Genomic DNA, 144179 nt, shown 5'->3' on the forward strand with positions numbered 1-144179 from the left:
TTTCTTCCACTTTTCTTTGAAACAGTGAGGAAGGGTTAGAAAAGTCAACTTGACCTTTCTGAAACTCACCTTCTCTTAACCAGAAAATAATGGGTTCTGGCATCACACGTTTTACCTGAATATTTCTTGGCTCAACAGAAAAACACACACTTATTTTTTGAACATGACCTGGAAAAACATTTCTCAGCAACAAATGCCATTAGCTGGACCTTCATACACAACCATCCCCAGAAATGTTTGTTTAAACATGCTGCTCATTTCTAAAGCTTCAATCTGAGGTGAAGAGTGTTTTCCCTGCCCCACACCACTTACCTAGAACTGGAAAAAAAACAAAGATTGTTCTGTTAGCAAGATTTGCATCCACACGGTGTCAGATTATCATTGGCAAATCAAAAAGATTAAAAAGTAATAAAAAGTTTGTGTAGTGTATACAAATTTAAGAGGCCACAAGAGTGTAACGCATGTTTAAATACTATGCTTAAACCCCTTTATAAAAGGGTTCATTCTCCCCTTCTCCCTTAAGTCCTGTCTACAGAAATTCAACTGACAGCAAGTCCGGTATTAAAAATCTCCATGATGCATGTTAGTGAATCCCAACTGTGTGCATTATTTTTTTTGGAAACAAATGAAATCAAGAGGAAATCAATGTGCAAACAATGTAAGAGCAGACTGCCATAATGGCCCAGCTTGTCCAGCTTCTCTTTCTGTGCCAAAAAGGGCTAAAATTCACTTTGGCAAACTTTGTTTATACTGAAACCTTCATCAGAACAAGATTAAAATTTGTACCAAAACTGCTAGTTAGAGTGGGTATGCTTTCACTATTTCAACACTGGTAGAATTTTTGCTGCTTCAAACAAATTTCTTACTAATTTGACTTGCTGTTATACTCAGATAAAAACCGAAGTTCTAGAGTACCAGTTATCAGTAGTTCCTCATTTCTTACTTCCTAAAAAAAGATCCAGAGGCAGAACTAAATGTACAGTCCTGATCTCTGGCATATGTACCCTTTAGCTTTCACTGCAGTTGTTGTTTCTTTCTGAATATTAAGAGGAGTTTTAAACACCACAGAGCCTTGCACTGAGATTTTAGTTTCCTCAAAGAGGAACCACGGTAACTTTTTTTTTGTGAAAGGTAACAACTTGACTCTTAAAGTCAAGAAACGCACGAAAACACCTACAGACTAAATTCAAGTGACAATGAATTTCAAGGACAAAGCTACCTTGAGAAAAAGTCTGCTGCCCTACCCATTATAAGCAGCAAGTTAAGTCTTCTAATCCATCATCTTACTCTCCAGCTTTTCCCTCCTAAAATGACTGCTTTCACTTTTAATGACGCATCTGCTGTAGGACCAAACAACGTCAGACTGAAGTGCCAAACGCACAAGTTACAAAAACTTCTAAAGAAAAGCTTTGTGAATAAGGTGAGTCACAGTACTGAAAGGTCAGATCCCGTATTACAGTTAACTGTTTAGGAGGTACAGAGGGAGATGCAGATAAATGTAGTTTCTCAAAGGAAAGCTCTTCTGCAATCCTAATTACTTAATAGGACCTACCTCATCTACAGTTGCAAAGATGCTTCCACTTCTATCTCATGCACTCATCTGGACTATACACACAGTCATTTGTGCTTTTTCTTGAACCAACAGACCTATACAGCATCCTATTAACCAGCTATTTACCTCTTTTCTCTCTTTCCAAATCAGAGACTCAAAGTTCCCCGGAGAAGAAAACCCACTCAAACAGAACAGGACACAAACATCAAATAAACTTACAGGAAATTTATTCCAACTTCGTAATGTTTGCTACTGTGTGTACTATTCAGGAATTTATAGACCATATAAATTATTTTGCTACTACTTTCAGAAATGTTTTAGTAGTACTACAGAAGTTAATAATACACCAATAAACATTGTCACCGCAAAAGATTTGTACAAAAAAAAAGAAAAGCCTTTGTAGAAAGGATAGTGGTTTTTATTGTAGTCTTAGAAAATATTGAATTATGAAAGATACAAAATCAACTGTTGTAATTATCTGTTTATTTTACAATCTGTATGCCACCATACTCTTATGGCTTTTAGATATTCTGTCCAAAGTATTTTAAAACATGCTTTAACAAAGTATTGTACAATTTCAAAATTGACTATTTCTTTACTGGAAAAACTCCAAAACATTTACCTGAGAATTCGGTATCATAAAATTGTCATTCATTCTTAACTTTTGCAAGTTGATGATATAGCCTATAGAAGTCAACATGCAACTTGTATGTCTACTGTATTAAATAAATATTTTAAAAATTATTTAGATGCAGCTGGTTAGGCAAAAACCTACCCTCAAACTTCAACAAGTTCATAATAGATTTAAATACATGACACAAATTTTATGCGAACCCAACGTGAAACGACAGCCGTAACTTCTGCACTGGAAGCCCTGCGACATTTGCTAGATGGAATTCAGACATGGCTGATCAGACCATGGCAGTGGAGCACAACTCTTCTTGGTGGATATTCCAGCCTCTGGACCTGGTTGTCACAGACTTTGTTTCATTCACAGCCAGGTGAGTCGGGGTATGGGCCACTGGATATATTTTAAGTTCCCAGCCAGCCACTCTCTATATACGTGCTCCATCAGTTTATAACAAAACATATTTAACCCAAGAAATTCTATTTTAGAGTACATGTATTATAGGACAATGCTTTAATGTCATTATCCATGTCGTTTCAAATATCAACAGCTTTAAAGAGTGATAGACAGTAGAAGGTTTGGGACTTTAATTTTTACTCTTCTGTTGGCTTGCTTACTAATTAAAATGGACACTTAAAATAATATACTGCCCATGATGGCAGTACACAAGGGAGGCAGGATTAAATTAATCAGGAATATACAGATGCTGGAGAACAGACACAGAGAGCTTCATGAGTAATACATATACAGGATCAACATATATAAATCCTAGTAATTTAAAAGAATTTCAATTTGATTATCTGAAAATATTTCCGAAGCAGTAGAACTCTCATGATGTCTGCAATATAGTATTTATTTCTGAACTTCAGTTACTGCAAGCACGGATTTATACAAGCTATATTCCATTAACATAATTTTTCCCCTTAAAATATGATATATGATGAAAATCCAAGGATATCACTAGAGATTTGAATTAACTCTCAATCACATAAGTGAGGTAGTGTAGTCACTTGTATTAGGTGCTGGTTACAAGAAGTATTGTTGAAATCTGTCAATTTTGTTTTAAATAAGTGGCCTAATAGTCTTTATTTATTAATGCTATGTTACCTGCTAAGAGGAAGAGAATTAAAAAAAGATCCTTGCCAAACAGTTTCTTTAGCAAGTTTTGTCTCACTGCAAGAAAAAAAAACACAAAGTAGTATTTACAATAGTCCTTTGCTCTAGTCGCTGCCTACTGTACATGCACACGAAGACACAAATAGCTAATATACACTCTGAGGTAGGAAATGAAGAATTCCACTGGCTTGTACAAGATTCTTCATGTTTTGTAAACCAGCAAAACCAAAGTTTTCTGTGGTGAGGTTCAATACTTAGTTCTGGTGTGAGAATAACATCTAAATAACAAAGCAATCATCAGTATACAATATGCATCTACTTCCAAGTAAAAGTCTATTTTAAAAAGGGGGGGGATTACTTGCCATTTCTCTTATTTTAGTGGCTGAATTTCTCCTTCATAAAGTAAATAAAATAAATCTCTCCAGCTCTTCTCCTTATTATACTTTTTATACATCTATGCTTATAACACAAGCCATTGAAAATGCACTACAGGTTTAGCCATAAAGTTATCCTGAAGATTAAAATTCTGAAATAGATCTTTACTGGTCCCAGTGATCAGAGGGTAATTAGACTTAAGAGATTATAGACTTAGAGATTACTTAAAATGCAATTAGGCACTGAAGTTCTGAAGAATTTGGTGCCTCAATACCATAATTAAAAAGAAAACAAAGCCACTTGTCCTTAAACTTCCACAATACTTCAATTCCATCTCATCACAAACAGCAGCAAGCTCAAAAGGTGCTAGGATAGTAAGTTACTGTACATCAATGAATTTTAACAAGCACCAGGAATTCAGATGCCAGAGGATCCAATGCACACTGTATAAGCAAGGAACTCTACCAGTTTCAAGCTTCTGCCTTTCCAATACGTTATTTCTCTCACAAAAAATAAACAGAGGAAGAGCAGTATGCTGCAGCACCTCTGCTGTTCCCATCTTAACTACACATGGGAAAGCTAAGACAAAGGCAAATATTCAATAAAAGGTGGCTCTGGTACAGGGATGTGAACAGCAGGAAGCAGTTAGCTGTTCCAGAGAGTATTTGGCAGAATCTCCTCATAATGTCATGTTATCCTAACCCATCTACAAAATAAACATTTATAAAGCTATACACACTTCTTAAAGTTTGTCTGCCAGAAGAAAAAAAGACATCTTAAACAGGTAAGTACTCCATGTACAGAAGTCACTGTGCATAAACATATGTTAGGAATCTTGAGATGTAGAGTGGCATTAGGTACTGTGGCATAAACCAGAGTGAAGGCTACTTGATACCTGAATGAAAGCTTCCTCACAAACGAACATCTGTGCACAAAGTTTATACTTTCAAACAACTTACTGGAACATTCCTTGCCATCACCACGCAGAAAAAGCTCCAAGGCTGACACATACAAATTACACTCTAGAACTACACAGAGCAAACCCAAAGCTTGCCAAGTAATATAATGACCATGTATATAATTGCCAATGTAGTTTTAAAAGAAAGCTTCCTCTTTACTTTCACTTTGTAAATTACTTTAGGATAATGCTCAATCTTGCTTTAAATCACAACGTTGAGAGGCTGGCAATAGGAAGAGAATAGATTTACTCATCTGTAGTGCATTTGTCAGTCATTTGCTGACAGAAGTCTGTGATAGCACCACTCTGTCCACTCTGTTCCACGAGTGAAGTTTTCTCCAGTGTTCTTACAGAAGCTGGATGCAGTTCTTGTACTTGATCATATGGTGCATCACACACACCTTTCACACACTGATAACAGGAACTCTGCTCATTTGTAGACGTAACACCTGAAAGGCCATCTGCTAGTTCTAGACCCGTTGGTATTGCGAGCTCGCTATCAGATGGCGCTGTTCGTTCTCTCTCCGGGAATAAAAATGAAAGCGGACAATCTGAGGAAGAATATTTCGCAAGTATTTGTATTTGCTCATGACTCAAGGCTGCTTCCTTACACACCTGCTGGCAAAGTCCAGTCAAATTCTGCTTTGTCTCACCCAGAGTTGACAGAATGTGATTTCTCTCCTTCAGCAAGTTTTCTTTCTCATTTTGCTGCAAAGAAGAAATAGCTTTTTAGCATACATTTTAACACAAAAAAAATAAAACAAATCTGTAAAAAACATTGCCAAATTCCTGCTGTTTCAGCAGACTGTAAGATCAACAATGACACAACCAAATGCCTACTAAAAGAACAATCCTACCCATCTTGAAGCGTTAACTCAGCTATTTGAAGTGTCTTTTCCAAACAAAGTTCTTCAAAACTAATGCTGACAGCTAAAAGAATAACGCTTACTAATTAAATGAAACCTAGTTCCACTTACTGTAAATATTCCCAAAACATTAATTCTACAGGATAACACATCTACACTGTTACCAGCCCTGTTAGGTCAACCAAACATTAAGCAGAACAGTTTCCATGGATATTTTACATTGAAAATTTAAGCGTAAAAAACCAGACATCACATTTTCAGTATTGATACTACTCTGTTAGATGAAAATAAATTCAATACTCAGGAAGTACTAAAGCCCACCACAGAACAAACAATGGACTTCAGAATTGTTTCTGAAGTAGAATAGGAAGATTTTACTTCAACACCATAATCTTTCCTGAGACTTCTGGTACAACTGGTTGAAGATGCATGGACATGGAAAACTATGGGGCTAGCCTAATGGTGTAAACAAGCAATGTCTGGAGGAAAAGAAAATGAGGAAACAAAGGACAGGAAATAAGACCCAAATGAAGTAGCTGAAAGAAGAAACATTTTTAGTTCTATAGTTAAAGAGGCAGAGTTTTGAAGACACGCATTTCAGTTTCTGCACGAAGTCTTAAATAGCTTTTGAGAAATAAATCACTATGGGTTACATCAATTCATTCTTAGAAATATTACTTTTCTTTCTTCTCACATTCCTTCTTGCAGGAGAAACTCATACTGCAACCTCTACAATTTTTTTTTTTTGAAAGAATTCACTAGTGTTAAGCAGCACTTTGCAAGGGAAGCAGTTTTTGCCAGCCTCTTTTGCTGAAAGTGATTAGAAAGAGTGCAGCTTTGCCAGATCTCCGTATCTGAAATGTACATTTTGGGTATGCAGAGTCACTCGGCTGTGCAGCATGGACTGATGAAATAATCTGAACTATTGCTTAACACAAACTTCAACACTCAGAAATATTTTTTCCCAGTGTAAGATGTGGGTGGAGAACTTAAGTTGTTAAGAAGTTAATGCATTTCAATTTTAGCTGCATTATATTAATACTGCAAAGTAATGTTAACTAGGAAGTCAGAATAATCAAATTAAGAACTCTCACTGCTGGTGAAGAGCCTATTTAGGTCATGCATTTCTCCTTGCTATAGTATATATAACAAGATCTCAGTTGCATTTCAGATCACAGCTATGGCCTGTCACACAGTGACACATCCTCCTCCTGAGCCATGGGATCTCCAAGGAAGTAGTGTTTCTTGAGGCCAGCTGTCCTTTACTCTGCCCCCCCCCTCAAAAGTACCCACAGTCTAAAACTGGTGTCAGAAAGTACAAGGTAGGTGGATATGCATACAGGTGTTCTGAAAGAGCTGTTTCTATGAAGCCAATCTTTCCCTGAGAGGCCCACATGTATTCGCACATACAGAACAGGAGTGAACAACAGGAACACAAAGGCTCACCCCAAAGGTCAATCAGCAAAGATTACATGGACTATACGAGGAGGGTCTGTCGTGGTTTCACACCAATGGCCAACTGACGTCGTCAAAGGAAGAGGTATGGGGAGGAGAAAATATGACCGCAAACAAACGCTTGCAGGTTGAGATAAGCATCGTTTAAAGGAAAAAAGAAAAAAAAGGGAGGAGAGTTTTGATACTGCGCCAAGCCTGCTCAGCAATAGACAAAACACTGCTGCGATATCAGGGCTGTTCTAGCTGCAGTTGCTGGACACAACACTCCATGGGCTGCTGTGGGGAATTTAACTCCACCCCTCCCAGACCAAGGGTCAAAGATGGTCTTCTGTACAGAGCTGGTCAAGAGAAATGACTAAATCCAATTCTCTCAGAGAGCAGTTCGATTCAACACAGTAGTACTTTTGTTTGCATGTAAGTGGAGCTTAACATAAGACTTTCAGATTCACAGAATCACTTGGATGGGAAGGTACCTCAGGAGGTCAGTAGTCCAGCCTCCCACTGAGCACAAAGTCACCTCTGAGTAAGATCAGTCTGCTCAGGGGTTTGTCCAGTGGTGTCATGAAAACCTCCTATGACAGAGCCCACACAACCTCTATGGGTAACCTCCTCCATTGCCTGCCCATCCCCAATGGTAAATGGGTTTCCATATATCCAGTTGAAACCTCCTATTTCTCTTTATGACAGCGTCTCCAGCTCCTGTGCTGTGAATAACACTACCTGCTAGGAGGCAGGAGTACTCCCATTCTCAACAGCTACATCATCTTGATGACTTTCCCCCAGATGTGGGCAGGTGGCTACTAGCTCTCCCCACAACCATCTCTCCCCAAGCAGAAGCAGCCCCATTTCATCTGCCTCTCCTCACACAAGTACTTCAGCCTTGACAGTCCTGGGGACCCCACTCCTAATTTTATTCATTTGTCAAGGTCCTTCTAGCACAGGGAGGGCGGTGGCAAAACTGGGCACTGTATTCTGGATTCAGTCTTATGAGTGCTAAGTATAGGAGCGCAATCACTGCCCTCAAACCACTGGCTGCACTCCTGTTAATACAACCCAGGATGCTGACAGCCTTTTTTCAGCCTGGACAAGCTGTTGACTCATGCTCAGCTGTTGACTCATGCTCATGCTCAGAACACTCCCCCAGGGCCCTTTCAGCAGAGCTACTTCCCAGCCAGTCTCCAGCCTCTACTAATGCAAGGGGTTAATGTCTGCCCCAGATAAAGGGGTTTCTCAAGAATGCACCACAAATATTATGTTTTTCTCAGATTAAAACAAAAACCCGATAAGCAACAACTCAGATATCCATACAAGACAACATGCTGCATATACTGGAAACCAGTATGGGTAGTTTTGCCAAATAATATTTCCTAACAGCACACAGTATTATCTACCTGTCCAAAGTTTTCCAACTATAGCTATACCTCATTATCCTCTCTCAGAGCCACATCACAGAGAATACTGTGGGAAGAGCAACCAGCTTCTGAGACCCAAGACTAGCCCAGAAAAGCAGAAGGGAGGCAGGAGTCGCCATGCACAAAGCAAGCTGGGTGTGTACCACACAACACTCTTTAGATGTCTCTTCTTCCAGCCACCCAAAACTTATGCCTAGACAAGTCTCTAAGTTTCTGTATTTGTGCACAACTTCCACAAGTTTGACAGAGCACCACATCAGCTGCCCAAAGACACTCTCAACAGCTCCAAAACATCATCTTCTCAAGAAGTTCTGAAGAAACTTACCCACTCGGGGAAAAAAAAAAGTGACAGGAAACATTTGTGCCTAGAGCACAATTCAGAACTCAGGCTTCACCTCACAATTCTCAATGCTCATTGTCTAGCGCTCTCACAGCAATCTCTGTCAAACAGCAGACGTTCATTCTGTTCTAATGTAGGTCCACAGAAAAAAAGGATATTACACTGTAATTATCGTTTAGTCAACTACAGGTCTAATCTTGCAGATGAATCATGTCTTTAAATTTTTCTCCCCAAACTGTTGCACAATGTTGACAAAGTTACAAAACAAACAGAAATCGCATAAGACGACAGAAACAAAGTTCTGAAATGTCAGAAACAGCTCCTTGCTTAGCCTGAGTAATATAATTTGTTTTTATTAGCACAACCACCTGATTTCCCTCCCTGCTTGAATATCTTCATTCAGCACACTAAATGGACTTGCTCTGTCAACTCATCAGGGTTGTATGGCACTCTCAGCCTTCCCTCAAAGTCTCGCATTTGCTGCAGAAAAAAAAATGTGAAAGACAAAGCATTTCTAGAAAATAAGTTTCTAGCCTGTGGTCCTTTGCTCTAGTTTTATTTTCTTTTTCACTTCAAGGTCAGAAGGAAAAAAACATGCTTACGTGACTACATATGCTCCTGATGCAGATACTACATTCACCTACATGGAGCACAAAATCTTAATCACCAGACACAAATTAAAAGTACAGTGAACCTAACTTTTTAGTTCATCTGGTGTAATCAACAACAAGACCGAGATGAGAGGGTCAGAAACAAACACTAGAGAAAAGCCATTCGCAACAACTTTCCTGCCAGAAGAACTTCAGATCACACACAACTGTCTGAAGCTACACATTTATCACTTTAAAGGAGTAGCAAATATGTAAACAGATGCCTGTAGAGAAATTTGGATGCATTAATTCCTCAGCTACAATCTTGATAAAACTGATAAAACTGCAAGCAGCTTCCTGCATTCTGCTCTGTCTTCTGCCTTTCTGCACGTGTCTCACTTTCAAGATTCAAGACTCAAGAAATGGTTTCCCAGCCTGTGCTGGTATGTTACAAGGACAATTACTAACAATAGTGTAACAGTAAACTTGACCATGAGCCATATAACGAGTTGAAGAAAAAAAAGCACAAAGCAAGAAAGTACAGAGAGGTAGAAAACTGAGCAGGATGAGATGACAGTGTGGGAATCATTCTGTGTAATTAAGCTCAATACTGATGGCAGTTCTGAAACAGCCTTCACAAAGGATTATGCTGTGATAAAATTTTACCACAGAAAAACAGACGAAAAGCATACATTTTAGAGTAGGCAAAAGAAAAATCTAACACTTATCAAGAAGTCATCTGTTTTAAGACTGAAAGTTCTCTGAGCTTTATTTTATCTTAAGTGGATAAAATAATAAGCCACCTCAAGCTACTGGCACATATCCAAAGATGACATTTAAAGAAAGACTCAGATCAATATTAGTAATGAATATTTATACATACCAGTTTTTCGATTTCAGATTCAAGATTCTGTATGCAGTCAAGTTTCCTCTTACGACATCGCTGTGCTGCGATTCTATTTTTACTTCGCCTTCGGATATCATGAATACAGTCCAACTGTTCAGGAGTTAATTTATGCATTTTCAGAAATGACTGGAAGTCATTTCTGGAAAGTGAGATAATCCTTTGTGCATTAAATGGCAGTTTTACCTAGAATGTAAGATACAGTTGTAAGTCAAAGGTGAAACTGGTTTCCACATACTCCAACAGGTCAATTCAAGTCTTATAATTATAAGCATTATCACAACACTTATCTTCCCTCCTTAATCTCAGAAGCAAGAACAAAGTAATATAGCCATCAGATGAGGTGGATAAAATCCAGGGGTTTCAAAGGGATGAGCTCAAGAATGGGAGAAATAACTGAGCACATTTACACTAGATCTTCAAAAGAATGTTGAGAGTAAAACCAAAAATTGATCCCTGTGTACAGCAAATCACTTAGGTGATACATTGTAAAACTAAGTTATGGTTAGGTGGTGCATAAATATAAAAGACTGCATAAATCATTATGCAGTCTGAAGTTTCTTCTAACCTGCTACTAAGAGTGTATTCTGTATCTATTTTTATACTTTACTGTAGGCAAAGTTAGTATGAAACAGGCAGTTAAAGTAGAGAAGTTACTGGCAGTTAGTATTTGTTTTATAATTCTTAATGCTGGAGAAGAATCAGGCTGTTGCTACTAAGTCAGCCTATGTAGGTAGTATGTACACCTGAGCTATGGAAGCAGGTATCAGAAACATGCAGATCATACAGCCCTGATAAATACCAAGAGCCATCTTTACAAAAGAAGTGTCAGGTTTTATTAAGCACCCAACTATTTTAACCCCTCTATTTGAGTACATTAAAGTGTTACCTTGCAGTGGTTAAAAATCTGGAATTTGTTTAAAAAGCAAATAAACTACCACCCTTCTTGTGTTTGGCTATCACTGATTTATAAACAGACAAACGGGCAAAGTATTACCTTAAGCTATGATGCCATTTTCTTCTTTGTAATATAAAGATGAGGAATGTTTTTAAGCCAAATCTGGCCCTTTATGGCCTGTCAACCTTCTACAGAAATGGCAGCTTTCACTTATTTTAAGTCTCAGTAAGGCCCTACCATACACAGAGTTGCATTGCAATTCTACAATTCTAGGAACTGTGACAGAAGTCATTCTATTTACACAGTAAATCTTTTTGAGATTTGACTACTTACAGCATCTGTCTACAATGCTACCAAAGCAGTGACATGTAGGAAAGCAGCATCATATAGTTTCTGCATTTCAAGGGAACAAGTATAGCCAAAGTTCTGGAGAAGGTGATGCTATTAAAAGTAGTCTTAAATACACAGCTACTGTAGGCAGCTTGGAAATTCAATTTTCGTTTTGCCTTCTCACCTCAAAACAAAAACAGGAGTGTTTTAAGCTTCTAGAAAACAGACCATGAAATTTAGTTATGTTTAAATGAAGTAGGAAAAAAACAGAATCCATATGCTGTGGTTTAAAATACTCCTAACACCTTTTGATCAAGTTGTTCCACAGAAATATCTGAAGAGATCGAATACCTAAGCATCTGGCACTTCAGTACCCAACAAAACTCTTTAAGTCTCCCTGAATCAACAGTGATTTCCCACATAGATCTTCAAATGGTAATTTTAAGTTTAATTTCCCAAGTTTTTAGAACAAGCAACCACAACAAAATAACAGGACTTGGGTTTCTGAGTAGGGACTTAAAAGACTTGGAAGCAAAGAATACAGAAGGATGTTCTTACCTCACATTCTTGTTCTCTTGCTGAACAGGATTCACTGTCTCCCTCGGTGTCAGTTTCCGAATCCTCTCCTAAACTTATCACATAATTATAGGGACACTGTTCTTGCTGTTGTCCCTGAACATAGTCTCCACTGCTTATTTCAGAGCTGTTGGAGCATCCTTCGGTACTAAGGTTACTTATGAAGGGGCAGTTGACAGAATTCAATGTTGTAAAAGTTCGTTGAGAGCAAGGTTCAGGGCTTTCACTGATCCTGATACCCAGCCATGGACACTCTGATTTCTTCCCCGAATATACAGGCTCTGAGCATTCTTTCAGAACTGCAGACTGTAAATGGATTTGGCAGGGCTCTGTACTGTAAATATCACTCCAGAAACCTTTTGCTAGATGTTCTGCTATCTCTCTCTCCACACTGCTTCGATCACCAGCTGACGTAATGTTAATGGCTTCTCTAGTGCACAAATCAACCTTCAAAGGTGCATCATCTTGACCTTCAGTTTTGTCATTTCCAACTCCAGTACTTGTTACAGTTTTTTCAGCTAAGACCGTGTTGTTTTGTACACCACTGAAATTCAAGTTACCATATTGCTCACATGTATGCAAAAAAGACACAGAATTAAGTCCATGAGGTGCAGCAGTGTTTTGAGGGAAAGCAGCAACATCAATTTTCTCCACAGGACATGACACACTCTGAGTCACAGAATCCCTCTTCAACTCTTCCTTTTCCTCAGCATCTTCCTCCCCTTCTTCCATTTTTACCTGAGTCTCTTCACATTTTGAGACCAGCTGCATAGGTACACACTCCTGAGCTTTTCGTGTGCCATCATTATCAGATATTTCCTTCTCAAGAAAAGTTGCAATCGATGGCACCTGAGTGTCTTTAATACTGGAATTGGACTCTGTAGTATGAACCTTGTCGTTTCCAAAAGCTTTCTGGAATTTCCTATACTTTGGACATTGGGAAGATGAGCTGGAGATGTTACCCTTTTCTAAATGTGAAGGATCACACATTTGATTGGTGTTATCTTGGAGAGCAGGTGATGTTTTAGGATTTTCTTCATCTTTACAGAGCTTTGTGTGAGATGTTTGAATATATTCTTTTTCTATAAGTTCTTCTGCTTCATCATCTATTTCTAGGTCTCCATCATCCACATTGCCAATTTTAGGGTTTGCTTTCTTACAATGTTGTGTACAACATTTCTTCCTAGGACATTCCTGCTGATCCGATTTACAGTCCAAAAACTTGAATTTGAGAAACTGGAAGCAGGACTCTTCAATGTTGTGTACGCCCAAGAATTCAGCACACTTGCAAACTTCAGACACATTGTCTTTATTTAAAATAAGTTTAGCTGTGTATGCAAACTGAAGCAAGGGACTAAATCCTTTAAGTGTTACCTATTTAAAAAAAAAAAAAAAAAGAATATTTAGTAAGGCCAACTTCCTTCGGGATGAAACCACGACCAACTCTCACTCGCTTCCTCTCGACCAGGACATATAGTATGAAAGAGAACAAGGCTCTGTATTTCCAATTCCAGTACACTGGGAAGTTCAGTTGCCAAGTTTCCAGTTGTAGCACCAGTGTTGTAAATGGGTTTAAACACGCAGAACTCACATTTACCAGTGAGTAAACTATGTCATCAGGATAGAGAACAAGAGAAAAGCAACAGTTGTTCCACAGAGGAAATCTGGCCACACTCATTGTAAAACAAACCTTCTGATACAATTTTATCCTGTATATTTTATGGCAATTTTCTTCTCCGCTGTGATAAATCTTTTAAATAGCGAAAAATATTGCTGTACGCTGAAAACCAGTAACTGAACTCCAATTTTACAAAAATATCTTTCAAACTGAAGTTATGCATGAATTACCCTACAATAAGATCAAGATGCTGCTGGCATTAATCATTTATTTGAAGACCAATTACTGCTATTGGCTCAGTTTAATGCATCACTGATATCAAAGTTTTTGAAATAATGGAATTTGACCACATATTTGTTACTGTATCCACTCTACTCATTTCTTCTTCCCGTGGATGTAAAGAATGGTACCTAAAACCCTACACCAAAAGCAGTTATTCTCAGTTTAAAGCCTCTTTGGAGTACATAGGTTTACTGGAACAGTTCCATCATTATCACCTCAGTTTCTACTGCAGAACAGGTACCTAAAAGAGAACTCAAAGATGAGCAAAACTGTATCATCACAAGTTCTACACAAGAACAATTTACTAAGGAATCATGAAGCAAAGTGTAAACAGACCATCATATTACAAGTTACATGATACCTCAACTAGTTTCTCTGCAAAGGGAAGATGAAGCAATATGTTCATTATTACTACTCAAACTCAAGCCCACGCTCTGGTACCCTTCTTAATTTTAAAAGAACAGGGCTTTATGCTGAATAAAGTGCCATATTAATGCATGAACTATACTGAATTCTTCTGCCAGCAAGATAGTTTACTGTACAATACAATTTGATTTAGGAATCAGTTGAGTTCCTTTTTAAAAAAAAACAAATACCACATGAAAGGCAGCTGAAGGGATCTGCACAGAGACAGTTCAGCAAAAGAACATTCTGAAATAAAATCTTGTGACCTTGTTGTAAAGAATTCTTAAAATAGTATTTCAAGTATTCTCTGGAGACAAGAATACTGATTACACCATCACATTAATTCATCCCTAACAGTATGGGCAGGGAAAAAACAGTTCATCTATATGTTTTCAAGAATTATTCAAACCTAGTACAGCCAACAAATCATTGTAGTAGGTTTACAAACAAACTGCACTTATGCACATAACCAAACAAAACAAGTACAATATTTCAGAACTGTTTTTCCTACGTAAGGCAGATATTTCATTTTTTAGCAATAAATATAAGAGAAAAAACACTATACCCCTTATACTTTCTCTTAGACATATCTAGATGTCTATCCTTGAACAAAATAGACTAGAATGACTCTTGGACTGACTGATCCTAAAAAGCAGGTCTTGCAGAAGCCATTAAACTTCATTTGCATTTTTGGCTCAAATTCGAATTCTTAGTAAAAACATTGGTAGGAAAACAACAGCAGAAAGAACAGATAGCAACACGTCAGTAGTTTGTTTTGACAATATAATGTATACGAACATATCTAAAGCCAAAAAATATTTTGGCATTTCAGATTGTGGACTAGTGTCTTTCATTTTAAATTTCAAATACCTTGGATGATTAAAAAGGTTAAGAATTTTTTAACCAAACCACGTGATTAGTACTTGTCTCTCTCATATATGCAGCTTCATAAACTGACTCATTTCAAAGTATTCAGCAGTTCCCAGAAGACAAGCTCAAAAACATTTTCAGATTCAGCAACTTATCAAGTAGATGATGAGATCTAAGTGAATCTTATCTCTTAATCACTGGTATTTTTGCTTCTTACATCAGTAATGCTAAACGATGCTCTTAAACTGTAGACTTAAGAGGACTCATCTCACTCATGGTATCAGGATTATTAAATTCTTTCATTTTGTTTACAAACTCTGGTTCCCTTTTAACTCAAGTTGAGTTCACAGGTCCATGGGAACACCAGCGCTTTACAACAGACTGTTCCCCCTCTCCAACTTTGATGTACATTTCTTATTCTTCTAATATCCTATTTTTCATCATTTCAAAAGTTTGTCATGTCACTAGTTCTCCTCTTTTACTCCAAATGATGACTGTGTCCCCATCACCCTAACTCCCTTATCAGCTCTTTTCATTACTTTCTTTTAACAGGGAAGATATTCAGGCTACCAACATAGTAAGCTATCAAGAATAAAAAGGGGGAAAAAGAACACACAGACATAGTAAAGAAGTTGAGTAAAAGTAATGTAGTGATATTATGATATGGTATAGGTTTGTAACAAAGTCATTGATCAGAGAATAGCAAAGATCGTGGAAACTCTTTAAAGAGACCATCTGACCCCTTTTGGTTTTCCTTTTTGTTATCAAATCAGGAAGATTCTGGATACAGAATCTTATAGTGAAAGGATTATTTTAATGAGATACAGGCTTACTGTGCATATATTGATGCATTACGTTTAGCACTTAATTCACTTTTACGTGAAGAGGTCACTAGTGTTGCGTCACGACAAATATTCATTGGCATGCACCTTGCTCCTGCTTTAATGATTTCAGTTAACTTGTCGACAACTGGCATGTTATTTCTATCCCCCTCACCAGGCTGATTATCAAAAGCCACCTCCCAGAAAACCATTGATCATGCACCAACTCTTAAGCTTACTGCTGCTTCTTGGCACAGAGCACTTGGAGGCTCTTGACTTTTCATTTACAAGCACAGTGGTTAATATAAAATCCAATCATTTGTTTGCCTCATGCCTCTTAAATAAATACCATCTGAAATCTTTAAGTGCCTTGAATGCTATTAAGTAAATGGCATCTGAAATCTTTAAGTGTCTTGAATGCTTTTAACTAAATACCAACTGAAAACTTTAAATGTCTTGAATGCTTCAGGTATCTAATAATCAATTTTCTTGCCTATGGATGACAGGTTCTGGCTCATTTCCACTGCATGCCTTTGAATTCAATCTGATTTAAGAGTGTGGATTTCAACTGGAAAGAGAAAGCAAGTAGTTGCAATACATTTTCTCAGTCTTAAAAGTATAAAAATACAGTAGAAAAAAAGATTGAGCTGCTAATTATGCATGCAAAAAAAAAAGATGGGGAATTGAACAGAAGGAAAACAACAATGGCAAGCTGCAAGCAAGGCATATAAGCATGGTTGTATTATTCAAACCTTCTTAAACAAAACCTCGATGATGCTAGTGTAAAGCTTGAAATAGTAATACCATTCATTTGTTGTTTACTACTCCAGAAGTATTCCCTTTTTGTATAGGATGACTACTTCTGCAGTGCCTCTTCAACAACTGAGGTCTATGTTAAACAGCTGTTTTTGACAAGCTCATATGCTTTGAATCTGGTGCACAATTTTAGAAGTAATATACACTTAATTGAACAGCTCTACTCTACATGTTCCCCAGCACAGTACTTACTTATTGTCAGACTGTGATATACCCTCTGTCTAGCCTTTACCTCAAATCAATGGCAGATTTATAACTCCAAAATTCCTTCCCCTTCAGCTCTCTTCCCTTAATTTCTAATCTCAGTTTAGCACCAGCCTACTGTAAAACAGATTTGAACAAAATGGATCAGAAGAACAGACAGGTAAAATACAGAAGCAAGTGACACTCACCTCCTCTGGTAAAGTGATGATAAGATCAGCATCCAACTGGCCCACAATTCTTGAAAGGAAGTAACTACTGCAAGCTGCTAGCACAGCTTTGTGAGCCCGAAAACGTTGGTCTTCCACTAAAATAGTAACATCACAAAGAATATCTTGCTTTCTCTGATCATCAAGACTGAGAAGTACATTGGTACTATGTACTGAGGACTCATATGCAAAAACCACACTATTCTTCTCACTTAGAGACATTCTGTATCACAAGTGTTGGTGTAAGTCTCAGTGGAAAGCATGCTTCTATTCTTCCAATCTGGAGAAAGAAAAAGAAGTAGTGTACATAAAAATCATATCCAGCAGTAACATACTGATGATACTAGAACATAAAAAGGACACTGTTAAACATGCATCACCTGTTCTAATTCTAAGACTAAGCTTAACACCTAATATTTCATTCATGATATCACAAATACATGATTATGAGCATTTAACATATCCAAACCTTGGTATGTACATCTTCAGTATTGGTTTAATAGTTGAACAGACCAAAAAACACATTCTCCCTTGACTTCAGTGATATAGACCGTTTTTTCCTCAGCAAGTCATTAATAATTACTTTACTGTAATGCCTAGAAATTATTTAAGCATTAATTTTTAGTTATGGAGCTAGTAACTCCAACACTACGGAAATGTAAAGAGAAATATAACCCAAATCTGTTAATCCAAAATCCACCAAGATGCTACTAAACTATTTGTTTATTGATTCATCCAGTACAGAGTAAACTACTTTTTAAAGAAGATAAAACAAATCTTCTAACAATTCTTCCTGTTTTTGCAGTAAAAAAAAAAAATGCTTTTACCTTCTCTCTAGCAAATACTTCACTTTTTAAGCACATTAGTTCTCTTATTTTTCACTTTCATTAATTCTCCAATGCAGCCTTCCTCCTGCCCTTCTGCTCATTGCTATTTGGATCATGCTTGTCAAGAGTTTTCTTTGACACTGATTCAGATCACCTGGCAATGGTGTGATGGAACAAAGTTCTGAAATAACAGTATTCATTGGATTATAACACTACATGACATAACATCGAGGTCTCAGAAATAAACTCTTAAGTGTCCTGAAGCTATTCCTGAACTCCTGGTGTTTGAGAAATAAAGAGCTAGGAAAAGTCAGCCCTCCTACAGAGTGCAAAGTTTAACACCGTTTCCAAGGCCAATCTTTACACTGCATTTCTAACTTCCTACTTTCTTTGGATTGAGCCTTCTTTCAAGAAGAGAAAAAAAGGCATAATAGAAAGCATCTTCACACCTAAAGCTTGATCGAGAAGCCAGGAAGTTGGATTTAGAACTAGCTAGTGATCTACAAGGAAAGTGTGTCAATAAGAATAGCAATACATTAACAAACTAAGCACTTCCATTACTCTGGACTGCTCTACACAAGGGTTACTGTAACTGCAGACAGCAACTGACACAAAACTACCCAACTATTGTATTGCTCAACCGAGTTTGTTATGTTATGCCAGCTCCCAACAACAATAAAATTGTAGCCAATATGAGTCCTCAGTTTTCAGATATGGGAAGCTTTCACAAGTCAGGGAGAGAAGAGGGCAAAAAAAAATGGCTACCCTGCTAAGCTATACTTCTAGTTACTCATAACTCCTGCTATTTTCACAGGATACAAGCATTTTTAGTGATCTTTTAAAACATCCAGACTCCAGTAAAGCAGAGTGTCAACATGATTCACACCTTCCACTCCCTAATGGAATACTGCACACTCAGCTTCACTAACAAAACTATGGGTCATGACTTGACCAAGAAAGTAAGCCCATTGTGGGGTGTTTGCTTAAAAATACAAAATTTTGTTTTGTGAAAATCTGAAGTTCATTGCACTTTCATAGCATGGAAGGTTAAGAGGAACAGTAGCATATATATGCGTGGAAGACAGCTGAACCCGTTCCACTTCATCTCTACAAGGCATACAATGTGCTTTCAAAACCCCGTGCAGCCTACTTGAAGCACTGATAATGAATTTCCAATGTTGTTGCTGACATAAAAAAAAAAAGTTTCTTCATGGGAACACCACCTTCTGTTTCTTCAAGGGTGAAAGCATTTTATTTGAGTATAACCTGATTTAATATTTTTCAGGTAATAGAATATTTTACTTTCTAATGTGAGGATTCCAAGAAGAATTAAGCCTCAAGCCCCCACTTTTTTTTTTAAACAGGAGACAAGTTTGAAATATCCCAAACACAAGATGTGGCATTTCATTAAGCATTTCAAAATTTAAGAGAACCTTTAAAAAGCAAAAAACAAATCCCAAAGCACTAAATGTCTTCTTTGTAAAAATCTAATAACCTTCATATATTGCAAAGAGAAATCAAAAGGAAAACAACCAGAAGACTGACAATGCTCATGAAAACAAAGTATCAAACAGGAAAGGAAAAATGTAAGCACTGTATGAAATCTGTCATACTTAAGAGAAGTACTAACAAAGGTCAAATCTGTGTCTTAATTCTGTTTTCCAGTTGTGTAATAAAGGCAAGGCCACACATCCATTATAGCACGTCATGACAGCCAACTAGATTTTCCACTCTATGTTCAGAATACTGTTGGCCATAAAAGTGTCATTATATACACATCCACAAACACAATGCTAGCAGAAACTCGGTATTCTTGTCTCCAATTGGAAAAAAAAATACTTTCTAAATTGTTTTGGGTTCTTCCTACTTTAACTATTCTTCTGGAGTACCCACAAATTACTTCCATTAATACTACTTACGGATGGCCAAAGGGGGTAAGTAAGAGGTTTGAAGCAGAAAAGGCAATTAGATGGCACTTTAAGGAGGTGTGTAATTTGCAAGCTCAAGCTGCAACTGCTCCCCTGGCACAGACCTTCACAGCCCTTCCCTGCCCCAGTACAGGCGTGGAGCTTGCATCTCTTCAACAAACACCTGTTGGATTCCCCTCTTCCCCCCCCCCCCCGAACCCAACAATTCAGATGCAAATAATTAAAAAAAAAAAGGAAACAGGACACTCAAAACAGTGATAAACTACTTCCTTGAAAGTTACCGGTCTCCTATTTTACCATGCTATCTTTATTTTCAAGTGAACACTTAAGGAAAGAAAACTAGAGGCAGGCACAGATAGCTTGTAGAAATACTGCAAGTCAGCCTATGGCTGTGTCCACAACCCCTGTTCACTTGGTCAGTATAACCTAACAAACATTTTGCTGTATGCAAAAGAAGCTAAGAAACAGAAACAGGTAAGAACACTGCTTAAGGTATTTGATAGAGCAGTCACCATCAAAAATAAGGGGAATCCAAAGAGATCTTAAAAAAAAATAAAGTACTCCTTATACTACAGGTTGAAAGGATTAAAGAAGAAACAATATGTCACTAAGTACGAATCCTCTGTCAGTGGAAGAAAAATTAGTACTGTCAGTACAAAGGCATTCCTTCAATTCCTCTCGTGAAATTCTGGGCACCTAGAAGCCTCAGAGGCTTGAGGGGAGAGGAAAGAAACTAGCACGAGTGCTAGTATAAGAGCTACCTGGAGAAACACTTGCAGCTGAATGAATCGAGCTCTACTTTGAAAACACAGTGAAGCATGTGACTGTAAAGCTGCCATTCTTTATCAGGCAGCCACTGTGATCAAGAACATTCTGCTTACGGGCAAAATTATTCTCTTAAATACTAGCTATAAAACCCTATTCTGCTTCATAGCGAAGTGATACTGATTTCTTTCATCCCTTCCACGATAGGGCTCAACAGAAAAATCATGAATAATAGGTACCTGTAAAATTACTGTCTTCAGGAGATTTAGACATCTCTGCTTTAATTGACTTAATATATATGCATTTATTTTCAAAGAACATACCAAATACAAACGGACATACAAAATACTTGTTATCTTAATGGGAATTAGCACTGTCAACAATGTTAAGTAAAGAAAGAAATTTCTTTGAATACAGTCTAGAGATTAGAGCAAGATGCCTGTTCAGATTTATCCGGAACAAGAGATCTCACCGGGACCCATTTTCCTCATGATTGAAGTTATTCATTAATTTATATTACTAACATGGAGGTAATTGCATAGTATAGAAAGTGTAAGGTACTTTAAGTAAAATTAAACCAGACTTCAGGTATGCTCATCTGATAGATTACAGTTGGTAAAAGTTACTTCTTAACTTCTTGTTGATGGCAGAATAAACCAGGTTAAGTAATCCTCTAGAGCAGGTACTGGTATGGAGGGAAGTGAAGAGTCACTTTAGAGTTGGATCTTCAGGAAAACCTTAAGTTGTCCCCATTTGACTCGAGTTGCATATGTTCCAAAGATGATCACCCTGGCCAAGTCAATGTCGAGCTATAAGGAACTGCAGTTACTAAGTTACAGAAGGAACATAATAGATAATATTATCTTGGAATAGATAGTGTAAGAGTGGAAACATACTACCCGGATAAAACCTTGTAACAGCGCACATGATACAATTCTCCTCCACATGTAGGAATCTGGCCCAAGGTAAATTACCTGTAATTTTCACGCTCAGCAGCACCACTACAAAAGGTAGAAGCCCACATGCAAATGAACATCCTGTGGTTGGCAGAAGAGCCTTATGCCAGAGGTGAAAGAAGCTCTGAAGCATCGAGTTGTCAATGAAGCTGAAGTATTTAATGCTAAGGGGTAACTTTCCCACTACACAAAGGGTAGCAAAACACAGTTTATGTACACTCAAAAGGAGCACCCACTTTTCTCACATAGTTCAACCCAAGCTTCACGATATTCCCCAACAATCAAGCCCTTTACAGCTGCACAAAGATAAACAGAAATCCTATTCTAAAGGGAAAGTGCTATTGCTAACCAAAAGCAACAGCACTAAGATGTGGATGTTAAGAAAGCATATGAAACCTTAAAACAATAAAATGTCACCCATCAGCTCATTGCGAGTTTTAACATCAGCAGCAATTACCTCAAGTCATCGCCTCAATGCTCATCCGGATGCCTGCTGGAAAACTACCAAACAAAAAAAAAAAACAACCATCCTTCCTACTGAGAACTTCTAGAACTTCCATGCTGTCCAAAATATTTTATTTATAACAAATGTCAAACATACAGGATCATAAAAATCAACTGAATTGACAAAATAAATGAAACATACTATTTAAGAACTTCTTTGGACTCTAAAGCTTTAAACAGAATAGCCTGCATTTTGCATCTATGTCAGAAAATCCCCCCAAAGTCATATAGCTTACCACAAAGCTTTTTATTGATTCAAAAACAATCAAATAACACCAGTTCTGTATGCTTATAGTTGTTTACTGTATACTTCCATCATTCTTTCTAACCAGAGAAGACAAAAACAACAGCTGGAAATGTCCCCGCCTGCCCACAACAGCTGCCAAAGAACTTCACTACTAAGTAACTTAAAACAACAGCATGACAGCTCTCACACTGGTGAATAAATTCAGCATCCTTCAGTTTGCTTTCAACCACCACAAACACTAAAAAGAAAAAAGGTGAGAGATTTCAGCATACAAAAGGGAATGCTTTAAAGCTAAAGCAAATGTTTTTGCATGTGAGACCAGCTGAAGCTGGAAAGATCCTCTGGCAGCATTAGAAGAAAACTCACAACCAGAAAAAATGAATGAGTCATAGAAGTCAGCTCCATAGGCTCTCAGACTCCTACAGGGAAAACAGCCAAAAAATACTAAAATGGCACTTAGAACTGAGGTAGATATTTGAGAATGGAAATCAATGCAAATAAAAGCAGAAATGACAGAAGGATACACCTATGATTTGTGTACGTGTTTACTAAAATACTTTTTGGACATTCTGTGTTGAGTATTTCAAGTGTCCTTAAAAATACTAAATCAGAGCATACAAATCCATGGAAACCAATAATGGTCTAACTTTTCCTACCCAGGAGGCTTCCACTTTCAGGACAGAGGTGGCTGATTTGCCAAACTGACAATCTAAACTCTGTGGGGCAAATCTAAAGACCCAGAAAAGAAACTCAAGTATGTAATTCTCAGCAAGATAATGGGAATCCACAGGCACCTGCATTTCAAATCTAGTGAGCATCCTAGCTTAATGATCACCTGTGAAAGGCTGTCAAATAAAACATAGGACCGTACTTTGCTACCATCAACTGTAATACACTCAATAGCAAGAGGGGTAATAAACCAGCTCAAACTGACATGTGGTTTGTAGGTCTTAGGCTCTACAAAGATAGTAACGGTACTAGCAAGAGCCAAGGAAAAAAAAAAAGCCATACAAGTTACAACCTATCAAGTTGATGCTTTCTTCTCAAGAGCAACAGCATCTTATTTTCCATCAGCCAATAACTCCATTTCAGAAATTCCTGAAAGGAGCTGATCTTCTATTCCTAGTCTCAGTTATGTTGCTCTACCAATCTGTCAACAACCACAGGGTTTTGTTTTGTTTTTCCGCCCCCCCCAGACCTTCCGCTACAATAATTTCCTGTAAGTTATCCAACCCAAGAGTTACTCAATTTACTGAAAAAGTAAACAAAAACCTGTTCCTTATTCTTTACTTAGTGAACAGCCATCCTCCTAAGGCTTGCTGCATATCAATCCCCTGTAGTAATCACAGTAATTTCCAGTATTACACAGGTAGAGTTCCTGAAATACAAGGAAGCAGAGTGCAGTTCATCCTCAGCAGCTCCAAAGCTCAGGCAGGTCACCTCTCCTGAATCCACCACCTAACTTGGACATCCAGATGCACTTTCTGTTGTGATCATCAAACCAAACTGGCAAGATTAATTTCTCATGCAGCAGCCAGTAAACATCTGCTCAGCAATGACAATGCTCATAACTTATCTGTACTCTTAGAACCCCTTAAATACCTGAGCAATTGGAAAAAGGTATTATAGACAAGAAAATAACTTGAAAAGCAAAACCCAAGTGCTATTCCTGCCTCCGATGCTGATGTATCAAGTAACTTTAAGCATGTCACTTATCTTCCTCTCAGTTCCCTTGGAGTAGACATTTATTTCATTCTACAAAAATAAAACTCTCATCCACAAATGTAAAGCACAAAGGGACAGCTATTGTTTACTACTGCTAAAACGAGATTGTTTGGGTAAGAGACTGCTTATTTGACATGCATGGCAAATGCTTTTTTCTAAGGCTTTGTAGCTGTCCTTGCCCCCAACTTCCTCGCCTTTTAAGGAAATGAAGTTATGTTACAGATGAGTGCCTACAGCGGTTAATAGCTGCTGATTCACGTTATGCTGACAAGGGATGAACAAGCATTTTAGTGTTCATGTTTACTGCTTCTCCATCATCACTCCGACAATACTTTAAGAAGAACAAAGTGATTAAAAAACCCTTTTGATTACAGCAATTGGCATTGTTCATAAAAACAATGCTTTCTCCTACAAAGAAAGTAGGTCTCCTCTTCAGATGATTAGCACATTCATAATTAAAACTATAAGCTATTCTTTATTAGTCTAAACACCTGGATGGTATTGTTCACAGCTTAATTACAAAATGAGCTTTTAAAAATGATTAGGCTGCATTTCTGCGTGATTCTTACCACAGCATTTGGACTCTTGTCAAGTCACAAGTGAGAATTAAAGACTCATGGAAAGTCAGGCCACTGACAAGTCTCACAGTCACGATTTGTTTTCCAGGTTTTAAGCCTAGAGATTCACTTTTTTAAAAAGCCATCTGTATGAGAATTCAGAGAGGAAAAAAGGAAAGAGAATTGAGAATCCTAGTAGACATTAGACTGCATAGGACTGGATTTTAAAGAAAAAAACAGACTAGGATATTGTATAAACACAGAACTTTCACCAGACTAAAGGTTTGAACACTTTCCCTGAGAAGGTGACATAAAGCAGTCCATATCAAAGCCAGAAAAAGTGTTTTGATTTGCAGTTTAATATTAACTTACACCACTACAATTTTTTTTTTTTTTAATGCCTGATACAAAAGAAAAAGAAAAATCACTTTGTGGGATTTGGTTTGTTCCAGTGCTAGAAACAAACATGACTGCAGGGATTTCAGAAACTCTTTTGCAGCAAAATCCCACCATTTACAACCCGTCTTCTCTGCTGGTATTCAACAGTTACTCTGGGAAGGTGGCTATGCCCGGACTGAAAATATTCATTTAGGATGAAAGGCAAAATGAATAACAAAGCTTGCTCAACAAGTACTTACTGTCAACTCTTGCCTTAAAGGACAAATACTTTTGCGTTTATATCTACATATTCTACTCCTTGCCACAGTTAAACCACATGAATTATGTATAAACAACAGTCAGAATCCATAAGTATGAATGTCAAAATATTTACAACAAATAGTAAATTAACCATCATTAGTTCTAATGTATGAAACAACCCAGAAAGAACTGAGAAGCAAATATATTGGCAATTCAAAGTAACTATTTCTTTTTTGAAAGTGATCTTGAAAGTAACATTGTTCGTGGTGTTAGCTTTTTAGCTCTTCTGATTTGCTTCCACAACCTTTCTTCACAGCACATGAAACAAACAGAGTTTTAATAAGATTTTAGGCATGAATCAGGAAGAATTTTTGACACACTTCTATGGAAACAGAAAAGCATATGGAAGTTTGATCAGAATTCGCAATATTTATATATTTCTGTTTAGAAGACAGAATGTACCAGACTTCAAACGGTAATGGGATAGCAAGTGCTATTTAATTTCTTATGAAAGTATTAGCTAATGGGCCAAGACTGGAATCTGAATGTTATCTTGACAGTTAAAATTAAGTCACTCACAAACACTATCTCAACACGATCCTGAAGACTACTTGGATGTTGTTTAAGATGCAGTCAATCTAAAGGCATTTTAGCAGACCCTATGCTAGGGTCTTCCACTCTTCAGCATACATCTAATGGTTAAACTGAATTTGTGTTTCACTAGTGCTTCTAAAGCCAATTTTCCATAACACACTTCCCTCTTCTTTGTAAAGTTTCAGTAGCTGACAGGTCAGTTGAGCTTTACTCTGACCTGCTACCTCACATTTACACAAAACACTAAAGAACACTGACTTCCCTTCACATTACCAAAGAACAAAACATCTCTCCACCACAAAAAGGTCCTTAACTGAAAAATACAGCATGCTGCTGGAGATGAAGTTACTTTTGCGACACAGCCTATGATTTGCTTCAGCACAGTGAGCACCCCCTCCCAACACCACCCCACTGTTAACTTCTGAAATGAAGACAGGGAAAGCTGCAGGAAGTCCTCACAAATTATCCCCAGTTTGGGCATACTTGGCTGAATTCACACAACTTCATGTTTGTTTCAGCGGTTATTTTTTGCTCACTTAAGGTTTTGTTCCTACCCACATTTGCATTAACCAACATGTTACCACTGTTTAACTATGGGCTGCATACAAACACAACTTATGCTATAAATACCCCCAAGTTTTTTTCGGCCCCTAAAACCTCCCTCTTGAAACTTGCAGTGGCAAAACACAAAGGGGCAATTAAAACACCAGCACTCAGAGACAAGTCCTTCAACTGGCCTACCAATCCCTCCCTTCACACCAGTCTGCCCAGAGCAGGGAGAAAGCTGGGTTGATGGCTGAATGGAAACATGAGAAATTTATCTGAACACCTTTTCTCACCTGATCAGGTGGGGGAAGAGGGGAAGAAATATCAGGGCCAAAACCACTGGGCAGTTATTTGGGACTCAAAATTACCACTCGAGTACAAAAATGTCTCTATTCTACCCCCAATAGTACCTTTTTTCTATGCCCAATGGTAGTGCTACCTGATCAAAATGATCAGGTGAAGAACACGGCTTCTAATACCAGACAATTCTAACATTAACATCAAATTGCTATTGCTTAAACACCCTGAAGGTACCAAGATCCTATTACACTAAGGTCTTGGATGTTTTTGAGTATAAGACAGTAACTCAGCAGATGTAAGTTAAAACATCTGTTTTGGTTACTTCATGTGCCAGTGAAGTAGAATTCCCAAGCATCTCACCTACTGTGCCTCCATTCACCTCACAAAACAGATCCAGCCTACAAAAGTGGATTTGGACAGAATCACATAATTTCTAGGTTGGAAGAGACCTCCAGGATCACCGAGTCCAACCTCTGACCTAACACTAACAAGTCCTCCACTAAACCATATCCCTAGGCTCAACATCTAAATGTCTTGTAGATTCCTTCTGTATTAAGATATAGTCTAGAAGTACACCTAAAGAAGTCCAAAACTAAGGGATTTAGCGGAATCATCTCAGAAGGATCCTTACGAAAGGCATGCAGCATGGATACTCTGCTTTCAGCAACTGTTTCTCTCTGCACATCTGCCACCTTCGGGCCCCACCACCTGGAAACGTGCACACCGCTTACTCACAGGTGTCAGGACACGCAGGAGGAATTATGCCACGCAAGTCACCTTTAAAGGGGAAACTCAACCCACAAAACACGACACCGTAGTTTAACTGCTTTACTCACTCCTGCTCGGTAAGGAGATTCCCCTGTGTTTGTTCCCTCCGTTTATAGGGCTGTAAAGGACCTGTGGAGCTGTGTAACCAACTTACGGCATTTCTTTCCAGGCAGCGAGCAGTCATTGCTCCAGCTAGGCACGTTTCCCCACACACCTTCCCGAAAGCGCCTCAAACCAACGCGTCTGTCAGAAGCCACGGCGCGACGGAGCCGCAGGCAGGGCGCTACCTCCACCACCACAGCACCGCTCCCAATTCCCTTCAATTTCAGCGACAGCGCGGAGGCTCCGGGCGGGCGCTGCGGCTCCTTGTTTACGGCCCGCGGCCGCCCCCCCCCCCCTTTCCCTCCCCTCCCCTCCGTCCCTCCCTCCCCTGCCGGGCACCCAGACCGCGCGGGGCGGGGGGGGGGGGGGGTTCCGAGGGGGGTTGCGGCTGCCCGTGCGCAGCGCGCCTCAGCCTCACCCCCCTCACCCCCCCCGCACTGAAGTGGTGCTGCCCTCGCGCCCCCCCCCCCACCTCCCAGCCCAACGGGCGCCCAACGGCCGCTCCGCGCACCTCACCTCAGCGCCTGCCGCCGCCGCCGCGGCGGGGGCAGCAGCAGCAACAGCAGCGCGGCCACCGCCTGCCTGCCCGCAGCCTTCCCTCCGTTACTCCTCCTGCTACCTCCGCCGCTCCGCCCCGGCTGCTCCTGCCCCGGCGGCCGCGGCCCGACTGCGGCGGCTTGGCGGCGGTCAGGTGACCCCCGGCAGCACGGGCCGCCCCCGCGCGCACACCCCGCCCGCCCATTGGGCGCCGCGCTCCCCGCCGACCGCCCGCGCACGGCGCATGCGCGCGGCCGCCGCCGCCGCCGCTGCCCGTTGCGGGCGCCCCGGGCTCTGAGGGGAGCTTCCCCCCCCCCCCCCCCCGTCAGGCGGCTGTGGCGCGGGTTGAAGCTTCCCTCTGCCAATGAATAGCCAAAGGCTGCTCGTTATCGCCCCAGTTATCAGCCTGAAGGCACTGCTGAGGGGAACCTGGCGGCACACAGAAAGAACTCGCCTCTGTTGTGCGTTAAATTGGGGGGGAAATCCTGTTGGCAGCTTGGGAGGGGGGTGAGCTCCATCTGCTTGGCCGTTCAAGGATGCCACGGAGGGCAGTGTCCTTCCAGAAGCTGCATATCCTGAATAAAAAAACAAAAAACACCAATGATGGCAGCTGTGAAAGCCTCGCCGTCACTAATACCAACTAATAGGAACGTCATTGTTATGAAATTCTAATAAAGTTAACACTTTTCTTTACCAACGAGTTACGGAATTCCATCTATGCTCCATAAAAACTACATTAAAAACAAAAAAATGAAATACTCACCTTGTATTTAAGTGCCCCATAACTTTCCCAAGCTGCTTCTACAGCAGAAGCTCTACACCTCCTTTTGGCCTTCGTGGGAATTTTGGGGGAAGGTGTGAGTGAAAATCCTACTGGTAACGCTCAGTAGTGATAGGTGTGTATGAGCGGGCAGGGAGTTCCCCTCGTGTCTGCGCAGAGCGACTGACCTTGCATAATTCAGAAACAGATGAAACCGTGGGGAAAAACGCTTACTGAAAAGTCTTCAGTGTCAAAAACATACTTTTATATATTACTTCACTCTGACAAGTATTAATACTCTCGTTCTTCAGTTACCATCAGGTCAATAATGAAACCCTTCCTTATTTTCAGTGACAGAGCAGCTAGAAATCACACAGATCAGAGGTCTGAAGGATCTACAGCTGATGCCAGCCCCCACCCAGTGAACTGGGGAGCCCTTCTACACCAAGCAGTTTCACTTCCACTGCAACCTAGAAAGGAATTTTTCAATAGCTTTCTTCAATAGTCATTATACCAAACTAAAACTGATAACAGACAGGAAATCCCTGCTGGTTTATTGACTTTTTGGTTGTTTTTGTTAGCTTTTGAATGGGACTTTTTTCTTTCTCTCAGGCTTTATGTTTCCTTGGACCATTTCTCTAAGTTCCTTCAGTCTCCGTTTTGAAAGGTGTATTTTGTTAGCATTTCTTTGGTCAGACATCTTCAACACCACCCAGAATAAAAATAACAACCTGAAGCACTGTGAAAGCAGATCTGCAACCAGACCCTGAGTAGCAGTTCCAGGTTGTTTATTCAAGGGTTCCCGATTGCCCCAGCCCCTGAGGAACTGACGTACTTACTTTGTAATCTCTGGTGGAAAAGTCTGCCAAATGAAAGCTGTCTTTTCCTCGGTTGACAACATTTCAGATAGGTGTTAACACCTTGTCTAGGTTTCCACCAGGTGAAAGTTGGTTTGGCTTTTTGTTATGCCTGCTGTAGGCACATAAACTTTAAACATCTTCCAGAGCGACACACCTTTCATTCTACTTTTACAAGTTCCTGGATTCTTTAAGAGTCTTTAATGTGGGATGGGTAACAGTTGTCATTTGTAACAGACAATTATGCAGAACAAATAAAAGAACATGAATAAACAGCCTACTATGTTGTCTGTACATGAGATTTAGTCTAGCAAGGCTTTCTCTGAAAGGCCTGGAGCAAACAGCATTATATACGCGTGTGTTAGTCCACGCTAACACCCAAGATGAAAATGCTGTACGTGTGTTACACCAGAGCTAATGAAGCAGAGGGTATCGGGTCAAAAGAGATGGCTGAAGGAGGGTAGAGAACTGCAGCAGTGCAAAGTATGGTACTGGGCCACGAGCGGAAGACATGAAAGTACTTGCTGACTGAAAAGCAAATTGGATATTCAATTGCTAATATAATGTATATATGTACACATACGTAATTACAGCCTTAGTTTGTTTGTTTTACAAATTGACTTTGTGAGCATTCTGTGAAGGAGGAACGATACCTTTTAGCTGAGAAAAATCTTCCTACAGGAGGAAAGATTGCCACTCCACTCACTACTTTTCCCTGGAATTTCTCTTGACAAGTTTGCTCACGTGCATTTCTGCTAAAGGAACAAGTTATATCCAATACTTTGTAAACAGAAATAACTCCTCTAACAGTTCCCTTTGCGTGTAACAGAACTGTTAATCCTGGGCTTATACAGCTCCTGTATTTTGAGTAAGCAAGAATTTGGTGGTGGCCCCAGTTTGCTAAATGCAACTGTATTGTAACATGAAGACAGGCAATGTTTGTGATCTCATGCGGGATTTAGCAAAATCACACAAGGTGAAGGGAGGGTGTGGTTCTCCTTGCCATTCATGTAAAAAGCGTATAGAGCAAAATTCTGAGACTTTCAGTTTTGCTAGAGGCAAATACCAATTTTCCTACTTTGACTGTTTGATAACTGCTTTTCACCTCCTTAAGAGGGCATTCAGTTATTTTTAGTCGTTATTTTAGCTATTAATTAGTTGCCCAATATATTCCACTAACACAACCAGGGTTTCATTACAAAATAGCATAAGCAATTTATTGGCAAATATCTTTAAGAACAACTATTTGGTTATGATATCCAAAAAGTATCTTTATGCTTGAGATTTGGGTAACACTTGTTCTTACATTTTTAATAATAACGTATTCCAAATCTCAGTTTTTATAGATGTTCTGTATGTTTTGTACCACCTCCTGCTTTTACCCATGTTGACAATTCCCAGTGCCCAAGTACTCAGATGTGAAACAAGCAGCTTAAAAAAAATGTTTAAATGGTAAAAGTTGAGTTACAGAAATAGAGAATGAGTTCAGTTTTTAAGCATAAGCAGAAAATTTAAAATACCACTAGGGTGTTTTGTTTGTTTGTTTGTTTGTTTTCTTTTATTTTCTGATCTTACACTTAAGATTTTTGTAGGGGAAGCAAGGGAAAGAAGGGAGAAGAAATAAATCAAAACAAAAAGAACTCTTTGGCTTGAAGATTGGCTACCAAACCTTGGACCGCACCCACCAAGAAGGGATCTTCATCTCTTGTTCTCAGTCCTAGGGATGATGCAATGCTGACTTCCCACACAATAGAGAAAGAAATTATGGTGTAATAGCTTGTTTCTCACTCATAGTCAGACTGAAGAACTGAGTAAGTACTTTCCTCATTGAAATTAGACACAACTGGAGAGGGGAAAAATTAAAAAAATAAAATAAAAAAATGTTAGTCCGTTTTTTTTTCCTAAAAAGGAGAAGTAAAACCAGCAAAAAGGAGATCTGGGAGCTAAGCTGAAAAATAAGGAAGTAGATCTTCCTGCAGATGAATAATGAATGTTTTAAAGATTAAACAGTTTTTAAACTGGAATTATAAATGCTCACAGAATTAATGAGAAGAAATGATAATAAAAGAATGCAATTAGAAGAAAATGAAGAATAATGCCCTTTTTTGCAATAGATTTTTTTTTATGATACATTGAAGACAATGGGATTTTAAGTCCCATTATATCATATGCTTTTATTTCCCTAAGAAGTGTGAATATCGCTTTTTCTGAGTGTCATTTACTGCATCAGACACACTGGGTGCACCAGTCTCAGCTCAGTCTTAGCTCATACTAATTTGTGGCTGGATTTCACTGAGCTCCAGCTAGTCTGCGTGAGGATAATGACCCAGACATATGAATGTGGTGTAGTTTAGAGTTTTTGTGTTAAACAGGAACAGCCTAAGCCAAGGCACATTTGAAACATCTACAATACTGTGTTTGATCTTTTCTGCTCTTGCCCTCAGTTCCTATGCTGAAGCTGGTTTCATACAGCAGAAACTTGGCTAATAAATTCTCCAGAGCTGAATTGCAACATATTCCAATGCTAAAGGTGAGACTCAACCCACCTATCTTTACCCATCTAAATATTAGCTGTCTAGTCTAAGCTACTTATTTAGGCTCCTGTGCAGTCAATGGAACCAGATAGGCATCTCCACAGAGTAATTTTCCCCTTCCTATGGTAGGTGTCTGAGACAGGTGTGATGAAACTCCTTTTGGAGATGCCTGTCTCACTCCTTTGTCTGTGGTGGGAACACAGATAACTGGGTTAGGCTAGGTGGATAACTCTCAGAGGACTCTGGATGAGTTGAATGTGCACCTTCTGCAGGATGCTGGGATCAGAAGATATCAAAAACATCAGCAAAAGTTGTTGAGAAAAGTAAACACCAAGGCCCCATCTCCTTCCTTCTGTGCCCTGCTTTTTCTGGCTGAGCAGGATGCTTTCAGAAGAGGGTTTCTGCCTTTGGCCCCATAGCTACACTGTAGCAGACTGATGAGACATAGGCAATGAATCTGGCACTTCTGGCCACAAGCCAAATGAGCATACAGTAAACCAGGTGTAAGAGACTTGTCCTAGACACACCAGTTTCATACCCATAGATTGAACGCGCTACATCAGGGGCAGGTCCGATGCTTTCCTGGAAGCATTCACCATGCTGTCATAAGCAGTAAAACAAATGGATGCAGGCACAGCAATTCCAGTATCTCCTGCAGGAGGCTGCCACCTGGCCCTCATGGGCCAGAGCCTGGGGACCCTGCTGCGCACACATCCACGTCATCATGCAGCAGACCAGTCCATTGGCACTCTGGTAAATGAAAACCAAACCGCTCCCTCCTGTGAACTTGCAAACGCAAAAGCTGTTTTTTTTATCTACACTTAGATTGTGTTTTCTTACTGCAGATCTAGCTATCAAGTAGCTAAGTAGTATGTAATGTATTTAAGTGACTTAAACCACAGTGCTATGTCAATATGTATAAGCTGAATTTCTGCCTCTTACTTTAAAATTATTTTTAAAGTCTTCAAACAAATTCTTCTAGAAAGCCTTTGAAGACTTTCTACATTTTCTTACAAGTACGTAAGCGAAGGAGCAAAGCAAATTTATTTCCATACTGTCTTTTGCTGTATGTGTGAGGTACTGTTCTCATTCTTAAGAACACACATGCTTATTTTTCATGGTTTTCTTGGTTACAAAAGTCTTTTGTTCATTCTGGGAAAGCATACTATTACTCACAGGAAAATATTTTTAAATTCCCTCTTTATAAAAAAAAAAAAAAAGAGAGAGAGAGAGGAAAATGTTTTTCATCTAGAAGCGAATCCTATTCTATTAGACTGTCCTTTAAAAATGCAGTTATAAAAGTGATTATTTCAAAGTTAATTTAGTCCAGAATCTTGTCAAAGCTTCTTGAAGTGAAAACTAGTCTCTCAGTTTAAACTTCTCTCTCTCTTTCTTTCTTTCTTTCTTTCTTTCTTTCTTTCTTTCTTTCTTTCTTTCTTTCTTTCTTTCTTTCTTTCTTTCTTTCTTTCTTTCTTTCTTTCTTTCTTTCTTTCTTTCTTTTTCTTTCTTTCCTTCTTTCTTTCCTTCTTTCTTTCCTTCTTTCCTTCTTTCCTTCTTTCCTTCTTTCCTTCTTTCTCTTTCAGATATTGTTTTTAAAAACAGCATCATTAAACTAAACAGTAATATTTCCACAGGGAAAAAAATGGAGGGGGGTTGTTTTGTTTTGATTGAAAAGAATGACTTGGGGAGGAGGGAGAGGATTCTGTGAAAGGGGTTATAAACCACATGTAAACAATGGCAAAAAAGATGGGAAACATATTTAAAAGTTTCTACTTGTGGGACACCAGAGGTCTGCTTAGATAGGCTGAAGGAGGTGTATGAAGAGACCAACAAATGAGAAATGCAGCAGGACAACTAAAAAGACCAATCCAGGTACTTTGCTTGAAAGAGGAAAACAATTGATTTATTCATTAAGAAATGGATTTTCTTTCCTGGAAACCGGGAGAACAAAATGGTGAAAGTTGTATTTTTTTATTTTATTTTTTTTTTCTGGCAGAAATGGTTGATCTGAGGGATCTGTGAAAAGACCAGAAACACCTGGGAAGTGAGGTGAGATTGCTGCAGTCAGACTGCCCAGGCCATGCATTATCACACAGTGGCTCTTTTGAAGCATGGGAGGAAACTTCAGTGTTTGTGGGAAAGCCAGTGTATGCTGTCCGGAGCTTGATGAGCATTTTCAGTCTCAAGTAATGCTGTGGGATAGCAGCTGTGTGGATTTTAAATGAATTAGTTCAGTGCAGCAGAAAACCACGAAGCCTGAAAACAGCAAAAGCTGTTTTCAGCCAGATACAGATTTGCTAACAGATTCGTGGAAGTGCTGAGTATTTGGGAAGATGTAGGGAGACCTGGTGAAACAACTCGTGGTGGGGTGCTCCTTCACAAACTAAATGCATAACACACCGCGTCGCTTATGTGTTCCCTTTTATATAAAAAGATTGTGCTGGGAAAGGGAGCCACCACCTTAAAAAATACCCTTAGTGGTACTAGGGAAAGAAGAATCATAGAATCACCGAATCATTAGGGTTGGAAGAGACCTTCAAGATCATCTGGTCCATACATCACCCTACCAACAACGTCACCCACTAAACCATGTCCCTAAGCACCACGTCCAACCTTTCCTCAAACAGCCCATCTGCTTCCTTTAGCACATAGTACAGTCTATCGATAGTCTACCAAATTAGCAACTTTGATGGCCCCTCCACACACTCCTACTTTAGGGGGGGCTAAGAGCTGGTAGATCACTCTCCCCATCTGTATCAAGCTTGGGGTTCTTCTGTTGCTCTCACTCTAAACTGCTCTAACTGAGGAGTCTGCTCATTAGTGCTAGATTATCGGTGATATCTGGAGCGCTGGTTTGCTGCTCCTCTGGAGAAATGCAAACTCTCTCCCCCAGATGAAAACCTGTGAAACATTTGCTGTATCTGTGGAAGGAGGTACCCTGAGTGTTCTTAACAAAAATACTTGTGGGTGAGATCCTTGAAGGTAGGAAAGAAGTGGCTTCTCTCTCACAGCAGATTCAAAAATCGCTGCCATACTCGAAACATTAAAACTTTGGACCGATTCCCTAAAAATTGTAGTCATACCCCTGAGAGGAGAAGGATGTTGAGTCATAGTGAAGAAAGGAAAGAAAAGCTGAATGTTTTTTCTATTACAATCATTACAGAGGTCAGACACAACCAAGACAGACAGATGAACAACAAAAACACTGGTTAAATGATTCAAAAGGCTAGGTTTTCTGGCATCAGACAGAAACATTTCAAGGACTCTGAAAGAAAATATGGAAATGAATTGTCATTCCAGTCTATCTGAACATATTTGCCTTTTGAGTCTAATGCCTAAAGAAGGATTAATTTTAAAATTATTTGATGGAAGACTTCTGAAGGACTTATACTTAGCCTATCTAAAGGCTATCATAAATATATCAGGAGCAGAACAGCAAACAATGAAATTGCATTTGCTTTTGGAGATGTCTAACTGGCAAAAAGACTTGGAAGCATATGATCTTGTGCAGTATGGTATAACATATGCTTTTTAGGTACCTAAGTACAGTTTTGCTTAAATAAGTTCTTCATTATGATCACCCAGCTTGCTTTTGTTACAGAGGATGATTACAAAAGTGAGTGATGCATTTGAAGACTTGGCTAAGACTGGAAAGCATACCAAAATTAGGAAAGAATACCATACATTCAAATACTTGGCTAGGTTTTAATTTCACGACATAAGGTTCTTGTTGTAACCTACGGCTTCTATATTGATCCTAGAATGACTTGCCAGGAAAAAGAGTTTGACTGTTCAGCATATTAACTGTACTGTTACTACAGCTTTCTGAAAAAAAAAAAAAAAAAGAAGAAAAAAAAAAGGATTTATTTTTCTGAGGTTGTGTGCTTTCCCATTTGTCATAACAGAAGAAAAATTGATTCAGAGCCTGCTTCTGTTTAGAACTGCAAATTAAATGCCCCACAACAGAAGCTGTTCAGTTTCTGGTACTGATTACCAAGCTGGAGCCTCAGTCGAGAAGCTGGAGCGATTACAAACATGTATGTCACTGCGGCGATCCAGCAAGAGGAGGCAGCCAGTCTTAGCCCATCTGCCGTGTCTATCCTATCTGGATTTCCTCCTGTTCCCGAGCGATTGGCCAGTCCGTTCATCGTTTGCTTGGGTGTGACGGCAAGCCATGATGAGTCATGGTTCCAGTGAACAACTCATACTGAAAGGAAAAGGAGGCCAATTTTAACTCTGCTTTTAATTTTATGTCTAGCTTAGTTAATTCTGTAAAAGTCACAAAGGGTCCAGAACAGCTACATGCAGCAAAAGGTAACCCAATGCATAAAAGATACAGAAAGAGGCATCACCATCAACATGGGGAGGGAAAAAAAGAAGAAAAAAGAAAAAAAAAATATATAGAGAGAGAGAATTGTACCTGCAAGTCTCTGTGTTGGGTCTGGCTGGGATGGAGTCTCTTCTCCAAAACTAGAATGTCAGATGGTGCACAAAGATTAGATGGTGCACAAAGTAGCGGTCGTCTCCTGTTGGAGGGAGAAGGTTGCTGGAAACAGCAGGTTTAGATTGGAAAGTGTAGTTGCAAACCTGGAACTGGTTATAGAAATGATGGGATTGATTATGTAGTGTCATTTCCTGATAACTCAGCTCTGCGTTAGTCTTTTGTCTTATGAGGTATTGCCTAGGATACAGTAATCTGCTTGATAGTTTCCTGTTGTTTCTGCTTTTCCTCTCCCTTCTTTGGAAAGCTGGTGATCCACAACTTTTTCCAGAAACACTTTGGAGCTGGATTTCTCACACTGAAGAAGTAGGAGCTTCTTGAACGCACTCTCGAAAAGAATTTGTCTTAGGAGCACACTGCTTCTTTTCCCCTTTTCCTTCACAGAATCACAGCATGGCTGAGACTGGAAGGGACCTCTGGAGGTCATCTGGTCTAACCTCTGGTCCCTCCTCAAGCAGGGACACCACAAGCAGGCTGCCCAGGGCAGCTTTTGTGTATCTCCATGGAGAGGAGACTCAACAGCCTCTCTGGGTGACCTGTGCCAGTGCTTGGTTACCCACACAGCACAGAAGTGCTGCCTGAGATTCAGATGGAGCCTCCTGTGCTCCAGTTTGTGCCCACGGCCTCTTGTCCTGGCACTGGGCACCTCAGAAAAGAACCTGGCTCTGTCCTCTCTGCACCCTCTCTTTGGGTATTTGTGCACGTTGAGGAGATTCCCCCCCAGGTCTCCTCTTGTCTGGGATGAAGCATTAAAGTAGGGGCTGAAATATGCCAAGCTGCCTGGTCACTGGCTAAGCTGACATATCTACTCAGCAAAAACCCCTGGTGCTGTTCCTGCTACTTTCTAATGATTACAGCACTTTTTCAGACATGCTTTTTCTCAGCTGAGTGTGTAAATGTTGCACTTCATGACAGTGCAGATCTTGGGTGTCGGGTTGAGTCTGGACACTGTCCCAGCCAGTTTTCCAAACACTCTGCAAAAACACCTGAAAAAGTCAGTGAATTCTTATTTAGACATCCCAGACCACACGGCAGCCTACCATTCCCATATGCCTTGGGCCTTCTTCAAAATCCAAGCCGTACAACTGTATCTGAGGCTTGGGCACGGTTGTGAAAAGCAGCACGTGAGTATGTTGGTGGTGGGTTCTTTTGTACATGTTGTGTCTTTCCTGAAACAAGCCCCCATCTCCTGTCTGAGGAGGGGACCCCCCTCACATAGGGTCTTCAGTCCCCTGAAGAGTCCACAGGCATTTGGAGGGGTAAGGAAGAGGACGGAGGGAAGAAGTTGCCACTCGACCAGATAGGTAGGAGAAAATCAAATTCCTGCAGGTTTTTATTCACATAGACTTACTTCCTAACAAGGAGGATTGTAAACACAACCTTAAATTTCCTTGTAAGGCGTTTTCTGTTTGTCATTTAGCTTAGGAGATTTTCTGATATCGTTTCATACATCACAGTAATTTTTTTTTCTTCTACACAAAATCCTGATCTTTTTCTCTGTCTAGCAAATTCTGGCTATATTATCTGAGAGGCAACGTAGCTGACTGTACTAGGGCTTTCTGCAAGACTCTCGTCTGTGGTACTCCAATGAATGTCATGACTCATACAGACTTTCTAAGGGCTGTGACAGCTTATAGCAACTCCGTAGCAATACCTTCTCTACCTGTTTTTACCAAGCCTGCTGCTACTGCTGAGCTTTCCAGAGGGAGCACCTGGCAAAGCAGCCTCCTGTTGACCGACCTCTCAAGACACCCGGGCTCAGGTTGAGGTCTGTGTGTTGTTCGCAGGAGCCACATTCTCCGGGGTGTGTAGTACCTACTATTCACCTCCCTCTGCTGAGGAGTCACCTGGAAAAAATTGGGATCCTGGGGTTCAGACGAGTTTTGCAAGTCACAGTCAAGCTGCTTGAATCTCCATGTGCAGCCCCGGCAGAGCACAGCAGTGTTTGGCACTGATAAGATAGGAGCCTGTGGCTCCTGGTGCTTGTTTGCAAGCACTCCTGCCACATGAAAGCAAGTTCTCGCCTAAGAAAATGCAAATGCCTTATACTCCATGACAAATATTGCAAATCAGAAATCGTTGTAATTACCTCGCTCTAAGTCCTTCTAAGAAGGAACACAATGCTAAGGTTCCAGGGAAATGCTCCTGAATCACTGCCTTGTAAAAAATGACACCACCTCATGACCACCTCATGACCACCTCAATGACAGCATCTCATCTGAGCTCTCAGAAAATGGGGAGGACATGGTGAATGAGGCACTCAGCAACAGCGTTGTTCAGCGATCACTGTATGACACCGTGGGCTATATCATACTGCACGTTCCTTTCACCCAGAGAAGTGGAGAAGAAGCTGCAGAGCTGAGAAAGTGCTTGGAGGAGAAATCTAAACATAATAGTTTAAGTAACAAAAACAAGCATTTTTTCAGGCAAAGTAGAATACACTCCAGATATTTTTTTCTGTGAACTTAATAAGCACATGCAGAAGTTGCATATAAATGCACGGTAGTTGCTGTTGCTTTAATATTAGACTGTCGGGTGTAGGTAAGAATGAACAGTTCAGGAGTATTTTTTAAAATGCTTCTGGGACAAAGTAATAAAGGAAACAGGAGCATTCAGGATGACAGATGAAGTGCCACTGTTGGTAAGGACATAGGCTTTGGGATTGGAATGTATAGCATGTGTGACTGTTTATGAAAAATTGCTCAAGTTTAGGGTGGTATGTGAAATAATCCCAAGAGAGCAAAACAGAATATAGTGCACATAGAATCCTGCACATCTGATAAGACATTTAACAGAGTGCATGTCATTAGGCAGATGAGTAGACTCTGAATGAGCAAGCCTTTAAAAATCTGTTTGAAACATACACTGCTATGTTACATATCAAGAAATGTAAGAGGTTTTTTGTTGTTGTTGTTGTTGTTTTTCTCCATCATTTTCATTTGTGTTATTTCAGTACTGCCTGGCAATTTCACTGGCAGGACATTGCACTTTAGAAGACTGAAATGATGCAGCAGAATGGGAAGGAAACTTCCAGACACTGACCTAGATGTTTTGAGAAAATGCTCTTGTGCAATAATCAATATTGACCAATTTTACAGTCTTTGAAAGACTGCTTTTTTCCCAGCAGGTCCCTACATAAGGCTTCTAAACCTGCCTGCCAAAGCTACTTCAGATCAGCTAAAATATAAACTGATATATACATAAAATACTGTTTGTGGTTGCAGCAGCTCTGTCTCTAATTGTGCAAATGGAGAGAGGTTGTGTGCCAGCATAATTGTGTTGATTTGGATTAGTGTCTGTCCTTGTACCAACCAGAAGTGTAGAACTGCTTTTGTGCTGTTGGCAGCTGTATTGGTTCGGGCAGAAGGACTAAGCTTCACATTTCTATTAACACAGAGTTGCCTGTCCCTGTTACCCATACTTACTGATTCATAGAGCAAGAAATACTGACAGATAACCACTTCTAAATCGCGAGAAACTTCTCAGCTGCACGCTGCTCTGTAGGTTTTGTTTTAAAAGTTCTCAGTTGTACAGTGCCACAGAGGCCTCGTTTCTGTCCGGACGTGAGCAGCTTGCTTGTTTTTTTCGTTATTTGCCAATTGCAGTGGAAATGATGCAGCACAAAAAACTGCTGACTGAAGAGTCTGTTGTATTTTCTAGGTACTTTCTGGTTTTGAAACAAAACTAGAGTGCTGCAGTTGTTTGAATGCAGCTTCTGCCAAGTTTTTTCACGGCCGATGCTTCTAAGAATAGAGAAAGCTACCTTGGGAGCTACTTTCTAAGTTGTACCTTGGTATTTTCAGTATTAAATTTAGAACAATGCTTAAATTAAATGATTCATCTGATTTGTGATAGCATTCCTTAAATGACATTGTATGTTACACGCTTGCATAAAGTTTCATAGTGAGTACTGCAGAGCAGCCACCCACTGCTGCGGACTGCTGGGATTTACAGGGGCAGGGCAACCCCTAGCAGGACATGTGCGTGTTGATGTGTGCTGGGGCATAACCCTCCCGGGGTTACACATCAGCCTGCCCCGTGCCAGGTGGCCAGACACACACGGTGATAAAGATGATGCATCTCTTCATCAAGAAGGATTGCATCTTCACCATGTGAGGCCTGCAGTGGGGCTCTCTGGCAGGCAAAGCATAATGCTAAAAATGAAAGAACTGTGTTCTGTTTGCAAGCATTGCTCTTTGGTGTTTCTCCTGGAGGGCTCGAAGATGTAAAATATTAACTGGAGAATGAGGGGACAGAGGCAGCTTCGCAAAGCAAATAGCTAACGTGCTTTAAACACACTGCATTTGGTGTAGCAGCTAAAACAGCAATCATGAGCTTGCAATTGCAGATACTGGAGTGTGGGAAGTGTTTGGAAATACAGCTGGGTATATCGAGGTATGTAAATATACCTAGGTATCGAAAACTGAAGTCCACTTGCATCCAAAATATTGAACCAAGCCAAATGCTCCTTGCTTCACCTCCTGAACATGGCTCTGTTTGCTCCTTGCATCCCTGTTTGACCGGGGCATCCTCTCAGCCTCTGGCTGTGCTTTTCAAGCACCTGAGTAAGGTGGTGCCTCGTCCCTGCCTGGACCTCCAGCTCCCACATAGCCAATGGGGATGCTGCCTGGAAGCTGCCAAAGTTTCTCAATTCTTTCTTCTGAGTGCTTTTGGAATGACTTTGGCAGAAATTACTAGAGTCATGGATAACAAAACTGTGCCCTCACCAGTTTTCAGGAAATCCTCTTTTCATTAGTTCTTAAGACATCAGCCTCTTTGTGTTCAAGCAGCTTCTCTCTGAACACATCCCAATAATTCTGTTTTAATCCATGTGCAGTGCTTTAAGCGAGCAGTTGATGGGTTATTAAAATAGGCAGCAGGCCATTAAAAATGTGAAAATTAGCTTGTACTAAACTGAGCTTGTTCAGATGCTGTTGAGGTTTCAAACAGCAATATAAGACATGTTGCCAAATATGCTAACTAACTGCTGGGAGTGAGATGTACTTCATTTATTGGCTAGACAACCACCATAGTTGAGTATTATGAGATACATATATTAAAAACAAAGCTTCATCCATTAGGAAAAAAAAAAAAAATGTTTAGGTAGATAATGCCCTGGGAAACCCTTATAATGAAAGCATAAAATTTAATCATTGATAGAATTAAGTAGAATTAGTTAACCAACAAACCTTCTGGAAAACAAATCAGAAGTGCTGAGAAAACTTGTCTTGCTGCCTGCTGCATTTAAAGACATCTTGCTAATAGAAACTGCTAAAGTATTTTGCATATTAGGACTGTGTTTTTAATGTATTTTCAATATGATTTCAATATGTAAAATACACGTTAGTAACTGCAGCCATGTGTTTGTGTTAGGATTTTACTGGAGCATGGCAAACAACTTCTGTTAAAGCAAGACATTTATGTTTTCAGATAAGAGCAGGAAGCAAACTTCTAGGAAAACGGGTTCCAGGTAGGAAAGGTGCCTTTGACTATCAGTGCCGAAGCAGCCATGCTACCTGACAGGCGATGAGAGAGAAATAAGAACAAACCTGGGATAAAGGTTGTTGCTGTTGTTTCAAAGGAATAAAGAAGTGCAGAAAGGGCTCAAAAGAGCAATGAGGAAAAAGAAATCGACGAGTCATGAAGGGGAGCACGTTAATTTGGAGAGCAGAATTATTCATAAAACAGCTAACGTATGTCATAACACTAGTTGTGCAACTAGCATATATACATATATAAATGCTAGTATATTCATAAAAGAACTAGACTCTTACAATCGGGAAAAGCCACCAACCAAAAAAGTTAATCACCTCTTATTATGTTGCTACAAATAAGTTCCGGTTTTCTAACAGTTTTGGTCTGGACATCAAATTAGTTTTTCTAAAGAGAGGAAGAAAGTCTTGTAAAAAAAGCCATCTGACAGCAGGTTGGAGCATTTCTAACAAAAAATACAGTGAATTGGTTCAGTTCTCAAAAGGAAACAAGGGACAGACTTCTAGCAAAACAAACAGGTGATAGAAGTCACAAGAATGCTTACAAGAATGCTTACAAACACCACTACAGTTTCACATTCATTCATTTAATTCAAACAGATTGCTAATTCATACCACCAATACGTGGAAAAATTGCACACAGACTTTCCAGAAACAGGCAGAAGGAAGGACAAAATTGGAGCTGAATTCACAGAATGCATAGCCCAGCTTTAAAGATAATTCATAATGAGATCTAGGAAGGAATAATCTGGAATAGGAACTGAAAAAAGAGCAATCCAGATCAGCTCATCAGCTGTTGAGAGTGAATGGATAAAGTGGGCTGTAGGAGGGGGCAAGGTAAGGTATGTCCTGGGCTTTTAGGTCCCATAGACCTAGGGTGAGGTGTTAAGACATCGATGTATTCTGTTCTCCCTGTGTCCTCCACACATGAAGGAAGCAGTCCCAGAGGGCTTTCCAAGGCAGCCCTGGAAGACCCACACACACTGCCACAAGGCTTGCAGTGGATATTGGCCTCCTTTCCAGAGCTTTATTACTCTAATAAGACACAATAAAAAGTCTATTTTTAAACTGTCATCAAAACCCTCAGAAGGTCAAAGAGTGCAGATGATAAAGGCCTTAGGTAATATTTCCTGTAGTTCTTATCTCAAATCAGCTAGAAATTTCTGATACCACTTGCCAGCTTTCTGCTTCCAGGATTTCCACTTTTTACAGGCTTCAGACCAGGAGCATTACGGAGGCAACATCTACCCATCTATCTCTTTTTTTTTCTTCTTTTTCTTTCACAGACTACATAAGTACTAATTAATCATGTTAGTTAATATTGTTCCACTTCGAAAACTCTTCAGGATGAACCTTGAAAATGCACAGCTTCTTCTTGAGTATAGTTGTCCATACCAACTCCTGCTCTCAATAGTCCATTTGTCTCTCATACCTTCCTTACAGACCAGAGTGTTATTTTTTAAAACTACTTTTTAACAGTACAGTTTCCTTTGTCTCATCTGCTTTATCTCCTCTCAGAGTGCTCTAGAGCCTCTGCCTATCAGATGCAGGCGCATTTGATCTACAGGTCTGAAGACTTTTTGGCTGCTTCTTTACCACCTGATGGTGCTTCTCTGCCTTTTGCCAGTTACATGAAGAGCAGCAGCTGGAATGAGCCAGGCAAGAAGTAGAGCAGCTCCTTTGGCCCTCCCTTCCCCTGTAAAACTTAGAGGTGGCTCCACAAGGAAGGAGTCACACCAAATGGATGCCATGTACATGGCACACAACAGGGCTTTATGTCAGACCCCCTAAATTCAAGAGATCAATGACTGTAGCTGCAGAGACATACCAGAAGAATTTCAAGCTCCCTTTTGCGTGTGCTCAGTTTGTAGCCATGCCATACCTGCCGCTGTGGGGCTAGCAGAATAGCTTCTTTTGCAAGTGTCTGGTTTCTGAGAGGGGGTTTTCAAGTGAAGACAAAATAATTAGGCACTGAGGCTACTCAGAATCTGAGTTTTAGGTACTTTTTACGTCCACGTAGCATGACTCAGAGTACCAAAAGTCTCATTCTCAACAATATTCCCAGAAGCCTTAAGTGGTGAGAGCCAAGTTTTAAGTGAATGAATGGTTCTTTCATACGGGGTCAAGATGCAATAAGAGCCCCTTGGAGACCCAGCTGGTGGGTGACTGGACTCCGAGGTCCCTATACAGTCAGTGGAAAAGAAAAAGATTGCTACAGGAGGCACTTATGCTCTGGATAAATGCCTACTCCTTGCTATTGACTATATTCCCAGAATAACACCAGCCTTAGATAACACACAATATGAATTGTTCACATCTTTTTTTGAACTGGGGTGCTATCTCTGCTGTCCAAAGCCTTGTCAGATGTTAGCAGAGGTCTTAATACAGCCTTAATTGTCAAAAGTGAAGTCTGGCTTGCTGTGATGTGTCAATTTTGATTTATTTAAATAAATCTGACGTTTGAGAAGTCCTATTGCCCAGTTCCTGATAATGAAGCCCTGAAAGACTGCTGCATGCTGCTTACCTAAACACTAGTTAATTTTGAGAACTTGACTTAAATTGTGTAGTGAGCAATCTGGGCCCACTGTGGACTAGTCCTCCTCTTCTAACCTTGTCCTTCAGTTGGTATTGACTCTTGTAACTAAAATGGTATTTATAAAAGCATGGCTAATTAAATGGGGTTGAAAGTTTTTACTTATTGTTTTTAAATAAAAGTCCTCAATATGCTCCAGTAAGGCTGAGACTAGCTGAAGATGGCGTGTTTCATAAATCCTCTGCTTACTTCAGACAGTGATTAAGTAATTCTTACTCTTGAAATAGGAAAGTGTGTCATCAGACAAAAAGCTCCAAATGCTTAAGATCATGCTGAAATAGTCATTTTGTTTGTTCAGCTGTACATATCACTGTAGGTCTGAGCTCACTGCCTATCTGTCTTATAAAGGCACTCTACTTTAAATTGCTTATCTTTTCTGAGAATATGCTTTAATACTTCTGAATGGGAAGGAAAGGGAAGTGGTCATATACGCCTGTCTGAAGGATGCATTTGCAGGGGAGAGCAATCCATGTGCCAGACAGTCATATATACATCAATGCTCTTGGGTTAAGGAATAAATTCAACTAGGAAATAGTTTAGCTCCAAGTCTCAGCTTACCACGTGCAAACTGAACATTTTCTATGCTTATTACACACCCAGATTTGATCAGGCACTCACGTGGAGGGCAGAGGACACACCTTTACCCAGGCATTCCCCCTCTGCCCAATGCTTGCTCCAAAGCAGAGGGCATGCACAGCTGCTCAGACACATGGGTGCCACAGCCACAACTCTGAGAAACATTTTTCTCTGTCACATCTTTGAAGTAGCTGAGATCTCCTCTTACTAGAAGAACTGGAAGGGGTATGTGAAGGGAGAAGAAAGGAGGAATGGGATGTATCTGACGTAGAAACCCATGGTATTTGCCTCCTAGCCCAGTATTTCTGCTATTTTTTTCCAAAGAAAAGCCAGCAGAGTATTTCTAAAATTGTTTAACAGTATTATGCTGTCAATCTTTTAGTCAAAAGCAGTTTCTAGATGTGTTTCATATTGCTTAGTAAATATTTGACATTTTTTCTATGTTTGCTTGCTTTTCTTTAAAGTCATATAGTTCCATATAATGACTCCACAGAGCCACTCCATAAGCGTTGGCGTGGCTGTAACCATGCGAGTAGGAACAAATATGTTTAACAGGGATGACAAAAGAGAATGTTTTCTTCATTACTTTGACTTACACCCAGGGCTGGCTTCTCAGAAGCTGAAGCTGGGCCTAGTCCCAGCTCCAAGTGCTGGAGCAGGACGCTCAAGTTTTGTACACACCTCCCAGCGTGAAGGCCCTTCCCAGCGTCAGTCTCAGTAACAACCTGTTTAGCTCACTCACAGCTCAGTGGAAAGGTACTGACCAAGCACGGTGTTTAAACTCTCCTAGCACATCATTACATTCAGATGGTCTTTTAGCTGTCAGGTTTCAAGCTGAGGTGCTGGTCTCTTTGGCCTGGATCCAACCAAACACTTCAACATGTGAATAAAACCCTAGCGCTGCCAATGGGTGGGAACTCATTGCTTCAAGTCAGGTACGTGTTTGGGAGATTTGTTTGATATGGCAACAGTGCTCCACACTAAGTGCTGTGTTGAACCAGGGCCTAAATCTATTTTACCACATGGTGTGTTCTTCATGTTGCTGATTAACCTACCCAGCAGCCTCGCTCACTTAGATGTGGACTCCTTCACTTCAGGACTAACGTTCAGCACATTTAAATGCCCCTTTCTCATGATAAAAATCCAGTGATGATTCCCTTTTGGATGTCAGTATGTTGTAGCGTCACGTCAGAACACTCTGATGGTCAAACTTTAAGAGTCTCTTGAATAGAAGCTACAGGATCAGGAGACCCTCACAAACATCTGAAAACCCTGCATGTACAGCCATGCTTAGGAGATACACAGCTATCACAGACTGCTAATAAAAACGTGGCCCACTGCTTTTGGTAAAATCTTGCTTATGTTTTCTTTCATTTTCGTGTTTCACTTTTAAAACCATGTAACTACAGCTTTGTCTCTTGCCACGTTTCAGCCAGGTGAGGAAAGAGACTTCTTTTTATGAACTAAAGGGGAATTCTGAAACAGCTAAAATAGCAAAGAAAACTTATTAGCATGCTTTTTCTGCTCCTTTTCCTTCAAAAATGTAATATGAATCCATTTTTTCAAAAAAAAATACGGTTGTTCAAATAAACTGTGGGCAGTGCAAGAGCCACCAATTTCATGGCTTGCAAAACAAGCATAGTACTCCAGCACAGCCACTTTGGGTCACTGAAACTTGAACTGCGGCTGGAAAATTTCCCATGCGTTAGCGTGTGCTTCCAAAGTCCAGCACTTTGGATAATCAGGTTACTTAACCTGACTGAACACAGAGAGAAAAATAGAAAGACAACATTGCAATTTCATTTTGTTGTTGTTGTTGTATTTCAAAATGTAACTCATGAAAACCATGCTGTAAGAGATTTAAGGCCTCTTAAACTTTACCAATAAATAGAAAAACAATTCTGAGCTGTTCTGTACTCTTATTTAAAATATATTTGATTCTTAGTTGTTTTTTTTTTTGCTATTATATAAATAATTTTAACATAAATAGTCCACAATCAGTTAGTACTAGGTAGAGCTTTGTAAAGTAAAGCTATTTAGGCCAGATTTCCAGGCAGGAATCAACACTGATCAATGTAAATCCAGCTGAAGTCGACAGAATTACTTTGGACACATAAAGCTATTTCGGTATGACGTGGAAGTGTGATGAACTCTTTTAGCTTCTCAAGGGTGCCAGAACTCACTCAGCTCAGGTGTTCATGTTAGCTGTTGTCCAATGCTTTGCTGCAAACTACACCCTTGTGCAAGTATTTCTAGTATGTTAAAAACATTGGATATTGCCCTTTTGGTATTTTCAAACAGATACCATCAGATGGTGAGAAATCGGTAAACTGTCCTATACCAGATGAAGTAAAGAATGAGCAGCCAGAACCACTTAAGCAACAAAAACTCCACTTGGATAAATGTCACTGTATACTGAAAGTATTTACTGAGGCATCTGTATCTGCCTTGCAGTGGTAGTGGTAGATCTCACGTTACCCACCAGAGGGAGCTCACACAGTCAGATGTAAGAGCATCTTCCACGGACTTAAGTTAATGAGAGCTTTTCGAAGGGTCATAAATGGATTTAGGCACATTTTTAGCACATTTGAGTGCATACCTGGATGTAAGTTAGTTTATCTTGGAACTTTTATGTAGATATTTTTTCCTTGAAAGAATCCTTCTTTTCTGAAATTATTTCACAAATTAGTGTTCACATTCTCCTTGAATGCAGGTAAATTCAAAAGGAGGTATTATTTCGTATAGGAGTAGTGGGCTTCTTGTCTGATTAAACACTCCACAAGGGGCTGGGATCCCCAGATATGCCAAACATTTAGAACTGTATTTATGAGTATGTTTGAATGTGCCAGTCTCCCATGAGTATTAATACTTGCTTAGTATTTTCTGTAAGGACATGGATACAGAAGGGTCTGACTGAGAGGTGGTTAAGGTATTTAGCAGGTGGTGTTTTCAAATGATGTCTTTGCTTCTGGCTACTCTTACCAATTCTGAGTGTGGTTGACTTATTTAAGCTGCTCAGGCAGAGCAGGGGAGAGCAACAGACACGAGTCAAAGGAAGAAGCAGGAGGGACTGAAGTAATCACAGGGCTGCGGAGGAAGTCTGTAGGCACAGGGCAGCCTGGGTTGCGCACCGGGATGTGCCATATGCTTGTGGAGCAGTCACAAGACAGAAGTGGGAGGTTTTTCATCACAGAACATCACATCACTGCCCCTTCGTGTGGGTAACTGCGGATCTAGTTAATAAAAGCAACAAACTCAGCTTGTGCAATGAAAGCAGTAAAGGCCGATTAGTGGGGATGCATTTATTTCAGTGCCAAAGTGCTCTAGCTTCAGTGTAGTTTTTACAACACATAGGCTATTTATCAAGGCTATAATTTGAGTATTTTTAATGCAAATACAGCCCTCGGCATGGATTCATCTGTACTAGAAGAACAGAGCCATATAATGGTTATTCCTCTTTCTATATGAGAACCACCTACAGTGCTATAAGCATCCATACCACAGGTAGCTCCACTGGTACTAGGCATATTAGACAAAAGCATAACCCTAAATGAAGTAAATATTCCAGTACAAAATGTTTGTGTAGAAAAGCCTTGGGAAACGTCCAAACAAAAGCTTTTTAATTTTGAGCTAAGGATAACAGTCTGTACATCCCACTGATGCCAGCCATAAAAAGCAAGCAAGAAAGCAGTTAAGGCATACAACTCACTCACCAGTTCCTCTTCTCAGCTGTAACTAGTTCCTTTCTGTCACTTGCAGTTCTCATATCCCTGTACTAATCCTGAGCACCCAAAAGATAGCCTCGCCCCTCGCCACACGTTTGTTACATCAGCACTCACATCCTCATTTCATTTCCCTAATTTCTGTATTAAAGTTTAATATAAAATTCAGAAAAATAATTAAATCCATGGAGCAACTATTCTCATATGTTACTAAGTAGTTCAGAGAAAGAAAACATATCTCACAGCCAGCACCTACAAGCTGGCAAAGGATCTTGCTGTTGTGTACCAGCACCAAGCCACAAAACATTGTATGGTTGTAACTTTTGGAAACTGTATGAAGGATGCAGCAATCATCAGACCACGTCATGAGACCACCAGTCAACCGGATCTGAGCTCCAGACTGATGCTGCTTGCTCAGGAAGGGGTAAAGAGTATGGGGGAATTAAAGGAACTGAGGTTTAGAAGGGGGAACTGGTGATCAACGTGTAGAAATGCTGAGTGACTCATGCTAAATCTTGTGCTTTCTACAGTTTGAACCACTGGACTGTGCAGTCTAGAAAGCCTGGGCTGAGGTATTGTGTGAATGATTGCCATCTTTCATGCATACAGCTATGACTAATGCATAGCACTCTTTGTGAAGAACACTGAAGAACCTGTAGGTGGCTGATACTGGTTCAAGCAAGGTAGATTGTCAAGAAGACAGTCAATAGTTTCATCATGTATTTTCCAAGGATGTTCATCACTGTATTATCTGTGAGTCTCCCACATTACTTTTCCTACATTGTGCCGTGGTAACATAAATTAATTTTCCTTATTTGCCCACCCACCTCCTTCTTTCAGCTGGAACTGAGGCACACACAGATGTGCCTCACATAAAATGTGCATTAATGGGACCTGTTCAGAGATACACAAGGTATCACAGTCTGGAGTATTTAGAGCACCTTAGATGCACTGTGGTGCATCACAGAGCACTTTAAGTGTTGAAAGCATGACTTCTGCATACATCACAGCAGGTATTAATGCTCACTGATTTGGGAAATCAGAGCTTGATTTGGCATCTTCTCCCCTCTTCTCTGTGTATGTATGTGCAAGGATGCTGTAACAGGAGGGAGAAGACCCTCAGGGCTGTGGGTGTGCACATGTAGAAGTATGTGCTTGGGAGAAGAAAGCCCTGCTATAATGGGTTCTGCCAGTTTTCCTGATAATCCTGCTGGCCAGGGACAGTGGTCCTGCTGCTATGTCTCTGCCTGAAGCAAACCTCCTTTCCCCGCAGTCCTATTCTATCAGTGCACAACGTGGTGCTGCCAAAATGACAGCACCGCTGACATCTGTGTGCTGCCATCCTGAGCGCTGAGCAAGCAAAGAATGTTAGGTAGGGAAAAAGGAGCCATGTGTCATGCTCACAAAAGCCTAGGTGGCAATAAAGCCTTTGGGGCAAGAAAGGTGACACATTTCCAAAGATGATTAATTCACAAAAACAGCTGGAGCAGAGATAACTGTGGAAGGGGAAGTGTTAGAAAAAATAAAAAAAAATAAAAAAATCGAGCTGCCAAACTCAAACCTGCAGGTTCTTATCTTCCAGACTTTTCAAATGTACAATTACCCTAGAATTTGGCTGTTTCAAGGCTGCATGAGTCATATCCTTGCTAACTGGAATACTTAAATTAAGCTTGTTCAGCATTTGTTATGATGGAAGGAAGTTACTTAGTAATAATAGGAAATAGATAGCACAGGTCTTGTTTTTTTAAACTCATTTACTTCACTGTTTTCTTAAGTGGTCTGAAGCAAACGCATTTGCCATTGTAGTGGCACGTTTACTTTTGCTAACCTGAATAACAGCAAGAAATGCACTTTCTCTGTGTAACAGACTGCAGCTGTATAGCTTTAGCCATTTAGAAACTCCTGCTGCCATCTGAGCCTTTCACTGGCTTTCCCTGCATTCTGGCCATGGGTGAATCGTGAGCATAAGCTTCAGATGCTCTGCTGGTTTGTTTGACCACGACTGCAGTTGTCCCAGGCTGCAGTCAGATGTTACAAAACTGGAGGTTTCATTGGCAGCTGAACCCAAAAGCTGAAAGTGGCTTCTACAATCCTGGGTGAAACATGACATAAACACATCTCTGAAACAACCGTATATAATGCTTTTTTACAGTGCTATACTTACAAAGGACCTAGTTAACAGAGTAATTTAAGGTCTCTCCTTAAATAACAGAAGGACACAAATCATATTATCTTTTGGAAAATACAGTATAATATGACAACAAAAGTTTTCCTTTAAAAAAAAAACAACGAACTTTTAGCTATTAGGTCAGCAAAGCTACAGAGTTCAAAGTAGTATCTAGAGAAAAATGCATCATGTCAAAATTGGGGATGTATTTAATATGAAAATATGTATCTTTATTATGCTCTCGATAAAAAAAAAAATCAAGATGTGAATGCTAAATAGAGCAGTAACTTCTCAGGAGGCTGTTCTACTCATTATAACACCTAGCAATATTTGAAAGATTTTTTGGGTTATGTTGACTGTTCTGCACTTTAATTTATTTGTCTATGAATATTTTTGGAAAATTCTAGTTTTATACTCTCTTCTCTTTAAATAACATTTTCCCTGCAATTTTAATTTTTCTTTATTATTTTTTTCATAGGATATTTCGATTTTCCATTCTTGGGACTTTTATTTTAGTTTTACCTAAATGTTCTAACTGAAACCACGACAATGTGGTAAAATGTGGTAAGTTTCTCTGGGTCACTACTATCTGGAATATGACCACCCAAGCTGGCATGCAAATATATTGATACAAAACATTTATTTTTTACTTGAGCCATAGCTAAAAGTAGGAGGAAAAATTGATTGCAAATAGCCATCATCCAGTTTAAATACAGATCTTTGAATTAATTTAGTTTGGGATGTTTCAAGAGTTCAATATTTACCCATGTTGGTAACTGGACCATGACACAGATTTGGTGTCTGTGCACCTGTAAAAATGTTTCCTGATGACTTCCTTCTGCTGCCTGATCCATCTGCATACAAAGCCAGTTTGTTAATGAAATAATTGTATGTGCAGTTTTCACTGAATTCCCTGAAATCACTATGCAGACCAGCTGACATTTTCAAAGCTAGATAGAGAAATCTGTGACTAAATCCACAAAATAATTTTGACAATGATTATCCTGTTGTTCAAAACACATAAATCCAGCCAAGAAGACTACACCCCAGTCCCCGCAAGGTATGCTTGCCATCAGTAAGGCTTTTCCAGCATTCCCAGGCTTGACATCCCAAGTGTTTTTATACACTATGGTGTTGTTGTTTTCCCCTCTCTCTAGCTCTCACAAGACAGAGTGCAGACTAGGCCCAAACTAGGGGAACACCGCAGGGAGCGGGCACAGAGGAGCAGAGGCAGCGTTGCGCTCTTTGGTCTCCTCTGCTGCCAGAGTAACTGTGGGAGCAAGTTGTTACCAAAGGAGTTGTTTGGATTAACCTGAAATCCCATTTTTTATAAGGCATTAGTGATAATAACTGAAACTAAAGTTACGGTGGAAATCTTAAGTGTGTAGCTTTACATTACTACGACCTTTTAATACTAACAAGAAATCAAGTTTGTATTGAATTCCAATCACATGAAGATGTATCTGTCAAGCAGAATTAAAAATACAGGGCAGTTTAAGAACATTCAGAACATAAAATGGCTTTTCTATGTATGCTTTTAATGAAAAAAATACTGTATGAATAGAAATGGAAGTATAACAAAGAATTTCAATTGATTTAGGGAAATACGGGGATAAATAGAGCAAGTAAAACAAACATTTTAATTCCAGGTTATTTGTATATCACCAAACTCCTGTCCCTACTTACAGCCACTTATGTTTCAAAATATAACCAGGAAATAAGAACAAAATACCCTCATGGTACTTTTAGTGACATATTCTTAGTTAATGCTATGACGGTAGCAGTCATACACTAATTTTTCATTTCTCTCATGGCAAAAAGCACAATAAAAAGACTCTCAGGCTATTTTATGCCTGAGGAAGGAAAGCCTGATCTCATCTGCTTCCTTTCAATTTCATAACTTGCAAACGATTATTGGCAGTACACTCACTTCATAAATAGTAATTGGGTTACTTCAATTTTAATGTGCAATTTCTCAGATTTTATACAACACTGTAAAGCTGACAAGGGATAATAAAGTATAGTTTTTACCCACAAGGAGATCCATTTTAAGATAACTTCCAAACACTTTAGGCATGAGGAAAATAATTAAAAAAATCTTCACCAAACTAAAATTAACATACATGTATTCCATATATTAACATTGTCCCTGCTGTATGCCTTAGTATGGTCCAAATTCCCAACACAGAGACTATTTATATCATTTTCTAGTGTGTCCATATCTTCTTAAATTGGAAGAAATATGTTTAGAAAAGAAACCTGATCTACCAGAACATATAATGGGGATAGATTAACTTCAATTATGTTACTTGAAATAAAATATCCATTATATAATGGATGAAATATCCATTATATTAAGCTACTGGCTGGCAAGCATTAAATCAAATATAGACTTCTACATACTCTGTATCTGTAGTGAAGTATTATAACATATTAAACAGACCTTTATTTTAAAATCTCCTTCCAGCACAGGGCCAATCCTGTATTAACTGCCTCACATAAGCCAGTTGTGAGTTACGAGGATCCCTGTCTCTTTTGGTACTGTATTCTGAGCTTTTCCAGCTGCTCTACGCACTGCGTCTGGGCCAGCTTCAGCGTTCGGTTCTCCTCCGTCAGCTCCGCGTACTCCTTCGCCAGCTGAGCAGCATCCATGCTTTCTTTTTCCACTTGTTCCAGCCTGGCAATCAGCTCCTTTCTGACAAGAACAAACAAACAAGCAAACCAGCCGCGAAGATTAAAAATGGCAGTGAGCAAACACGTATTGTCATGTGTCAGGTTAAAGCTGGGCTACAGGCTGTTGATACAGTATTACCTGAGCTGTTGTGAAATACAGGTCTAGAAACCTAATCTGTTAGAGCCATCCTTTTTCCTTCAAAGTATGAACCTGCCAAAATCTCACAGGTCTGTTATTCAGTGACCAAACCTGCAAAATGCAGATGGTCTTCAAGTCAGTATCTCTAACTTCAGTCAGAGCTGGCCTTGCAGCTTATTAAAGAAAATCAGCTTCCCTTCGGACCATACACTAGAATTTTGCTTGCAGAAGAAAAATAACTTTTTTTTTTTTTTTTCTCTTAATACTGAATGTATTTCAAAGTGAGCAAGGGTTTTTGTTGTTGTTGTTCAGCTGTTCAGCTTTATGAGTATGTTCTGTGAAGTATGACTGGTTTTGTTTTCTTTTCTACAAAGAAAAAAAATATATATTCTGGTAAATGCTAGGCACGTGAACCCAAATTCTACATATTGTGTCCATAATGTTTTTATTCTCAGCTCTTAGTCCTTCTGCTGCGGTACAGTCATCCAACTGCAAACCTGACCCCTCCTGGTCTTTTTAAGAGCAGACACTTGAGGATTCAAGCTGTTGCTTCTTCCTGGAGCGAGTCCCTCAGTGCCCTGTGTTCCCAGGGCTGGCCAGGAGCCGGAGCCCCCTGTAGGTATCAGCTGAAATTCCCTCAGCAGGAGCTGAGATAAAAGAGGCCTTAAAACAAAACACACTGAATGCATGAGTAACTCATGGGGTATCTAATCGCTCTCCACTTAGTTACCCAGCAGACTAGCCTGGTCTCTGCTTTATTTCCCTTTGAGTCAAATCATTTCTTCACCCCTGCTACAGGAAGCCTCTTCTAAAGGGTTCTTAGCTCGTTTGATCATTCTATCTTGGAGATTAGTTAATCTTTTAACTCTTTGTAGCCCTGTGACTTTACTTCTCAGTCATGTCAAAATAATGCTGGTAGATCATCTGTGGGAAGATGTAATGCCTTCAAAGTGGGTAGCTTGTTCCTGCACTCTTTGCAGGAGCCCCCTGGCAAGCTGGACCAGTGCTTTCATACAGGAAATTCTTACAGAAAAGGAATTCTGTCTCCGCAGGTCAGAGTCTTCCCAAAAGGATAATGTTTCAAATTGAGCACTCGCATTACATGTACCTGTAAAATTACCACTTCCAGCAGCGTAACTTAAAGCACCTGGGTTTTGAAATAAGAGTTCTCCTATCTGGCCTTCTTTAAAGATTAGTCTAATCTTCAGTTTTGAGAGATAGCAAAGTTTACCCATGGCTTAGCTGACTGCAGTCACAGTTACTGCAGTTCAAGGAGTCACAAAAGACCCCTGGCACACTCATTTCTTCCAGCTGTGCTTCTCATATAAAAAAGAAATAGGGAACAGTTAGCAGCCATTACAGCAATTTAAATCATCCGAAAGTTGTAGTATATCGAAGACCTCCTGTAGCTAAATGTCAGTTTTGTTTTATGTCACTGGTGTAATTCACATCAGCTATACTGTAGCAAAGTCTCTTCTGTTTGTTTTCACCAGATATAAAATATATCTGATCAGCTCTGCAAGAAAAAATGTTAAGGGTCTATTTTTCTTCAGCAGAATTCTGTTAACATTTGGCACAATACAGCTTTATTTTATTTTATTTTTTTTAAAGCAGCAAGCCAGATTCATTTCTCTTTGCTTAGACCATGCTAGATCAAAGAGTTTTCATATTGGCCAAGATGAACTAATCATGCTAGAAAATGTGATATTCTAGCTCCTATTAATGTGACTATCAACCACAAAGGACTAATTGCAAGTATGCTTTAGAGAGTAAGAAACATATTTAAGGACAGTGAGATTTTACTAGTCTAACAGCCTCAATCAAGTTCAGCCCTTTGGGCTTCGTCTAGATGGTTTTTGTCTCTTAGGACCAAAAGAGAGCTTCAGCAGTATTTCTTTGCAATTGTTCTACTGGTACAATGTTGGATGGATGGATGGATTAAATGAAACTTTTCCAAACTACAGGCTGTTGACTAAGTCTTCCAAACACATTTATTTGTAATAATTCTTACTTTTCTTACACTTTACAAGGTTCTTAAAGGGAGGTGCAGTGAACACACTAATAAGCAATCAGCGTCTTAAGAGCAGGTAAACCTTTGCCATGAGGAATTTTAGTACTTGTGGGAGAAAGGTACTGTCTACTCTACTTGGACTTGAGCCAGGCAGACAGCGTGCAAACTCAGACAGCTCTAGTAATGAATGTCACTCCTGATTTGATAAGATGAGGCTATGTGCAAGCATGGTTTTCATGTTGCCCTCTAATAAACTTAAAGCAGTGCAGGTGGCTTTTTTTTTTTTTCTTTCTTATTTCTTCCTGGGATTAAGCTTTGCTGTTAAACAAAGCAAACAAGAGCTAAGATCAAAGTATCCTCATTTCTGCAGTCCACTCTCTAGGACCTCCCTCCCAGAATGCAGTTTCCTTGCACTGAGGTAGTAAAATTGCCCTGTTCTGAGTCAGCAGAACCTACTTATTCCCTTCCCATCAGGATCAACACCTGTTTACAGGGTAGGGTGATGTTTCAGGCAAATACTGCCAGCCTGCCACAGAGATCTAAAATTAGAGTACCAGGGAATTGCTAAATGTTATGAATGGTGTGGTTTACGAAGCTCACAAAAGGATGAGGACAGTAACTAACATTTGCTTCTGATCTAATCCAGGATTTGAACTTAGCTCTCAGAGGTTAAAGAACATCATACTAAACTCTTGCACCATCTAGTCTTTGTTATGGATGCCTAATAAATAGATCTAGCATTGTGTAATCTGTGCTTGCTGTTAATGGTTACCCTGTGTTTAAATATTAACAGCATTGATAAGGTATTTTCTAAAACGGTGCTGGGGTACTTGAAGCTGTGAGACAATCTGTAACGTGCACTTTAAGTGTTCTTTTTGGGGGAGGGGTTGGGGTGAGAAGGGAAGACCAGTGTGATTTGCATCAAAAACCAATAAACCACAAGCCAGACCAGACCATGAGAAAAAAAAAAAAAAAAAAACAGCAACAAAAAAATAAATACCAAGAAAAGTGTCAGGTAAGACAAATATACTTAATTCCAGAATTCCAGATTAACTCTATTTGGAGATGAACTGGACTCAAGGCAAACAGCTTCCACAGTGCAAAGAGCTGCCTTTGTCTTCACCTGATTGTGAGCAACATATTCATGATCATGAACCTGTGGTACTACACACTTCTTCCTAGCTGACGTGTCTGTGTTCTGGTGGCCATAAGGTCATTTACTCTTCCTGTATTTGACTTTCATGTCAGGAGGAATCAGGAGATTCCCGTCAGGTAACTGCTGACTGAGGAGACTGCCCTTGTGTGTTCAAAGTCTGTTAACTAATTTCTTAAAATGGAGATAGCCTACTTTAATGTAAATAAAACCATTCCTCAGATGCCAGCACATAAAGGTATGGAAGTATTCATTACTACAGCAGGACATGATGAGATTTCTCTTTGTATTTGAGATGTTATTTCTACTGATTTGGCAAGTTAACAGGTATTTTGGATGTGTTTGAGTTGATGAAAAATCAGGTCTAGAATGGAAAAATTAGTCAGATAAAAGGTTCTCTTTATGTCTTAGACCAATCTTTTTCTGCAGTACCTGCAAGCCTGAAGACTACTTGTCTCAACAGTGTAGGTACTCTCCAGAAAGTGTGCCTGGAGGAACCACTTGGGCTTGAGACCTTAGAAAAACTCCTTGGGTCACGAGAGCATTTTAAAGCATATCCCACAAAATTAAGTGGACATCTCCAGTGCATGTCTACTGCAACACATGTGAAGGAAGGAAAAGCAATCATCTCCATTGCAAAGAAAAAGAGCAATCCTAAACCAGGTGGTGGTCAAGTGATATTTTCTGGAAAGTTATATTAGAATTGTCTGGGGGAGGAAAAAGAGAAAACCAGCCAGAGCTAAGAATATAAGATATAGCTAGCAACCATGGCAACTCTAATATTTAACTACATAATCCAGGGTCATTATCTAGTAATAGCAATATAACAAGTGCTCAAAATAACCAGCCATCCCATCCCTTTCACCCAAACTTAGATACCCAAAAACATCTGTTATGGAAATACATGTGTGTTTCTGGAACATAAATTAAATAACATTCTGTGACCTAAATGTAGTGTGTTCTCGCTCCCACACCCTTTTCTTTCTTTTCGATCATGTCTCCCATTCCAGAGTGATTTTGTCCCTTCTAATACATATTGCTGGCATAAATGGCATAACTGGGAAGAGTTTGAGTGAAGACTGCAACCAGAGCTATGATGATTTATATTAGCAAAAAAAAAATCTACCTGATGTTCTCTTAAATTCCTTCAATTTCTTGCTTCCTTTTATTTGTCTTTTTCCTAACTTTTTTCCCTTCTCATTTGCTTTGCCCCATGAGCCTTTTTGAACATACAACCTCCCCTGCTCTTCTACATTTCCTATTTCCATGTAAAATAGTTATCTTTCCTCCCAGTCAACCTAGTACACTCTCTTGCAAGCTGCATTGCACACAACAGAAAGGGGCAAATAAGCTCTGTTCTTGCTCTGAAGAAAAGCAAGCTCTGTGATTTCACACCACTGATTTTCCATACTCCAGCCATACATAATTCACACACCACAGTGTGAGACAAGAAGAACTAAGAAGAACTGAAAACCTTTGAAAACTTTAAAAAGAGTAAATATTTTTGACTATTTTAAAACAATGTTATTCACCTTTCTAGTTCTTAAATACACATCCTTTAGAAATACACCTGTGTGTATTATTTCATATATACAATGTTAAATTGAACTTTGCAGGATGGAAAAAAAATGTATTTTCTCTTGTTTGTTTTACTAAATATGTGCAATACTTCTATAGATATTTATTTCAGGTTAACTTAAAATAATTTCTTTCTCCTAGCTACCAAATTTTTCTCCATTTTTAGTCAATTTTTAGTCCATTTTCTGCTTTGTTCCTGATAATCATCATCTTCAGTATTCTGTGTACCACTGCCAGGTAGGACTTGACATTGGACTTTCACAGGTGAGTTGACTTATGGTGAAGAAGTTCAAAACACTGGCAGGGCTTGTGTCTTGTTGTCTTCAGTAAAAATGTAAGTCAAAGAACACTGCACAAATTACTTGTTCACATTAAAAAGCATAAAACTCTACTTCTGTCCATTTTATAAAATTAATATTTAAAAGAAATGGACAATAGTAACAGAGAGCAGATGTATTAGACAATTGTGAATCTGCATTTCCGTATAGTTAAATTCAGATGTAGAAGATCAAGACAAAGCTGCAGACAACTCCATATTTTCAGTTGGATTATAACTGCTTTTGAGTCTAAAAGCTGTGCACCACACCAGATTTCTTATAGAAAAGACGAATCATCTTTCTTGAGAGGAATAGTCAATATGTGTGTCACCCCAGATGTCATGATCTACTCTTCACCTCTTTAATTCAGCATATGCTATCCCATAAACTTCCTTTAACTTTCAAACTGTTACTGTTGATAATGTCTCTAGATATAAATAAGTGATCGCTAGACCAAAAACCTCATTTATGTTTTGCTTACTTCTATACCTCCACAGTCGTACCTCCTTTCTACCTAGTTTTATACAAAAATCAAGATTCTGATTTCAACCAAATTTTACAGGCCAAAGAAGTCCCCATTTCTGGAAGGTTTAAAACAAACAAACAAACAATCTCCCCTACCCCTTACTGCTACAGAAAAGACAGAGAACCCAAAGGAGGAAGGCAGTATGATGAGCCCTCCTCCAGAACACTACACAATAGAGAATCTACCTGAAGGGAGGGACTTCATAAATAATTCCCTGGAAAAATAAGCTTCCGTTGGCAGTTTCAGCTTTTTAAACCTCAAAATCAAATAATCACAATGCACCAATCTGTAGGAAATTAAGCATCTTCAGTTCTAGTGCTTGTAGGATCTTGTAGGATTACTTCTTCTGATTAAAGGATTTGGGAGGTCATGAAAGGTGCTGCACTGACACCTTTCATGTCTAAGCACTTCACAGCTACACAGCACATGAACATCTAAGCCACAAATATGTAACCAGGAGGCACGTAACAAAGGACAATAATAGAATTCTATTTGTTGCCTTATTCAGCTGCTGTTGCATTAACATATTTACTGGGGAATGAAATCTTCTGTCCACAAAACAGGTTTAGCAAAGGTAGAAATAGTGGAAACTGCCTCACGTTATTCCACTGTTGACATCCACTGGTGGAATGAAGGAAAATGCCAGCTTGAAGCCCCTTAATTCATCCCGAATGACACTGCTGAGAGGCTGACTTCTGGTCTCGGAGGTTAGGATAGTTTTTGAGTTCAGATAAACAATTTTTTGCATGTGTGTGCTGTTCTGAAGGAGCAAAATATTTCTAATTTGGCTAGTACCACAAATTGTATAGATATATAAAAATGCATTCAAATAGTGTCTGAGTGTCTCTCTTCCATAGATTATTTCTCTTCCATACATAGTTACGAGCTATATTCCTTCTTTCACCATATGCTACACCAATCACAGAAACTTCATGCAGCATTTGGAAGAATGATTGTGTCTTTGTTTTCCCAAGAAGCCTCCGAGATCCACACTGAGGTAATTCTTCTTGAGTAATGCAACACTTCTTGAAGTCACCCTCAATGTGAATATAAAAATAAAAAAGCATTTGCAGGAGAAATTTAGCAGTAACTGTTATTGCTTGGGGTTGGTTGTCTGGTAGAAGCTTTCACTGCTCACCTTCTTTCCTCTCTCAAAATTCCTTTGTTAGGTTTCTTGTGGAAATAATCACAGAAAACACTTTGCCATTAAATAGTCATGTGAAAATGACAGGGATGTGAATATAGATAATACATAAAAATTAAAAATAATAATAATAATAATAATAATAAAATATATATATAAAAGCCTACGTCCAGCTTAGGCACTTTGGATATGAACAACTAAAATGTGAATGTACATGATGATGCATAGAAAAAGTTTACTAATATTGTCAAGTTACCTACACCAAACTGAGGATTCATTAAGCTTTTCAATAAAACATATAAAGTTACACTGAAAAAAAAAAAATCCCTAAAACTCTAAAGGGGACTTGTACCAGATGAACCATACTGTTATGTGATAAAATGTCCTAATACTGTCAGTGAAGGTTTTAAGAGACATCTGTAAAACTGGGGGCCCAGAGCTATGACAGCTCTGTGTCCTTTGAGTTCCCAGTTGATCCTAAGGACCAAGGCCCTAACTGTTGTGCTGTACAGTGACTGCTGGGCAGAGGAATAAGGTCACAAAATATTATCTAAAACCCGCATGCTTAGAACAGGATTTTACAAGGAGAATATACAGCAGTAAATACTTTGCGGAAGTTACTCACTTTCTTTCTTCCAGTAAAGCAATTTCTTTCTTCACCTCATGGTACTCTTCTGCTATTTTGCAGTGCTGTTTGTACACCTGCATAGATTCTGTAGAGTCATGACAAGGAGGCAGAGGCTTTATGAACAGAAGAAGAAAAAAACATAGATATGTATACTGCTTTTGAATTAAATATTCAAAATAAACACTTTTTTTTTTTTTTTTGAAAGATACAATCCTTATTTTCATTCCTGTGAGAGTACTTTGAGAAAGTTTTTGGCCCTAGCTGCAGTGTTGAAAATACTCCTAGTGATGGCCTTTCACAGAAGGAAAAAAAACACTTTTCTGCATAAGAACATGGATAAGCCTTCAAATCTTGTTATGATTTTCAGAACTTTCCTTTACAACTTTGCAAAGTATCACTAAAGATTGTTCAAAGAAAGATTTCTCCCTTACCTCCCCTTTTTTCAGCTATAGAGATATAGGAATGCTAAAGTCGAAGCATTGTTCATACCTGCAAAATACATGAGCATGTTTTCACTGCAGAGACTACAGCACTGAACAGAAGGATAATTTGAGTGTTCTCCAATTCTGCAACTTTATGAGAAAATATATGGAAAGCTATTGACTAAATACTCTCATTCACAGACTCAAGGCTTCCTCCAGCTTATCACTAAAATGGACAGGACCATGAATTGAGACACCAGGTCTGATTATGCTGGACTCCATAGGAGTTTCACTGCTCACTCTGGTGAAGCCAAGATTTCACAGTTTTGTAACCCAGCAATGATTCAGTCTCTAAGTAGTTTGCTCAAGATTGCATCCAGTTTCTCTGCATCACTACTTCATGTAGAAGAAGGGTAGAAATGTTATGAGAGTAATACCAGTTATATTTGCAAAATGTTTTGAATTTCTATGAGAGGTGCATGTGAGATTGAGAGTAGAAGGTAACAGCATTTAAAAAGAAAAAATAAAGAAGAAATACAGATTAAAAAGACACAGTGATGGTAAAAGCCTCCTAACCTGAATACCTACATTATTATACTTTTTTTTTTTTTTTCTTTTTCCCCACTGCACACTGGAGTTAATAAGTATGGCAAATAAAACCACTCTAACCTGGGACTCCTCATATGAATTTCAACTAAAATCTTGAAAATACAGTGTGGTTAAATGTCAATGCTTTTCCTTCCTTAAAAAGTATACAACTTAATTTGGGCCTCATGCTTGACTGTCACATTTTGACCATAACACTTACAGGAAGTGTAGTATTTTTAAGTTATTAGCCATGAATCAATTGACTGTAAATGAACTCCAAATAGCATGCTTCAGCCACCTGTTTGAAGCAAAAGGAAGCACTTAAAATAGTTCCTTTACTGTCCAGTTAAAGAAATACAATTGCTTTTCACAATGTAAGTAGATTTTTATTGCTTTTTTTCCTACTTTGACTCTTATTTTTAGCATAATATTCCTTCGATTGCATTGTTAGAAAAATAAAAGCACAAGTCTTCAGACATTTCCTAATTATGATCTTCTAATCTTTTGTTTTAGCTGCACTGGAAATTTAGATTTTATCAAGCATATTCACAGACAAAGACTAAAAATGTTTGTATCCTAGGGGCAGGGTAAGCAGGCTTCAGATGTACACTAGCGCATAGATGTGACTAATGTATGGACCTCTGCAAGTATTTGTAGATGGTATGCAGTTCCTCATTGAAATTTTAAAACGGATACTCATTTTCCATGTTAAAAATGTAAAAAATGCTGTAGCAGAATTGTTTCATGGCACAGTTCTGAGCTCAGAGAATTTGGGACCCCAGGGAAAGTGCAGTCCATTACTTGATGAATCTGGGCTTTTAATTGCATTTCGATGTGGATGAGCAATAGCACCATTCATATAGTCACCTAAATAATAAGCACAAATTTAACAAGACAGAATACAGAAGTCTCAGTGCTCTAATCCAAGAATGCAAGGGTGAGCCAAAGTAGCATCTCTGGTATCTACCAGAGATCAGCAAACAACAAATGCATCATAATAAAACAATTTTAAACAGTTCCCAGGGGGAAAGTCCCCAAACACTGATATTTCTATAAAAAAACCTTGCTTTTGCTTCCAACTTAGTTTCCGCAAATCTAGCTGGTTGAAACCAGTTTAAAAATTAAGGCAGCATTCAGCTTCTATATTCCAGCTTCCCACTCAAAAGATATATTTAGAGAGCTAAAAATTATCTAGTCATGCTGAGACTTAGTATCTAATTCCCACTTAGAACCAGTTGCTGACTTTCAAACCCCTTCCTACCATTGTTTTCTCTTCAGCGTCATTTTTTCTTATATTGATATGTTATCACTGACATAAATAAACTGACAACAAAATAAACCATCAGTTTATTAGTATTCCGCTTATACTATTATATTTCAATCTTGACGGATGCTATTAAGCACTAAATCAAGAACTTTTTTAATTGTGAAAAGCTACCTATTTAATGCATAAAAGTTAAGCCAGAACATAAAACTTACTGTAAAAATGTACATTTGATTATGTTTTTGTCATCTGGATATTTTGGTTTGCACTTTGTAAAACTGACTTTTCTAAGAACGGTTTTGGAGACAGTGCCAAGAGTTTGTATGAGTAATTTCTGGCCAGTAGTACATGAAACATGGGCTTAGGAGTTCATTATTTAACAAACAGCTCTACTATAATCACAGGAGACATGGGGAGGTCCAACAGTCTAGCCAGCTTTTTGCTCCCCACCAGAAAATGTAAGCCAACTCATAAGCATGTGGAAATTATTTTAGCCATGTCTAAAAGCCCATTTTTTTTTTTGACATAAGCAAGAGTACAGAGAATTAATAATGTGTCTGTTCCCATCAAGAGAAGCATTTTCAGAAGATGGCAGGGCAAACTCCTGAAAAACAAATGCAGAAGGAGGCAAAGCTTACTTGTACTTCAGTAACTCCTAATTAGCAGATATTTACAGTGTTGACACACTGCCACAGAAAACAATAACAGCACAGTAGCAGTTACTGGACTAGCCCATACTCATCTGAACTGGACTGGGAAGAGCCTACAAAATCAGTGAATCCAGCTCCCTGATATCAGGAGCAAATTCTGTAATCCACGGGCTTGTCATGTTCTTAGAAATACTGAAATCCCCTGCCCCAGGTTGAAGACTGGCCCAGAGCCCCACAAAGGATTAGATCATTTATTTATTTATTTATGTCCTTTCCAATTCAGTTTTGTGGGAGTTTACATATTTTTTTTTATCATGCCAGCACTAGCTTTCATTCAAATTTTGGCTGCCTATCTGGGCTGCTTTACCCCTGTGATGTGCTTATAGAGGGCCCTCAAGCAGCCAAGCTACATTCCTCTAATCCCTCCCAAATTAAGCTTCCTTTTCTTATTTTATCCCAGCAGTCTTCCTTTGCTGCCCGTTCCACCTGGCAGGCCTTTTTTTGGACACCTGTGAGAAGCCACATGAACCATTTCAGTCACTACCCTGACAGCAGTCCTCTGGCAACTCGCCTGCGGCAGAGAGGCACTGCAATTCCCAGTAGAAAGCACATCCATGAAGTCTATGTGTTCTTTTTCAGTACGAGTTCACTAGTTTCCATAGGTGACAAATCACAATAGGCCTTAATAAAGTTCAGTTTACAGCATGTATTTTTTTTTCATTCAGAATCCAAAGCCATACTATAATTTCTCCTTTGTACAGCCTGAGCTGGTTACTTCATGAAGTATCTTGTCCATCTGTGATTAATATATATAAAAGCATACCTGCTATATAAGCAAAAAAAGACCCTGCCAAAGAAAGATATATTTAATGGTAGCAGTTGCTACTTTTAATCCTGCTTATTTCAGGCTTCAGTGTCATCCACCCTCATTTTCCTCCACCGGCAAAAAAATGCGCACGCAGCATCTCTGATCCTGTTCACAAGTCTAATATATAAGCCATAGCTTTCAGTGATCCTAGTATCTATCCTGCTATCCCCAGTTTTCAACAAGGTCCTAGTATTTTCCTAGTATTTTGTGAAACAACTCACTGTGACCTTGACAAGCTTTCTACAGACTCCAGCAAGTATACACTAAGAGATCCTGTTATAGGCTATTCTGTTACTTCACGTATGTATGTACATCTGTACAGAACATCTGCACTGTCTAGTTAGATTTTAATTTCAAATCCAGATATGAAAGATGTTGAAAGATGGTATGCAGAGGCAGTTCATGAAGAAAGAGCTTGTTCATGTAGAAAGAGATTTCTGCTTGTTTAGGACAGGTTGAAGGAGCTGTTCTAATTACAGTCTTTGTTGGGGGTCACAAAAAGACAATTTTCATTTTACTGTATTTTTTTTCTTGCTTTACGCACTTGACAAAGTATATTTTGCCATGCCATATGAATATTAGCATTCCACATCCACAGAAATTCACAGCCAACAGTAACTTTTGTGTAGTCAATAGTGTCACCCCAGCGTTGAAAAAACTTTTAAAGAGTTTATTTAATTTATTTTTGTTTGCTTTTACTTTTTGGTTCTAGGCACTTTGAAAAAAAAAAATCCAAACCTGTTTCTGAAAAGTTCAAAGTTTAAAGAAAAAAATGTGCCCTGCATTTTTGCTAGCTGAGCACATGGACTCATCTAGAAGGCAATCTCTAGCCCATGTGTAGAATAGTTGACCACTTTTTGTGGATTTGGTAAACCAAACCCAGCTAAAACATTCTGGAAAAACAGAAACTCCACTGACAATGTTTTCCATGTGGTCCATGCTCATTACATGGCCTGTAAACTCTTCCGTGATGGAAGGAACCACATTATACCAAGCAAAAGTGATAGCTGCACATTGCTGAGAGTTTTGCTCTCCTTGCCTGAGAGATTTTCCATCTTTTTCCCGCCTCAGTATGATGCCTGGCTTTGTCAATATCTGTCTTACATAATCTAAGATCGTAGTTATCACAGCAGCATTACGGGAGACTTAGCAAGTTCATAGGCAGTCAAATCTAATTATAGAGTACCAAGGTACTCTAGGAAGTCTCCTGAAATTTAATACATTTAATACTGACCATACTTTTTAACAACATTGTATATTTTTTAACTTTGTAAAATAATTTTTACGTGTCTACCAACGGTCTTGTCAGTCAGCAGAAGCAATAGTGGCACTGTTCAAGTTGCAGAGTAAATGAGGCTTCTGCTAAATGCCTGTGTCACATAAAAACTGTCCCTTTTGTAATATTTTCATTGTTTCTTTTGTATAGACATTTCCCATTAAAGCATGAAAAACTTCCCTTGACTTAACAAGCTATTATAAACAGTTGGAGTCGCTGCATCAATTTTACAGTCATCCAACTCCATCAATTTCAGGAGATTCATAATATAAAACACAATATAAATGCCTCTCTCAAGCTCATGATTTCATGAAAAGAGGATAAAGAATTACAGAGCACCCTGTGTGCCTGTATGTGACGTGTTCTTCCCTATTCCAAACTCCTAGCTGGGTTAAAGACTTTCTTGGAGAACTGAGCAAATCACAGGAAATGCTGGAGCAGGACGGATGGCATACAGGGATTAGATGGGGGTACTTAACGCAAGGCACCTTCATCTATATTCAGTGACTTAAACAACAAGGTCTTAGATGCTGATGTATGTATCTAAATATAGACAATAACTACTAGCAGAATGCCTGTTAGAGGCCACCACCACTACGCAGCTAATCAAGGAAGCACCTTCCAAGGCCTGGTCCAACTTTGACACTAGGTAAAGGTTAGCTTTTCCCAATGGCAAACTGACAAATGTAGGAGCCTATCCTCGCTTCACTACCACTACATTGCTTGCATAAGCATGGGGGTGAACATGACACTGAAGCCCACATAGGCAAACTGTTGCTCTTCAGTGGAAATATAATAAATTGCAATACTGCAAATAAAAGAAACGAAAATTAAGAACTTATTAATACAAGCTTTGTTTCATTTGAGCATCTCAGCAACCTCTTTTTATTTATTTTATGTATTTTATATATAAGTAATAAAGATTGAAAAGAGACCAGACTTTTTCTGTATGTAGATTGAACTCCTTTGTTTTCATTGTCAGGGCTTTTGTGTCTGGTTGATCATGCCATAAATACATTCAGAAGCATTAGTATCTTATTTAAAGAAACAAACTATAAAGGAAAGGTAGGTGTCTATACAGTACATACACAATACTTTTTTTAAGGCTTAAAAAAAAAAAACAAGAACAAAACTTTCATGTTAGAGAATTTTCTTACAAATTACTCCGTGGAACTTTTTCCTATTAGTGGAAAATGTAACACTCAAAAAGGTAGTTGGACAAGACAACATTTTTGGTCTGAACGTACCTAGGAACACTAGGCAGATCACTGTTATTCTTCAGAAAGCAGCTCTGACTTTCAGCTAGGTTTGTCCTCTAGTAAGAGTGCTTATAGAGCATCAAGTATTTGCAGTTAGCCTCTTAGAAATACTTTTTCTCCAGCCAATCCTACCTCTACCTCTGCAAAGCTGGCACTGGTGCTTGGACAGCAGGCTCTATAACCCTGCCAGGGGGCGGCTGCACTGAACTTTGCCCTGCCATCGGACACCAGTGCCCGGAGAGGAGGTATGGTAGGATTGTGGGAGGAAAACTGGGAACACAAGGTAATTCTGCTCAAACAGCCAAGTTGTTTGCCAGGGCCTAACATAGAAGGACAAGGGCTTGAAGCCCAAAACAGAGGTGCAAATTGCTTGGTACTCAGGCTGTGGTCTGCTGCCTGCATGCATAAAATACTAAGGCACTGATTCTCCAAGTGGCTTAGTGAACGTACGTATCTTTCAAACTGCTTTCAAAATCCAACCTGAAGATCAGCTAACTTAGGCTCTTCTTTTACAGGTTTCAAAATCTTGCTAGTTTTCAAATGTAAAAAGTTAGTTGTTACCTGATTTGGTTTCTTTTAAGTGACTCTTTAGACATCTACCTTGCATTTATAGTTTGTTTCTTTAAATAAAACACTGATGCTTTTGACTGTATTTATGTCATGGTGATGAAAATCTTGTGGCTGGCTGTAGATGTGATGTTTTTATTATGGAAATATCTACCAGCATTCTTACAAATTCAAGTATTTCAGGCTGCTATGCCGCAGTTGATTAAAGGGTTTGCTTACATGACACCTCATGCTGCTTTATACTAGCTAACTCTGGGATACAGAAAAACTTGGATGGAATGACAAGGAGCACCACCATTCAATACTTCTGCAGGTCCTGGTGAAATCCATGTTGTTGTAGCTTGCTTCTGAAATATGGGAGCTACCTGTTTCAAAGCCGGTATGGATACATTAACATAAATTGCAACCACATACCATACATGTACAGGGCTGACACACCCTTACTAATTTGGATTACAGTAATTTAAAATTGTAATTAATAAGAAATTTTAACTAGTTATATTATAACTTTATTAGAGTTACAATTAGTTCAAAGCTTTAAAGCAGTTTAAACACAATATAGTTACATTAAATGTGTATAACTTTAAGCCGTGATCCAGATTGATGAAAGCAAGGAAATTCAAGTATTCCTTGTTACAGCTAAATGCACTGTTACCTCTACACAAGGTGAGAGTCCCATGCTGACTTAACTGTCCCTAGTTGAGCATAAAGATGTCTAAATATAAATATGCACGTAAGCTTGAAAAGCTAAAGGATGAAGCAGCACCACTGACTTTATACTTTCAAGTGCTTGAGTCAGATAATCCACATAAGTTATCCTTTGAACTACCTCAATATCACCAAGAAGTTTTGGAAGGATAATAAGAAGAGCATTACCTGAATCAAAGCCTTTGATTGCTTCTTTGAATTTGTTGTCATCCTGAGATGATAAAAGTAAAGGAAAGTTCTCTTGAAAAAAAAGTAAATGTTAGGTACTTAATAGGCCAAGAGGGTGTACTTTGTGCAGCTGCTCTAGTGCTTACTTAGAAAACTTTTACTGAAGGCCTATTATTTATCCAACAGATTTGAATGCTTCCAGAGGAGCAATTTCAATCTATCACAAAATTACAAGCTTAGAGCACATTATATGTTCCAGAAATGGGTCATAAGTCTTAACAAAAAATCATCACCCGGCCTGTAAAGTACCTACATCTAACACTAGCAATCTTGTTTTTATGCACCAACAGTAATGATAATCGTACTTCGCTCTTTTAGAGCAGTCTTTACTCACTGGTCTCAATGGTCTTTAAAAAGGAAGGTAAAAATTATTAACCTCATTTTACAGATCAACAGAGGGATGAGGCAACTTCTCCCAGATCACACAGTGTGTCACTGACAGAGTTGGTGAAAGATAGCAGGTTACTGATGTTCATTCACTTCAGTGCTTCTGCCACAAAACAATATTGCTTTTCTCAAATGGAATCCTTCTGAGGGAAGAAAACATCAGTCCTATCTGCTGCACTGGAAGCGCAGTGGAATAAACAGGCCAGCATATTGCCCTGCTCTTTTCAGCCCTGATCTTAAGTTGCTATTCATTGCTTTAATCCTTCCTAGCTATGCCTACGGATTCTGCCTCTGTTCTCAGGATTACAGGGACAGCGCAAGAGGAGTCTCTGCCATCCTCCATTCCTTCCTCAGCCATCCTTTTGATGAGAACAGCAGGAGAGAAAGTGAAGCCCATTAAGTCAGCAGCCCTCCAGAGCTGTCTCACTCGCTGATGGGGACAGGAAGGATGACATCATTGGACACCACGGCCGCTAATGCCTTTCTCAGTTTACACTCAGGAAACAACTGCCTTCATATTGAAATATCAGAGGAAGTCTAAATGCTCCTGGGAAACAGATGATCTGAAGTAGCTTACAAAGGCCAACAAACACTCCAGAACCGCCACAGAGGAAAGGGAAATAATCCCTGGATACAGAACTGGCTCTGTGCCTGGACAACCATGGACTTGCCATCAACTTGCCACCGGATCACTCAGCGTATCAGGGCTCTGCTGTGCTACGCTGCCATCACAAGTCAGAGTGGTCACAAAAGGCTTCACCTCCATTCTCCAGTACTGTCTGCAGGCCTCTGCTAGGGCAGCACGCTAGGGTTGCCAGCTGTGCAGCATGAACTAGAGTAATTTTGAGAAGCCAGTCTTGATGACTGGCCTTTGTCACCCGAGATTAGAGATAGGATGGCACTGCGTACCTCTGCATTCTCTTGGGATGCTTCAGAGAGAGCTGATCATACCAACCTTAGCACAGCCTGTAGGCATAAGAGTGTAATACCTGGCTCATTCCTGCTCCCATCAAAACCACAAGAACTCCCTTCACTGCAGATCAGTAGTACGTACTGTGTTTTGCAAAGGAATTGTAAAAAAATAAGAGTAGGTGAGATTATTCAAATAATAATTTTGCTGCAATTGGATTAAAAACATCAAATCACTTTTTCCACAGATCTTAAAGACAATGTTTTCTGCTATAGAAATTTACACAGCCTTATTAAACGTTAATAGGTTAGGGAAGCACCACTGAAAACTTTCATCTTAGTGTAACATCCAAAGCCTTTTAACAAAACAAATCTAGTCAATATGAAGTAGAAATGCAGTCCAAAAAATAAAATAAAATAAAATTACCTGCAGCTGCTGATCTAGTTCTGGAAATGCCAAAGGGAAGGAGTTTTCAGGTGCATCATCATCTAAAAGGTACACATTACATTAAAAGCCAGTATCTACCCAAAAAGGGCATTTCAAATGATCTGTTCAATATAGATCTAAATTGAATATACTCACAATAATACCAGGATTAGGCAAACACTTCCATATAGGTTTATCTTTCTACACTTAAGATATCTTAAGAGACTCATTGTAAATAAAAATGGGTGGGAAATAAAATGTTTAGGTGCTGGGAAAGCAGAAATCGTTTTTATTATTATTATTATTATTATTGCAGTGATTAAGAAACAAAACAAAAACAGTTACAGAAGTTAATACATGTGGTAATTTAATACAAAACAATAAATTCAAGCAATCTTTCTCCCTGAGATATCCATTACAGTGCAAAATAAAGAACCCTCCACAGACAGCATCCTTACTATAAAAGAGCTCATGACTGGAATGAAAGGGAAAGATATCTTACACATCACAGTACAATGACTTACCAGGGATAAAACAACAATAATAGAAATCTTTCCTCCCACTATCCAAAGGCAACCACAAGAACATGCAAACCAGACTGGCAACCCTATAATTGGAAGACCATTACCTACATAGTCATGATTAGCGCAGCGAAGCACCACAAACTTCTCCATGCTACAAGGGAATGCCTTTACTCTAACCTGTAGATAACACTCCTTCTGTACTAGAGTTAGTTCATTCATGACAACAAGCCAAACTGTGTTTTCATTTATTTCTTTATTTTTAGTACAGGCTTTCAGCAAAGGTGGGACAGAGTGTGCCAGTTGCGTCAGTGTTGTGGTGTGGACACCTGCCCACTAGTAGCTGGACTGAGATCAGAAATATGAATCATACTCAGTAGCGTCACAGCTAGCCACTGCAATATTTCTTTCTCAGTGACTTTCACACTATCAGTTTTGCATTGGATTGTGATGACTGTTTATGTATCTTACTACAGGTTATGGGAGGTGAAGAGAAGGTTACTATTAGCTAGCTTACAGAGTTATTTGTAATGTGTCAAAATTAAACAAGGATGGCTCTCACAGGAGAAAATTGCTACCATAGGTCAGATCTAGCAAACTGCTCTATGCTGGCTGACCTGTATGCTACAACAAAACCCAAACAGGATTAAAAGAACCACGTGTCAAAGCAGGATTCTGTACGTTCTTAAAGAGTACAGGCTAGGATTTAAATTATTTGACAAGCATTTGTTATCTCTTTATCCTGCCATATAGCAAAGTAGGTTAGGGCAAACAAGTAAACTAACCCCTTTACCCTATGAAGAACAAACATACTGGCTAACAGTTTGAACTTTGCTTTAACTAGCACAGGCAGAGCTGTACACCACTGGGAAGGGATGCCCAGAGAGGGGAAAAATACTATGATAAAGAAGGCAAAAGTAAAAGTTTTTGAACTTCTGTAGAAAACAGCGAAGGGGTATATTTTTATGGGGTAGGGGTCTTGCACACGAAGTCATACCCCACCACTTAACTTCATTTTGTACACCATGTCCTGTACACGCTTATTCTGGAAAATATTTAAATTGCTTTAATTGTAGAGTTCTATCTCATTGACATGCAAGTGTTTACCTTTAATTTGCAGTTGCTTTCTTGTACAATATTTAAAAATAGACTAATATTCTAAAAGAAGAAGGATGAATCATAGAGCAGGGCTAAAAGGAAGGACATAACAGGACTCAGTCAGACTAGGGGTACAGCTGCTATACAAATATTTGGCTGAATAGCTGTTAAATATTCTGACAGAGATATTGGACCAGAGCAGTGGACAGCAGTTAAGCTACTATTTGTTTTGACAATTCCTGCACTACAGGCATTGGTACAGTAGCATTAAGGAGGGAACTCTGACAAAATTTTAACTTAAGGAAAATTGAAGCAAAAGCAACCCCAGATGCATTTAAAGAAACAACAGCCAATAACCACTTTTTCACTGAATAAGATATTAATAAGAAAAAATAGTTTCAGAATATTAGAAGAAAAATGGATTATCCTCAGAAAGAAAAAAAGAAAAAAAAAGTTGGAATTACTTTTGAAAGGATGGAATACAGAGAAAAATTACTACAGAGGAAATCCTTTCAATAAGCAGATGTTCCCTGCTTATTTTCTGAACTCAAGTGACTGAGTCAATGGTACTAAAAATAGAACATATTGGTATCCTAACCATTATGGCATACCATAGTACATTTTATAATGGGCCTGCCCTAGCATCTATTGAACAGCTGTTAGGGTTTTTTTTAGTTATGCTAGTTTAAGACTTGTTTAAATCATCCTCTCGATGATGTTCAGCACATCAGATAAGCTGGGGTCTTCAGTAGCTTGAAATTTTTCTGAGCTCCTAATTCTCTCAGGATCCTTTGAAATTTTCATCTTAAGTATTCATCCCACAAAGAACTAATGGAAACCTCCACAGCTAACTGCAAGCTTGTTTTTGAGAAAAACAACAAAAAACCTTCCCCAAAGCTTTCAGTGAAATAAATTATTTCTTCAGGATGGTCATTGCACTGTTGTCAAAGTAACAACCACAAAAATAACAACAAAGAGCACTTGGTAAAAATTAAACACATTTAGATTTCGCAGAAGGGAAAAGCAAATGACAGCAATTATTCACCTCCGAAGACTCTTATGAGGATGTTTGCAGAAAATCAAGAGGAAAGAAACTCTTGCACTTTATTGCAAAAGAATCACTAGTGCCCTTAATGTTACACAGGGGATCAGGCTAAATCACATTGGCTTCTAGCCTTAAAAATCTATGACTCTAAAAATCAGAAACAGTGAAAATGTCCCAAGTGTCAAAGAAAATATTCTGAAGATCAAAACACATTCATAACTACCTCCTTATCTCCTAGTCAATTTCGAAATATCTCTTTCTCTTTTCCTCAGTTTATTATTAGCATTTAATGAATGCCTAGTTATAAGGAACCGTTGATATGATCAAGGATACTCCTTCTAATAAAGTCAGTGGCTTTTTTGTGCCACAAAAGCCTGAAAATAATTAGGCTGATTCTTCACCAGACACAAACAGCATCTCGCCCCTGCAGTCATAATTTCACTCCTCCCTTCCTGGTTGCTCATAAAGAAAATGGATTTATAATGAAAGTCGGTTGTTGAGAGTATATCTTGTGAAAAAAAAAAGATCATAGACAGCAATTTGCTGTATCTGAAAATGAGTCAAGATTCTGGTCAAAATAATCCAAGAAAGAATGAAAAATGTGCGTGTTGAAATGAAACACATGAAATGAAAAGTGTGTGAATTTTACAGCCATCCCAGTAAACTCAACAGCACTAACCTGTGATGTGAAGGAGTCAGATGAGACACTTCATCAGTTTAAGTGAAAATACCTGATGCGTGATTTCTAAATGAGTAGCACTTCCTGATTGCCCATGGATCCTGAAACTAATTTTGAAGGTCTATATTTAAAAGTGTACTAAAGGTAAAGACCTGTACTCCAATTACAAAGACGAACTCGCTGCACATACAGTTGACATTTTTTTTAACCAAAGACTCTGTTCACATATATGGAATAGTTTGACTTTCATGTTTGGTTCATCAGGTTCATACATTCTGTGTTTGTTGCCGAAAACCCTCGTTATAACGCAGAGCATGAGAGACAAAATCTCAAGGGAATTTAATTCCTCCTTTTACTTTCCTTTCTCTTGGGCTGAGACAAAGCATCCTTCTGTTTCAAAGCCAGCTCTCTGACCATTGCTGTAAGAAAGCTAACATAACAAAAGAACAAGGTCCCTATGCTGCCCAGCCAACACACCTTCCTGCTGAAATGGCGTGGTGGGCAGAGGTGTGTGGGCATAGCAAGGCTAAGTCACTCAACCTTTGTTGTCCAGCTGAGGTCTTGTCTCTCTGCTGATAGCACCTATTAATACAAATGTGATGATGGACTTATAACGTGTGATACAGAGGTTCACTCAGGCAATCTGATTTAGAAAGCTGAACTATACTGAGATGCACTGTCTTCACAAAAAAAAAAAAAAAAAAAAAAAAAGACATATTACTTATTAGTGATCTCCAGATGCATTCTGTCCCCTGATACATTCTAATATTGTATGTTTAAGAATGCATCACTCTTTCTGGAAATCTTCACGTAATTGTGTCCTGGACTGACAGAGATTCCTATAGCACAGACCTCCATGATGCAAATAAACAATCAAAATCCCTCACACTTTACTGTCTGACTGGCAAAATGTCTGGTACAGTGGAGAGTAACACTCCTGTCTTTCCCTACATGTCTACTCCATTTAGCTGAACTGTGGGCTACAGGCAAGAGTTGATGAATAAATACTTTAAGAACAACATCTGATTTATCTGCAATATAAACTCACAAATTACAGTTTCTCTAGAGTCTTTGCAAAGATAGAAATAGAACATAAAAATTTAAATGTGTTAAAAGCACATTAAGGTTGCTAAATCAAGCACTCAAAATTTAGGAAATGCCAATCACAACTCTGCTTCCTTGAGTAACTGAGTTATGATCCAGTCTTTAATTATACAATCAGATACTATTTTTCTCTTCTACATGCGTGGGCAAGTGTATTCAGATCTCTTCCTCCTAAATTAAAGAATTAAATTGGTAACATAAGTAGGCTGTTATCCTGTAAGTGGATCAGCCCTCGCACAGGAAAGCTGCTCGAACTCTACTGCAAGCACTGCAAGCGACCATGGGACAGCAGCGGAAAGCTGTGTATGGGGGCCCAGCCTTGGCCCTTGGAGGGCAGTGAGGTCCAGAAGCCACAGTGCTGGTTACTGACAGACGAGCGTGGACCGATCGAGTTGATCCTGGAAGGCTGTGTGGCTAAGTGACTGGGACTTGGCACTGCTGCATGAAACTCCCTGGGTTCTATTCACAGCCCTGCCTGAAACGACCTTACGCAACCCCTTGGTTACCTCACTCGTAAAATAGTGGGGAATGGTCACTGCCTGACCCAGGAATAGGCTATGAAGGCTTGCTCAATAATAAGAGTTGTAGACCTCCCCAAAATAGAAGCAGCCCATAACACAGGAGGTAAGAGCAAAACCCTCCTACTCAGTATACCTTCACCTAAGCCTAAAGTGTCCTATGAGGAATGTACAGCCGTTATTCCTTTTTAGGGTATCTCACTTAAGTTCCTGTCTAACTTCCCCAAAATACAACAGTAGGTACTTCCTATCCTAATAAGGTCTGGCACTCAGAATTTATTAAACATGTGGGGCTGCAAAGACATGCACGAGCCATAACCAAAAAGTGAATGCACTGTGATGTTCTCATGTTGTCCTGCTGTAAAAGTATCTTATTTATAACCCAGAAATGCCCCAAAGTCCTCAAACATGGGTCCATTATGCCAGCCTCTGGACAGACAGGCAAAGTGGCAGCATGTTTCCCCTTCAGAAGCTAACAGCATGTCTTTAGATAAGAAGCAGCAAGTGGGGTGAGGTAAGTGAGTGATGATTCTTGTCATTTCCAAAGACCAAGCCACTTATTTGAAGGTTGGGTGCAGATTTAGGAAACTAGCCTTATAATTTCTTGCCATATATTTTAGAAAACTCCATCAGTTTTCAATCAATACTTTGTCAACTGGAAAGCCTCTGTTGCCATTGCAGTGAAAATGAGTATGGAGTAGGGATTTGAAGCTTGCTATTGAAAAACAGCCATGGCAAAACAGTCCTGCATGATCAGCTATATAAAGCAAAAATTCCTTATGGACACTAGGAAAACAAAGGCATAAAGAAAAGTAAAGTCATTTACTATGCTTGCAGAAATACTACATTGTTCTGCTGTCTGTTCGTTTCATTACAAGATGTATGTTTTACCTTTGTTATCAGTGATTTTTCCTGAGGGTGCTACCAGAGGTATAGTAATTTCAAATGAAAGAAGTTACTAACAATTTCAAAACAAGTCATTGATCACCACTTTTACAAGCAGAACTTTTCAGCCAGATTCAAGCTCTTTTTTCTAGAAGAGAAAGTGAAGAGATGTTTACCTATAAAACTTAGATCTATTACATAAAATAAATCCAGTAAAAGTTCCTGTTATAATCATTCTATCTTAATATGTTCAGTAAATTATATTTAAATATATAAATTAAGACATACTGAATTTAATTGGTTTAAATAAATCGATGTTGACAAACTACAATGAACTTTCTATTTGGGAACACTTACTTAAATTTTGGCACACCATATTCACTTTAACATGTATTAGTTTCCAAGTGATATAAGATAGGCTGATGTCTCAGATTCATCAATTTAAAACAGTACCTTAAGTCAAACTGGTGCAATATGGTGTGCAGACACACCCCAGGAAACCTATGTTTGATGCCAGCTTAGTGAACTTGAGTAAAAGAGCCAAAATAGACATCTATATTTACAGGAATAAGAGATACACAATAAAACTGTCATCTTATATAGCACCCCTGCCAGCCACTATTCTTGAGACTTTTAAGGAACTTGTTAGCCTACTTTCACATTAAACACACTGCACAAATCTGGCCGGGATTTCAGTCATCATGTGTTGACTGAAATAATATAATGCAATTAAGTTATTTCTTGTATACTCAGGATAAGCCAGCTCCTCTCTTGTAGGTCAGTTAACACAAAGTAATCTCTTCTCAGGAGTTAAGAGCAGTTTCTCCTTTCACTGCTTCTCACACCCAGCACTTGGTTACAATCCTAGCCAGTGAGATAATCACCACCCAGAAGAAACATTCCATTTCCCCTTTTTATATCTAGTTATGCTGCAAGTTCCTCCGAGTAAGCAGTTGTACAGCCCCCGGAAGGATAATGCAGCATTACTTAGTGAAACCTATCACTGTGCCTTTCAAATGAGATAAAATTCAAGGAAAAGTTTAAGTCATGCAGATTTCCTCACCGCTTAGCCCTGGTGAAGGACTTCTCAGATACACCCTAGCAGTACAAAAGCCTCACCTGATGCTTTACTGTCACACAAAAAGCAAGTAACTCCTGTTTGAATTAAAAGCAAATATGCTTGTCAAGGAGGGAAAAGACTTTTTTTTTTTTTTTTTTAAGATGAGCTGCAAAAAAAAGCATATGTTATATACTTATTTATGCTATCTAGCATAAATAAGTTGATTCAACTATGGTTGAATGAACATAGTTGATTTGAATATCATAGTTGATTTGAATCAACATAGTTGATTCAACTATGGTTTGCTGGAAATCTGCAAACCTGATAAAAGCTTATTTGCTTTGCCTTCTTTGAATATGTTAAATATAATAACATTTATACGTTCAGGCTTACCACTAAAAGCAAGAGTAGAAATCATGTGATGTGGTAAAACAGGATGCCAATTTAGACCTCTTACTACTGCAAGGGAAAATATGGTACTCACTTTACCAGTTTCATTTCAGTTTTATCATTATTCACAGAAATTCTGGAACTATGGAAAAGTTCAACAAAATGTAACAGAAAAAAGATTACCTTTCTGCAACTAAGATTCTTTTTATAAATGTTAAGAGAAGCTGAAATTATTAGCAGGATAGAAAAGTAAAAAATAAAATATGATGCAATGTTAAGGAAGCTAGGCTTCCTGCCTTTCATGTCCTTCTTCTTCCAAGCTATTCACAACCTTGTTATTTCCTACTGCCGTCTCTTGTCACAAACCACTCTACCCTCTTTGATTTTCCCATGGTCTCAGCTTTCCCTGACTTGTTTTCACTGTCTCATATAAACATTCTTCTTCCACAATTCATAAGAGCACTCCCTTTCTTTTACATCTCTCTTCAAGACCTAGCTCTGCCATAATTCCTGTAAGAAATGTACCATGCTATTATATCTTCAGAGGTGAGAATGATTCATTATTACTTTCTATAATAAAAATGTAATTACCAGCTTATTATAGTTTATTTAAAAAGGGCACCGAGACAGCCACATATATTTCTTTATATTCCTTCTCCCAGTCTTTCAGGATCACTCATCTTTATGGCCTCCAAGTTTTGTGCAATAATATACTTAAATGTTTGTTTTTAAATCTCCTTGCATAATAGATTAGATACTATTTCAGGCTTGTAGCTGTTAATTAATATTATGCAATAAGAAGCTATTATTATTATTAGCTATGTATATTCTAAAATATCTTTAAATGAGAAAATGATATCCAAACTAAGACTATTCACACAAAGCTCAGGAAGAGACCTCACACATTATCCTACAGCACATGTCGTCCAATAAAGCAATCATCAGCACTGGGTTTCAGTTATCATTATCAGAGATCCTTATATTTCACACCATCAACACGTCTCAATCCTTACTCCAGGCACTCACCTCTATCAACAGCTCAGCCAATTTTTTAAAAGATGCTTCACAGCTTCCTATCTACTTTATTACACTCTGATTTTTACTGTGTGCCAACAGCTCTCTAGATCTTAATAATATTTAAGGTATAAAGTAATAATATTCATTTATTTTAAAGGCCAAAGGGGCCACGTGCACACAGGGCACATTTGGGGAAATTAATGCTCAGTCAGCAATTGCTGACAGGATAAACATCAGTGAAATTTCTGCTACTTTCTTACGAAGCATGACATGTGGGGCATCCGTTTCCTGAAACCTCTCACCAAGCTGGGCACATGTGGCACTTTCCAACCTTCCTGCTGAAGGGAAAGTCTCTTCCTGTTCTAGCCTCATCCACAGTACAAAATGTCTTTTTTCTTTTTTTTTGTTTCAAAACTCCCCCCAAACCAAGCATACTTTAAATACAAATAATTTTGATAGTTAATGAAAATCTTTAGTATATTCCACAAACCACATAAAAAAAAAGTTAAGATCTAAAATGTCAGTCAAGTCATTTTAGTCTAATGAAATTGTTAGTGGAAACAGAAAAACTGATCAAATGCTCTTACTCAGGAAAAAAATCCACCCATTACACTGGACTTCATTTGGTATTGTAAACATGGGTAAAAACACATAAAACTTAAAAGCAGTTATTTCCTTGTGGTTTGATCTGTAAATTAAACTGTACCTGGGGTTTCATTCAGGCTGAAGGCAATTCGTACTGGCTTATCAGCAGGTACCCTGGCGGTGGTGATCATGTGGGCACTTGAGCCAATGCTTTTACTTGTTTGTTCCAGCTGAAATAATACAAACAATATGTTTATTACAGAGCATGTAACACCATTCAACAAATGAGTTTTACTGCTTTACATGCATTCATAGCTGCCTTTCTCATTCTAGCTAAGCAATGTTTAGAATGAAAGTCAAGGGAGCGCCATTTCACTTTTCCATTTAAAAAGGATTTAAGTGAAATTCAGTGCACAGCCTGCCTTTCTTCTGCTATTTGTAGGTTAGAAAGAACGATGGCAAAGGAAGCGTCCCCTCTCCTCACCTGCTTGCTCCCCGCCATTGCCCCTTCAGCAAGCCTTGACTCGTGGCAATGCTGCCTGGTTCTGAAGGTGAAGAAGGAAGAAGGGGTGGGGAGATGAGAGTAACATGACCCCAAGCCTGCCATGTGATTGGAAACGTGCACACCACTCCACATGGTGTCAACGAGGAGGCACCCATCCTCCTACCTTCCACCCATCCTCCTACCTTCCACCCATGCTCCCCCATCAAAGGGTGCCTGGTAGTTGCACACTCAATGGTCAGAAAGTTAGTGGCTCGCCAAACCTTGGTGGTGATTCCTCAGTGGAACTCTCTGCAGGTGTAGGGGTCTTTCTGCATGGGTTGCCTCCCGGATCCAGACCTTAGTCAGTCCTCGGTATTTCCTCTGAGACCACCAACTCCACAAAGAGGTTTTAAGGAGATGAGACCCTGCCCATTAAGAAAACTGCTCATTCGTTTCAAGCAGGGCACCGAAGAGTTGTTGAGCAACAAAAAATTTTGTTACTACTGATCTGTAATGCTACCATTAAAACATCTCAGACCACTCAGAAGTTGTACACGGAGTTCGTAGTGTTTAACCTTTTGAATGAATAACTTTGTTTGAACTCTATTAAATAGCTGAATGTAAACTTAATCTCCTTGTATACCTAGCACAAAGCTGCTAAAATTCACAGATATTAATTTTCTGATTAGCTCTATGTGGGGAGAACGTGAAGTCAGTGGGACTTCATGCACGCAAAAGATCTGCCCATAAAGAAATTATTTTAGGACTGAAGACTATGCTATACAGAGTGCATTGTACTCATACCAACTATGTGGACAAATACGAGAGTAGCATTTAAATCACCATAAAAACTCCTCGGTCAATTAGAAACCAAATTCTTCAGAAAAATACAAACAAATTACTAAAAGTTGTACCACATATCACCAGATAACATGGCATTTAGCAAGTGAAAACACAAGCCAATTTCCTAAGGCAGTAATTGTGCGTTTTTTCAGTGAAGTAGCGATTGTATTGCAGTGAAATCCCAACAACCCATTCCAATTTACACTTAATTATTTGGCAGTCTCAGAAAGTCAATAGAACAGAACAATATTACAGGATTACAATCTTCCTTGGTGATGCACAAGTGAATCAAATTCTTCCCTGGCATCACTGTCTTGCAATCAGGGTAAGAGTATCCTATTTGTGTTTGGCCCATTAATTTCAGCATTTCTTTTTATTTGCTTTGTCTGCCTTAATATTTAGCTAACAGAGTGACACAGTTACTCTGTAGCATTGCTATCAATCATTCATTCACTCTGATCAAATAAATTATTATTTAAAATTCTTAATCTTGTCTAAAAGCAACAAATATTCTAAAATCATTGCTTTAAATAAATCTGATTTGGAGCTGTGAATTTCTCTTTCTACTGATACATGAAAGATATCAGGAATTATTCGCTATTCTGTATTACTAATCTTCAAGACACACAAAAAAAATTGAACTGAAATCTTTTGGGCATAGACAAATAAAGGTTAAATAACTGCCCCAGTGTATGTTTTTGGTCTCAGGAAAAGATTTCTGGAGTTGACCAAAATATTCTATTTTGAAGTGCACTGCATCAGACTAAATAACTTTTACCTTTTTGGCATTATTGATCTCTTATTTTTCCCCCAGACACTCACTTTATGTGAAACATCTGAGACATCTCACTATTTTAAAAAATCAACAGAACTACTAATCCAAAATTCTTTAATCATATTTCCTTTCTGTATCTCCCAATAAAAGGTAAAGGAAAAAAAAAAAAAAAAAAAAAAAGAGAGAGAGAGATTTTAAGTTGTAAGAATATCCTTGAAACAAGGCTGTTCCCTATTCTGCATCAGTTCTCCTGATACCTGCTATCACAAGTGGTCTTCCACATAACAGTATACTTCACAATTCATATCATAGTCTAAGAAATTAAAGTATTCTGCTAGAGGATTTAAATTTGCCACAGCACATTGGCAGGAATAAACCTGTTGTCCTATCCCAGTCACATATTCTGTGGTCTTCAATATCTTTAAATTACCTCTCTTAACCACCTGCTATGTGAGGGCAAAAATCAATAGCTCTTCAGTAAGTAATGGCGAATTCTATCATAACACAAGAGTGTTTGCATTTTATTCTAATTCACATAATTCACAAAAAAAAAAAAAGGAAAAAAATAAAAAGCAAATAAATCTCATCTTTATCCACAGTCATTACCATGCTATCTGATTTCTTATTGTACATCTGTACCTTCACTCAATTGTGTGCAGAATCCTCAAGCTCTTCATCACAAAAAAAAAAAAAAAGCAATCAGACAGAAAAGAGAGGGGTGGAAGCATTCTGTGTGCAAACAAGGTGATGCAGGAAACACAGCCTGACTGCCCCCCATCCCACCTGCCTCCTCCACACATGATGAACAGGATCTCTGCAGACAGAGATGAGTGTGAGTGGGCAACCTGGAATTTAATGAGATTTAATGAGCAGCCCTCTTGATCGTGGCAATTGCCTATAGCACTGGCTGCTGCTCCTGCTTCATAAAAAGCCTGTAGCAGAACTCAGATAATCTAAGTGTTGTTACAGCTCTATCAATTTAGTTCAGTTTTCACACCTGTTGCCTTACCTCACTTAGTGGAGTGTCTGCACTTGTATAATCCAGGGCCAGCCACTGCCTTGGCTTGTCGTTGCCTTTATGGAGTAAAGCTTCAATAAAAGAAAAGGCTGCACCTGCTGCATAGCAACAAACTGACAAGGTCTGAGAAGCTGAGACAGCTGTCAGGGCAACATGCTGCTACCTGCACTTCCCATAGGCTTTGCCGTCCCAAAAGATCGCCCTTTTCCGCTTTTCTCCACAATTCCGTTTTCCTTCCTCTCCTTTCCAGTGGCGAGGGATTATGATGCTGTCATGCTTCAGGGTGGAAAAAATCCTTCTGTCACAGGCATTATTAAGCAGCAAACTGTGGCGAGCCCAAGATTTTTAATTCATTAGTCCTGGCAAACCTAAAATACAAACAGACTTGCTTCATAGGACAGGAATGTTTTCAGCATGACCCAATCAGTGTCTGTGTCTATTCCAGCAAACTGGCAAAGATAGCATGACTCCAGTCAGCAAAAATGTCTGTGGCTCCAATCAGCTTGGGGTGACATTGCCAACTTGGACCGGCTACAAGCGAACTATCAAATGATAGCAGCAACTATCAGAGCGAGCAGCAAGGGATGGGCTCGGTGTTTTAGGCTCGGTTCATGCTGGCTTTGGTAAAGCAAGGCTCGGCTCATAACAGGCGATAGCGGGGCCGCTTTGGAGAGGCGATGGGCGAATTTCAGAATGCATACGCTGTGAAAGCAGATGTATTTATAGATGAACTGATGAGGATGGTGATAACTGAAGCTGACTAATTCAGAGACTGCACTGAACTCAGAGATTTCCTGACTAACTAGGTTTCCTAGTGTGATTTCTGACAGCATTTCTCAGCCTTGAAACCACAGGCAAGTAATTAATAGAGAAATCTTGAACTACCACAAAAGAGAACTTCTTCAGCTTGAACATTTATTTTCTGTAGCTGTATCCGGCACAAGTCCTGCATATGTGACTTTTTTATTTTGATTGACTGCTATCACAGACATTAAAACAAATGGAGATAAATGGAAAACAGTTACAAAATGATTAGACACAGTATCTTTATATTTACTGTTCTGTGATTGAAAAAGGGGTTCATCTTTTTTTTCTTTTTTTTTTTTTTTAAATATATATAATTCAAAATATGTTTTGGAGATCTATTTTTTTTTTTTTAAATTCCATATGGAAAAGGTTTATCTACCCTAAACCTCCTGTACAGGGACACTGCTAGATTCTTCTGTTGGCTCAGCCAAGATAGAACAAGGTTGCAGGACAGATTGACAAGTAAAGGTTGTCTGAAGTCAAATTTTCATCCTCACCTTCTCACCCTTCCTCACCTTCTGGCCCCAGCCCAGGATTGGTCTAATCAGTGCAAATCTCAGGAACCCAGCAGTTGCCCTTGTGGCCTCAAAAGACCTTTTTCATACTTTGAAATGACTAAACTGCAAAGATATTCTACCCACACCGCCTTTCCGCCAGCAATGACCCGGGAGGGCATCAGACAGCTACACCATTAACTAGGTATCTGGTGAGGCCAGCTTTATAACTGCACTGTGAACTCAGAACAAGTTATAGGCTCTGGCCCAAAAAGTTACTCAAAAGTAGGCATTTTCTCTTCTCTTGATGTGTCCAGGACTAAAGAAAGAAAAAAAAAAAAAAAAAAAAAGAAGAAAAAAAAAAAAAAAAAGAGTGTTCCTCCCTGTATGTCTCCTTTGGAAGGGGAAGGAAAGAGATTTGTCTCCAATCACAGCCACTATTGCTGATAACATTCTACAGCTCAGTACCATCAGCAGTTGATGTTGATCTCTAGCTCTAGGTCCAACTACTGTGAAAGTGTCTGTTTGAAGATACAGAAAATCCTGGCTCCAATGAAGTTAGTAAAAAATATTTTGCTTCTGTTTCCACGTAGCCAGGGTTTCCCTCAAATCATATATCCTCTTCTCCCTTGTGTGGACAGATGGTATTTAGATGGTATGAGAGGCTTCATTACATGCCATGACAGTAAAGCCTAAAAAAAGGCTCTCGATGTAAAACCTTAAGGCGTGCAAAATCTTCAATAGCCATAACAGCAAGGGTCTTGGATAGAAATTATGACTCCTGAATAGTTCAGAAGTGTTTTTTCCAGATGGCTCTGACACTCCACATTTCCAGACTGACAATTCAGTTGTACTCAGTTTAAACAGTGTATGCATTCAGAAATTGAGTTTAAAATCATTTGTATCCATTGTGCATATATTTTTTACTCATCAGTGTTTCTAGTTAAATCTGTATTATTATACACACTTTACCCCCCCCCAAAAAAAAAAAAAAAAAAAGATGGAATCATCTGTGCTTCACTTAATACGTGCACTCCTCTTCTAAGGACGCTGCTGCTTCTGAAGACTATGAACCATGAGCTAAGATACCAAAACTGCACAAACCAAAAAGCCCCTGATTTGCATTTAAATATCAGTTCCATGCTTTACACAATGATTAGCCACCTGTATGGAAGGTAGTGTATTTTAAGACTGAGAACATTATGGCATTCTGTATATAGAACATTAAAATCTGAAACATCGGGATAAATGATTTGACTGTAACCATTTTATCATCTGTTTACTATAGGGGCTATGGTAGTAAAAATAAAAATATGGATTTAAGCAGCACATTTCAAAAAGTTTTCTAAATAACTTTATAGCAATAAACTGGGGAAGAGCTCTGTTTTAAGCAAGGGGGAAATTGAAGTCCAGAGTACTTCACTACTGTGATTTGCTGAAGCTAGTAGTCAAAGACATTGTAAATTTGGGGAAGACATAAATCCCACTTGTTCACTCCATAGGCTAATTATGCATCTAAGAAAATTATTCTCCCATTTATCACAAAACAAAAAATACTTTTTTATAACAGGCTGCTCATACACCTTATAGGTATCCTTGTGAAAATTACAGGATGTTGATAACTCCTTTATTTTTTTATTATTTTTTATTTTTTAGGAGCACAGTCTGCCCCATTTCCTTTCCAGAATACTCTTAGTCACTGAATGTCTGGTACCCAAGCAATTTTTTTTTTTTAATTATCACATTATGAAACTGGTGATAAACTAGAGGAGGATTTCATGTTTTATTCATCAAAAACACCTTGAAAAAGTGTGTGCTAAATTAGGAACACTGAAACTTGTTGATATTCTGTAGCAGAAACATGCAAATTTGTAACAACTTTTAGGGTGAAGTATAAGTTATTCTACAGATGTAAAAAGAGCCAATATCTGCTATCTAATAAAACACCTGTTGCCTTACTTTTTTTAGTTGTGCTACTCCCAATTCATCTCAGTTTCCTAGTATAAGTGGTATTTTAGTAACATATGACTTCATTCATGCTAAAATGGTGTTTCACAGATTGTCAGTCACTATTTAAAAATATACTTTAAATATTCCAACATATGGAAGATGTTCCAAGGAGAAATAAAATAAAAAAAAAAAAAAAAAGCTTTCCCTATAATTGCACATAGAGTGAAATCTCCATTTTAATAATTCCCTTGAGTACTAACAGAATCACATTTTTGACAATTTCTGATTTTGTTGCAGATTATTTTTGCAGAAAAAAAATATGTTAAAACAAACCACTGCAGGAGGCATTTGATCCACTTTACTCACATTGAGGCTGATGAGGGTGAAGCTGCTCCATGCCATAGAAAATTGACTTTAAAGGCATAAACATTGGTGAGCTACATCCTTCAGCTTCACATTACCTGTAGAATCTCCAAAAACACCTAGATTGTAAAGCTCAGAATTTGCCAGATATTAAAATCTAAATGGTATATTCCATTTTTCTGTCATGGTAATTTAAAAAGTGCCTTCACACCAGCCACAAAAATAAGTTATTTGTTGATCCAATCTCATATTGCAGTCAGTCCATAAGGATAAGCATCTCTAGTGTGCATGAAACTGAGTACAGAAAAGTTTTTTTCTTCAGCCCGTTTCATCCTCAGTGAGATCAGAACATCCAATATGATGAATTCAAACTACAATTTTTCCACACAGAAATCTAAAGGCAGAGGTCAATACTTCTCTTATGTCTTTTGGATGATAGAAAGGTATGGATAAAATATACATTACTTGGTTTCATCTCATTCACAACCTTATATCCCAAGTTCTAACGACTGGAGCAGCCAACATATTACTTCATTATTCTTCTTAGATACTGCCTCCAGTCTTCTTGCCTGGGTAATATTTTAACATGGGTAAAATAACATACTTTCCCCCAAGCTCTACAATCATAAATGTCTGAACCCTGTCAGATGAAATTAATTAATTAAAAACAACCTGATGCAGACATTGAACAGTGGCAAAAAATAGCACACAAATGTTATAATTAATGAGAAATAGATGTGCAGTAGCTGAATTCAGTTATATAGGGTCACGCTGATCTAATGAAGGAGATTGTTCCAGAGAAATTAAAAAAATTGACTTAGTTGAGGTGATGTGGAGTTACAGGAGCCGACTCAACACTTTTTCACCTGCTTGATGACCATCTGGAAATAACAGCATCTTGAATTATTTGACAGTCTGACTGGTGAAAAGCTCTGTCTCTTCCACAGCAACCTCTAGAGAAAAACTGTGGAAAGCTAATGCTGATGACAGGAAGAAAACCTAAGCCTTTGAGATAGGATGCTGCTTTGGCATCCTCTAATATGTCTTGGGTGGAAAATAAGATGAAAGCTGAAGTTAGAAATATTATTGGAAAAGTATCACTGTTGTCAGAAATCAACAGGTGCAAACTTATATACTTCACTCACATCAGCACAGAGATGCAAATAACCTTTAGAAATTAAATACAGGAAGAATGGTGGCAGGACATCTCAACAGGGAATGATGGAGGATATAGAAAGACAGGGTGCAATGCACTAGGAGATCACCAGCCAAATGTTCAAAGATATCACTGGCTAGTTCTTGCTAGCTGGAAACACCAGTACTTTCTTGAAAGCACTAAAACCAAAATACATCAATTTTGGTTATTGATTTTGTCACTAAACCACATCCAACTGTCCTAGTACAGAAAGATAATTCTCTCGCAGCCACATACAAATGTAGTCACTCCATTTCAATTGGACTTGCCATGTCCCAAGGGAATGTTTAGTCTACCTTGCATAAGATCTTACTGGAAGGGAATACTGCAAGACATTACAGCCTCACTTGTAGATGATGGCTGAGGTTGTCATACTCTTATGGATATAGGCACAAGAATTTTAAGCCAAACACTTTTTCATCAAACTTTCCTGCTACCAGGAAGAAATCAGCCTCCAGAAGAACCCGTGGCAAAATTCCCACCTGCAAACATGGAGGAGAAATTAAGAAACAATACAAGCTAGAATGTTTATTAGCAAAACTTCTTCATTATGAAGCACTGCTTATAATAGTCTTGAAAGTCCTCACACCTCCTCTAGATATTTATTTTCCCTCTCTCCTCGAAGAGAAAGCATATGGTACTATAACCAGCAAGAGTAGAACAGACAGTTCTGCAGTGGTGTGCATGTATCAGGCCCAGGACTATCAGACAATGACAGGATGCATGTGCATGAATTTATCTTGATCTATAGAATGAGCTACACTAAACAGGATATCATTATTGTTACAAAGTCAAACACTTTCAGGCTTATGAACAGCCTGCCTATTCACATATGGTTCAGAACCCTTGTGTATCTGTGGTATGATCTTTAACAATGGATGCATACTCCACTTCCCCCCAGCAACCCAAATTCAGCCAAAATGCTTTGCTCCAATGAAAGGTATTATATTTTTAAATTGGCACATCAAGAAAAAAAATAATAAAATAAAGTGTTTGCTGTGGCAGATGAATTGCACAAGACACATTCACAGGCCAGCTTGCCCAGGGATGGCTCTTGCCCGGAAAACAAGGCTGTTTGTACTGAGACACTAGCAAGGCAAAGTGGGGCAAGGACAGTAAACCGCTTCTTTATGTTTTTGGGAAAAAGGTACTTGAATGTCATTCTTCCTAAAAGATGACCCTTGTGCCTGAGGTTGACTCTAAGTGAAGGACCAACCACAACCATTTTCTCATTATTAATGCCATACTCTTCCCCTTATCACCAATTTTTTATAATGAACAAGCAGATATTCTTTTGATTTAATATAGAGGATTAAGCCAGTGATATTAATACTTCAGAATATTCCCATATTAAGACACCTACACAATACTAAGTATAAGTATACTGCCAGGAAAACTTGGCACTACCTTATTAACATTAGTCAAGATGACATATTGCTTCTAGAAATGACATAATATTGATATTTCTCACATGAAAGAAATGTGCTGGATCTATCATCAGTTTCTCTTTTCTTTTGCTCTCAAAGATTAACAAAATACCCCAATTACTCATATGACTGTGAGCACTCCACAGGTGAGAATGCCAATGGTGAGAATGCACTTTAATTAAAACGTGTCTACTACAGGATTTTTGACAGATTGGCAGTAATGACCCCCAAACATATTGTTTACCTTTAAATCCCACAATTTCAGACAACAGAGAATAATCACTGATTTGGTAGTTATTCACTTACACCTACCTCTTATTACAAATAGAAGCCGACGTTTACGGAGAGATACCTGCTCTTCAATGCTGCCCCTTAGAGGACACATTCGAGAAATTCATCCACTCCCTGTAAAAGAGACTATGAAGACAAGACAGACAGAACTGTATTGAGACTACGTAATGCTGCATCATTTGAAACCTACTAATTATTAACCTATTAACCACTATGGCATATTAACAAGAAAAAATCCTTAATCACTTTTAGAAATTGCCTTTTCTACAGCTGTGTTTGTCAAAAAACAAGCTTGATTCCCTGTATCACTTTTGTGCAAGTCCTTTAATAGCATCCCAGTTTTAACTTCATGATTTTCTTCATATGGTCATCCACAATAATACAGGAATAAAATGAAATTTCCAAGCTAAACATGTACTGAGTCTTTTTTCTTTTCTTTTCTTTTCTTTTCTTTTCTTTTCTTTTCTTTTCTTTTCTTTTCTTTTCTTTTCTTTTCTTTTCTTTTCTTTTCTTTTCTTTTCTTTTCTTTTCTTTTCTTTTCTTTTCTTTTCTTTTCTTTTCTTTTCTTTCCTTTTCCTTTCCTTTCCTTTCCTTTCCTTTCCTTTCCTTTCCTTTCCTTTCCTTTCCTTTCCTTTCCTTTCCTTTCCTTTCCTTTCCTTTCCTTTCCTTTCCTTTCCTTTCCTTTCCTTTCCTTTCCTTTCCTTTCCTTTCCTTTCCTTTCCTTTCCTTTCCTTTCCTTTCCTTTCCTTTCCTTCCCTTTCCTTCCTTTCCTTCCCTTTCCTTCCCTTTCCTTCCCTTTCCTTCCCTTTCCTTCCCTTTCCTTCCCTTTCCTTCCCTTTCCTTCCCTTTCCTTCCCTTTCCTTCCCTTTCCTTCCCTTTCCTTCCCTTTCCTTCCCTTTCCTTCCCTTTCCTTCCCTCTCCTTCCCTCTCCTTCCCTCTCCTTCCCTCTCCTTCCCTCTCCTTCCCTCTCCTCCCTCTCCTTCCCTCTCCTTCCCTCTCCTTCCCTCTCCTTTCCTTCCCTCTCCTCTCCTTCCCTCTCCTCTCCTTCCCTCTCCTTCCCTCTCCTTCCCTCTCCTTCCCTTCCCTTCCCTTCCCTTCCCTTCCCTTCCCTTCCCTTCCCTTCCCTTCCCTTCCCTTCCCTTCCCTTCCCTTCCCTTCCCTTCCCTTCCCTTCCCTTCCCTTCCCTTCCCTTCCTTCCCTTCCCTTCCCTTCCCTTCCCTTCCCTTCCCTTCCCTTCCCTTCCTTCCCTTCCCTTCCCTTCCCTTCCCTTCCCTTCCCTTTCTCTTTTCACTTTTTTCTTTTTCTTCCTTTTTCTTCCTTTTTCTTCCTTTTTCTTCCTTTTTCTTCCTTTTCCTTTTCCTTTTCCTTTTCCTTTTCCTTTTCCTTTTCCTTTTCCTTTTCCTTTTCCTTTTCCTTTTCCTTTTCCTTTTCCTTTTCCTTTTTTTTTCTTTTCCCTTTTCCTTCTTCTTTTCCTTCTTCTTCTTCTTTTCCTTCTTCTTCTTCTTTTCCTTCTTCTTCTTTTTCTTTTTCTTCTTCTTCTTCTTTTTCTCCCTTCCTTTTATTAAGGTTTGTTGGTGGTACCAACTAATTGTTTTAATACCATGAACTGTGCGCAGGCTGCCACAGCTCCCGCTTGAGCTCTCTAAATCCTGATTCTCTTGTGAAAGTGACAGCAATGCCACTTTAACAGGGAGGCAGAAGGGAATACTTCTAAATTATCTGAAATAGGGGCTCCTGATAAAAATGTTTAAGAATCTCATCTTGCAGAATGCATGATCTCTATCCATGTGTGATGCTTCATCATACCTTGAATACATATAGAAGAACACAGTGAGATCTTAATATCTGGTAGCCATCCATTTCAGATGAAACATTACGAAACCCAAGACCGCAGTCTCATGTATTCTCCAACAGCATCAGAAGAAAAGCTGTAAGGTATGTGGTGTAGCACATTTGAGAGGACAAATTGCTCATTCCAGGTTACAGCTTAGATCATCAATCTGTCTGCCATTTGAGTATTATGCCTTCAAACATAGTGCAAAACTAAAAAATTGCTATTGAAATACATAAAATGAAAATTACTCCTGTTCTATTCTTTTGGCTCCTCCAGTTTTACAGCCATAAATAAAATGACACTGATTTAAAAGCCCACATTTCTTGAAATGTTAAATCTAGTACAAGAGTGTTTTTTAGTAGTACCAGACCATTTCCATTACCACAGCTTAGTGGTTGATGAGATTGCAATTTTAAAACATTACTTTCAAGAGTTACAAAAAATATGGAATATAGACATGACAGAGTGGTTTTGAATTTTAAAAATGCAAAAGAGTAAGAAAAAGAAACTTACTTCATATATTTGTTACCTTAAAACGATATTTATAAGACAAATTATGTCATTATTGCCATAGCAATTACAAAATACTGTTGTTTTTTTTTTTTTTAAATATTATCTACTTTCACTTGCTGAGAAGAATCTTTTTTAACATTCTGAATATCCAATTACTATTTTTTTGCTATTCATCTTTGCATTACCACTTACAGCTCTCACCATAAACTCATTTACTCCTCCTAAAACCAAGAAAGACACCAAAATTTTAAGTAGTAAGCTTCTAAGAGACTGTATGTTGACAAAGGATTCATTCTTTAATAGATTTAAGGGATAAATATTGAAAGTATTTATCCGGAATCTTTAGCACAGGCATCTAGTGATAAGGCACAATAAATTATTGTTATTTGTTTTTACAGTAAAAATGGCATCCTGAAAAACATACACTCTGTGTTTTACTGTTCCTGTTTGGACTGTGATTCCAGTATGTAAAATCAATTATTGGATCTCAAATTCATAACGTTTCATAAGTCTCATCAGAATAACATATTTTCTGCCATAGTTCTTCTGTACATGCCAGTGATTACAGAAACTCAAGACTGAAGAGAAATTGATGGTTAGACTGTATCATAGAGGATTGGAGACATGGAAACATAATGAAGTACCCCATTAAGTGTGAGAGTTCAAACTTCAGGACTCTGAAGGCTTGAAAAGCAGACATCAGACTGTCTGTGAGAGCAAAGGAAGTTATACTTGTGTCTTCAAAAGCATTGTAGATGGCCATACTGCTGAATGAATACTTGAGGCTTTCCATCTTTTCCACAGATTCCTTGCTGAACCCCATTCCACTGTATTTTTCTGAATTCATGCACAAAGCAAGTTTAGTTGTCAAATGTCTTTTTTTATTTACACAGAAAATGAAGCTTAAACGAAGCAAAAAGGTAGGGCCATGGTTTGGAGTCCTGTAGGCACCACCTTCTGTGAAGGTGGTGTCTTCTGGGCCAACCTACCAAAGCCTTTGTAAGTGATCAAACAAGCCAATTGCTTTCTCAGACCTTCTGCAGGTGTTGGGAAAGATGACTTCCTCCTAAAGCATGGCATGCTGATGTTCAAAGTAAGAGAGATAGCGGTGGTATGGCTTGCTGCCATATATTGTCCTACTTCAAGCACTGGTTTAATGTCTTCTGTTGTTTCTTTGCCAGTTGGCTGACAACAAGGACATCTGTTAGTGGATCAAAATAACCAGTGTGAAGCTTTAACATATGTTTTGGACCATTTTTACACAAGAGAATGATTAACAGAGAATCTGTTGTGAATCTCACATGTGGCTTACTGATGCCCAGATTTTAGTCCATATAATTCAGAACCTAGACCATAAAGATTCATAAAAAACATTTAGACATTCATTTCACTGTATTATATTTAAAAATAAATAAATGATAGAAATTAAGAAGCTCAAATGCATCACAGATAAAATCAAGAGTTGGTAGGATATGCAATATCGGGAATGAAAAGAAGTTGTGACAATTATCCTTCAAGAGCAAAAAAAAAAAAAAAAAAAAGGCAGAGATTTCTTTACTGCTTGATAATGGTTTCAAGAACCTTAACCCCAACAGAGGATTCAGAATTAAATCTGGATGATAGCCAACATGGAAAACTACTGACACTGCTGAGTTGGGGATGTGCTTTCGCCACCTTTGCCTTGTGACTTCAATGTCTAGAAACATAATTTTGCTTTCCTAAGCCTAGTTCTCTAGTTCTCATGTCACCCATTCATTGTGTAGTACACAAAGCTTCCAGAGACCAAATGCTTAATAAATACACACAAATCCATACGAAAAAAGTAATGCAGTGTTTTGGTAGCTTTACGTATTGTCACAGCACAGTACAAACATTAGTTACTGCTGATCAGATGTACGGTAGGGAGATTTTCTGGTTAAGTAAACCACCAGAACATTAATTTTGTGAACTATTACTTTTCTTTTAGATAGATTGAAGCACCGGACAATTGGCAACATTATGAAGTTCCAGAAAGGCAAATGCCAGGAGCTGCACCTTGGACAGAGAAGCACGGGCCACAAGCACAGCCTGGGAGAGGAGCGGCTGAGGAGTGGCTCAGCAGAAAGAGACCTGGGGGTGCTGGTCGACAGCTGGCTCAGCGTGAGCCAACAGTGTGCCCTGGCAGCCAGGAGGGCAGACTGCATTTTGGGGTGTGTTACACACAGCACAGCCAGCCGCTCAAAAGGGGCGATTCTCCCGCTATAGTTACTGCTGGTGCAGCCTCACCTTGAATGCTCTGTGCCGTTCTGCTTCCACAATATAAAAAGGATGTTAAGGTCCTTGAAAGTATCCAGAGGAGGGCAACGAAGCTGGCAGAAGGGCTGGCAGGCATGTCCTGTGAGGGACAGGTTCCTTGCAATCAAAGCCATTCTATGATTTCATGGTTTAGAGACAGCTGGGCAAGGAGTCTTCCTGAACCTGAGTTCTGGAGAATTTATGGATTTCTAAATGGGTATATTTGGATGATGTATAGTCAAGAAACCTAAGATTAAGCCCAAATAAGAATGGGGACAACACAAGAAACAAAATTTGCAGTTACTTGGACAAGGTCTTTGTCCAAAATTGTTTGGGCAGAGAAACAAAGTATATAAAAAAAAAAAAAAAAAAGGAAAAACCTTTGTCCCAGTCCTAAGGATCTAGTAATGTTTTAGACCATCCTTAGAAAATTCCAGATTGGTGAAGGCATGACACAATGAAGAAAGATTACAGACCTCAGTGGTCCAAGCACCAGCAAATTTAAGTTCTGGTCTTGATCTCAGAATCTACATTTTTCTACTTAGTGTCTGCAAAGCTGAAAGAAATGCCGATCAGGTGTAATAGTGATTTGTTTCTACAAGCCTACAGACAATTGTGATTTCATTTACTCTAACCAACTTCTTTTGGGTGTTATTTCAGCAGAAGTCTTTAGTTATTAGCTGAAAGTTCATGTGCTGGGGTAAGAATACACAAATGGTAAGAAAATTTTGCTTTCCTGTCTAGCTTGATCCAACAAGTGAGATAAGCCCAGGATACTAGCAGCGCTTAGCCCAGGAGCTTTGCACTAATGGCATAGGAAGTATTCATAGTTTATTAGAGTACTCCTTTTCATTATGTGACAGGTGACACAAGCAAAATCTGGGAAAAGCTGATGTAACTACTGCTGCTGTTACGTACAGTATAACGTTCATCCTGATTCCTCAACCCTATTTGTTTCACACTTCTGTTTGTCAGGTATAATCATGATTCTCTGCAAACTAAGTATGGTCCTCAGGCTTCCCTCAACATGGTACTCACATTTTTTCATTGGCCAAACATCAATGTTGTTTGACAAACACAATCAGATGTTAGTTACACTCACAGTTATACCAAATACTTTTCTATTCCTTATTTTTCCAATTGCTTATGTTCCCACTGCTGAATAAGTAAACAGCAATTAAGCCCTTTAACAGTCTGTCCTTTGTATGAACTTCCCAAGACATTGTTAAATCTTACCATCCCAGAGTTTGACAAACATGTGCCTACAGATAAGCTGGGGATTTCCATGTGTACAGTAATAGATTTTGGCTGATGAAAGGACAGCCAACTGCCAATGGCCAACCCTCTGACCTTTGGATGGTCCTTTAGCATGGCAATATCTGTGCAGAATATAAATGGTGTATATGAATAGCTAAAAAAAGATCAAGGCCAACTCAAAGTCATGCTTAGGCACTGAGTCCCAAGTAACTCCTGATTATAACAGAAGAGATGCTTCAGTGACAGTGTAATACAAATTAATATATGTATGTACATATTCATAATAATGCACATACATTTAGCACATACATATATATTCTAGCTTTAGTGGTATTCTGAATTAAAAAATTAAAAAAAAAAGGAACCAGTACAAGCTTCATTGAAGGCATTGTACCAACAAGGCAGTTCCTGAAATAACTGAAGATAAAGTAAAGCAGCACTGCCACAGAAAGACTCTGCCTTGTCTCCCTTCAGATCTCCTCATGCCAGCCCAAGATTTTGCACACCCATGTAAGTGAGTAGGAAAACTGAAAGCTGACCAAGTTTGATTGGGGTTAGTTTTAGTGCAGATCAGTTCTCACTTGCTTCACTGCCTAGGTGATCAAAAATTAGGCAAGAGAGGATTTGAGTGGAGGAGAAGGGGAATGCAGAGGTGAAAGAAGCAGACAGACTTGGGACTGCCTTTTTGGCCACTGTCCTTCCAAAGAATGGGCCTGGAGTGTGCAATCATTGACCAGCAGTGACTTCCTTTAGGAACCTGAAATATTAGGAATGGAAAGAAACACTGAATAAATGTTCTTCTCCAAACAAAAGCAGCACTTAGGAAAATGCCTAAACTGAAGTTAACTGGACTGCTGAAGTGGTAAGTAAGAAAAGAGGTTTTCACCTCCAGGTTGCTTACTTAATTCAAGAGCTGATCTAACAAGAAGCACCATGCAATGGTGCAACTGTGGGCCTGCATGAGCTGACTTTGCTTTTTGCTGTAGTTCCAACATGACACGAGCTACACTTCCTGTATATAATCATAAAATAATCACCCAATAGCCTGAGTTGGAAGCGACCCACCAGAATCATCAAGTCCAATTCTTGGCTCCACACAGGACCACCCAAAATTTAGACCATGTGTCTGAGAGCATTGTCCAAACGCTTCTTGTACTCTGTAGGCTCAGTGCTGTGACCGCTGCCCTGGGGAGCCTGTCCCAGTGCCCAAGCACCCTCTGGGTGCAGAAGCTTTCCCTAACCCCCAGCCTGACCCTGCCCTGCCCCAGCTCCATGCCGTGCCCTCGGGTCCTGTCGCTGTCCCCAGAGAGCAGAGCTCAGCGCCTGCCCCTCCGCTCCCCTCCTGAGGGAGCTGCAGGCTGCCATGAGGCCTCCCCTCAGCCTGCTCTGCTGGGGGCTGAGCAAACCAGGGGAGCTCAGCCGCTCCTCACACGTTTTGCCCTCTAGACCTTTTATTTACCATTTCCCTAGCTTCCTTTGGACACTCTCTAACAGCTCTATGTACTTCTTATTTTGTGGCACCCAAAACTGCACACAGTGCTTGAGGTGAAGCCACATCAGTGCAGAGCAGAGCAGAGCAGAGCAGGACAATCCTTTCCCTCAGCTGGCTAGGAATGCCGTGCCTGATGCAGCCCAGGGTATGGGTGGCCCTCCTGGCCGCAGGGTACGCTGTTGATACCTATTCAACTTGCCACTGACCACAGTGCCCAGATCCCTTGCTGCAGGGCTGCTCATCCCCCACTCTGTATGCATAGGCAATGTTGCCCCAACCTACACGTAGGTGAAGAATCTGTCGCTTGTCCCTGTTAAACTTCATACGTCAGTGATTGCCTGGCACTCGGACTTGTCAAGATCTCGCCACAAGGCCTGTCTATACACAAGGGAGCTCACATCTCCTCATAGTTAGTATGATTTGCAAACTTAGGATTTATTCCATCCATAGTGCATCCAGACACTACCTCGACATCGAACCTTTCCTTTCCAAAAAGGGGCCCATTTGACCCTGTAGAGAGGGGTGTGATTTAAAAGGCTTGGAGAACGTCACTGGTTTTGTTGAGTTGCTTTCCACACTGCTAAAATATCAAATCAAAGCCTAGGAAGCCAATCAAAGAAACAAGGGGTTGTACATCTACTCTGTTATGTCATCAGCAAAATCTGTATAGGTTTTATTCTGGTTGGACCTGCAGAGCAGCCTCTGGGAGACTGCTGACCTTGAGGAGCATCGCCTGGGTACACAGCTATTCCCTTGCAGAAGCGGTGCTGTGGAAATCACAGAGCATTTTCAAGGAGTGGCAGGAAACTAGGAAGAGATTGCTACATTCTTTAGTTCACATTGCTCGGGCAACTGATTTCCCTCCCCAGCTGGAAAACGTAGAGGGACATCAAGGAGGCCAGAAGGGAGCTATCACACGGGGAAGGGGAAGCAAGGTCTAGGGAAGAAGCCATCCCCTTTCAACACAGCTTTATGTGCTTCTTTGGAGTGGAAACACCCGTGGTACAGCACCAGCAACAAGTGCTGGGCAGCAACATCTGCTCTGGCCGTTCCACTGTGATGTCACCGTGGTGACTGCGGGTGTCACGGTGATGTTCAAGCATCTCCCACCAGAACGCCCAGACAGACCAGCTGGGTCTCACTTGCTGACTGGCAGGACGAAGACTGAGCTGGCCACTGAAATGGCTTCAGGCGGAAGTTTCAGTGAAGATGAGACAAAAGAAATTAAAAGGGAGCCGCTTCCAGCAGAAACTTCACCCGTTGCTGCTCCAGACAAGCCGGTTGAATCCTCAGAGTCCCCTTCTGCTGAGCCTCCGGGACAGGATGGAGGAGCAGCTTCTGATGGTGCTGCAGCATCAAGAGAGGGAGGAAAGGATTGCCCAGCTTCCACTGATAACCGTGAGAGCAGACGCGGTAGTTCTTCTGAGGAGCGTGCTGTCAAAACCAATGTCTTCTCCTTCCTCAGTTTCCCAACGAAACTGTGGTACCTAGTTGAAGGCGACGAGTTTAAGAGCATTTGCTGGGCTCGCTGTGAAAGCTGTATTGTGATCGATGAGGAAATGTTTAAAGTAGAAGTGCTGGGGAGGACCGGGCCGCAGAAAATTTTTGAGGCTGACAGTGTGAAGAGTTTCATTCGTGAACTTAACCTGTACGGATTCACCAAAATGAAATGGACCTTCCCAAGATCTGCCTCGCTTCCCAAATTCATGGCAGAAGATGCATTTTCTGCTCATAGGAAGGTACATCACTTGCTCCACACATGAACCAACACTCACGATATTCTAGCGGGAGATGGGGGGGGTTAAATAAAGTAGGCCTTGGCAATAGAGGAGGTGAGGACGACAGTAAATGTTCTAAACTTAATGTCTTTCTCAGGCTGGTGTCGAGGTATTTGTCAGGTGGCATTGATGAGTGGTAGAAATGTGGATACACTATATTTGGGTTATACTCAATGAGTTTAAATTAATGGAATGGAAATATAAATAAATTGGGCTATGAGGAGTCTACTCAGTTTAATATAGTTGCAAGATCTCCTGCTGTGCAATATCTGAATTCTTGTTTCAACTGTAGGATGCACATTAGCAGGGCAGTCTTACCTTTACCTCTATGTTAATGCTACGCAGAAGCATCTGTCGAGTCGTGGTACCTGGGTTTCTCAATCAACGATTTTTTATTATTTTTGGGAAATGGTAGCAACTAACTCTCCTCCTTTGCCTTTTTTTAGTTACTCCTCTACCACAACCCCAACTTCAAGAGGTATTCTCCCCACCTGCTCATCAACTGCAATCGCCGTGCCGCCCTGAAGAGGAAAGCCACGGCTGCCCCTGCAACACAGGCGGATCTGGATGCAAAGTGCCCCAGCAGCAGCAGCAGCTCAGGCATCCAGCATGGGCGGGGAGCAGATGCTGGGCAGGAGAAGGACGGGATGGAAAAAGCTGCAGAAGAAGACACGCAGACAGCAGCCCCCCCAGGGTCCCCTCTCCCAAAGCGCCAGGCAAAAGCCCCCCCCCAGGCTAGCGGTGCCCATCCAGCCTCATGCACGGATGCTCCCTCCCTGCCAGGCCCCGCTGCAGAGGCAGCAGGCAGGGACAATCAACAGCCTCCGGCCTCCCCCCAGCTGCCAGCACGCAGCAGCCAGAGCCCACCTGCCTCTCCTACTCCCACACGGTACCACTTTCTGCCTCTCATGGGACCCGCCTTGCCACCTATGCACCGAAACGCGGCAGCTGCGCGCTTTCCCGGGGCTGCCAGACCTCCCTTGCGTCCACTTGCAAGTCCCGGGCTGGCAGCAGCCTCTGCCACGGCCATGCCAAATCCACCCGACTGGCAGCCCTCAGCACCCCCACACTGCCCAACTTGCACCTGCGGCTCAGACAGGACAGCTGCAGGCGATGGGCCGGCACCCTAGCGCAGGACCCACTAGGGAGAGCAGGGAGAGCGGCACCCACTTCCAGGTTCAGAGTTGTTCAGAGTTGTTCACAGTTCATAGGCTGATTGTTCTGAAAATAGTTGTTTGCATAATAAACCTTTTACAGTTCTCCTGTGTCCATTTATTATTATTATATACATTTTTATGGTGTAACCTCAGATTGAGTTTGCTTTTCTTTCCTCAGAAGGAAGGACAAGCAACTGTTCTGACATCAGTGTGATGGTTTTCTGTAACAGTCAAGCTCTAGGTACTTAGCTGTAGAGAGTACAAGACTGGGCATGCTGCATGCACCGAGGATGCTCTTCCTAATGATGGCTTCTGAGGGCAAGTTGAGAAAGTCCAATTAAATAACAGCATTTTAATTAGAGAAGACTCAGAAAGGGAATGTCACCTTCATAGTAGGATGAATGCTTACAAGGGAAAGGCCCTACATTGCCAGGCAGTAACAACCTGTGCTTAAATTTCTGAGCTAACATTCATGAAGGTGCTGAGAAATCAAGTGCTTTGGAGAGGCATCCCTGAAAAGCAAGAGAGCAGAGTCCAGAACTGATGAAAAGATATGTATTTAAAATATTGATATTTCTAGAAATGTTGGACCACTCGGTGGATAAGGAACTGGCTGGATGGTTGCACTTGAAGAGTTGCAGTCAATGTCCAAGTGCAGAACAGTCATGAGCGGTGTTCCTCAGGGACCAGTCTTGGGACCACTGCTTTTTCATGTCTTTGTTAGTGTCATGGGCAGTGGGATCAAGTGCACCCGCAGCAAGTTTGCCAGTGAGCCCAAGCTGAGTGGTGCGGTCGACATGCTGGAGGGAAGGGATGCCATTTAGAGGGACCCGGCTCAAGAGGTGCACCTGTGAGAACCTGATGGAGTTCAACAAGACCAAGTGCAAGGCCCTGCGCCTGGGCCCTGGGTGAAGAAGGGATTGAGAGCAGCCCTGAGGAGAAGGCCCTGGGGCTGCTGGTTTGATGAGAAGCTCAGCATGAGCCAGCAGTGTGGGTTTGAGGCACAGAAAGGCAGCTGTATCCTGGGCTGCATCAAAAGCAGAGTGGGCAGCAGGGTGAGGGAGATGATTGTCTCCCTCTTCTCTGCTCTTGTGAGATTCCACCTGGAGCCCTGTGCTCAGCTCTGGGGCCCCCAGCACAAGAAGGACACACAAGTATGACAATGAGTCCAGAGGAGGGCCCCAAGGATGGATGGACGAAGGGGCTGGAGCACCTCTCCTGTGAAAACACGCTGAGGCAGCTGAGGTTGTTCAGCCTGAAGAACAGAAGGCTCTGGGGAGACCTTACAGTGACCTTACAGTGCCTAAAGGGGGCCTGCAGGAAAGCTGGGGAGGGACTCTGTCAGGGAGTGCAGTGACAGAACTTTTTTGGGTAATGGTTTTAAAATAAAAGAGGGTACAATTAGATTAGATATTAGGAGGAAATTCTTTACCCTGAGGGCAGTGAGGCACTGGCACAGGCTGCCCAGAGAAGCTGTGGGTGCCCCATCCCTGGAGGTGCTCAAGGCCAGGCTGGATGGGGCTTTGGGCAGCCTGGTCTGCTGGGCGGTTGTGGTGTAAATGCCTGAAGTAACTAGGAAAATAAAACTAACATTCACACTTTTAAGGAAAAGGTACAGCACTGAAGAGGCTTTCAGGGTAGGGCATAACTGCATTACCTGAGCATTCCCTAGGCTCCCAACCTTAGATGCTATCGCGCTGGGGAAACTTGGTGTGCTAGCTCTAAGGAACACCACGGAGCGTGGAGTGGAGTGGAGACACCACGGCTAGGCTCTGTAATCAGGTGGGGCCTCAATTGTTCTTGTGCACAAAGCTGCACTTTTTGCCACCCTAAGCCAAAGACCTGTCATCTTTTGACAAATGCTGTACCCTAGTGTACTTTTTGCTCATTATAATATCATTATAATACCAAAACACACCTCCATCCCAAAAGCTACCCGCCTCCAAGGTGCGACCACCCCTCACTGAGCATGCGCCCTGAATTTCTCGGAGCCTATTACTTTAAACGGAGACGGGAAAACTTTACACCAATCATAACTAAGATATGCTTGACTAGAGCCACTCAAGCTCCACCTAAAAGACAGAAAATAATATAAATTGGCCCGAGAGAGCGGGGATGTTAGGGAAGATACCATCGTCAGGGGAGATACCATCCCGAGGACATACAACATCCTTAGGACCTCCTGACTCCTGGGATCAGTCGACGGGCTGAGCCTCTCTTCCCCCCCCATTGGGACGCCTTTGGGTGAGATCTGAATATTTGCTTATAAATCTCTATATAGAGTCTTTGATCCTTTCAACGCGTTTATTTCTAGGCTGTGCACCTATAACACCTATAACACCTGTAACACCTGTAACATCTATACCATCTATAACATCTGTAACACCTATAACATCTATAACATCTGTAACGCCTATAACACCTATAACACCTGTCACATCTGTAACACCTATAACACCTGTGTATTTCATGCATACTAGCTTGCTTTTGCAGACAGTCACTATCGCCGGCAATCCAAAAGAACCTGATTATCTGTTGCTGTAATAAACCATACTTGATTGCATTGTGATAGCTCTCATTAATGCAACTAGGGTGAGGATGGTTATCCGTGATAGTTCAGTGCTCTGAATCTAACCAGACCCCCAGACGGTTAATGCATTTTTGGTGAATGTCTGAACGGCCCCCCAGGTGGTTAATACGTTTTTGGTGAATGTCTGAGCGGACCCCCAGGCGGTTATTACATTTTTGGTGAATGTCCGAACGGACCCCCAGTTTTGGTGAATGTCCGACTGGTTCAGTATTCTGAATCCAACCGGGCCCGTAACGGTTAATCAGCTACACCCCTTTAACGCGACAGAGGTGTCCCTGCCCATGGCAGGGTGGGCTTTGTTCATCGTTATAAAAGAACTGATATTGTTGTGGCTCATTTGGAAGTCATAACATTTATTTGTAGCAGGAATGGGAAAAGAATTGAAGTTTATCCATTGAATCTTGGTAATGCTTTAATTTAAATGAGTAGAGAATAAAATACAACCTAACTACAAGCTTTTGAAGATTAACACGTAGAGCTTAGTCACTTATGGATATCTAAGGTGGGCAATCTTAAAGGGCTTGATTTTCCACAGTTCTGTGCTTACAGTTTTCTGAGCATCCTTTTTAAGTGTTACCAAACTGGTCACCATCTTCTAGTTGCCATTTAACGTTTTGACTATTTTCATAACAGTTAAAAGATTGATTTTGTCACTAAACCTTAAAAGGTAAGTGCTATGCAGTTGTTTTTTCTTCTCTCCAATCTGAAACTGACCTGAAGAAGTTCATCTCCATTGCATTAGGGAAGATCAGAATAGAACTTGATGATTCCTGTAGTTTTAAGAGATGCACATTTAGAAAAATCGGATTCACTAACACTTTGTTAGCCTAGAAAATGGCATTATTTTGAGATTAGCTTTTGCAGGTTTGCACTCTAGTGCAAACAAGGTTTTCACAACTAGGAAATTGTTCCCTGACAAAACGGGGTATGACAATTTGAAGATGTGTAAAGACTTCCAGAAATTGCTTTGGAATGGGTATCAGCGATTCAAGGTAAAGCAAGCCACTGAAGGCATTGCGCTTTATTTGAAGTCCATAACACTAGAACGATTTTATCTCCAACCCTCTCCAGAATAGGGGCAGGGCATGACAGGGGAAGGATGCCTTGGTTAGCAGAACTGAAACTGGATTTCATGCACTCGAACAAAACCCTGTTCAGGGAGAACAAAGGACAAACATTGTTGTCTCTTTGCCTAACAGCAAGTGGTCAAGGCAAGAGCAGAGGTGCCACAGGAGGATCAACCGGCGACAGGGGGCAATCTCTCCTGCACCAGGCTAGACAGAGCTCTTGGCGTCAGGTGCTGGAACCCAACCTTCTTCAAGGCATGGGGGGAGAAAAGCCTTTGCCCACCAGCATGCGGGTGCAGATCTGCAGACATCTGAGGTGGAAGCAGTGGTGGCAGGCATGCCTGGCCATGTGCCTGACAAACTGCATCTCTGCTGCAGCACAACTCTTTGGTGGTGCCGTGCTGCTGCTGAAGCTGGCTGCAGCCTACTTGATGCTCAGGGAGGTGTCTGAGTCATCTAGCTGCACACCAAGCATCCTTGTGATGTAGTGCTCTTGGAGGCACCGGTCAGCCTGAGCCTGCGGGAGCAGCAGGAGGGCAGCACCGTCAGGCAGCAGTGGCAGGACTGTGGCAGAAGCTCCCAGGCTGCTTTCAGTGAGATCTGGAACCAGCGGGTGCTTTCCTCCACTTTCAGGTAGGAGCCGGAGCTGCTGCTTTCAGGTAGTAGCAGGGGAAGCAAGGTCTAGGGAAGAAGCGATCCCCTTGAAACACAGCTTTATGTGCTTCTTTGGAGTGGAAACACCCGTGGTACAGCACCAGCAACAAGTGCTGGGCAGCAACATCTGCTCTGGCTGCCTTTTTGGCCACTGTCCTTCCAAAGAATGGGCCTGGAGTGTGCAATCATTGACCAGCAGTGACTTCCTTTAGGAACCTGAAATATTAGGAATGGAAAGAAACACTGAATAAATGTTCTTCTCCAAACAAAAGCAGCACTTAGGAAAATGCCTAAACTGAAGTTAACTGGACTGCTGAAGTGGTAAGTAAGAAAAGAGGTTTTCACCTCCAGGTTGCTTACTTAATTCAAGAGCTGATCTAACAAGAAGCACCATGCAATGGTGCAACTGTGGGCCTGCATGAGCTGACTTTGCTTTTTGCTGTAGTTCCAACATGACACGAGCTACACTTCCTGTATATAATCATAAAATAATCACCCAATAGCCTGAGTTGGAAGCGACCCACCAGAATCATCAAGTCCAATTCTTGGCTCCACACAGGACCACCCAAAATTTAGACCATGTGTCTGAGAGCATTGTCCAAACGCTTCTTGTACTCTGTAGGCTCAGTGCTGTGACCGCTGCCCTGGGGAGCCTGTCCCAGTGCCCAAGCACCCTCTGGGTGCAGAAGCTTTCCCTAACCCCCAGCCTGACCCTGCCCTGCCCCAGCTCCATGCCGTGCCCTCGGGTCCTGTCGCTGTCCCCAGAGAGCAGAGCTCAGCGCCTGCCCCTCCGCTCCCCTCCTGAGGGAGCTGCAGGCTGCCATGAGGCCTCCCCTCAGCCTGCTCTGCTGGGGGCTGAGCAAACCAGGGGAGCTCAGCCGCTCCTCACACGTTTTGCCCTCTAGACCTTTTATTTACCATTTCCCTAGCTTCCTTTGGACACTCTCTAACAGCTCTATGTACTTCTTATTTTGTGGCACCCAAAACTGCACACAGTGCTTGAGGTGAAGCCACATCAGTGCAGAGCAGAGCAGAGCAGAGCAGGACAATCCTTTCCCTCAGCTGGCTAGGAATGCCGTGCCTGATGCAGCCCAGGGTATGGGTGGCCCTCCTGGCCGCAGGGTACGCTGTTGATACCTATTCAACTTGCCACTGACCACAGTGCCCAGATCCCTTGCTGCAGGGCTGCTCATCCCCCACTCTGTATGCATAGGCAATGTTGCCCCAACCTACACGTAGGTGAAGAATCTGTCGCTTGTCCCTGTTAAACTTCATACGTCAGTGATTGCCTGGCACTCGGACTTGTCAAGATCTCGCCACAAGGCCTGTCTATACACAAGGGAGCTCACATCTCCTCATAGTTAGTATGATTTGCAAACTTAGGATTTATTCCATCCATAGTGCATCCAGACACTACCTCGACATCGAACCTTTCCTTTCCAAAAAGGGGCCCATTTGACCCTGTAGAGAGGGGTGTGATTTAAAAGGCTTGGAGAACGTCACTGGTTTTGTTGAGTTGCTTTCCACACTGCTAAAATATCAAATCAAAGCCTAGGAAGCCAATCAAAGAAACAAGGGGTTGTACATCTACTCTGTTATGTCATCAGCAAAATCTGTATAGGTTTTATTCTGGTTGGACCTGCAGAGCAGCCTCTGGGAGACTGCTGACCTTGAGGAGCATCGCCTGGGTACACAGCTATTCCCTTGCAGAAGCGGTGCTGTGGAAATCACAGAGCATTTTCAAGGAGTGGCAGGAAACTAGGAAGAGATTGCTACATTCTTTAGTTCACATTGCTCGGGCAACTGATTTCCCTCCCCAGCTGGAAAACGTAGAGGGACATCAAGGAGGCCAGAAGGGAGCTATCACACGGGGAAGGGGAAGCAAGGTCTAGGGAAGAAGCCATCCCCTTTCAACACAGCTTTATGTGCTTCTTTGGAGTGGAAACACCCGTGGTACAGCACCAGCAACAAGTGCTGGGCAGCAACATCTGCTCTGGCCGTTCCACTGTGATGTCACCGTGGTGACTGCGGGTGTCACGGTGATGTTCAAGCATCTCCCACCAGAACGCCCAGACAGACCAGCTGGGTCTCACTTGCTGACTGGCAGGACGAAGACTGAGCTGGCCACTGAAATGGCTTCAGGCGGAAGTTTCAGTGAAGATGAGACAAAAGAAATTAAAAGGGAGCCGCTTCCAGCAGAAACTTCACCCGTTGCTGCTCCAGACAAGCCGGTTGAATCCTCAGAGTCCCCTTCTGCTGAGCCTCCGGGACAGGATGGAGGAGCAGCTTCTGATGGTGCTGCAGCATCAAGAGAGGGAGGAAAGGATTGCCCAGCTTCCACTGATAACCGTGAGAGCAGACGCGGTAGTTCTTCTGAGGAGCGTGCTGTCAAAACCAATGTCTTCTCCTTCCTCAGTTTCCCAACGAAACTGTGGTACCTAGTTGAAGGCGACGAGTTTAAGAGCATTTGCTGGGCTCGCTGTGAAAGCTGTATTGTGATCGATGAGGAAATGTTTAAAGTAGAAGTGCTGGGGAGGACCGGGCCGCAGAAAATTTTTGAGGCTGACAGTGTGAAGAGTTTCATTCGTGAACTTAACCTGTACGGATTCACCAAAATGAAATGGACCTTCCCAAGATCTGCCTCGCTTCCCAAATTCATGGCAGAAGATGCATTTTCTGCTCATAGGAAGGTACATCACTTGCTCCACACATGAACCAACACTCACGATATTCTAGCGGGAGATGGGGGGGGTTAAATAAAGTAGGCCTTGGCAATAGAGGAGGTGAGGACGACAGTAAATGTTCTAAACTTAATGTCTTTCTCAGGCTGGTGTCGAGGTATTTGTCAGGTGGCATTGATGAGTGGTAGAAATGTGGATACACTATATTTGGGTTATACTCAATGAGTTTAAATTAATGGAATGGAAATATAAATAAATTGGGCTATGAGGAGTCTACTCAGTTTAATATAGTTGCAAGATCTCCTGCTGTGCAATATCTGAATTCTTGTTTCAACTGTAGGATGCACATTAGCAGGGTAGTCTTACCTTTACCTCTATGTTAATGCTACGCAGAAGCATCTGTCGAGTCGTGGTACCTGGGTTTCTCAATCAACGATTTTTTATTATTTTTGGGAAATGGTAGCAACTAACTCTCCTCCTTTGCCTTTTTTTAGTTACTCCTCTACCACAACCCCAACTTCAAGAGGTATTCTCCCCACCTGCTCATCAACTGCAATCGCCGTGCCGCCCTGAAGAGGAAAGCCACGGCTGCCCCTGCAACACAGGCAGATCTGGATGCAAAGTGCCCCAGCAGCAGCAGCTCAGGCATCCAGCATGGGCGGGGAGCAGATGCTGGGCAGGAGAAGGACGGGATGGAAAAAGCTGCAGAAGAAGACACGCAGACAGCAGCCCCCCCAGGGTCCCCTCTCCCAAAGCGCCAGGCAAAAGCCCCCCCCCAGGCTAGCGGTGCCCATCCAGCCTCATGCACGGATGCTCCCTCCCTGCCAGGCCCCGCTGCAGAGGCAGCAGGCAGGGACAATCAACAGCCTCCGGCCTCCCCCCAGCTGCCAGCACGCAGCAGCCAGAGCCCACCTGCCTCTCCTACTCCCACACGGTACCACTTTCTGCCTCTCATGGGACCCGCCTTGCCACCTATGCACCGAAACGCGGCAGCTGCGCGCTTTCCCGGGGCTGCCAGACCTCCCTTGCGTCCACTTGCAAGTCCCGGGCTGGCAGCAGCCTCTGCCACGGCCATGCCAAATCCACCCGACTGGCAGCCCTCAGCACCCCCACACTGCCCAACTTGCACCTGCGGCTCAGACAGGACAGCTGCAGGCGATGGGCCGGCACCCTAGCGCAGGACCCACTAGGGATAGCAGGGAGAGCGGCACCCACTTCCAGGTTCAGAGTTGTTCAGAGTTGTTCACAGTTCATAGGCTGATTGTTCTGAAAATAGTTGTTTGCATAATAAACCTTTTACAGTTCTCCTGTGTCCATTTATTATTATTATATACATTTTTATGGTGTAACCTCAGATTGAGTTTGCTTTTCTTTCCTCAGAAGGAAGGACAAGCAACTGTTCTGACATCAGTGTGATGGTTTTCTGTAACAGTCAAGCTCTAGGTACTTAGCTGTAGAGAGTACAAGACTGGGCATGCTGCATGCACCGAGGATGCTCTTCCTAATGATGGCTTCTGAGGGCAAGTTGAGAAAGTCCAATTAAATAACAGCATTTTAATTAGAGAAGACTCAGAAAGGGAATGTCACCTTCATAGTAGGATGAATGCTTACAAGGGAAAGGCCCTACATTGCCAGGCAGTAACAACCTGTGCTTAAATTTCTGAGCTAACATTCATGAAGGTGCTGAGAAATCAAGTGCTTTGGAGAGGCATCCCTGAAAAGCAAGAGAGCAGAGTCCAGAACTGATGAAAAGATATGTATTTAAAATATTGATATTTCTAGAAATGTTGGACCACTCGGTGGATAAGGAACTGGCTGGATGGTTGCACTTGAAGAGTTGCAGTCAATGTCCAAGTGCAGAACAGTCATGAGCGGTGTTCCTCAGGGACCAGTCTTGGGACCACTGCTTTTTCATGTCTTTGTTAGTGTCATGGGCAGTGGGATCAAGTGCACCCGCAGCAAGTTTGCCAGTGAGCCCAAGCTGAGTGGTGCGGTCGACATGCTGGAGGGAAGGGATGCCATTTAGAGGGACCCGGCTCAAGAGGTGCACCTGTGAGAACCTGATGGAGTTCAACAAGACCAAGTGCAAGGCCCTGCGCCTGGGCCCTGGGTGAAGAAGGGATTGAGAGCAGCCCTGAGGAGAAGGCCCTGGGGCTGCTGGTTTGATGAGAAGCTCAGCATGAGCCAGCAGTGTGGGTTTGAGGCACAGAAAGGCAGCTGTATCCTGGGCTGCATCAAAAGCAGAGTGGGCAGCAGGGTGAGGGAGATGATTGTCTCCCTCTTCTCTGCTCTTGTGAGATTCCACCTGGAGCCCTGTGCTCAGCTCTGGGGCCCCCAGCACAAGAAGGACACACAAGTATGACAATGAGTCCAGAGGAGGGCCCCAAGGATGGATGGACGAAGGGGCTGGAGCACCTCTCCTGTGAAAACACGCTGAGGCAGCTGAGGTTGTTCAGCCTGAAGAACAGAAGGCTCTGGGGAGACCTTACAGTGACCTTACAGTGCCTAAAGGGGGCCTGCAGGAAAGCTGGGGAGGGACTCTGTCAGGGAGTGCAGTGACAGAACTTTTTTGGGTAATGGTTTTAAAATAAAAGAGGGTACAATTAGATTAGATATTAGGAGGAAATTCTTTACCCTGAGGGCAGTGAGGCACTGGCACAGGCTGCCCAGAGAAGCTGTGGGTGCCCCATCCCTGGAGGTGCTCAAGGCCAGGCTGGATGGGGCTTTGGGCAGCCTGGTCTGCTGGGCGGTTGTGGTGTAAATGCCTGAAGTAACTAGGAAAATAAAACTAACATTCACACTTTTAAGGAAAAGGTACAGCACTGAAGAGGCTTTCAGGGTAGGGCATAACTGCATTACCTGAGCATTCCCTAGGCTCCCAACCTTAGATGCTATCGCGCTGGGGAAACTTGGTGTGCTAGCTCTAAGGAACACCACGGAGCGTGGAGTGGAGTGGAGACACCACGGCTAGGCTCTGTAATCAGGTGGGGCCTCAATTGTTCTTGTGCACAAAGCTGCACTTTTTGCCACCCTAAGCCAAAGACCTGTCATCTTTTGACAAATGCTGTACCCTAGTGTACTTTTTGCTCATTATAATATCATTATAATACCAAAACACACCTCCATCCCAAAAGCTACCCGCCTCCAAGGTGCGACCACCCCTCACTGAGCATGCGCCCTGAATTTCTCGGAGCCTATTACTTTAAACGGAGACGGGAAAACTTTACACCAATCATAACTAAGATATGCTTGACTAGAGCCACTCAAGCTCCACCTAAAAGACAGAAAATAATATAAATTGGCCCGAGAGAGCGGGGATGTTAGGGAAGATACCATCGTCAGGGGAGATACCATCCCGAGGACATACAACATCCTTAGGACCTCCTGACTCCTGGGATCAGTCGACGGGCTGAGCCTCTCTTCCCCCCCCATTGGGACGCCTTTGGGTGAGATCTGAATATTTGCTTATAAATCTCTATATAGAGTCTTTGATCCTTTCAACGCGTTTATTTCTAGGCTGTGCACCTATAACACCTATAACACCTGTAACACCTGTAACATCTATACCATCTATAACATCTGTAACACCTATAACATCTATAACATCTGTAACGCCTATAACACCTATAACACCTGTCACATCTGTAACACCTATAACACCTGTGTATTTCATGCATACTAGCTTGCTTTTGCAGACAGTCACTATCGCCGGCAATCCAAAAGAACCTGATTATCTGTTGCTGTAATAAACCATACTTGATTGCATTGTGATAGCTCTCATTAATGCAACTAGGGTGAGGATGGTTATCCGTGATAGTTCAGTGCTCTGAATCTAACCAGACCCCCAGACGGTTAATGCATTTTTGGTGAATGTCTGAACGGACCCCCAGGTGGTTAATACGTTTTTGGTGAATGTCTGAGCGGACCCCCAGGCGGTTATTACGTTTTTGGTGAATGTCCGAACGGACCCCCAGTTTTGGTGAATTTCCGACTGGTTCAGTATTCTGAATCCAACCGGGCCCGTAACGGTTAATCAGCTACCCCCCTTTAACGCAACAGAGGTGTCCCTGCCCATGGCAGGGTGGGCTTTGTTCATCGTTATAAAAGAACTGATATTGTTGTGGCTCATTTGGAAGTCATAACATTTATTTGTAGCAGGAATGGGAAAAGAATTGAAGTTTATCTATTGAGTCTTGGTAATGCTTTAATTTAAATGAGTAGAGAATAAAATACAACCTAATTACAAGCTTTTGAAGATTAACACGTAGAGCTTAGTCACTTATGGATATCTAAGGTGGGCAATCTTAAAGGGCTTGATTTTCCACAGTTCTGTGCTTACAGTTTTCTGAGCATCCTTTTTAAGTGTTACCAAACTGGTCACCATCTTCTAGTTGCCATTTAACGTTTTGACTATTTTCATAACAGTTAAAAGATTGATTTTGTCACTAAACCTTAAAAGGTAAGTGCTATGCAGTTGTTTTTTCTTCTCTCCAATCTGAAACTGACCTGAAGAAGTTCATCTCCATTGCATTAGGGAAGATCAGAATAGAACTTGATGATTCCTGTAGTTTTAAGAGATGCACATTTAGAAAAATCGGATTCACTAACACTTTGTTAGCCTAGAAAATGGCATTATTTTGAGATTAGCTTTTGCAGGTTTGCACTCTAGTGCAAACAAGGTTTTCACAACTAGGAAATTGTTCCCTGACAAAACGGGGTATGACAATTTGAAGATGTGTAAAGACTTCCAGAAATTGCTTTGGAATGGGTATCAGCGATTCAAGGTAAAGCAAGCCACTGAAGGCATTGCGCTTTATTTGAAGTCCATAACACTAGAACGATTTTATCTCCAACCCTCTCCAGAATAGGGGCAGGGCATGACAGGGGAAGGATGCCTTGGTTAGCAGAACTGAAACTGGATTTCATGCACTCGAACAAAACCCTGTTCAGGGAGAACAATGGACAAACATTGTTGTCTCTTTGCCTAACAGCAAGTGGTCAAGGCAAGAGCAGAGGTGCCACAGGAGGATCAACCGGCGACAGGGGGCAATCTCTCCTGCACCAGGCTAGACAGAGCTCTTGGCGTCAGGTGCTGGAACCCAACCTTCTTCAAGGCATGGGGGGAGAAAAGCCTGTGCCCACCAGCATGCGGGTGCAGATCTGCAGACATCTGAGGTGGAAGCAGTGGTGGCAGGCATGCCTGGCCATGTGCCTGACAAACTGCATCTCTGCTGCAGCACAACTCTTTGGTGGTGCCGTGCTGCTGCTGAAGCTGGCTGCAGCCTACTTGATGCTCAGGGAGGTGTCTGAGTCATCTAGCTGCACACCAAGCATCCTTGTGATGTAGTGCTCTTGGAGGCACCGGTCAGCCTGAGCCTGCGGGAGCAGCAGGAGGGCAGCACCGTCAGGCAGCAGTGGCAGGACTGTGGCAGAAGCTCCCAGGCTGCTTTCAGTGAGATCTGGAACCAGCGGGTGCTTTCCTCCACTTTCAGGTAGGAGCCGGAGCTGCTGCTTTCAGGTAGTAGCAGGGGAAGCAAGGTCTAGGGAAGAAGCGATCCCCTTGAAACACAGCTTTATGTGCTTCTTTGGAGTGGAAACACCCGTGGTACAGCACCAGCAACAAGTGCTGGGCAGCAACATCTGCTCTGGCTGCCTTTTTGGCCACTGTCCTTCCAAAGAATGGGCCTGGAGTGTGCAATCATTGACCAGCAGTGACTTCCTTTAGGAACCTGAAATATTAGGAATGGAAAGAAACACTGAATAAATGTTCTTCTCCAAACAAAAGCAGCACTTAGGAAAATGCCTAAACTGAAGTTAACTGGACTGCTGAAGTGGTAAGTAAGAAAAGAGGTTTTCACCTCCAGGTTGCTTACTTAATTCAAGAGCTGATCTAATAAGAAGCACCGTGCAATGGTGCAACTGTGGGCCTGCATGAGCTGACTTTGCTTTTTGCTGTAGTTCCAACATGACACGAGCTACACTTCCTGTATATAATCATAAAATAATCACCCAATAGCCTGAGTTGGAAGCGACCCACCAGAATCATCAAGTCCAATTCTTGGCTCCACACAGGACCACCCAAAATTTAGACCATGTGTCTGAGAGCATTGTCCAAACGCTTCTTGTACTCTGTAGGCTCAGTGCTGTGACCGCTGCCCTGGGGAGCCTGTCCCAGTGCCCAAGCACCCTCTGGGTGCAGAAGCTTTCCCTAACCCCCAGCCTGACCCTGCCCTGCCCCAGCTCCATGCCGTGCCCTCGGGTCCTGTCGCTGTCCCCAGAGAGCAGAGCTCAGCGCCTGCCCCTCCGCTCCCCTCCTGAGGGAGCTGCAGGCTGCCATGAGGCCTCCCCTCAGCCTGCTCTGCTGGGGGCTGAGCAAACCAGGGGAGCTCAGCCGCTCCTCACACGTTTTGCCCTCTAGACCTTTTATTTACCATTTCCCTAGCTTCCTTTGGACACTCGCTAACAGCTCTATGTACTTCTTATTTTGTGGCACCCAAAACTGCACACAGTGCTTGAGGTGAAGCCACATCAGTGCAGAGCAGAGCAGAACAGAGCAGGACAATCCTTTCCCTCAGCTGGCTAGGAATGCCGTGCCTGATGCAGCCCAGGGTATGGGTGGCCCTCCTGGCCGCAGGGTACGCTGTTGATACCTATTCAACTTGCCACTGACCACAGTGCCCAGATCCCTTGCTGCAGGGCTGCTCATCCCCCACTCTGTATGCATAGGCAATGTTGCCCCAACCTACACGTAGGTGAAGAATCTGTCGCTTGTCCCTGTTAAACTTCATACGTCAGTGATTGCCTGGCACTCGGACTTGTCAAGATCTCGCCACAAGGCCTGTCTATACACAAGGGAGCTCACATCTCCTCATAGTTAGTATGATTTGCAAACTTAGGATTTATTCCATCCATAGTGCATCCAGACACTACCTCGACATCGAACCTTTCCTTTCCAAAAAGGGGCCCATTTGACCCTGTAGAGAGGGGTGTGATTTAAAAGGCTTGGAGAACGTCACTGGTTTTGTTGAGTTGCTTTCCACACTGCTAAAATATCAAATCAAAGCCTAGGAAGCCAATCAAAGAAACAAGGGGTTGTACATCTACTCTGTTATGTCATCAGCAAAATCTGTATAGGTTTTATTCTGGTTGGACCTGCAGAGCAGCCTCTGGGAGACTGCTGACCTTGAGGAGCATCGCCTGGGTACACAGCTATTCCCTTGCAGAAGCGGTGCTGTGGAAATCACAGAGCATTTTCAAGGAGTGGCAGGAAACTAGGAAGAGATTGCTACATTCTTTAGTTCACATTGCTCGGGCAACTGATTTCCCTCCCCAGCTGGAAAACGTAGAGGGACATCAAGGAGGCCAGAAGGGAGCTATCACACGGGGAAGGGGAAGCAAGGTCTAGGGAAGAAGCCATCCCCTTTCAACACAGCTTTATGTGCTTCTTTGGAGTGGAAACACCCGTGGTACAGCACCAGCAACAAGTGCTGGGCAGCAACATCTGCTCTGGCCGTTCCACTGTGATGTCACCGTGGTGACTGCGGGTGTCACGGTGATGTTCAAGCATCTCCCACCAGAACGCCCAGACAGACCAGCTGGGTCTCACTTGCTGACTGGCAGGACGAAGACTGAGCTGGCCACTGAAATGGCTTCAGGCGGAAGTTTCAGTGAAGATGAGACAAAAGAAATTAAAAGGGAGCCGCTTCCAGCAGAAACTTCACCCGTTGCTGCTCCAGACAAGCCGGTTGAATCCTCAGAGTCCCCTTCTGCTGAGCCTCCGGGACAGGATGGAGGAGCAGCTTCTGATGGTGCTGCAGCATCAATAGAGGGAGGAAAGGATTGCCCAGCTTCCACTGATAACCGTGAGAGCAGACGCGGTAGTTCTTCTGAGGAGCGTGCTGTCAAAACCAATGTCTTCTCCTTCCTCAGTTTCCCAACGAAACTGTGGTACCTAGTTGAAGGCGACGAGTTTAAGAGCATTTGCTGGGCTCGCTGTGAAAGCTGTATTGTGATCGATGAGGAAATGTTTAAAGTAGAAGTGCTGGGGAGGACCGGGCCGCAGAAAATTTTTGAGGCTGACAGTGTGAAGAGTTTCATTCGTGAACTTAACCTGTACGGATTCACCAAAATGAAATGGACCTTCCCAAGATCTGCCTCGCTTCCCAAATTCATGGCAGAAGATGCATTTTCTGCTCATAGGAAGGTACATCACTTGCTCCACACATGAACCAACACTCACGATATTCTAGCGGGAGATAGGGGGGGTTAAATAAAGTAGGCCTTGGCAATAGAGGAGGTGAGGACGACAGTAAATGTTCTAAACTTAATGTCTTTCTCAGGCTGGTGTCGAGGTATTTGTCAGGTGGCATTGATGAGTGGTAGAAATGTGGATACACTATATTTGGGTTATACTCAATGAGTTTAAATTAATGGAATGGAAATATAAATAAATTGGGCTATGAGGAGTCTACTCAGTTTAATATAGTTGCAAGATCTCTTGCTGTGCAATATCTGAATTCTTGTTTCAACTGTAGGATGCACATTAGCAGGGTAGTCTTACCTTTACCTCTATGTTAATGCTACGCAGAAGCATCTGTCGAGTCGTGGTAGCTGGGTTTCTCAATCAACGATTTTTTATTATTTTTGGGAAATGGTAGCAACTAACTCTCCTCCTTTGCATTTTTTTTAGTTACTCCTCTACCACAACCCCAACTTCAAGAGGTATTCTCCCCACCTGCTCATCAACTGCAATCGCCGTGCCGCCCTGAAGAGGAAAGCCACGGCTGCCCCTGCAACACAGGCGGATCTGGATGCAAAGTGCCCCAGCAGCAGCAGCAGCTCAGGCATCCAGCATGGGCGGGGAGCAGATGCTGGGCAGGAGAAGGACGGGATGGAAAAAGCTGCAGAAGAAGACACGCAGACAGCAGCCCCCCCAGGGTCCCCTCTCCCAAAGCGCCAGGCAAAAGCCCCCCCCCAGGCTAGCGGTGCCCATCCAGCCTCATGCACGGATGCTCCCTCCCTGCCAGGCCCCGCTGCAGAGGCAGCAGGCAGGGACAATCAACAGCCTCCGGCCTCCCCCCAGCTGCCAGCACGCAGCAGCCAGAGCCCACCTGCCTCTCCTACTCCCACACGGTACCACTTTCTGCCTCTCATGGGACCCGCCTTGCCACCTATGCACCGAAACGCGGCAGCTGCGCGCTTTCCCGGGGCTGCCAGACCTCCCTTGCGTCCACTTGCAAGTCCCGGGCTGGCAGCAGCCTCTGCCACGGCCATGCCAAATCCACCCGACTGGCAGCCCTCAGCACCCCCACACTGCCCAACTTGCACCTGCGGCTCAGACAGGACAGCTGCAGGCGATGGGCCGGCACCCTAGCGCAGGACCCACTAGGGAGAGCAGGGAGAGCGGCACCCACTTCCAGGTTCAGAGTTGTTCAGAGTTGTTCACAGTTCATAGGCTGATTGTTCTGAAAATAGTTGTTTGCATAATAAACCTTTTACAGTTCTCCTGTGTCCATTTATTATTATTATATACATTTTTATGGTGTAACCTCAGATTGAGTTTGCTTTTCTTTCCTCAGAAGGAAGGACAAGCAACTGTTCTGACATCAATGTGATGGTTTTCTGTAACAGCCAAGCTCTAGGTACTTAGCTGTAGAGAGTACAAGACTGGGCATGCTGCATGCACCGAGGATGCTCTTCCTAATGATGGCTTCTGAGGGCAAGTTGAGAAAGTCTAATTAAATAACAGCATTTTAATTAGAGAAGACTCAGAAAGGGAATGTCACCTTCATAGTAGGATGAATGCTTACAAGGGAAAGGCCCTACATTGCCAGGCAGTAACAACCTGTGCTTAAATTTCTGAGCTAACATTCATGAAGGTGCTGAGAAATCAAGTGCTTTGGAGAGGCATCCCTGAAAAGCAAGAGAGCAGAGTCCAGAACTGATGAAAAGATATGTATTTAAAATATTGATATTTCTAGAAATGTTGGACCACTCGGTGGATGAGGAACTGGCTGGATGGTTGCACTTGAAGAGTTGCAGTCAATGTCCAAGTGCAGAACAGTCATGAGCGGTGTTCCTCAGGGACCAGTCTTGGGACCACTGCTTTTTCATGTCTTTGTTAGTGTCATGGGCAGTGGGATCAAGTGCACCCGCAGCAAGTTTGCCAGTGAGCCCAAGCTGAGTGGTGCGGTCGACATGCTGGAGGGAAGGGATGCCATTTAGAGGGACCCGGCTCAAGAGGTGCACCTGTGAGAACCTGATGGAGTTCAACAAGACCAAGTGCAAGGCCCTGCGCCTGGGCCCTGGGTGAAGAAGGGATTGAGAGCAGCCCTGAGGAGAAGGCCCTGGGGCTGCTGGTTTGATGAGAAGCTCAGCATGAGCCAGCAGTGTGGGTTTGAGGCACAGAAAGGCAGCTGTATCCTGGGCTGCATCAAAAGCAGAGTGGGCAGCAGGGTGAGGGAGATGATTGTCTCCCTCTTCTCTGCTCTTGTGAGATTCCACCTGGAGCCCTGTGCTCAGCTCTGGGGCCCCCAGCACAAGAAGGACACACAAGTATGACAATGAGTCCAGAGGAGGGCCCCAAGGATGGATGGACGAAGGGGCTGGAGCACCTCTCCTGTGAAAACACGCTGAGGCAGCTGAGGTTGTTCAGCCTGAAGAACAGAAGGCTCTGGGGAGACCTTACAGTGACCTTACAGTGCCTAAAGGGGGCCTGCAGGAAAGCTGGGGAGGGACTCTGTCAGGGAGTGCAGTGACAGAACTTTTTTGGGTAATGGTTTTAAAATAAAAGAGGGTACAATTAGATTAGATATTAGGAGGAAATTCTTTACCCTGAGGGCAGTGAGGCACTGGCACAGGCTGCCCAGAGAAGCTGTGGGTGCCCCATCCCTGGAGGTGCTCAAGGCCAGGCTGGATGGGGCTTTGGGCAGCCTGGTCTGCTGGGCGGTTGTGGTGTAAATGCCTGAAGTAACTAGGAAAATAAAACTAACATTCACACTTTTAAGGAAAAGGTACAGCACTGAAGAGGCTTTCAGGGTAGGGCATAACTGCATTACCTGAGCATTCCCTAGGCTCCCAACCTTAGATGCTATCGCGCTGGGGAAACTTGGTGTGCTAGCTCTAAGGAACACCACGGAGCGTGGAGTGGAGTGGAGACACCACGGCTAGGCTCTGTAATCAGGTGGGGCCTCAATTGTTCTTGTGCACAAAGCTGCACTTTTTGCCACCCTAAGCCAAAGACCTGTCATCTTTTGACAAATGCTGTACCCTAGTGTACTTTTTGCTCATTATAATATCATTATAATACCAAAACACACCTCCATCCCAAAAGCTACCCGCCTCCAAGGTGCGACCACTCCTCACTGAGCATGCGCCCTGAATTTCTCGGAGCCTATTACTTGAAACGGAGACGGGAAAACTTTACACCAATCATAACTAAGATATGCTTGACTAGAGCCACTCAAGCTCCACCTAAAAGATAGAAAATAATATAAATTGGCCCGAGAGAGCGGGGATGTTAGGGAAGATACCATCGTCAGGGGAGATACCATCCCGAGGACATACAACATCCTTAGGACCTCCTGACTCCTGGGATCAGTCGACGGGCTGAGCCTCTCTTCCCCCCCCATTGGGACGCCTTTGGGTGAGATCTGAATATTTGCTTATAAATCTCTATATAGAGTCTTTGATCCTTTCAACGCGTTTATTTCTAGGCTGTGCACCTATAACACCTATAACACCTGTAACACCTGTAACATCTATACCATCTATAACATCTGTAACACCTATAACATCTATAACATCTGTAACGCCTATAACACCTATAACACCTGTCACATCTGTAACACCTATAACACCTGTGTATTTCATGCATACTAGCTTGCTTTTGCAGACAGTCACTATCGCCGGCAATCCAAAAGAACCTGATTATCTGTTGCTGTAATAAACCATACTTGATTGCATTGTGATAGCTCTCATTAATGCAACTAGGGTGAGGATGGTTATCCGTGATAGTTCAGTGTTCTGAATCTAACCAGACCCCCAGGTGGTTAATGCATTTTTGGTGAATGTCTGAACGGCCCCCCAGGTGGTTAATACGTTTTTGGTGAATGTCTGAGCGGACCCCCAGGCGGTTATTACATTTTTGGTGAATGTCCGAACGGACCCCCAGTTTTGGTGAATGTCCGACTGGTTCAGTATTCTGAATCCAACCGGGCCCGTAACGGTTAATCAGCTACACCCCTTTAACGCGACAGAGGTGTCCCTGCCCATGGCAGGGTGGGCTTTGTTCATCGTTATAAAAGAACTGATATTGTTGTGGCTCATTTGGAAGTCATAACATTTATTTGTAGCAGGAATGGGAAAAGAATTGAAGTTTATCCATTGAATCTTGGTAATGCTTTAATTTAAATGAGTAGAGAATAAAATACAACCTAACTACAAGCTTTTGAAGATTAACACGTAGAGCTTAGTCACTTATGGATATCTAAGGTGGGCAATCTTAAAGGGCTTGATTTTCCACAGTTCTGTGCTTACAGTTTTCTGAGCATCCTTTTTAAGTGTTACCAAACTGGTCACCATCTTCTAGTTGCCATTTAACGTTTTGACTATTTTCATAACAGTTAAAAGATTGATTTTGTCACTAAACCTTAAAAGGTAAGTGCTATGCAGTTGTTTTTTCTTCTCTCCAATCTGAAACTGACCTGAAGAAGTTCATCTCCATTGCATTAGGGAAGATCAGAATAGAACTTGATGATTCCTGTAGTTTTAAGAGATGCACATTTAGAAAAATCGGATTCACTAACACTTTGTTAGCCTAGAAAATGGCATTATTTTGAGATTAGCTTTTGCAGGTTTGCACTCTAGTGCAAACAAGGTTTTCACAACTAGGAAATTGTTCCCTGACAAAACGGGGTATGACAATTTGAAGATGTGTAAAGACTTCCAGAAATTGCTTTGGAATGGGTATCAGCGATTCAAGGTAAAGCAAGCCACTGAAGGCATTGCGCTTTATTTGAAGTCCATAACACTAGAACGATTTTATCTCCAACCCTCTCCAGAATAGGGGCAGGGCATGACAGGGGAAGGATGCCTTGGTTAGCAGAACTGAAACTGGATTTCATGCACTCGAACAAAACCCTGTTCAGGGAGAACAAAGGACAAACATTGTTGTCTCTTTGCCTAACAGCAAGTGGTCAAGGCAAGAGCAGAGGTGCCACAGGAGGATCAACCGGCGACAGGGGGCAATCTCTCCTGCACCAGGCTAGACAGAGCTCTTGGCGTCAGGTGCTGGAACCCAACCTTCTTCAAGGCATGGGGGGAGAAAAGCCTTTGCCCACCAGCATGCGGGTGCAGATCTGCAGACATCTGAGGTGGAAGCAGTGGTGGCAGGCATGCCTGGCCATGTGCCTGACAAACTGCATCTCTGCTGCAGCACAACTCTTTGGTGGTGCCGTGCTGCTGCTGAAGCTGGCTGCAGCCTACTTGATGCTCAGGGAGGTGTCTGAGTCATCTAGCTGCACACCAAGCATCCTTGTGATGTAGTGCTCTTGGAGGCACCGGTCAGCCTGAGCCTGCGGGAGCAGCAGGAGGGCAGCACCGTCAGGCAGCAGTGGCAGGACTGTGGCAGAAGCTCCCAGGCTGCTTTCAGTGAGATCTGGAACCAGCGGGTGCTTTCCTCCACTTTCAGGTAGGAGCCGGAGCTGCTGCTTTCAGGTAGTAGCAGGGGAAGCAAGGTCTAGGGAAGAAGCGATCCCCTTGAAACACAGCTTTATGTGCTTCTTTGGAGTGGAAACACCCGTGGTACAGCACCAGCAACAAGTGCTGGGCAGCAACATCTGCTCTGGCTGCCTTTTTGGCCACTGTCCTTCCAAAGAATGGGCCTGGAGTGTGCAATCGTTGACCAGCAGTGACTTCCTTTAGGAACCTGAAATATTAGGAATGGAAAGAAACACTGAATAAATGTTCTTCTCCAAACAAAAGCAGCACTTAGGAAAATGCCTAAACTGAAGTTAACTGGACTGCTGAAGTGGTAAGTAAGAAAAGAGGTTTTCACCTCCAGGTTGCTTACTTAATTCAAGAGCTGATCTAATAAGAAGCACCATGCAATGGTGCAACTGTGGGCCTGCATGAGCTGACTTTGCTTTTTGCTGTAGTTCCAACATGACACGAGCTACACTTCCTGTATATAATCATAAAATAATCACCCAATAGCCTGAGTTGGAAGCGACCCACCAGAATCATCAAGTCCAATTCTTGGCTCCACACAGGACCACCCAAAATTTAGACCATGTGTCTGAGAGCATTGTCCAAACGCTTCTTGTACTCTGTAGGCTCAGTGCTGTGACCGCTGCCCTGGGGAGCCTGTCCCAGTGCCCAAGCACCCTCTGGGTGCAGAAGCTTTCCCTAACCCCCAGCCTGACCCTGCCCTGCCCCAGCTCCATGCCGTGCCCTCGGGTCCTGTCGCTGTCCCCAGAGAGCAGAGCTCAGCGCCTGCCCCTCCGCTCCCCTCCTGAGGGAGCTGCAGGCTGCCATGAGGCCTCCCCTCAGCCTGCTCTGCTGGGGGCTGAGCAAACCAGGGGAGCTCAGCCGCTCCTCACACGTTTTGCCCTCTAGACCTTTTATTTACCATTTCCCTAGCTTCCTTTGGACACTCGCTAACAGCTCTATGTACTTCTTATTTTGTGGCACCCAAAACTGCACACAGTGCTTGAGGTGAAGCCACATCAGTGCAGAGCAGAGCAGAGCAGAGCAGGACAATCCTTTCCCTCAGCTGGCTAGGAATGCCGTGCCTGATGCAGCCCAGGGTATGGGTGGCCCTCCTGGCCGCAGGGTACGCTGTTGATACCTATTCAACTTGCCACTGACCACAGTGCCCAGATCCCTTGCTGCAGGGCTGCTCATCCCCCACTCTGTATGCATAGGCAATGTTGCCCCAACCTACACGTAGGTGAAGAATCTGTCGCTTGTCCCTGTTAAACTTCATACGTCAGTGATTGCCTGGCACTCGGACTTGTCAAGATCTCGCCACAAGGCCTGTCTATACACAAGGGAGCTCACATCTCCTCATAGTTAGTATGATTTGCAAACTTAGGATTTATTCCATCCATAGTGCATCCAGACACTACCTCGACATCGAACCTTTCCTTTCCAAAAAGGGGCCCATTTGACCCTGTAGAGAGGGGTGTGATTTAAAAGGCTTGGAGAACGTCACTGGTTTTGTTGAGTTGCTTTCCACACTGCTAAAATATCAAATCAAAGCATAGGAAGCCAATCAAAGAAACAAGGGCTTGTACATCTACTCTGTTATGTCATCAGCAAAATCTGTATAGGTTTTATTCTGGTTGGACCTGCAGAGCAGCCTCTGGGAGACTGCTGACCTTGAGGAGCATCGCCTGGGTACACAGCTATTCCCTTGCAGAAGCGGTGCTGTGGAAATCACAGAGCATTTTCAAGGAGTGGCAGGAAACTAGGAAGAGATTGCTACATTCTTTAGTTCACATTGCTCGGGCAACTGATTTCCCTCCCCAGCTGGAAAACGTAGAGGGACATCAAGGAGGCCAGAAGGGAGCTATCACACGGGGAAGGGGAAGCAAGGTCTAGGGAAGAAGCCATCCCCTTTCAACACAGCTTTATGTGCTTCTTTGGAGTGGAAACACCCGTGGTACAGCACCAGCAACAAGTGCTGGGCAGCAACATCTGCTCTGGCCGTTCCACTGTGATGTCACCGTGGTGACTGCGGGTGTCACGGTGATGTTCAAGCATCTCCCACCAGAACGCCCAGACAGACCAGCTGGGTCTCACTTGCTGACTGGCAGGACGAAGACTGAGCTGGCCACTGAAATGGCTTCAGGCGGAAGTTTCAGTGAAGATGAGACAAAAGAAATTAAAAGGGAGCCGCTTCCAGCAGAAACTTCACCCGTTGCTGCTCCAGACAAGCCGGTTGAATCCTCAGAGTCCCCTTCTGCTGAGCCTCCGGGACAGGATGGAGGAGCAGCTTCTGATGGTGCTGCAGCATCAAGAGAGGGAGGAAAGGATTGCCCAGCTTCCACTGATAACCGTGAGAGCAGACGCGGTAGTTCTTCTGAGGAGCGTGCTGTCAAAACCAATGTCTTCTCCTTCCTCAGTTTCCCAACGAAACTGTGGTACCTAGTTGAAGGCGACGAGTTTAAGAGCATTTGCTGGGCTCGCTGTGAAAGCTGTATTGTGATCGATGAGGAAATGTTTAAAGTAGAAGTGCTGGGGAGGACCGGGCCGCAGAAAATTTTTGAGGCTGACAGTGTGAAGAGTTTCATTCGTGAACTTAACCTGTACGGATTCACCAAAATGAAATGGACCTTCCCAAGATCTGCCTCGCTTCCCAAATTCATGGCAGAAGATGCATTTTCTGCTCATAGGAAGGTACATCACTTGCTCCACACATGAACCAACACTCACGATATTCTAGCGGGAGATAGGGGGGGTTAAATAAAGTAGGCCTTGGCAATAGAGGAGGTGAGGACGACAGTAAATGTTCTAAACTTAATGTCTTTCTCAGGCTGGTGTCGAGGTATTTGTCAGGTGGCATTGATGAGTGGTAGAAATGTGGATACACTATATTTGGGTTATACTCAATGAGTTTAAATTAATGGAGTGGAAATATAAATAAATTGGGCTATGAGGAGTCTACTCAGTTTAATATAGTTGCAAGATCTCTTGCTGTGCAATATCTGAATTCTTGTTTCAACTGTAGGATGCACATTAGCAGGGTAGTCTTACCTTTACCTCTATGTTAATGCTACGCAGAAGCATCTGTCGAGTCGTGGTAGCTGGGTTTCTCAATCAATGATTTTTTATTATTTTTGGGAAATGGTAGCAACTAACTCTCCTCCTTTGCCTTTTTTTAGTTACTCCTCTACCACAACCCCAACTTCAAGAGGTATTCTCCCCACCTGCTCATCAACTGCAATCGCCGTGCCGCCCTGAAGAGGAAAGCCACGGCTGCCCCTGCAACACAGGCGGATCTGGATGCAAAGTGCCCCAGCAGCAGCAGCTCAGGCATCCAGCATGGGCGGGGAGCAGATGCTGGGCAGGAGAAGGACGGGATGGAAAAAGCTGCAGAAGAAGACACGCAGACAGCAGCCCCCCCAGGGTCCCCTCTCCCAAAGCGCCAGGCAAAAGCCCCCCCCCAGGCTAGCGGTGCCCATCCAGCCTCATGCACGGATGCTCCCTCCCTGCCAGGCCCCGCTGCAGAGGCAGCAGGCAGGGACAATCAACAGCCTCCGGCCTCCCCCCAGCTGCCAGCACGCAGCAGCCAGAGCCCACCTGCCTCTCCTACTCCCACACGGTACCACTTTCTGCCTCTCATGGGACCCGCCTTGCCACCTATGCACCGAAACGCGGCAGCTGCGCGCTTTCCCGGGGCTGCCAGACCTCCCTTGCGTCCACTTGCAAGTCCCGGGCTGGCAGCAGCCTCTGCCACGGCCATGCCAAATCCACCCGACTGGCAGCCCTCAGCACCCCCACACTGCCCAACTTGCACCTGCGGCTCAGACAGGACAGCTGCAGGCGATGGGCCGGCACCCTAGCGCAGGACCCACTAGGGAGAGCAGGGAGAGCGGCACCCACTTCCAGGTTCAGAGTTGTTCAGAGTTGTTCACAGTTCATAGGCTGATTGTTCTGAAAATAGTTGTTTGCATAATAAACCTTTTACAGTTCTCCTGTGTCCATTTATTATTATTATATACATTTTTATGGTGTAACCTCAGATTGAGTTTGCTTTTCTTTCCTCAGAAGGAAGGACAAGCAACTGTTCTGACATCAGTGTGATGGTTTTCTGTAACAGCCAAGCTCTAGGTACTTAGCTGTAGAGAGTAAAAGACTGGCTAATGTTGGCATGCTGCATGCACCGAGGATGCTCTTCCTAATGATGGCTTCTGAGGGCAAGTTGAGAAAGTCTAATTAAATAACAGCATTTTAATTAGAGAAGACTCAGAAAGGGAATGTCACCTTCATAGTAGGATGAATGCTTACAAGGGAAAGGCCCTACATTGCCAGGCAGTAACAACCTGTGCTTAAATTTCTGAGCTAACATTCATGAAGGTGCTGAGAAATCAAGTGCTTTGGAGAGGCATCCCTGAAAAGCAAGAGAGCAGAGTCCAGAACTGATGAAAAGATATGTATTTAAAATATTGATATTTCTAGAAATGTTGGACCACTCGGTGGATGAGGAACTGGCTGGATGGTTGCACTTGAAGAGTTGCAGTCAATGTCCAAGTGCAGAACAGTCATGAGCGGTGTTCCTCAGGGACCAGTCTTGGGACCACTGCTTTTTCATGTCTTTGTTAGTGTCATGGGCAGTGGGATCAAGTGCACCCGCAGCAAGTTTGCCAGTGAGCCCAAGCTGAGTGGTGCGGTCGACATGCTGGAGGGAAGGGATGCCATTTAGAGGGACCCGGCTCAAGAGGTGCACCTGTGAGAACCTGATGGAGTTCAACAAGACCAAGTGCAAGGCCCTGCGCCTGGGCCCTGGGTGAAGAAGGGATTGAGAGCAGCCCTGAGGAGAAGGCCCTGGGGCTGCTGGTTTGATGAGAAGCTCAGCATGAGCCAGCAGTGTGGGTTTGAGGCACAGAAAGGCAGCTGTATCCTGGGCTGCATCAAAAGCAGAGTGGGCAGCAGGGTGAGGGAGATGATTGTCTCCCTCTTCTCTGCTCTTGTGAGATTCCACCTGGAGCCCTGTGCTCAGCTCTGGGGCCCCCAGCACAAGAAGGACACACAAGTATGACAATGAGTCCAGAGGAGGGCCCCAAGGATGGATGGACGAAGGGGCTGGAGCACCTCTCCTGTGAAAACACGCTGAGGCAGCTGAGGTTGTTCAGCCTGAAGAACAGAAGGCTCTGGGGAGACCTTACAGTGACCTTACAGTGCCTAAAGGGGGCCTGCAGGAAAGCTGGGGAGGGACTCTGTCAGGGAGTGCAGTGACAGAACTTTTTTGGGTAATGGTTTTAAAATAAAAGAGGGTACAATTAGATTAGATATTAGGAGGAAATTCTTTACCCTGAGGGCAGTGAGGCACTGGCACAGGCTGCCCAGAGAAGCTGTGGGTGCCCCATCCCTGGAGGTGCTCAAGGCCAGGCTGGATGGGGCTTTGGGCAGCCTGGTCTGCTGGGCGGTTGTGGTGTAAATGCCTGAAGTAACTAGGAAAATAAAACTAACATTCACACTTTTAAGGAAAAGGTACAGCATTGAAGAGGCTTTCAGGGTAGGGCATAACTGCATTACCTGAGCATTCCCTAGGCTCCCAACCTTAGATGCTATCGCGCTGGGGAAGCTTGGTGTGCTAGCTCTAAGGAACACCACGGAGCGTGGAGTGGAGTGGAGACACCACGGCTAGGCTCTGTAATCAGGTGGGGCCTCAATTGTTCTTGTGCACAAAGCTGCACTTTTTGCCACCCTAAGCCAAAGACCTGTCATCTTTTGACAAATGCTGTACCCTAGTGTACTTTTTGCTCATTATAATATCATTATAATACCACAACACACCTCCATCCCAAAAGCTACCCGCCTCCAAGGTGCGACCACCCCTCACTGAGCATGCGCCCTGAATTTCTCGGAGCCTATTACTTGAAACGGAGACGGGAAAACTTTACACCAATCATAACTAAGATATGCTTGACTAGAGCCACTCAAGCTCCACCTAAAAGATAGAAAATAATATAAATTGGCCCGAGAGAGCGGGGATGTTAGGGAAGATACCATCGTCAGGGGAGATACCATCCCGAGGACATACAACATCCTTAGGACCTCCTGACTCCTGGGATCAGTCGACGGGCTGAGCCTCTCTTCCCCCCCCATTGGGACGCCTTTGGGTGAGATCTGAATATTTGCTTATAAATCTCTATATAGAGTCTTTGATCCTTTCAACGCGTTTATTTCTAGGCTGTGCACCTATAACACCTATAACACCTGTAACACCTGTAACATCTATACCATCTATAACATCTGTAACACCTATAACATCTATAACATCTGTAACGCCTATAACACCTATAACACCTGTAACACCTATAACACCTGTGTATTTCATGCATACTAGCTTGCTTTTGCAGACAGTCACTATCGCCGGCAATCCAAAAGAACCTGATTATCTGTTGCTGTAATAAACCATACTTGATTGCATTGTGATAGCTCTCATTAATGCAACTAGGGTGAGGATGGTTATCCGTGATAGTTCAGTGTTCTGAATCTAACCAGACCCCCAGACGGTTAATGCATTTTTGGTGAATGTCTGAACGGACCCCCAGGTGGTTAATACGTTTTTGGTGAATGTCTGAGCGGACCCCCAGGCGGTTATTACATTTTTGGTGAATGTCCGAACGGACCCCCAGTTTTGGTGAATGTCCGACTGGTTCAGTATTCTGAATCCAACCGGGCCCGTAACGGTTAATCAGCTACCCCCCTTTAACGCGACAGAGGTGTCCCTGCCCATGGCAGGGTGGGCTTTGTTCATCGTTATAAAAGAACTGATATTGTTGTGGCTCATTTGGAAGTCATAACATTTATTTGTAGCAGGAATGGGAAAAGAATTGAAGTTTATCCATTGAATCTTGGTAATGCTTTAATTTAAATGAGTAGAGAATAAAATACAACCTAATTACAAGCTTTTGAAGATTAACACGTAGAGCTTAGTCACTTATGGATATCTAAGGTGGGCAATCTTAAAGGGCTTGATTTTCCACAGTTCTGTGCTTACAGTTTTCTGAGCATCCTTTTTAAGTGTTACCAAACTGGTCACCATCTTCTAGTTGCCATTTAAAGTTTTGACTATTTTCATAACAGTTAAAAGATTGATTTTGTCACTAAACCTTAAAAGGTAAGTGCTATGCAGTTGTTTTTTCTTCTCTCCAATCTGAAACTGACCTGAAGAAGTTCATCTCCATTGCATTAGGGAAGATCAGAATAGAACTTGATGATTCCTGTAGTTTTAAGAGATGCACATTTAGAAAAATTGGATTCACTAACACTTTGTTAGCCTAGAAAATGGCATTATTTTGAGATTAGCTTTTGCAGGTTTGCACTCTAGTGCAAAGAAGGTTTTCACAACTAGGAAATTGTTCCGTGACAAAACGGGGTATGACAATTTGAAGATGTGTAAAGACTTCCAGAAATTGCTTTGGAATGGGTATCAGCGATTCAAGGTAAAGCAAGCCACTGAAGGCATTGCGCTTTATTTGAAGTCCATAACACTAGAACGATTTTATCTCCAACCCTCTCCAGAATAGGGGCAGGGCATGACAGGGGAAGGATGCCTTGGTTAGCAGAACTGAAACTGGATTTCATGCACTCGAACAAAACCCTGTTCAGGGAGAACAAAGGACAAACATTGTTGTCTCTTTGCCTAACAGCAAGTGGTCAAGGCAAGAGCAGAGGTGCCACAGGAGGATCAACCGGCGACAGGGGGCAATCTCTCCTGCACCAGGCTAGACAGAGCTCTTGGCGTCAGGTGCTGGAACCCAACCTTCTTCACGGCATGGGGGGAGAAAAGCCTTTGCCCACCAGCATGCGGGTGCAGATCTGCAGACATCTGAGGTGGAAGCAGTGGTGGCAGGCATGCCTGGCCATGTGCCTGACAAACTGCATCTCTGCTGCAGCACAACTCTTTGGTGGTGCCGTGCTGCTGCTGAAGCTGGCTGCAGCCTACTTGATGCTCAGGGAGGTGTCTGAGTCATCTAGCTGCACACCAAGCATCCTTTTGATGTAGTGCTCTTGGAGGCACCGGTCAGCCTGAGCCTGCGGGAGCAGCAGGAGGGCAGCACCGTCAGGCAGCAGTGGCAGGACTGTGGCAGAAGCTCCCAGGCTGCTTTCAGTGAGATCTGGAACCAGCGGGTGCTTTCCTCCACTTTCAGGTAGGAGCCGGAGCTGCTGCTTTCAGGTAGTAGCAGGGGAAGCAAGGTCTAGGGAAGAAGCGATCCCCTTGAAACACAGCTTTATGTGCTTCTTTGGAGTGGAAACACCCGTGGTACAGCACCAGCAACAAGTGCTGGGCAGCAACATCTGCTCTGGCTGCCTTTTTGGCCACTGTCCTTCCAAAGAATGGGCCTGGAGTGTGCAATCGTTGACCAGCAGTGACTTCCTTTAGGAACCTGAAATATTAGGAATGGAAAGAAACACTGAATAAATGTTCTTCTCCAAACAAAAGCAGCACTTAGGAAAATGCCTAAACTGAAGTTAACTGGACTGCTGAAGTGGTAAGTAAGAAAAGAGGTTTTCACCTCCAGGTTGCTTACTTAATTCAAGAGCTGATCTAATAAGAAGCACCATGCAATGGTGCAACTGTGGGCCTGCATGAGCTGACTTTGCTTTTTGCTGTAGTTCCAACATGACACGAGCTACACTTCCTGTATATAATCATAAAATAATCACCCAATAGCCTGAGTTGGAAGCGACCCACCAGAATCATCAAGTCCAATTCTTGGCTCCACACAGGACCACCCAAAATTTAGACCATGTGTCTGAGAGCATTGTCCAAACGCTTCTTGTACTCTGTAGGCTCAGTGCTGTGACCGCTGCCCTGGGGAGCCTGTCCCAGTGCCCAAGCACCCTCTGGGTGCAGAAGCTTTCCCTAACCCCCAGCCTGACCCTGCCCTGCCCCAGCTCCATGCCGTGCCCTCGGGTCCTGTCGCTGTCCCCAGAGAGCAGAGCTCAGCGCCTGCCCCTCCGCTCCCCTCCTGAGGGAGCTGCAGGCTGCCATGAGGCCTCCCCTCAGCCTGCTCCTGTCGGGGCTGAGCAAACCAGGGGAGCTCAGCCGCTCCTCACACGTTTTGCCCTCTAGACCTTCTATTTACCATTTCCCTAGCTTCCTTTGGACACTCGCTAACAGCTCTATGTACTTCTTATTTTGTGGCACCCAAAACTGCACACAGTGCTTGAGGTGAAGCCACATCAGTGCAGAGCAGAGCAGAGCAGAGCAGGACAATCCTTTCCCTCAGCTGGCTAGGAATGCCGTGCCTGATGCAGCCCAGGGTATGGGTGGCCCTCCTGGCCGCAGGGTACGCTGTTGATACCTATTCAACTTGCCACTGACCACAGTGCCCAGATCCCTTGCTGCAGGGCTGCTCATCCCCCACTCTGTATGCATAGGCAATGTTGCCCCAACCTACACGTAGGTGAAGAATCTGTCGCTTGTCCCTGTTAAACTTCATACGTCAGTGATTGCCTGGCACTCGGACTTGTCAAGATCTCGCCACAAGGCCTGTCTATACACAAGGGAGCTCACATCTCCTCATAGTTAGTATGATTTGCAAACTTAGGATTTATTCCATCCATAGTGCATCCAGACACTACCTCGACATCAAACCTTTCCTTTCCAAAAAGGGGCCCATTTGACCCTGTAGAGAGGGGTGTGATTTAAAAGGCTTGGAGAACATCACTGGTTTTGTTGAGTTGCTTTCCACACTGCTAAAATATCAAATCAAAGCATAGGAAGCCAATCAAAGAAACAAGGGCTTGTACATCTACTCTGTTATGTCATCAGCAAAATCTGTATAGGTTTTATTCTGGTTGGACCTGCAGAGCAGCCTCTGGGAGACTGCTGACCTTGAGGAGCATTGCCTGGGTACGCAGCTATTCCCTTGCAGAAGCGGTGCTGTGGAAATCACAGAGCATTTTCAAGGAGTGGCAGGAAACTAGGAAGAGATTGCTACATTCTTTAGTTCACATTGCTCGGGCAACTGATTTCCCTCCCCAGCTGGAAAACGTAGAGGGACATCAAGGAGGCCAGAAGGGAGCTATCACACGGGGAAGGGGAAGCAAGGTCTAGGGAAGAAGCCATCCCCTTTCAACACAGCTTTATGTGCTTCTTTGGAGTGGAAACACCCGTGGTACAGCACCAGCAACAAGTGCTGGGCAGCAACATCTGCTCTGGCCGTTCCACTGTGATGTCACCGTGGTGACTGCGGGTGTCACGGTGATGTTCAAGCATCTCCCACCAGAACGCCCAGACAGACCAGCTGGGTCTCACTTGCTGACTGGCAGGACGAAGACTGAGCTGGCCACTGAAATGGCTTCAGGCGGAAGTTTCAGTGAAGATGAGACAAAAGAAATTAAAAGGGAGCCGCTTCCAGCAGAAACTTCACCCGTTGCTGCTCCAGACAAGCCGGTTGAATCCTCAGAGTCCCCTTCTGCTGAGCCTCCGGGACAGGATGGAGGAGCAGCTTCTGATGGTGCTGCAGCATCAAGAGAGGGAGGAAAGGATTGCCCAGCTTCCACTGATAACCGTGAGAGCAGACGCGGTAGTTCTTCTGAGGAGCGTGCTGTCAAAACCAATGTCTTCTCCTTCCTCAGTTTCCCAACGAAACTGTGGTACCTAGTTGAAGGCGACGAGTTTAAGAGCATTTGCTGGGCTCGCTGTGAAAGCTGTATTGTGATCGATGAGGAAATGTTTAAAGTAGAAGTGCTGGGGAGGACCGGGCCGCAGAAAATTTTTGAGGCTGACAGTGTGAAGAGTTTCATTCGTGAACTTAACCTGTACGGATTCACCAAAATGAAATGGACCTTCCCAAGATCTGCCTCGCTTCCCAAATTCATGGCAGAAGATGCATTTTCTGCTCATAGGAAGGTACATCACTTGCTCCACACATGAACCAACACTCACGATATTCTAGTGGGAGATAGGGGGGGTTAAATAAAGTAGGCCTTGGCAATAGAGGAGGTGAGGACGACAGTAAATGTTCTAAACTTAATGTCTTTCTCAGGCTGGTGTCGAGGTATTTGTCAGGTGGCATTGATGAGTGGTAGAAATGTGGATACACTATATTTGGGTTATACTCAATGAGTTTAAATTAATGGAGTGGAAATATAAATAAATTGGGCTATGAGGAGTCTACTCAGTTTAATATAGTTGCAAGATCTCCTGCTGTGCAATATCTGAATTCTTGTTTCAACTGTAGGATGCACATTAGCAGGGTAGTCTTACCTTTACCTCTATGTTAATGCTACGCAGAAGCATCTGTCGAGTCGTGGTACCTGGGTTTCTCAATCAACGATTTTTTATTATTTTTGGGAAATGGTAGCAACTAACTCTCCTCCTTTGCCTTTTTTTAGTTACTCCTCTACCACAACCCCAACTTCAAGAGGTATTCTCCCCACCTGCTCATCAACTGCAATCGCCGTGCCGCCCTGAAGAGGAAAGCCCCGGCTGCCCCTGCAACACAGGCGGATCTGGATGCAAAGTGCCCCAGCAGCAGCAGCTCAGGCATCCAGCATGGGCGGGGAGCAGATGCTGGGCAGGAGAAGGACGGGATGGAAAAAGCTGCAGAAGAAGACACGCAGACAGCAGCCCCCCCAGGGTCCCCTCTCCCAAAGCGCCAGGCAAAAGCCCCCCCCCAGGCTAGCGGTGCCCATCCAGCCTCATGCACGGATGCTCCCTCCCTGCCAGGCCCCGCTGCAGAGGCAGCAGGCAGGGACAATCAACAGCCTCCGGCCTCCCCCCAGCTGCCAGCACGCAGCAGCCAGAGCCCACCTGCCTCTCCTACTCCCACACGGTACCACTTTCTGCCTCTCATGGGACCCGCCTTGCCACCTATGCACCGAAACGCGGCAGCTGCGCGCTTTCCCGGGGCTGCCAGACCTCCCTTGCGTCCACTTGCAAGTCCCGGGCTGGCAGCAGCCTCTGCCACGGCCATGCCAAATCCACCCGACTGGCAGCCCTCAGCACCCCCACACTGCCCAACTTGCACCTGCGGCTCAGACAGGACAGCTGCAGGCGATGGGCCGGCACCCTAGCGCAGGACCCACTAGGGATAGCAGGGAGAGCGGCACCCACTTCCAGGTTCAGAGTTGTTCAGAGTTGTTCACAGTTCATAGGCTGATTGTTCTGAAAATAGTTGTTTGCATAATAAACCTTTTACAGTTCTCCTGTGTCCATTTATTATTATTATATACATTTTTATGGTGTAACCTCAGATTGAGTTTGCTTTTCTTTCCTCAGAAGGAAGGACAAGCAACTGTTCTGACATCAGTGTGATGGTTTTCTGTAACAGCCAAGCTCTAGGTACTTAGCTGTAGAGAGTAAAAGACTGGGCATGCTGCATGCACCGAGGATGCTCTTCCTAATGATGGCTTCTGAGGGCAAGTTGAGAAAGTCTAATTAAATAACAGCATTTTAATTAGAGAAGACTCAGAAAGGGAATGTCACCTTCATAGTAGGATGAATGCTTACAAGGGAAAGGCCCTACATTGCCAGGCAGTAACAACCTGTGCTTAAATTTCTGAGCTAACATTCATGAAGGTGCTGAGAAATCAAGTGCTTTGGAGAGGCATCCCTGAAAAGCAAGAGAGCAGAGTCCAGAACTGATGAAAAGATATGTATTTAAAATATTGATATTTCTAGAAATGTTGGACCACTCGGTGGATGAGGAACTGGCTGGATGGTTGCACTTGAAGAGTTGCAGTCAATGTCCAAGTGCAGAACAGTCATGAGCGGTGTTCCTCAGGGACCAGTCTTGGGACCACTGCTTTTTCATGTCTTTGTTAGTGTCATGGGCAGTGGGATCAAGTGCACCCGCAGCAAGTTTGCCAGTGAGCCCAAGCTGAGTGGTGCGGTCGACATGCTGGAGGGAAGGGATGCCATTTAGAGGGACCCGGCTCAAGAGGTGCACCTGTGAGAACCTGATGGAGTTCAACAAGACCAAGTGCAAGGCCCTGCGCCTGGGCCCTGGGTGAAGAAGGGATTGAGAGCAGCCCTGAGGAGAAGGCCCTGGGGCTGCTGGTTTGATGAGAAGCTCAGCATGAGCCAGCAGTGTGGGTTTGAGGCACAGAAAGGCAGCTGTATCCTGGGCTGCATCAAAAGCAGAGTGGGCAGCAGGGTGAGGGAGATGATTGTCTCCCTCTTCTCTGCTCTTGTGAGATTCCACCTGGAGCCCTGTGCTCAGCTCTGGGGCCCCCAGCACAAGAAGGACACACAAGTATGACAATGAGTCCAGAGGAGGGCCCCAAGGATGGATGGACGAAGGGGCTGGAGCACCTCTCCTGTGAAAACACGCTGAGGCAGCTGAGGTTGTTCAGCCTGAAGAACAGAAGGCTCTGGGGAGACCTTACAGTGACCTTACAGTGCCTAAAGGGGGCCTGCAGGAAAGCTGGGGAGGGACTCTGTCAGGGAGTGCAGTGACAGAACTTTTTTGGGTAATGGTTTTAAAATAAAAGAGGGTACAATTAGATTAGATATTAGGAGGAAATTCTTTACCCTGAGGGCAGTGAGGCACTGGCACAGGCTGCCCAGAGAAGCTGTGGGTGCCCCATCCCTGGAGGTGCTCAAGGCCAGGCTGGATGGGGCTTTGGGCAGCCTGGTCTGCTGGGCGGTTGTGGTGTAAATGCCTGAAGTAACTAGGAAAATAAAACTAACATTCACACTTTTAAGGAAAAGGTACAGCACTGAAGAGGCTTTCAGGGTAGGGCATAACTGCATTACCTGAGCATTCCCTAGGCTCCCAACCTTAGATGCTATCGCGCTGGGGAAACTTGGTGTGCTAGCTCTAAGGAACACCACGGAGCGTGGAGTGGAGTGGAGACACCACGGCTAGGCTCTGTAATCAGGTGGGGCCTCAATTGTTCTTGTGCACAAAGCTGCACTTTTTGCCACCCTAAGCCAAAGACCTGTCATCTTTTGACAAATGCTGTACCCTAGTGTACTTTTTGCTCATTATAATATCATTATAATACCACAACACACCTCCATCCCAAAAGCTACCCGCCTCCAAGGTGCGACCACCCCTCACTGAGCATGCGCCCTGAATTTCTCGGAGCCTATTACTTGAAACGGAGACGGGAAAACTTTACACCAATCATAACTAAGATATGCTTGACTAGAGCCACTCAAGCTCCACCTAAAAGATAGAAAATAATATAAATTGGCCCGAGAGAGCGGGGATGTTAGGGAAGATACCATCGTCAGGGGAGATACCATCCCGAGGACATACAACATCCTTAGGACCTCCTGACTCCTGGGATCAGTCGACGGGCTGAGCCTCTCTTCCCCCCCCATTGGGACGCCTTTGGGTGAGATCTGAATATTTGCTTATAAATCTCTATATAGAGTCTTTGATCCTTTCAACGCGTTTATTTCTAGGCTGTGCACCTATAACACCTATAACACCTGTAACACCTGTAACATCTATACCATCTATAACATCTGTAACACCTATAACATCTATAACATCTGTAACGCCTATAACACCTATAACACCTGTAACACCTATAACACCTGTGTATTTCATGCATACTAGCTTGCTTTTGCAGACAGTCACTATCGCCGGCAATCCAAAAGAACCTGATTATCTGTTGCTGTAATAAACCATACTTGATTGCATTGTGATAGCTCTCATTAATGCAACTAGGGTGAGGATGGTTATCCGTGATAGTTCAGTGTTCTGAATCTAACCAGACCCCCAGACGGTTAATGCATTTTTGGTGAATGTCTGAACGGACCCCCAGGTGGTTAATACGTTTTTGGTGAATGTCTGAGCGGACCCCCAGGCGGTTATTACATTTTTGGTGAATGTCCGAACGGACCCCCAGTTTTGGTGAATGTCCGACTGGTTCAGTATTCTGAATCCAACCGGGCCCGTAACGGTTAATCAGCTACACCCCTTTAACGCGACAGAGGTGTCCCTGCCCATGGCAGGGTGGGCTTTGTTCATCGTTATAAAAGAACTGATATTGTTGTGGCTCATTTGGAAGTCATAACATTTATTTGTAGCAGGAATGGGAAAAGAATTGAAGTTTATCCATTGAATCTTGGTAATGCTTTAATTTAAATGAGTAGAGAATAAAATACAACCTAATTACAAGCTTTTGAAGATTAACACGTAGAGCTTAGTCACTTATGGATATCTAAGGTGGGCAATCTTAAAGGGCTTGATTTTCCACAGTTCTGTGCTTACAGTTTTCTGAGCATCCTTTTTAAGTGTTACCAAACTGGTCACCATCTTCTAGTTGCCATTTAAAGTTTTGACTATTTTCATAACAGTTAAAAGATTGATTTTGTCACTAAACCTTAAAAGGTAAGTGCTATGCAGTTGTTTTTTCTTCTCTCCAATCTGAAACTGACCTGAAGAAGTTCATCTCCATTGCATTAGGGAAGACCAGAATAGAACTTGATGGTTCCTGTAGTTTTAAGAGATGCACATTTAGAAAAATCGGATTCACTAACACTTTGTTAGCCTAGAAAATGGCATTATTTTGAGATTAGCTTTTGCAGGTTTGCACTCTAGTGCAAACAAGGTTTTCACAACTAGGAAATTGTTCCCTGACAAAACGGGGTATGACAATTTGAAGATGTGTAAAGACTTCCAGAAATTGCTTTGGAATGGGTATCAGCGATTCAAGGTAAAGCAAGCCACTGAAGGCATTGCGCTTTATTTGAAGTCCATAACACTAGGACGATTTTATCTCCAACCCTCTCCAGAATAGGGGCAGGGCATGACAGGGGAAGGATGCCTTGGTTAGCAGAACTGAAACTGGATTTCATGCACTCGAACAAAACCCTGTTCAGGGAGAACAAAGGACAAACATTGTTGTCTCTTTGCCTAACAGCAAGTGGTCAAGGCAAGAGCAGAGGTGCCACAGGAGGATCAACCGGCGACAGGGGGCAATCTCTCCTGCACCAGGCTAGACAGAGCTCTTGGCGTCAGGTGCTGGAACCCAACCTTCTTCACGGCATGGGGGGAGAAAAGCCTTTGCCCACCAGCATGCGGGTGCAGATCTGCAGACATCTGAGGTGGAAGCAGTGGTGGCAGGCATGCCTGGCCATGTGCCTGACAAACTGCATCTCTGCTGCAGCACAACTCTTTGGTGGTGCCGTGCTGCTGCTGAAGCTGGCTGCAGCCTACTTGATGCTCAGGGAGGTGTCTGAGTCATCTAGCTGCACACCAAGCATCCTTTTGATGTAGTGCTCTTGGAGGCACCGGTCAGCCTGAGCCTGCGGGAGCAGCAGGAGGGCAGCACCGTCAGGCAGCAGTGGCAGGACTGTGGCAGAAGCTCCCAGGCTGCTTTCAGTGAGATCTGGAACCAGCGGGTGCTTTCCTCCACTTTCAGGTAGGAGCCGGAGCTGCTGCTTTCAGGTAGTAGCAGGGGAAGCAAGGTCTAGGGAAGAAGCGATCCCCTTTCAACACAGCTTGATGTGCTTCTTTGGAGTGGAAACACCCGTGGTACAGCACCAGCAACAAGTGCTGGGCAGCAACATCTGCTCTGGCTGCCTTTTTGGCCACTGTCCTTCCAAAGAATGGGCCTGGAGTGTGCAATCGTTGACCAGCAGTGACTTCCTTTAGGAACCTGAAATATTAGGAATGGAAAGAAACACTGAATAAATGTTCTTCTCCAAACAAAAGCAGCACTTAGGAAAATGCCTAAACTGAAGTTAACTGGACTGCTGAAGTGGTAAGTAAGAAAAGAGGTTTTCACCTCCAGGTTGCTTACTTAATTCAAGAGCTGATCTAATAAGAAGCACCATGCAATGGTGCAACTGTGGGCCTGCATGAGCTGACTTTGCTTTTTGCTGTAGTTCCAACATGACACGAGCTACACTTCCTGTATATAATCATAAAATAATCACCCAATAGCCTGAGTTGGAAGCGACCCACCAGAATCATCAAGTCCAATTCTTGGCTCCACACAGGACCACCCAAAATTTAGACCATGTGTCTGAGAGCATTGTCCAAACGCTTCTTGTACTCTGTAGGCTCAGTGCTGTGACCGCTGCCCTGGGGAGCCTGTCCCAGTGCCCAAGCACCCTCTGGGTGCAGAAGCTTTCCCTAACCCCCAGCCTGACCCTGCCCTGCCCCAGCTCCATGCCGTGCCCTCGGGTCCTGTCGCTGTCCCCAGAGAGCAGAGCTCAGCGCCTGCCCCTCCGCTCCCCTCCTGAGGGAGCTGCAGGCTGCCATGAGGCCTCCCCTCAGCCTGCTCTGCTGGGGGCTGAGCAAACCAGGGGAGCTCAGCCGCTCCTCACACGTTTTGCCCTCTAGACCTTCTATTTACCATTTCCCTAGCTTCCTTTGGACACTCGCTAACAGCTCTATGTACTTCTTATTTTGTGGCACCCAAAACTGCACACAGTGCTTGAGGTGAAGCCACATCAGTGCAGAGCAGAGCAGAGCAGAGCAGGACAATCCTTTCCCTCAGCTGGCTAGGAATGCCGTGCCTGATGCAGCCCAGGGTATGGGTGGCCCTCCTGGCCGCAGGGTACGCTGTTGATACCTATTCAACTTGCCACTGACCACAGTGCCCAGATCCCTTGCTGCAGGGCTGCTCATCCCCCACTCTGTATGCATAGGCAATGTTGCCCCAACCTACACGTAGGTGAAGAATCTGTCGCTTGTCCCTGTTAAACTTCATACGTCAGTGATTGCCTGGCACTCGGACTTGTCAAGATCTCGCCACAAGGCCTGTCTATACACAAGGGAGCTCACATCTCCTCATAGTCAGTATGATTTGCAAACTTAGGATTTATTCCATCCATAGTGCATCCAGACACTACCTCGACATCGAACCTTTCCTTTCCAAAAAGGGGCCCATTTGACCCTGTAGAGAGGGGTGTGATTTAAAAGGCTTGGAGAACGTCACTGGTTTTGTTGAGTTGCTTTCCACACTGCTAAAATATCAAATCAAAGCCTAGGAAGCCAATCAAAGAAACAAGGGCTTGTACATCTACTCTGTTATGTCATCAGCAAAAGCTGTATAGGTTTTATTCTGGTTGGACCTGCAGAGCAGCCTCTGGGAGACTGCTGACCTTGAGGAGCATTGCCTGGGTACGCAGCTATTCCCTTGCAGAAGCGGTGCTGTGGAAATCACAGAGCATTTTCAAGGAGTGGCAGGAAACTAGGAAGAGATTGCTACATTCTTTAGTTCACATTGCTCGGGCAACTGATTTCCCTCCCCAGCTGGAAAACGTAGAGGGACATCAAGGAGGCCAGAAGGGAGCTATCACACGGGGAAGGGGAAGCAAGGTCTAGGGAAGAAGCCATCCCCTTTCAACACAGCTTTATGTGCTTCTTTGGAGTGGAAACACCCGTGGTACAGCACCAGCAACAAGTGCTGGGCAGCAACATCTGCTCTGGCCGTTCCACTGTGATGTCACCGTGGTGACTGCGGGTGTCACGGTGATGTTCAAGCATCTCCCACCAGAACGCCCAGACAGACCAGCTGGGTCTCACTTGCTGACTGGCAGGACGAAGACTGAGCTGGCCACTGAAATGGCTTCAGGCGGAAGTTTCAGTGAAGATGAGACAAAAGAAATTAAAAGGGAGCCGCTTCCAGCAGAAACTTCACCCGTTGCTGCTCCAGACAAGCCGCTTGAATCCTCAGAGTCCCCTTCTGCTGAGCCTCCGGGACAGGATGGAGGAGCAGCTTCTGATGGTGCTGCAGCATCAAGAGAGGGAGGAAAGGATTGCCCAGCTTCCACTGATAACCGTGAGAGCAGACGCGGTAGTTCTTCTGAGGAGCGTGCTGTCAAAACCAATGTCTTCTCCTTCCTCAGTTTCCCAACGAAACTGTGGTACCTAGTTGAAGGCGACGAGTTTAAGAGCATTTGCTGGGCTCGCTGTGAAAGCTGTATTGTGATCGATGAGGAAATGTTTAAAGTAGAAGTGCTGGGGAGGACCGGGCCGCAGAAAATTTTTGAGGCTGACAGTGTGAAGAGTTTCATTCGTGAACTTAACCTGTACGGATTCACCAAAATGAAATGGACCTTCCCAAGATCTGCCTCGCTTCCCAAATTCATGGCAGAAGATGCATTTTCTGCTCATAGGAAGGTACATCACTTGCTCCACACATGAACCAACACTCACGATATTCTAGCGGGAGATAGGGGGGGTTAAATAAAGTAGGCCTTGGCAATAGAGGAGGTGAGGACGACAGTAAATGTTCTAAACTTAATGTCTTTCTCAGGCTGGTGTCGAGGTATTTGTCAGGTGGCATTGATGAGTGGTAGAAATGTGGATACACTATATTTGGGTTATACTCAATGAGTTTAAATTAATGGAATGGAAATATAAATAAATTGGGCTATGAGGAGTCTACTCAGTTTAATATAGTTGCAAGATCTCTTGCTGTGCAATATCTGAATTCTTGTTTCAACTGTAGGATGCACATTAGCAGGGTAGTCTTACCTTTACCTCTATGTTAATGCTACGCAGAAGCATCTGTCGAGTCGTGGTACCTGGGTTTCTCAATCAACGATTTTTTATTATTTTTGGGAAATGGTAGCAACTAACTCTCCTCCTTTGCCTTTTTTTAGTTACTCCTCTACCACAACCCCAACTTCAAGAGGTATTCTCCCCACCTGCTCATCAACTGCAATCGCCGTGCCGCCCTGAAGAGGAAAGCCACGGCTGCCCCTGCAACACAGGCGGATCTGGATGCAAAGTGCCCCAGCAGCAGCAGCAGCTCAGGCATCCAGCATGGGCGGGGAGCAGATGCTGGGCAGGAGAAGGACGGGATGGAAAAAGCTGCAGAAGAAGACACGCAGACAGCAGCCCCCCCAGGGTCCCCTCTCCCAAAGCGCCAGGCAAAAGCCCCCCCCCAGGCTAGCGGTGCCCATCCAGCCTCATGCACGGATGCTCCCTCCCTGCCAGGCCCCGCTGCAGAGGCAGCAGGCAGGGACAATCAACAGCCTCCGGCCTCCCCCCAGCTGCCAGCACGCAGCAGCCAGAGCCCACCTGCCTCTCCTACTCCCACACGGTACCACTTTCTGCCTCTCATGGGACCCGCCTTGCCACCTATGCACCGAAACGCGGCAGCTGCGCGCTTTCCCGGGGCTGCCAGACCTCCCTTGCGTCCACTTGCAAGTCCCGGGCTGGCAGCAGCCTCTGCCACGGCCATGCCAAATCCACCCGACTGGCAGCCCTCAGCACCCCCACACTGCCCAACTTGCACCTGCGGCTCAGACAGGACAGCTGCAGGCGATGGGCCGGCACCCTAGCGCAGGACCCACTAGGGAGAGCAGGGAGAGCGGCACCCACTTCCAGGTTCAGAGTTGTTCAGAGTTGTTCACAGTTCATAGGCTGATTGTTCTGAAAATAGTTGTTTGCATAATAAACCTTTTACAGTTCTCCTGTGTCCATTTATTATTATTATATACATTTTTATGGTGTAACCTCAGATTGAGTTTGCTTTTCTTTCCTCAGAAGGAAGGACAAGCAACTGTTCTGACATCAGTGTGATGGTTTTCTGTAACAGCCAAGCTCTAGGTACTTAGCTGTAGAGAGTAAAAGACTGGCTAATGTTGGCATGCTGCATGCACCGAGGATGCTCTTCCTAATGATGGCTTCTGAGGGCAAGTTGAGAAAGTCTAATTAAATAACAGCATTTTAATTAGAGAAGACTCAGAAAGGGAATGTCACCTTCATAGTAGGATGAATGCTTACAAGGGAAAGGCCCTACATTGCCAGGCAGTAACAACCTGTGCTTAAATTTCTGAGCTAACATTCATGAAGGTGCTGAGAAATCAAGTGCTTTGGAGAGGCATCCCTGAAAAGCAAGAGAGCAGAGTCCAGAACTGATGAAAAGATATGTATTTAAAATATTGATATTTCTAGAAATGTTGGACCACTCGGTGGATAAGGAACTGGCTGGATGGTTGCACTTGAAGAGTTGCAGTCAATGTCCAAGTGCAGAACAGTCATGAGCGGTGTTCCTCAGGGACCAGTCTTGGGACCACTGCTTTTTCATGTCTTTGTTAGTGTCATGGGCAGTGGGATCAAGTGCACCCGCAGCAAGTTTGCCAGTGAGCCCAAGCTGAGTGGTGCGGTCGACATGCTGGAGGGAAGGGATGCCATTTAGAGGGACCCGGCTCAAGAGGTGCACCTGTGAGAACCTGATGGAGTTCAACAAGACCAAGTGCAAGGCCCTGCGCCTGGGCCCTGGGTGAAGAAGGGATTGAGAGCAGCCCTGAGGAGAAGGCCCTGGGGCTGTTGGTTTGATGAGAAGCTCAGCATGAGCCAGCAGTGTGGGTTTGAGGCACAGAAAGGCAGCTGTATCCTGGGCTGCATCAAAAGCAGAGTGGGCAGCAGGGTGAGGGAGATGATTGTCTCCCTCTTCTCTGCTCTTGTGAGATTCCACCTGGAGCCCTGTGCTCAGCTCTGGGGCCCCCAGCACAAGAAGGACACACAAGTATGACAATGAGTCCAGAGGAGGGCCCCAAGGATGGATGGACGAAGGGGCTGGAGCACCTCTCCTGTGAAAACACGCTGAGGCAGCTGAGGTTGTTCAGCCTGAAGAACAGAAGGCTCTGGGGAGACCTTACAGTGACCTTACAGTGCCTAAAGGGGGCCTGCAGGAAAGCTGGGGAGGGACTCTGTCAGGGAGTGCAGTGACAGAACTTTTTTGGGTAATGGTTTTAAAATAAAAGAGGGTACAATTAGATTAGATATTAGGAGGAAATTCTTTACCCTGAGGGCAGTGAGGCACTGGCACAGGCTGCCCAGAGAAGCTGTGGGTGCCCCATCCCTGGAGGTGCTCAAGGCCAGGCTGGATGGGGCTTTGGGCAGCCTGGTCTGCTGGGCGGTTGTGGTGTAAATGCCTGAAGTAACTAGGAAAATAAAACTAACATTCACACTTTTAAGGAAAAGGTACAGCACTGAAGAGGCTTTCAGGGTAGGGCATAACTGCATTACCTGAGCATTCCCTAGGCTCCCAACCTTAGATGCTATCGCGCTGGGGAAACTTGGTGTGCTAGCTCTAAGGAACACCACGGAGCGTGGAGTGGAGTGGAGACACCACGGCTAGGCTCTGTAATCAGGTGGGGCCTCAATTGTTCTTGTGCACAAAGCTGCACTTTTTGCCACCCTAAGCCAAAGACCTGTCATCTTTTGACAAATGCTGTACCCTAGTGTACTTTTTGCTCATTATAATATCATTATAATACCAAAACACACCTCCATCCCAAAAGCTACCCGCCTCCAAGGTGCGACCACCCCTCACTGAGCATGCGCCCTGAATTTCTCGGAGCCTATTACTTGAAACGGAGACGGGAAAACTTTACACCAATCATAACTAAGATATGCTTGACTAGAGCCACTCAAGCTCCACCTAAAAGATAGAAAATAATATAAATTGGCCCGAGAGAGCGGGGATGTTAGGGAAGATACCATCGTCAGGGGAGATACCATCCCGAGGACATACAACATCCTTAGGACCTCCTGACTCCTGGGATCAGTCGACGGGCTGAGCCTCTCTTCCCCCCCCATTGGGACGCCTTTGGGTGAGATCTGAATATTTGCTTATAAATCTCTATATAGAGTCTTTGATCCTTTCAACGCGTTTATTTCTAGGCTGTGCACCTATAACACCTATAACACCTGTAACACCTGTAACATCTATACCATCTATAACATCTGTAACACCTATAACATCTATAACATCTGTAACGCCTATAACACCTATAACACCTGTCACATCTGTAACACCTATAACACCTGTGTATTTCATGCATACTAGCTTGCTTTTGCAGACAGTCACTATCGCCGGCAATCCAAAAGAACCTGATTATCTGTTGCTGTAATAAACCATACTTGATTGCATTGTGATAGCTCTCATTAATGCAACTAGGGTGAGGATGGTTATCCGTGATAGTTCAGTGTTCTGAATCTAACCAGACCCCCAGACGGTTAATGCATTTTTGGTGAATGTCTGAACGGACCCCCAGGTGGTTAATACGTTTTTGGTGAATGTCTGAGCGGACCCCCAGGCGGTTATTACATTTTTGGTGAATGTCCGAACGGACCCCCAGTTTTGGTGAATGTCCGACTGGTTCAGTATTCTGAATCCAACCGGGCCCGTAACGGTTAATCAGCTACACCCCTTTAACGCGACAGAGGTGTCCCTGCCCATGGCAGGGTGGGCTTTGTTCATCGTTATAAAAGAACTGATATTGTTGTGGCTCATTTGGAAGTCATAACATTTATTTGTAGCAGGAATGGGAAAAGAATTGAAGTTTATCCATTGAATCTTGGTAATGCTTTAATTTAAATGAGTAGAGAATAAAATACAACCTAATTACAAGCTTTTGAAGATTAACACGTAGAGCTTAGTCACTTATGGATATCTAAGGTGGGCAATCTTAAAGGGCTTGATTTTCCACAGTTCTGTGCTTACAGTTTTCTGAGCATCCTTTTTAAGTGTTACCAAACTGGTCACCATCTTCTAGTTGCCATTTAAAGTTTTG

At 42.4% G+C, this 144179-nt stretch overlaps 2 protein-coding genes and 1 long non-coding RNA gene across 11 annotated transcripts; all 3 read right to left on the bottom strand.

Annotated features, from left to right (window-relative positions):
* Nucleotides 1-1757: 1757 nt before the first annotated feature.
* On the bottom strand, nucleotides 1758-28378 carry BACH1 (BTB domain and CNC homolog 1). Of its 5 annotated transcripts, none has more exons than XM_068689622.1 (6): nucleotides 28197-28378; nucleotides 18050-18230; nucleotides 17205-17502; nucleotides 11983-13374; nucleotides 10176-10382; nucleotides 1758-5337 (listed from the first exon to the last, which is right to left on the bottom strand). In XM_068689622.1, the coding sequence occupies exons 3-6, from the start codon at nucleotides 17442-17444 to the stop codon at nucleotides 4876-4878; spliced, it is 2301 nt and encodes a 766-aa protein (XP_068545723.1). In that variant the 5' UTR covers nucleotides 17445-17502; nucleotides 18050-18230; nucleotides 28197-28378; the 3' UTR covers nucleotides 1758-4875. The 5 variants fall into 5 exon arrangements, with proteins under 5 accessions (XP_068545723.1, XP_068545733.1, XP_068545714.1 ...); XM_068689632.1 differs by lacking the exon at nucleotides 18050-18230 and adding an exon at nucleotides 24744-24877; XM_068689613.1 differs by lacking the exon at nucleotides 18050-18230 and having other exon boundaries at nucleotides 28192-28378.
* Nucleotides 28379-29592: 1214 nt separating this feature from the next.
* On the bottom strand, nucleotides 29593-39035 carry LOC137859968 (uncharacterized). 2 transcript variants are annotated; one of them, XR_011098692.1, is made up of 3 exons: nucleotides 36789-39035; nucleotides 36363-36575; nucleotides 29593-31677 (listed from the first exon to the last, which is right to left on the bottom strand). It is a non-coding gene; the product is annotated as an uncharacterized lncRNA (long non-coding RNA). The 2 variants fall into 2 exon arrangements; XR_011098693.1 differs by lacking the exon at nucleotides 29593-31677 and having other exon boundaries at nucleotides 34330-36575.
* A 13901-nt stretch (nucleotides 39036-52936) lies between these two features.
* Nucleotides 52937-83825, bottom strand: MAP3K7CL (MAP3K7 C-terminal like). 4 transcript variants are annotated; one of them, XM_068689662.1, is made up of 7 exons: nucleotides 83155-83824; nucleotides 80809-80952; nucleotides 80528-80588; nucleotides 80165-80273; nucleotides 71142-71203; nucleotides 61586-61701; nucleotides 52937-54114 (listed from the first exon to the last, which is right to left on the bottom strand). In XM_068689662.1, the coding sequence occupies exons 3-7, from the start codon at nucleotides 80543-80545 to the stop codon at nucleotides 53934-53936; spliced, it is 486 nt and encodes a 161-aa protein (XP_068545763.1). In that variant the 5' UTR covers nucleotides 80546-80588; nucleotides 80809-80952; nucleotides 83155-83824; the 3' UTR covers nucleotides 52937-53933. The 4 variants fall into 4 exon arrangements, with proteins under 4 accessions (XP_068545763.1, XP_068545766.1, XP_068545772.1 ...); XM_068689665.1 differs by lacking the exon at nucleotides 80528-80588 and having other exon boundaries at nucleotides 83155-83822; XM_068689671.1 differs by lacking the exons at nucleotides 71142-71203; nucleotides 80528-80588 and having other exon boundaries at nucleotides 83155-83825.
* Nucleotides 83826-144179: the final 60354 nt, after the last annotated feature.

The sequence above is a fragment of the Anas acuta genome, chromosome 1 (genome assembly GCF_963932015.1).
Source record: "Anas acuta chromosome 1, bAnaAcu1.1, whole genome shotgun sequence".
Taxonomy (NCBI): Eukaryota; Metazoa; Chordata; class Aves; order Anseriformes; family Anatidae; genus Anas; species Anas acuta.

Coding starts and splice junctions, on each gene's coding strand:
- MAP3K7CL (XM_068689662.1), bottom strand. Junction 61,702..71,141: donor AACTAGATCAGCAGCTGCAG/GTAATTTTATTT, acceptor CTGTTCATAAAG/CCTCTGCCTCCTTGTCATGA. Junction 54,115..61,585: donor GCTTTACTGGAAGAAAGAAA/GTGAGTAACTTC, acceptor TGTTCTTGTCAG/AAAGGAGCTGATTGCCAGGC.
- BACH1 (XM_068689622.1), bottom strand. CDS start 17,444: ATGTCTCTAAGTGAGAAGAATAGTGTGGTTTTTGCATATGAGTCCTCA. Junction 13,375..17,204: donor TCATCACTTTACCAGAGGAG/GTGAGTGTCACT, acceptor TTTTTTAAATAG/GTAACACTTAAAGGATTTAG. Junction 5,338..10,175: donor AATCTGAAATCGAAAAACTG/GTATGTATAAAT, acceptor TCTTCTTTGCAG/CAAAATGAGAAAGAAAACTT.